The following is a 108,179-nucleotide window of genomic DNA, read 5'->3' on the forward strand; positions in this document are numbered from 1 at the left end:
CCATCTCACGAAGCGACATCTCACTAAGCATTACCTGACTGACTGAGTGTCTGACCTGAATTTGCTGTGTGACTAGGCTGCGCCGAAAAATGTATTGAATAATTAAACATAGGCATCAAAAAATAAAAACTTGGCATAAAAAATGAACTGAATGCACAACTCGTTCTCATTCCCAAGTCATACTATGTTTACTCTTTGTCAAATCCCTATAACGACGCAAAAGGTACCATTTCGAATTCGCACTACTCTGCTTTGACATACAACTGATTCTCCAGCAGTCGTTGAAGCACCTGGCAGACATGGTGGATGTTTTCTTGAGGAGATCTGGAGAAGATGAGAATGTTGTCGAGATATACAAAGACAAAATGGTTCAACATGTCTCTCAGCACATCATTCATCAGAGCCTGAAAGACAGCAGGAGCGTTAGTGAGACCAAAAGGCATTACCCGGTACTCATAGTGACCACTAGGAGTGTTGAAAGCGGTCTTCCACTCATCACCTTCTCGAATGAGCACCAGGTGGTAGGCGTTGCGCAAGTCGAGCTTAGAAAAGATGGTGGTCCCCTACAGAAGCTCGAAAGCTGATGACATCAGTGGTAGTGGGTAGCGGTTCTTCACTGTAATTTTGTTTAACCCCGGAAGTCGATGCAGGGCCTAAGCGTTGCATACTTCTTATCCACAAAGAAGAACACGGCTCCAGCTGGAGATGTTGAGGGACAGATGAAACCAGCGGCTAGAGACTCTGTGATGTATTTCTCCATGGCAGTTGTCTCTGGTCCAGTGAGTGAATACAGTCAGCCCCGAGGAGAAGACGTGCCCGGCAGGAGGTCAATGGCGCAGTCATAAGGCCGATGAGGAGGAAGACTAGTTGCTCGTCGTTTACTGAAAGCCTCCTTCAAATCTGCATAGGCAGCAGGAACATTGGATAAGTCAGGAAATTCCCTGGGGCTCTCAGGAATTGAACGGGGAAAACAGAGCAGATTTAAGGCAGTGAGAATGGCAAAATTGGCTCCAACCAACAATGGACCCGGTTGACCAATCCACATGAGGATTATGTTTTACCAGTCAGGGATGACCAAGGACTATAGGGGCCATAGGAGACTCAATAACATGGAGCTGGATCATCTCTAGGTGATTTCCGGATACTCGCAGACTCAGAGGAACAGAGATGTGACTGATCGTGCTGATGAGATGTCCATCCAGAGCATTGGCCTCCAGGGGAATTCCAAGGGGTACTACAGAGACTGAGACTGATTGTTCAAGGACAAGCAAACAGTTAACTGAGTGCGAAGAGAAGAGGAATTAAGGGAATTAATATGGGTCACCCATACCCCTTCGCTTACAGATGAGCCCTGTCTTTTGCTGCAAGTTCAGGACAGGTTGATCTGAAGTGTCCGGACTGGCCAGCGCCTCTTTTCATTCTCCTTTCTCGCTCAGCAGGGGTCAATCTGGTGTTACCAAGTTGCATAGGTTCCACAGGACTGGACTCAGGCTGGCTATTGGAAGGCCCCACTGGAGATGGTAAGGAGAGGAGACGATGACCCGGAGCCTGGGGAATGCGGGCTGCCACACTGGACCTCGGAAGGACCTTCTCCCTCCTCTGTTCACGGAGGCGATTGTACACCCGAATGGCCAAAGAGATGAGAGAGTCGAGGTCATCCATGAGTTCCCGGGTGGCCAACTCATCTTTAATGGCCTCTGTCAGCCCATGTTGGAAAGTGGAGATGAGAGCCTCATCATTCCAGCCACTCTCAGCGTCAAGCGTCCAGAACTCTAGGGCAAAGTCAGCCACACTGCGAGAGACCTGGCAACGGTTCAGAAGTCTCTTGGCTGCCTCCTTCCCAGAAACAGGATGATCAAAGACCTTCTTCATCTCTTGTGTGAACAGAGAGTAACTGGAGCATACCTCAGACTGTTGTTCCCAGACCGCTGTTGCCCAGTCTTTAGCCTTCCCTGAGAGAGGGTTATCAGGTATGCGATGCGGGAACGGTGAGCCGGGAAGGTTGATGGCTGGAGCTCGAAGACCAGGGAACACTGGGTGAGGAAGGCGCGACAGGAGCCTGGATCACCGTGATAACGTTCAGGTGGAGGTAAGTGGTGTTCTCTGGCAACGGACAAGTTGGAAGGAGGTGGGACTGCCGAGGCAGGAAACCGAGATCCAGATGAACTGGTGGTAGGACTAGACGCTGACTGGATTGCGGCAGTTAGGTTCTGGATACCTTCCATAACATCTCGTAGCATGTGCTCATGGCGTCCGATTGCCTCTCCTTGATGGGAGATGGCTGTACGTAGATGATCTGCTTCTGCTGGGTCCATGGCTGGCTTCAGTGTGCTGTGACGACGGGCAGGAAGATAGGACTCAAGCGCAGAAAACACACAGGAGGCAGGAGTGGCAGAACAACTCAAGTGAGGTTTACTGGAGATCTTCAGGCATAGTACAAATGCCTGGAAGCTAGTGTAGTAACAAACTGACATAGGTCAAAGCATATCCAACACTGAAGCACTGACACAACAGGCAAGGGAACTTAAATAGCCTAGCACTAATGACAATATAAGACACAGCTGGGTGATGAGGAGACAAGATGCAGCTGAGATGACCCTGGCTGGAGAACCCACCAGCGACCTGACGGGCAAACAGGGAAACCCAGGAGCTGAAAGCAGAGCGAGAGAGACTAGGGAGATGACACAGACAGACACAAAGACACAGAATGATTCGGACACACTTCCACGGCCGTGACACTAGACTACTTTTTGTTTTTCTTTGTTACGCCGGGTTCAGACCGCAAGCGTAAGCGCCGCGAAGCGTCGCGAAGCGTCAATTCTCGTGCGAGCAGGAGCCTGGCTGTTCACACCAGACGCGCATTTCTCCGTGCCGGTCACCAAGCGATTCTGCTCTGAAGGAGGAGAAAACCCAGTGGAAACAGGCTGTAGCTGCTGACACTGTGTTCCAACAGCCACCAAAGCTTCATCTGTTCACTGCTGTCGTTGTAGAAACACTGCTGACAGCTCACTGTACTTTTCCACATCAGGGATGAACTTTATATTTTCCATCTTCTTAATTTCCCCCTTTCTTCACAAACTCCCTCATATCAAAGCTGTCACGTTTATTTGTTTGTTTTCTCAGCAAGAGTCGTGACTTGTGATCAGGCAATAATTAGGAAAGCCTAGGGGACCTAGATATCTCTCTCTCCCCCTCTCTCTATCTCTTTAAATAATTACATATATAAATTAAGTAGCCTATAAATAAACAAACTTAAACATGTATCCTTGTTTACTTTTGTGGTAACTCAATAACAGACGCAATTTTCAAAAGACAAGTGATAATTCAAAACCAGATAGATCATCATCCTACAATGTGTTGCATTTAAAACTTGCATCAGTGCAGATGGATTCATCAACAACAACAGTGAAGACCCTGGTAAGTTGATCATTTAATATATTTGTGATTCTGTGGCGATATAATGGAGATATGACCATCTATAGTGTTTTCTATGGTGTTTTCCTGTGAAATGCGTGCCGCGGCTCGTGGAGAAAATAGACCAGACGCCGAAACTGGTGCTCCAGATCGCGAGCCGGCCGAGGCGCAGCGTGCCCGGTCTGAACGGTCAAATCGGTTAACATGGGCGCCAAAAGGAAACTGGCTCCGCTTCACGGCGCTTACACTTGCGGTCTGAACCCGGCGTTAGAGATCTTTGGTGCTAATATTGATTTTTTTTTAATTGGTTAGTATGGTTGTAGATCAATTTCAAGGTCAAATGGAAAATATAAATAAAAACATTGCTTGCATTTTAGCATTTGATGTCACCTGCTAGATAAATAAATAAATTTGGCTCATAACCTATACAACAAGTTATTTCAGTGGCATCTCAATAAACTCCATAAAAGATAGTGTCACCACAAATGGCTCTCTGGATCCCCCAATGACCACCAGCAGTTAGAAGTACAAAAATACAATCTTTATTATTAAAATATTCCTACACACACAAATCAACTAGTAAATGAACCAAATAAGCAAAAGTTATAAGTAACATAGAGGATTAACACAGCAGCATGAGTTCAGCCATTATCCCACAATTAGTTCGCCCACACTGACAACCCTTCGTCTGCAAAGTGAACTTCACACCAACTCACTCCAATTAAAGTTTCAGATCCTCACTGGAATTTATCATTTCACTGCACTCATAATTCCACTCCACTACAAACTGTGTTATGGCAGACACTGCAAAAATACAAACGAAGAGTTGCAGCTTAAGGCTTTGTAGAAGAGCAACCCCACTAGCTAGCCTAACCCGGAAACTTATAACAATTGTAACATAAGTATAGTTAACCTATCACATTTATACAAACAAGACATGACACCTAATACAAAAAAACAGAAACAAAATAAGACTTTTAAAATGTCCGGCCCAACTCACAACCGGAACGCCCTCTGTCCTTTCCTGGTGAGTTGGGAAATAAAATTGTACTTATCGGGCGCGATCCGCGTTCTCCTGGTTTCCTTCCTCGCTCGGCGAGTGAGCAGGCACGGAAAGGACAATGGATTCCAGCAGCAGGAGCAGACTGTGGTCAGCAGCGTATGGCGGATTAGAAGACTCACGATGATAGCACGAACGGTAGCTGTGGCAGTAACAGGAGCGGCAGCAGGAGCAGCAGCAGTAGCAGGAATAGTAGCAGGAGCGGTAGTCGCAGCGGTAGCCGAAGCGGCAGCAGTAGCTCATATTCACACCATCTGAGTAGGAATCGACCGTCCCTGTTACGCAGTATGGCGAGCGTTGAGAGTTGTCGCCCCGTTCGATCTCACGGCTGTCCGGTCACCCCCCGAGCTCCCCATAATCTGGTTGCATCCCCTTTTATAGTCCTGTCGCCAACCCTCTTCCGGGTCAGAGGGGGAGGTCACCTAAGAGTCAAGTTTTTAAAAGAAACAGCGCGCCCAATGGACACAATATACATCACATTCTAGCTCTGGCTGAATAGTCTGTTCCCAAAACCCAGGAGACAACCCATAGTCATAAATCACGTCGCCTCCATCCGCGACATTTCCCCGCTGGCTTTAGGGTGGTCGTCCCGACCACCGGCCTATTGATAACGCCTCAGAGGTACCCCAAAGTTACTGCGCTTGGATCGACGAGAATGGGGCTCTTGTGGTATACTATCTATCCTTTCCCTCTGATCCCACCCTGGAATTGGCAACTTGGTCAATCTACCTGGGCAACCCAACTCAGCGTGCATTTCGGAGGGGGGCTCTAAAAGGGTCGTACTAATGGGGGCACTACCAGAGAGGGCTGTAGGAGAAGGGGAACTAGTTTGTGCAAGGGCTGGGGGAATAGTGTCAATAGGTGCCTCAACAACAGCTGGTCCACAGGCAGTAAAGTCAAAAGGGGCAGGGGTGTTAAAGGCAGGGAGGGTAGGAACAGTGACAGGAGGATTGGGTGGCAGGTCGAGACCAACGGCTTCCGGCGTAACCCCCTGTGGGGGAAACTTAACAACTTGGAATCCCGGTATAGGAAAAGGCAGGGCAGGAGCGACTGGCTCAGGGTGCTCAGGACGCTCAGGACGCCCCTCTGGAACCACAGGCTCAATCAAGCCGCAGGGCCGAAGATTATTTCGGTGTAGTGTGCGAGTAGGCCCCTCCTTACCCTCTGGGCGGATAACATACACTGGTTGTTCAGGCCTTGGTTGAGACACTACCACAAAGGGAGAGGGCATCCATCTCGGGGCAAGTTTCCCTTGGGCCCGTCTCCGGAAGTTCCTCAGCAAGACTCTCTCTCCTGGCAGGAGGGGCAGGTCCCTAGCTGACTGGTTGTACCTCTGCTGGTCCCAAGCCTGTCGACGCGCTGCGTTGGCCTGTACTCGAATATAGGCATCCAACAGGGTACGGTGATGCTGGTGAGCCCATCCTTCCAAGGCCTCCCTTTGCTGCGGTGGGCCGACATCATGGAGCAGGTCCACTGGTAAACGAGCGTGTCGTCCAAAAACCACGAACTGAGGTGTCATTCCTGTACTCGAATGGACAGAGTTATTATAAGCCTGCACCAAGGCAGGGAGCTTGACATGCCATTGATTCTGACTGCCCACCTCCAGAGACCCCAGCAATCCCAGAAGGGTCTGATTAAAGCGTTCACATGACCCATTACCTTGGGGATGGTAGGGGGTAGTTCGGCTTTTCGTGCAGCCATACGTCTCACATAGTTGTCGCATGAGTGAAGACTCAAAGGCGGCCCCTTGATCTGTCAGGATCCTTTCAGGACACCCAAATGGCTGGATCAGGGCTGTCGTCAGTGCTTTCACAGTAGTCAAGGCGGTCTGGTCTCGGGTGGGCACTGCCAAAGCGTAGCGAGAAAACAAATCAGTTATTACCAAGATGTAAGGAAATGGATCTGCAGGCCGTCCCAAGGAGAGATAATCCAACCCCACTACTTCAAATGGGTAACTACACTTAATTGAATGTAGTGGGGCTCGGAACTTGGGCCCGGCTTTACTCACCAAGCAGGTGGGGCACGCTGATGTCCATATATTTACATCTTTAGTCATACCTGGCCAGAAGAATCTTCGCCGGAGAACCGACAAAACCTTCTCCGCTCCAACATGACCCAGGGCTTGGTGATAGGCTCTCCATACCACCTGCGAATGAGACTGTGGGAGAACAAGTTGCTCGCCCACTATTCCGGTATCCAGCTCCCTCAGCTGTCGGAACAAGACCCCGTCCACTAGTCGCAGGTGATCCCACTCATGTAACAGCTGCCGCAACTGAGGGGAGAGAGAATTTTTGATGTCCTGATTTGGCCGCTCACCTGTTTGGACCCAAGAGCTTAGCAGACTGAGATCTGGGTCCTGGCGTTGCCATGCTCTGCCCTCAAGGTCCAGTTGGCCAGATGAGTCCCCCTCTGGATTACTGGAGCCGTTGTTCAGCTCTGCAGTGGTCTGTTGAACCTCAGCAGAAACTACTTCCGGGTTCCTGGACAGCAAATCAGCATTGCGATTACTGGTACCGGGGCGATATTTGATGTCGAACGTGTAGTTGGCAAGCTGTGCTGCCCACCGTTGCTCAACAGCCCCCAATTTAGCAGTGTCCAAATGAACTAGGGGATTATTGTCAGTGTACACAGTGAAGGTAGTCCCCCAGAGATAGTCTTTAAACTTCTCTGTCACCGCCCATTTCAGCCCCAGCAATTCTAGCTTAAACGAGCTGTAGTTCTGATCATTCCGCTCTGTCGGAATGAGACTGCGGCTTGCGTAAGCGATGACACGCTCCTGGCCATCCTGTTCTTGGGACAACACGGCACCCAGACCCTCCAGGCTGGCATCCACATACACTCGGAAGGGCTGGGTAAAGTCGGCATAGGCCAGGATCGGTGCGTTGATGAGTGCCTGTTTCAACTGCTCAAAAGCAGCTTCGCATTCGGGAAGCCAGGTGACTGGGGTGGAACAACGACCAGTGGTACCCTGTAGGAGGCGATTTAATGGAGTGGCAATCTTTGAAAATGCTGGAATAAACCTCCGATAGTACCCAACAATGCCCAGAAAGGACTTTACCTCCCTTACTGTGCGGGGGATTGGCCAATTGCAGACGGCAGAGGTCTTACTGGGGTCAGTAGAGATGCCTTCCCTACTCACCACGTGTCCAAGGTATTTCACCTGCTGCTGGAAGAACTGGCACTTCTTGGGCTGCAGTTTGAGACCATGACTATGAAGTCGCTGGAACACTTGTTCCAAGTGGTGAAGGTGCGTCTCGAAGTCTGGGGAGTAAATAATCAGGTCATCCAAGTAGATGAGTAAATGATCGTGTACCTTATCACCCAAGCAGCGCTGCATCAACCTCTGGAAGGTGGCTGGGGCATTGCACAGTCCAAAGGGCATCCTGGTAAACTCATACAGGCCCACAGGTGTAGTAAATGCTGTTTTCTCCCGATCAGCAGGGGCCACTTCGACCTCCCAGTAGCCACTGGCCAGGTCCAAGGTAGAGTACCACTCTGCCTGTTGCAGCCCTGTCAAGGACTCCTCTATCCTAGGTAAAGGGAAAGAGTCCTTATGAGTTACGGCATTCAGTTTACGGTAATCCACACAAAATCTCCACGACCCATCTTTTTTTCTCACCAGAACCACTGGAGCCGCCCAGGGGCTCGAACTCTCCTGTACCACCCCGCTATCCAACATACCTTGTAGAAGGCTACGAAGCTCTGGGTATAAGGTGGGGGGCACCGGCCGGTACCTCTCTCGGGTGGGCGCTGCAGTTCCAGTGTGGATCCGGTGTTGGACGAGCCCTGTGCAGCCGAAATCTTCTTCGTCAGCGGCAAAGGCACCTCGCCACTTAGAGAGCACAGCTGAGAACCTAGCAGACTGCTCTACCGTAAGTTCTTCAAAACGGGGCTCCCAAGGTTGCAGGTCGGCGGGGGTCTCTACCTCTACCTGCACTGGCCGCACGTCCACCTCCACCACACCAGGGGCAGTGTGGTCCAGAGTCAACTCTGTTTTTTCGCTGATGTCCTCGGGATCAATTTGGGTTACGGTAGCAAGTGCCTGCCTGGAGGGAAGTTGAACAGGGAAGGCGTTAGGGTTGCAAATACGCAGGGGAACCTTACCCCCTTGTACCAGGCTCAGCGTCCAAGCTACCCGCCAGTCACGCCCCTCCCCACAGGAATCACCCAAGAGGTTCTCCACCAGTACAGGACCGGCCGCAGAACCCAAGGCGGGGGAGACGTTGGCCCAGACAATCATCTCCGTGGCAGCAGGTACCGTGATGGAAACTCGGCTGGGCAGCTTTGCCGTGCCGTGGACCCGGTCCTGGGGAACCTCCGCTTGAGCCCCCCTGCAGACTGCGAATGCCTTTAGCCATGCTTTCCGGGCCACTTTTGACCATGTTGAGGTGAACGCCGCTACACCTGGGTGGCCACTGTGGGAAACAGACTTCCAAATTTCTGAGACCACGTTCATTCCAAGTAAGCCATGCCTGGTGCTCATGCAATTGTCCTCAACAATCAATACTCCCTTGCTAGTTACCTCAATGCCTCCGGTCATAAAATCCAAGACTGCATATCCTATGTAGGGAATTCGGAGTCCATTTGCCGCTTTGAGGGTGAGCCAGGGGATCTCAGTGGGGTCCCTCATCCGGTTCTCTCCGAAGCAGCGCTGGAAGAGGGAATAACTTAACAATGTTACTTGGGAGCCAGTGTCTAAAACAAAGGGAATTTTGACCCCACTCACCATCATTTCCACTTCCGGACACTGTCCGACAAAAGAGGGCTTATCGGGGACACCTGGGGTCTCCTCATCACCGGTCACTCGCCCTGCAGTGGCCGGCGAACTGGAAAACCCGCAGCGTTAGTTCGTCGTCGGGGGCAGTAGCGCTGGATATGTCCAGCTTCACCACAGTCCCGACAAATAGGGCGGCCCTGCTCATCCCATTGGAAAGACCGTGCATCCCGAGTGGCTGGTTGCCTATGCCTAAAGGGCAGTTGACCAGCCTGAGGAGCAGAGACTGGGGCTGGTTGTATGGCTGGCAATTGGGCACAGATCTCCTGTACAATGGTTTTTCCCAACATTGTCACCTGATCCTTCACCTCTTGCTTTAGCTCGGCCCTTAGAGTCTCCTTGAACTGATGCCAATCTGGGGGCGCCGTCACATCCTGGGAGGCCTGGGTAGCCGGAGGCACCGTATATGAGCGACAGGCCCATGCTTCCTTGCGGTTTGCCTCACTCTCCAGGGCCTTAGCCTCCACACACACCGTGTCAAAGGAGGCATCTGAAGACCGGCGCAGGTAGCGTTCCAACTCTAGCTTCAATAATCCATCACGTAGGCCCTTGGTGAACTGTGCCTTCAAGACCTCATCCTTGGGCCCTGCATTGCCTGGGTCACTCCTTTGCCACCTGGAAAAGAACTCACACAAACGGAGAACAAAAGCTTCCACCCCCTCCCCAGTCTCTTGTTTGCAGTCAAAAAACTCTGACCGTAAGCCTGCTGGGGTTCTACGGTCCCCATATAGTCTCGTCAGTTCCTCCAGAATAGTCACTTCCGATTGTCTTCTAGTCGGGGACAACAACATCATTTGTCTATGGGCTCGACCTTCTAATGCATCCAAAACAAAATCCACCGACTGTTGGGAGCTTAGGCCTTGTGCCCTTAAATATGAATATACTTTGGCCCTCCATGAGCTGAAATCAACTCCTACCCCTTCTCCTGTAAATTTAGGCACCCATGACGCACTCATAAACCAAGGCATCATAACAGCATTCATTGTTTGACCTCCACTACCATTTACTTGACTACTACCTACATCTGCCCCACTGTGTTGGTTATGCCCGCCCTGGGATTGCTCTTCCATACTCATACTGTTGTGGCGATTGGGGGTCCTGGTCCTGCCGACAACGCCAGAAAAGATGTCACCACAAATGGCTCTCTGGATCCCCCAATGACCACCAGCAGTTAGAAGTACAAAAATACAATCTTTATTATTAAAATATTCCTACACACACAAATCAACTAGTAAATGAACCAAATAAGCAAAAGTTATAAGTAACATAGAGGATTAACACAGCAGCATGAGTTCTGCCATTATCCCACAATTAGTTCGCCCACACTGACAACCCTTCGTCTGCAAAGTGAACTTCACACCAACTCACTCCAATTAAAGTTTCAGATCCTCACTGGAATTTATCATTTCACTGCACTCATAATTCCACTCCACTACAAACTGTGTTATATGGCAGACACTGCAAAAATACAAACGAAGAGTTGCAGCTTAAGGCTTTGTAGAAGAGCAACCCCACTAGCTAGCCTAACCCGGAAACTTATAACAATTGTAACATAAGTATAGTTAACCTATCACATTTATACAAACAAGACATGACACCTAATACAAAAACACAGAAACAAAATAAGACTTTTAAAATGTCCGGCCCAACTCACAACCGGAACGCCCTCTGTCCTTTCCTGGTGAGTTGGGAAATAAAATTGCACTTATCGGGCGCGATCCGCGTTCTCCTGGTTTCCTTCCTCGCTCGGTGAGTGAGCAGGCGCGGAAAGGACAATGGATTCCAGCAGCAGGAGCAGACTGTGGTCAGCAGCGTATGGCGGATCAGAAGACTCACGATGATAGCAGGAACGGTAGCCATGGCAGTAACAGGAGCGGGCTGGTAGCAGGAGCGGTGGCAGGCTGGAAAGACACAGAGCAGCAGCAGTAAGGACACGCAGTCCACATAACACACGCCACCACACTCACACCATCTGAGTAGGAATCGACCGTCCCTGTTACGCAGTATGGCGAGCGTTGAGAGTTGTCGCCCCGTTCGATCTCACGGCTGTCCGGTCACCCCCCGACCTCCCCATAATCTGGTTGCATCCCCTTTTATAGTCCTGTCGCCAACCCTCTTCCGGGTCAGAGGGGGAGGTCACCTAAGAGTCAAGTTTTTAAAAGAAACAGCGCGCCCAATGGACACAATATACATCACATTCTAGCTCTGGCTGAATAGTCTGTTCCCAAAACCCAGGAGACAACCCATAGTCATAAATCACGTCGCCTCCATCCGCGACAATAGCACTTCACAACGACTGTATTGTTACCTCTACTTTACAATAAGCACAATTTAAATAGAAGAACGCAGCCGGGAGTTCTGTTTCTAAACGTTGCATAATCCGTTTTGTCATTGAACATATCTCTTGCTGCCCGTGAAACATAGCTGATGAAATCGCGGCAAAATAGCACCAACAAAAGCATATTTTTGTAATTTTTTATTACAGAATTATATCCTCTTATAACATCAACCTATTGGTTCAGATTGTATTGCATCTTTGTAATACTGAGCAGTTTGCCTTTTCACAACCGTAACCTTGCACCCGGAAAAACTAAAAAAGTTTGTACTGATTGGCACTTCCTATGGGCACTGCACAATAAAAGCCCTGCTGCGTGGGTTTTGTAGTTTTGTTGTTGTCATGGTTCAGCCATGACCTGCCTTTGTGTTTCTTTCTGTGTTCCCTGCCTCCCTTGTGTCTCCGCCTCCTGGTTTGTCTGTCAGTGTGTAGTGTGGGTGTGGCTCCCTCTCTCCCCCAGCTCCTGCTCCCACACACCTGTACCTCATTACTAATCACCCATCCCCACAGTATATCTACCCCGGTTGTTCATCCACTCCTTGTCAGTTCGTCTGTTCTGTTTGCTTCCGTTTGCTACCTGTCCTGTTACCTGTTCTGTTTGCTTCCGGTTTTGTTTCGCTCCTGTCCTGTCGTGTTACCTGCTCTGTTCCTGTTCCCATGTTCCCTGCCTCGTCACTAGTTTTGGACTTCTTGCTTTTTGCCAGACAGGTTGGGTTTTGTCTTCCTTTGTTTGCTTTTTGCCAGCCTGTTGTGTTTTTGGTTTTTGGTTTTTGTATTCTTGCTTTAGTTCTTCATTAAAGTCTCTATTTTCGTTAATCCCTCTGCCTGCCTGTCTGCATTTGGGTCCTCACCTCTGCCCCCATGTAACAGTTGTTTCTCCCATAGTTGACGTAAACATGGAATTGACATTGTTACTGGGGTATTTGAGGGTGGAATAAAACAAATCTTTTGTCAGATTTGAGACATCTTAATGGGAAGCAGGAGAATTTAAAAGAGTTGACCCTATGTCTCTAGCCCTGCATAATTAGCCTTCAAAAGTGGCCCAGGGTCAGGGTTCAAAGGGCAATATTGCAGTGCAGGATCCACCCATGTTCTTCATACTGAGATATGTTACTCTCCAGGTCAAGGCCTTTCCAAAAATGTCTTTAATTTTGTCCTAAGGCAAAGTTTAATTTTCACCTCTGTCCAGCTCCAGCCTCTTTCAGGTGTAATTTCTGAGACCCTTTGAGACAATAAAAAAAATCAATATTAGCACCAAAGATCTCTAACAAAGAAATGCAACAACCGGAATCCCTTATTTGGGCAGAAAATGTAGGCTAGACTGTGTTCTGTGGTCTAAGAGAGAAAGTTGTAGGCGTCCAATACTGCCGTGAGAGGTTTTACCATGGAGTCTATGGAACACCCGGTGCATCCTATACAGACGTGAAAGGGTACCTTTTGCGTCGTTATAGCGATGCCAAGTGATTTGAGTCAACATAGGACGAGTTGGGAATGAGAACAGATTGTAATCCTACACACTTGCTCATTTTTGAACTCACAATCTTTTTTTCGTTCAGTTTTTTTTTATGGTTCAAAGTTTTTTTTTCCAATGACAGTTTCCTTGTCACTCTTTTGGGGTTGAGGGGACGGGAGGGGCGTGATTTACATCTAATCTGCATATTTTGGCAAGAACTCTGGCTACCGGAAACTGACGAGAAAAAGAATGCTAGAGTTCGTGTTTGAGGAAGATGACAAAATGCCAAAAAGAGCAACTTTCTTTCCACAGTGACACCTCGCTTCCAACAGGTCCCTGAACACACAGCACAACACCAGTTTTCCACAAACAAAAACAGCCTTTATTTAACACAGAAATAAAATACGGAAAAGTTCCTGGGGGGCATATATGACAGACAGAGGCTGATACTACTAACAGTTTGCCTGGGTCCAGACCTTTGAATCCGCCCACTCCACCGAGTTGACTGCTTCTGGTCTGGCATCGTGACATGAAACAGCGGTTTCTCTCGGTTGAAAAATCGACCGGTCCAATGAGTGCCGGGGGGATTAACAATTAGCCAATCAGCGCCACGGGCGGGACTAACACCGTTGTCAAGCTGTTGTCAAGCTGTTGTCAAGCTGTTGTCAAGCTGTTGTCAAGCGTTGTCCAGCTGTGCGCTGGAACCAAGGAGGAGTAATAACAACAATGGCGACCGCTGTAGACAAGGTAGACGCTGCTATCGAGGCTGTTCTAAATCGATTAAAAGTACCAATTACTTTGAAATCCGAACAGCAGTCTGCTTTGAAGGCATTTATTCAAAGGGGAGATGTTTTTTTCACATCAGTGATACGTTGGTCTCTAGTGATTGGTTAGGAAAAATCGAATCCCCCTCCCCCACGGAAATCGGTTAGAGTGGAGGCAATGTCAGACTGAAGATGGAAATGGAGTGTAACGAGTTGACAATTCTGTCTGATATCAGGCAAACTAACAGTGGGTCAGACTTCTCATAATCCCCTCCTGGTCAGACAGATATAAAGCTCAACACACATTTCATATAGAATGGCAGTAACACCGCATCCCCACAAGGGCATATAACATGCAAAATAACCCCCCCCTATTCTACATACAATTCCCCAGCACACCCAAACAAGCCTGGTACAGGATAAGAGTCTCATGAGGGTCTAACCCTCTTTCGATCAGTAATAGTCCCAGTCTAACTTCCCGCACTGGCAACCCCACCCACGGATTCCTATTCCAACAAACAATAATACAAACAACAAGAAAGGGGAAAGGGGAAAGAAATGTCATCGGTCTCGGTCGGAGTCCAGCCGACCGAGACAAAAAAAAGAAGAGGAAAATACTTAAAAATGTCACTTGCTCATGCATGTTACTCCCGGCCACTCTGTCCTTAAGTCCCAGGAACTGCTGTAATGGAGACCAGTCCTGGCTGAAGGTCCGTGTAGATGCCGCCAGGGGCCCTCCTCACGACATACGCTGCAGCAGGCTAGATGGGAGAAACCAAATGAAGCGCAGTGTATGCAATCAATGGAACATGCTGGTATGGCTCTAAAAGGCAATGAGGGAGCGGATATCACCCGTCCCTTTGTTAGAAGTTTAGCGAGCGTTGAACTTTTATCTGCTCCAACCCTGGTCCCGGCAATCCGGCTGCGGTGGCGACCAATGTTTTCCGTATCCGCAGCTTGGCCTCCGCTCCAGCTGCAACTTGGGGGATTACTGCAGTCGTCCCTCTCGTTCTCCGTCTGGCTGCACCGGTTTCGCTGGTCTGCTCATCGCTTCGCTGTTTTTCTCTGCCCCCGGCACCCGGGCTCACTGGTCTTAAGTCCATCCCCTCCTCTAACAGCAGGTGTAGCTCATGAGGGCCATCAGGTGAGAGGGAGAGAGACAGAGAGAGAGAGAACGGGAGAGAGAGACACCAACTGCAACAAGTACCAAAATTGTCCTTTGAGTTGCTCTCATATTTCGTTCATATGGGAAGCAATTTGCAAACAGACCATAGGGTGACAACTATTCGACAAGCTCCGCTCTTTGCTAGCCGGTCAATAGATGCATTGTAGCTAAGTGACTGTTAACAACCTGGAGGCTATGAGAGACCGGGCTGCTCTCACTTGATCAGTGGAGAGGGGCTTCAAAGAGACAGCTAGCCAACTGCTAATGTTTGCTAGCTGTCTAGCACACAGCGGTAACTTGTCGGCGAGCTCCGCTCTCAGGCAGATACATCAGAATCAAAATCAGAAACAGTGCCAATTTTATTCGCCAAGTACAATGTATAGGCTAAGGACCTTGAGCCTGGCCTGGTGAGGGGCAGTAACAGATGTTGGTTGGTCACCAACTACCAGTGTTAGTATGCGTGTTCTTCAGGACTGTAAGCAATAATGTGTTAATGTTTTTATCTAAAGCCATAGTTATTAATCTTTCAGTTTATGTACAGACAGGCTATCCCTTGGAGGCATAGGCTACGTACACACTGTCAGAATAGTGACAACCGAATTTATGAATGAGAGTGAATTTGCATATGTATGGTTCACACTGGAGTAAAATGATCAGACTGTATATGTACGGGTAACAGGAGTCACTCCACTCCTTCGATCTTGCGATGGTTGTAACTAATGTCTGTAACCAAGCCCGACCCAACCCGAGCCCGTGCACGTTCTGTCTGAGCCCGGCACAGGCTCGTCCCATTGGCTGCATTTATGGGCCCGAGCCCGGTTTAAAACCGAAATTTTCTTAGTAAGTTGGCTGCTTATTAAAACTAATTCCGAGTTGTTTGAATGAAAAAAATCTGTTCAGAGTTACGTGGGGGATCTTACTGAACAGCCTACTTCGTGCCGTAGGCAGTGAAAACCTGACACTTACATTTCAAATCGTAACCTTTGATTGACTGGTGATAAAAACATAATTGACCCAATAATAATAATAATACATTACATTTATATAGCGCTTTTCTCAGTGCTCAAAGACGCTTTACAGACACAGAATAAAAACAATTTTAATAGAGATATATATAAAAGATAAAAATAGAAGCGAAAAAGAAAGGAAATATAAAAAAATGTGAGTTGTGAGACGAGAGGGGAGGGGTAGAAGGTTAGAGGTCAAAAGCTAGAGTGAAAAGGTGGGTTTTGAGGGCTTTTTTGAGTGTTGGCCTTTCGGATGTGGTTGGGGAGGGCGTTCCAGAGGGAGGGGGCGGCTGCAGAAAAGGCCCTGTCGCCCCAGGTCCGGTGCTTTATCCTGATGGTTTGGAGTAGGTAAGCATCTGCGGATCTGAGGCGACGGGTAGGGGTGTGGTGGTGGAGGAGGTCGGAGAGGTAGGGGGGGGCCAGGTTGTTGATAGCTTTGAAGGTGGTGAGTAATATTTTGAAGTGAATCCTGTATTTGATCGGGAGCCAGTGGAGGTCATGGAGGATAGGGGTGATGTGGTCAGTGCGGCAGGTGGAGGTGAGCATGCGGGCAGCAGAGTTTTGGACGTATTGGAGTTTATTGATGATATTGTTTGATGAACCATATAAGATGCTGTTGCAGTAATCGAGCCTGGATGTTATGAATGCATGTATCAGTGTTTCAGCAGCGGAGAAGGATAGGGAGGGTCGGAGACGGGCAATGTTCCTTAGGTGGAAAAAAGCTGTTTTTGCGATCTGGTTTACATGAGGGAGGAATGAGAGGGTGGGGTCGAAGATGATTCCAAGGTTGCGGACGTGAGTGGAGGGGGTGACAATGGAGCCGTCGATGTTGAGTGAGAAATCCTGGGTGGAGCGGGTGATGGAGTTTGGGCCGATGATGAGGATTTCAGACTTGTTGCAGTTGAGTTTAAGAAAGTTCTTTTGCATCCATGTTTTGACGTCTGTGAGGCAGGTGGTGAGGGTGGAATGGGTGGCTGCAGAAATGGTCTTGGTGGAGAGGTAGAGCTGAGTGTCGTCTGCGTAGCAATGAAACCGGAGGCCATGTTGGCGGAGGATCTGTCCAAGTGGTAGGATGTAGAGGATGAAAAGCAGGGGACCAAGTACTGAGCCCTGGGGGACACCATGAGTGACGGGGGCAGTGGTGGATTTGCAGTTGTTGATGGAGATGAATTGATGTCTGTCGGACAGATATGATTTTAGCCAGGAGAGGGCAGTGCCGGTTATGCCAAGGGAGTACTGGAGGCGAGTGATGAGGATGGAGTAGTTGATGGTGTCAAAGGTCAAAGGTCAAGGAAGATGAGGATGGGGAGGGGAACCAGAGTCGGCAGAGAGGAGAATGTCATTGGTGACATTTAATAGAGCAGTTTCAGTGCTGTGTCTTGAGCGGAAACCGGATTGAAAAGGTTCATAGAGGTTATTGGAGTCCAGGTGTGATTTTAATTGGAAGGCAACAGCGCGCTCTAAGATTTTTGAGAGAAAGGGGAGGTTGGAGATGGGCCGGTAGTTGCTGAGGGTGTCAGGGTTGAGTCCATGTTTTTTTTTAGTAAGGGGGTGACAGCAGCGAGTTTGAGGACGGGGGGGACGAGGCCAGTGGACAAAGAGGAGTTTATAACTTTAGTGATCAAAGGAAAGAGTGAGGGGAGACAGGCCTTGACTAGGGTGGAGGGGATGGGGTCCAGGACACAGGTTGAGGTCTTCATGCCAGTGACTATGGAGGATAGGTCCGATGCAGTGATTTCAGAAGGAAGGATGTGAATGGGTGATTGGGAAGTGGAGGGGAGACGGGTTCCGGATCAAAGACGGTGGAGGCGGAGGCGGTGGCCAGTTGGCTGTGTATTGTGTCAGTTTTAGTTTGGAAGAGTGATAGAAATGAATCACATTTACTGACGGTGAAGGAGTTGGACATGGTGTCCATAGGTTTCAGGAGTATGCTTATGGTAGAAAAAAGTGTCTTTGGGTTATTGCTGCCAGATTGTATGACAGAGGAGTAGTGAGAGGAGCGTGCGCTGTTGAGGGCGTCTTTGTATTGCTGTTGGTGCAGTTTGTAGGCATCTGAGTGGACAGTGAGACCGGTTCTATTGGCGAGCCGTTCAAGCTGGCGGCCCTTTGATTTTAGGTGATGGAGATGGTCAGTGTACCAGGGGGCGGAGTGAGTGAAAGAGACAGACTTTTTATGGGAGCGAGCTGATTGAGACAGGAGGAGAGAGCGTCGTTGTAGGTGTTGACCAGGTCAGTGGGGGAAACATTCTGGATGAGGGCAGAGTCAGGGATGGTGTCAGCCAATAGGGAGGAGAGAGAGGAGGGGTGGATGGACTTGAGATTCCGGAAGGTTATGGAGCGCTTCTGCTTGACAAGGGGGGTGGGGATGAGAATGTCCATGGTGATGGCCAGATGGTCGGAGATGGTGAGGTCGGAGCTGGTCAGGTTGCTGATGGTGATGCCGGAGGTGCAGACCAGGTCCAGTGTGTGTCCTTTTTTATGGGTGGGAAAATCAACATGTTGGGTGATGTTGAAAAAGTTTAGAATGTCCAGGAGTTCTGTAGTGGTTTTGGAGTCAGTTGAGTCAACGTGTATGTTGAAGTCACCAAGCAGCAGAACAGATGGTGAGATAGCGCCAAGTTGTGTGAGGAATTCAGATAGGTCGGAGGGGAATGAAGGGTTAGGTTTGGGCGGGCGTTAAATGACTGCAACAACCAGGGGTTTAGGACCGGACAGTTTAAAAGCAAGGTGCTCAAATGAGGGGGGGGGCGGAATGGTTATTGCACTTGTTTTGATGTGTTGTTGATGAAATGTGGCTATTCCATGTATGTGTATCTGGGAGGTGTAGTCTGGTTGAGTGAAAAGTATTCCTGGGGTTTTTGCCATGTTTCGGTAAGGCAGAGAAAGTCGAGATTATTGTCCGTTATGAATTCACTGAGTATGAGGCCCTTGCTATCTAGGGATCGGGTGTTCAACAGAGCAAATTTAAGACGTGGTTGAATTTGAACGGGCTGAAGTGCTGGAATTAACAATCAGACTTTGCGGATTACAGAGAAATTTGAATGACAGAAATCTGTTCAGAATTACGCACGGGATCTTAATGAATAGCGACACGGAAGTGAAACTTGTTTCAGTTGGTTCAACAAACCTGAGCAGCCTTTGCGCATGCCTATATAGATATATATATATATATAGTATATCCAGGGCCTACATATAACATTCTGAGGTAACGCTTTATATTAAGGTCCTTAATAAGGCACTTATAAGTCCTTATAAGGTGCTTATTAACACTATTATGTGTTAATAAGACTATATAAGTGTTAATAAGCCTTTATTAAGCTTTTTTTGTTGCTTTATTAAGATTAGTACATACTTTATTATGCATTTATTAGCAGTTAACTATGCACTTATTAACAGTTAACTATGCTTTTTGCAGCTACCGGATCTAAAGCAAGAACAAGGCCAGTCTGTCAGTCTAAGAATAAGTAGACCTATACAGAACAGGATGAGGTATAAACAAACAATATTTATTGAATAGAATATTTTCTATAGAATCGTAAGATAAGTGAATATTAACATTAACATAAATAAGAAATTGTAGAACATTCATACTGCCTAGTATGCCCAACTAATCAACATTTTAAATTCAATATTTAATCAATAGTCAATGTCAATCCATTGCTTTCCATCTTGCATTAGTCCAGAGTTGTAACTAAACCTTGACTGAGAGACAAGATAATCATTGTCTTGTTTTAAAATTATGTGCGCCTATGAGGAGTGCCCATATATTGTCTGGACTGGTCCCCAGAGGTTGCTGCTGGAAAGCGCGAGTTTCATTTTGTGCACTCGCATATGAACGCATGTTCACGCGCGACGCGGTTATCTTTTCCGAGCTGCAGTCTATAAACACCGTTGCCCGTTGGCGTTTATCAAACATAATAAATAGTTGACACAGACAGACCAAGAGATGCACTGCCCAGCTAGGTTAGCAAGACAGACAGACTAGAGAGAGATGCACTGCAAGCTAGCACATCAACTTAACGTTACTGATATTTGCCTCAAACTTGGAGAGGAGAGAACACAAGTTTACCTGATTGCTGTTCCCGCAATTCACTCTCATGGTGTTTTTTTTTCCTCTTTTCGTGACCAGAAGGATAGTTCCGCTTCATCCTCTCATCGAAGGTGTAAACATTGACACACGCTTTGACACGAGGGGGAGGCGGGGCCCTTGCATAATTTGCGGGGCCCTACGCAACTTGCGTAGTGAGCGTATAGGGCCACCCGGCTCTGACCCTGGGCCATAATGTGTATTTGTACTTGAGTGTGGTTTTTGTGCTGTTTTCCCTCCCTGCCTGAGGGTGGTGCTGTTCACCCTGTTCTGTGTGTTTTTCTCAGTGTGTTGCAGATGGTGGCTTGTGATTGGACTGAGACTGATGGTGCCTGCTTTAAAATGGCACCCGCTGATGCCGGCTTCACTCCCTCTCTTTTCCTGACTCCCAACCAGGCCGTGCTGTGCTGCCTAGTGATCGCCGATTTTAGGGTTGTTAATGTGCTGATCTCTGTTGTACATATTGTAAATATCTTCTAAAAGAGCAGTCCTGGTAGTTGTAGGGGTGAGAAGCCTTTTCTTTTGACATATTTTCTCCTGTTTATGTTAGGGAGGTAGGTAAGAGACCTGTATTTTCTTTTGCTTTCTTTTGGTGAAGTTAGGTAAGTTAGTTGTTAATATTATAGATTGTTTTGTTTATTGTTTTGGGCCATGCTCTTGACGCCTATTCTACCTTGTTTTGATGAATAAATCAATTATGTTTGGACTGCATCTGCTGTGGCACTGGTCATCCTTGGGAGTGGGAATAGGGGGGAGTCATATTTGTGTTGTGCTCAGGTTTCCCCTAGGCCGGGCATAACATTATTTCCTATTATTTTAAACTATATAACACTGTTAGGTAGGCTATTGGAAACATGAGATTAGTGTGTGTGTAAAAGCACATTCAAAAAAGAAATGTTTCAAGAGTGAAACATGAGACACCACAGCCCGGCAGCTACAGGTAGGGAAAGCTCTCCGGTAAATAAACAATGGCAACCGCTCAACCGCTTTGAAAAAAACACTTTGTTAGGCTATTATTTCTTACAAAAATGATAATGAGTGAACCTTTGTGACGCCACAAAGTTACGGAAGTCCAAATGACTGAAATTAGATATAGTGGAAGCAAATACAATGGTAATTTATCAAGCAATATATTATTAAACCATACAGTGTATTTTCTATCTGATATACTATGTCTTTTCTCATACTGTGAGATCTTTTTTTTTTTTTTACCTTAGAGGACCACGTATTCCTTCAATTTCAATTGTATTCTTTTCGAGTAAAACATCAAAATTACCAACCCGAAAAAATTATACTCGCTCTCTACTATATCCCCGAAACTCATTTCGGGGATATAATAATTATGGATTCACCCCACCCGCCGTCTCATCCGCCGCAGATCCTTCATGTGAACGCGATAAGTTTTTAAACAGTTTTTATAAAAATCTTTTCAAATTTGGTATGGACATTGATGACCCCTACAGGAAGAACTCTATTGATTTTGATGTGTTTATGATTATAATAACTATTATTAACTGATTAAATTAATCTCCATGATATTTGGACCCATATCTCACCAACGCTGCATTATATTGTATTGTAATTTGTCAAGAGAATTGTTCAGGCAATTATGGAGATTTGTATGAAGTTTGCACTTTCTGTGATTATTATTAATAATTTAATCAATTCATTTTTGTTACTTTTTTTATTATTATTGTTTTTCTCTTTGGGCTCAATTTCCTGTGAGATCGTACATGCTAGAGCCATTAAACTTTGCACCATGGTTTAGTATGGCTTCAATTAGACCCACAAGAAATATAACCCCCATCAGCCTGATGATGGCGCTATAATTAAAGGTCAAAATTAAAAAGTTTAAAGGGCTGTATCTCCCACATCATTTATCCGATTTACATGAAACTTTCTACACATGTCAACCTAACCGTACTCTACAAATTTGCCAAAAGGACCCTCAAGGTTCGCCTGGAAAATGTTTGAGATATTTTGAATTATTTGAAAGACACATTTTTAACATCTCCTCCTACACTGTTTGTATAGGCTACTCCTATTACCACCAAAATCGGTCGGTAGCATCTACGGTCCTACGCTTTTACCAGCAGGTCAGTTAGGTTCTCTGACCAGGGCTTACTGGTTGTCCCTCGCTCTAGGCTCAAAACAAAGGTGATCGAGCCTTTGAAATTGTGGCACCTAAACTGTGGAACGCTCTTCCACTGGACTTAAAATCTACGGTCTCTGTTGACACTTTTAAAAAGCAGCTAAAGGCTCATCTGTTCAGACTGGCCTTTGTCTAGCCGCTTGTGTCTGTATTTCTGTGTGTTTTTATGTCCTTTGTTTTTATGTTTTATTGTGTCTTACTATTTGATGGTCTTATTTTAACTATTTTACCCCTGTGAAGCACTTTGTGACTTTGCTCTGTAAAAGGGGTTATATAAATAAACTTTACTTACTTACTACACTCTTTAAGTGTTGTTCATAGATTGTTGATATCTACTGTAGTTTTGAAGATATTAACTCTTAAAGTTGTAAAGGAGGCGTGGCCTATAAGCTAAATTGTTATAACTTTGTGATAGACGGTCCAATCATCATGAAACTTGGACAACATGTTCACATATAATGAATGAATGAATGAACATGTGTACAAATCCATTCAGATTGACCAATAGGGGGCACCACAAAGGCCAGAAAACTGTATCTTCTAATCCAATAGGTGAAATTGCATGAAATTCGGTACACATGCTCTAGGGCCATGTCCTAGTCAAAATCTTAAATTTGGTCATCATTAGTGAAAGTGGGCGTGGCCTATGACATTTTGGCTTATAACTCAAACAGAATTTCACCAATTTCGCCAAGAAACTTGGTAATCATGTTCCAACCTTTATGTGGAACATGCACACCAATTTCCATACAGATCAACAGCAGCATTTTGAGTGTACAGCTAGACACAGTAAAGCCAATATGACGTAGGATATTGACACATTTTAACTTGCACTTAAGACTTTAACTATTACATTGTTCAGTATCAGAACTTGATAGCTTGGGGCCTGATGGCTCAACAGCCTAATATGACAAAACTGACAGTAATCTGATTGCAAACTTCCATGTTTCAGGTCGGGCTGCTGTACTGGCATGAACCCAGCCATCGCCGCTAGCGGCTATATTTAATTAGTAGTTCAATTTATTATTGAGTGTTAAAAAAATAGTTAAGGTACATACCCTTTATTATTGGGGAATGAATTGAATGGCTTTTTGTTACATTTGACTTAAAGGGGCCTTCGAGGATTGGGGAATTTCAGGGATATACCCTTGCTGTCGGCCCCCGACGGCATCCTAGTTTACATGTACTTTTACTGTTCCTTTCATATTCGACATTACAGCACCAATTTTACACCATTATATTCCAGCACCAATAATAAACACTAAAGCTACATCTGATCTGAATGACACAATGCTGTTCTCTGTTTATTCTTTCACTGTTAGACTGCAAAAGCTGTCACTACATGTATAACAGCAGCGATCCACATTACACAAGACAATCCTGTGTGTCCTATAGACGGATTTAATGATCAATGTGCCATTACAATTGAAGGTGTGACATGCAACTGTCACACGATGAGTGTTCTGCATGGGGCACACACACATCTCAATTTGAAAAAGTCTCAGGGCCTCATTCATAAAAAAGTGCTTGTATTTGATTTTAAGCCTGCTTATGAATATTTAAGCAAACTCATAAGTGAATGAAGCTCTGCCTGCTACTTCAATCTGCAAATCACATGTACCTGTAGAGTTTGAACACACGAGCAACTTCTCAAAATAGAATTTTGAAAATAATATTGCATTGATATACAGTCCTGTACAGTCCTGCACAGACAAGTCGCATTTCATATAGCTCATTGCTCTACATCAGCCTGGCTTCACAGGAGCCAGGCTGCAGTATCTGAAGGTTGATAATGAGTTTAATAGCTTTTCTAAACCAGGGGTAGAAAAGGGCATAGATCAGAGGATTCACACAGGAGTTGAAATAGAAAAGCCAGGTTGCAACAGATGATGCAGAGGTTGAGGTGTCCTGTGCTGTGATAGAGGGACCATAAAACGGAAGGAGACACAGTAAAAACACAAGCAGGACAATACCAAGAGTTCTAGCTGCCCTTATCTCCGATTTCTTAACAAATCCAGTCACAGTACTACGTTTGACAGCAGCAATTTGAGACCGCATGACGCGTGCCTGTGACACAGCCACCACAAATACTCTCATATAGAGAAATACGATTACAGTAACAGGGCCGATAAAGGTTAAAATGAGGTCAACAGCAGCTGAAACGTAGGTCATTAAAACCACACATTCTTTGTAGCAGGAGTGAAACACATCTGGCTGTGACAAGTTATCTTTCAGAATTATACAGTTGAAGAAAACAGAACACATCCAACACAAGCTCACACAGATTTTAACTCTGCTGTTCGTTATCATGGACGAATAACGCAGAGGGTAACAAATAGCCGTGTAGCGGTCGACTGATATGAGTACCATGTTCCCAACAGAGGCAGAGGTGAGGATGAAGCCCACAAACTGATGAAGAGCACATATGAGGTTACCCAGATACCAGCAGGAATGCAGGGTGGTGATGGCCACTGGCATCACCAGGAGGCCCACAAGCAAGTCCGACACAGCCAGAGAGAGGAGGAGGACATTGGTGGGGGTGTGGAGCTGCCTGGAGTGGGAGATAGACAGTGGGAGAGAGACAGTGATTATTGATAATTTGTTCTTGTGCTGCGTATTCAGCTCCTGATGAGAAATCCATGTCACACTGTAAATGAGTTTAGATCACAGCAAATATTGTGAGAATACAGAAAATGGACAGTGAAATTATAACTCTATAGAAATGGAAATATTAACAATAAACTGTATCACAAATATAGCTCCACACTATGTTTCAGCTCAACACTATTTTTTTTAACAAATTAAGATGTGCAATGACACAAGAAGGGAAAGGTTAGTGGGGATGTGAAGTGGAAGATTATGATGATTATTACAATATGTGACACTTTATACAGGAAAACCTCACTGAGAATGAGGTTTACAAGAGAAACCCATGAGAAGCTCTTACCAGTCTATTTAATAACACATTCAAAGAGCTAGAATGGAGGGCGGACTAAGAGCTAAAGTTGGTCTTTTAAAACAGAGGCCAAAGAAAGCAGAATAAAAAAAAAAACTGACACTCTTATTTAAAATATTTGAATAAATGAACTGGTACCTGAAGTGGGAGATGGAGATGATGACCAGCAAGTTGAGAGTCACAGTGAGCAGAGCGATGGTGGACACCAGCATGTTGATGAGCGCAGCCTTGGAGGTCAGAGGCATCGGCCTGCAGGAGGTGTTGAGAGGGAAGCAGAGCTCAGCTACTTCCAGTGTCTCCATCACCATCAGAGGATGTGAGCTAGAAAGCAAAAAGGAGAGCTGTTGAGGTTTGGCATCCCTCTGACTAACTTCTCCAGAGGACGGTGTATTTATCTCATTCTCGTCTTCATTTACATCTGTTGCCATCCCTTCTCCTTGTCCTCTTTCCTCGGCCCTCCTACTCATCAACTTTTCCTCTCCTTCCCATTTCGACTTCCACTCCCCCGTTCCAAGTTTTTGAGGGACAAGTATGACTCAAGTCAAAAATGTTTGAGGAACAAATCTCAGCCAAGTCTCACAGGTCTTAGTCAAGTTGCAGACAGTCTGCTTAAACCACAACATGGTTGTATTCTGTCAAATGTACAGCTAGCTGTAGTTCTTATGTAGCTGTTTGTATATCAGGCAAATAGGTTAAATAAAATGATAATGTAACCTAAATAAAGGTATAGATACGAACCACAAGTACATAATCACTTAATACATTATACAACATGAAAACAAGACTAAGAGTCTAAGAGCCCCGCGATGTTGAATTTTGTGGAAGTGTCTCTGCCGGGAATCGTATGGCGCCAGAATAGTGACTTTAGTATTTGGAAATGAAAAAAAAATGTCGTTGAAAAACAGGACATTTTCATTGAAAACAAAACGTGAACTGACAAAAAAAAACCATTTGCATTGAAAAATGTTGCATATAAAATTTATTGGAATTGAAAAAAACAACTATCTTGGCATTGAAAACAAGTACAGATCCTGTACATGCCCACGGCGCGACTGTTCTGGAATGTCAACATGGCAGAGAGGGAGAAATACAGTAGCCTAGCTTCGCTCTTAACGGTGCTACTTCATATAAAACAAGTTAAATTCACTTGAACACATTGTTTTATCACTCACATTGGGTTGAAAATAGGAAAAAATGTCTACTTTCTTCATTCTCGACATTTTCACAACACAACCTGTCAGCTCTGCGGCTCAGATTAAACTGTCTGTGCTTGTCATTTGATTGTGCATTGGTTTAATGTGGCGCGACATCCCGGTTGTGTGGAGTGTTCTGTTTTTAAGCACTGTGATTTGCCCGAAGGTCCAAACACCGCCCAGCTGGAAAACTTTGGTCATAAAATGAACCGAGCCAGTAGTTTAAGCTGCTAACACAGGTACAACCACCGATACGATTTTTTCAGAACCAGAACGTGCATTACGTGGTCAAATTTACTCCCGGAACAGCGTACAGGTGCTTTCCAGCACATATAGCCTAGATTTGTTTCCTCTGTCAGGAGACTTGGGGCTAGTCAAAAAACATTGCTGATGACGGGAGCAATGCTCAGCTAGCACAACACGTTTATCGGTTAAACTGTCTATTCCACCAACATCACATACCACAGGTAATAACATGACCTACCGTTAAGGTTTGTAGGACAGAAGAAGTTGTAGATGTCTGTAAATTGACGGCGAAGAATGTGGCCCTGTGTGAGATCCAATATGACATTATCAGTGTATGAGACTGAATGTGGCATTTAGCCCACAGGCGAGAGGCCATCTCTTAGTCAAAGACGCCCTCTAGAGGCCATCTCACGAAGCGACATCTCACTAAGCATTACCTGACTGACTGACTGCCCTAGGCTGCGCCGTGGGAAAATGTATTGAATAATAAAACATTGGCATCAAAAAATAAAAACTTGGCATAAAAAATGAACTGAATGCACAACCCGTTCTCATTCCCAAGTCGTCGTGTTGGCTCTTTGTCAAATCCCTTGGCATCGCTATAACGAAAAAGGTACCATTTCTTGTCTAAATAGGATGCACCAGGTGTTCAATAGACTCCATGGTAAAACCTCTTGTGGCAGTATTGGACGCCTACAACTTTCTCTCCTAGACCATGGAAGTAAAGTTAACGAGATCTTCAGTCATAGTACAAAGTACCAAAAACTCAAGAAAAGCGTTCAACTGAACAAATGCCTGGAAACTAGTGTAATAACAAACTGACATAGGTCAAAGCATATCCTACACTGAAGCACTGACAAAACAGGCAAGGGAACTTAAATAGCCTCGCACTAATGACAATATAAGACACAGCCGGGTGATGAGGAGACAAGATGCAGCTGAGGTGACCCTGGCTGGAGAACCCACCATTGACCTCTGGCGGGCAAACAGGGAAACCCCAGGAGCTGAAAGCAGAGAGAGGGAGAATAGGGAGATGAAGACACAGAATGAGACGGAGACACTTCCACGGCCGTGACAGGACCCCCTCCCCTAGGGACGGCTCCTGACGTCCCTCCAGGGTGTTTGAGACACCGTAGGTGGAAGTCAGCAATGAGGGCAGGAACCCAACAGCGCTTTTCAGGACCATATCCCTCCCAATCCACCCTGTACTGGAGGCCTCTCCCATGGCGACGGACATCCAACAGGTGACTCACACTATATGCCTCAGACCAATCAACAAGCTGAGGGGGTGGCGGAGGATTAACTGCAGGAGAAAGAGGGCTGGTGGAAACGGGCTTGACACGGGAGACATGGAATGTGGGATGGACCCGAAGGGAGCGTGGAAGCTGCAGGTGAACCGAAGAAGGGTTGATGATCCTGATGATCTTGAATGGACCAATGAACTTGGGAGCCAACTTGCGAGATTCCACTCGGAGCGGAAGTTCTCTCGTGGACAGCCAAACTCTCTGTCCAGGTTGGTAGCGTGGAGCAGTAACTCGGTGGTGATCTGCCTGGCGCTGGTTCCTGGAGACGGTGCAGAGCAGACTTGAACGTGCTTTCCTCCAGGTCCGACGACAACGGCAGACAAACTCCTGGGCAGATGGAACACTAACCTCCTCCTCCTGGTCTGGGCAGAGCAGAGGTTGATAACCCAGAGCACACTCAAATGGGGAAAGACCTGTGGCAGAACAAGGAAGAGAGTTATGTGAATACTCGACCCAGACCAACTGCCGACTCCAGGTAGAGGGTTTAGAGGAGGCAAGGCAACGCAGGGTGGTCTCCAAATCCTGGTTAACCCTGGTCTGACCGTTGGTCTGGGGGTGGAAACCAGAGGAGAGGCTGGCTAAGGAACCCAGGAGGGAGCAGAAGGCCTTCCAGAATCGTGAAGAGAACTGGGGCCCACGGTCAGAAACAATGTCCTGGGGAAGTCCATGGATACGGAAGACATCCTGGATGAGAAGTTCAGCAGTCTCCTTGGCAGAACGCAATTTAGACAGAGCAATGAAATGAGCAGATTTGGAAAACCAATCAACAATTGTTAAAATGGCGGTGTTACCACCAGAAGGAGGCGGGCCGGTTACAAAGTCCACTGAAAGATGAGACCAAGGACGATGTGGAACAGGCAGTGGATGAAGAAGACCCAATGGACTGTGCCTGGGGGTCTTACTCTGGGGACAGGTAGAGCAAGCGGTGACAAAGGAACATGTGTCCTTCTCCATGGTTGGCCACCAGAAGCGTCGCTGTTGCCCAGTCTTTAGCCTTCCCTGAGAGAGGGTTATCAGGTATGCGATGCGGGAACGATGAGCCGGGAAGGTTGATGGCTGGAGCTCGAAGACCAGGCAACACTGGGTGAGGAAGGCGCGACAGGAGCCTGGATCACCGTGATAACGTTCAGGTGGAGGTAAGTGGTGTTCTCTGGCAACGGACAAGTTGGAAGGAGGTGGGACTGCCGAGGCAGGAGACGGAGATCCAGATGAACTGGTGGTAGGACCAGACGCAGACTGGATTGCGGCAGTTAGGTTCTGGATACCCTCCATAACATCTCGTAGCATGTGCTCATGGCGTCCGATGGCCTCTCCTTGATGGGAGATGGCTGTACGTAGATGATCTGCTTCTGCTGGGTCCATGGCTGGCTTCAGTGTACTGTGACGACGGGCAGGAAGAGAGGACTCAAGCGCAGAAAACACACAGGAGGCAGGAGTGGCAGAACAACTCAAGTGAGGTTTACTTGAGATCTTCAGGCATAGTACAAATGCCTGGAAGCTAGTGTAGTAACAAACTGACATAGGTCAAAGCATATCCAACACTGAAGCACTGACACAACAGGCAAGGGAACTTAAATAGCCTAGCACTAATGACAATATAAGACACAGCTGGGTGATGAGGAGACAAGATGCAGCTGAGATGACCCTGGCTGGAGAACCCACCAGCGACCTGACGGGCAAACAGGGAAACCCAGGAGCTGAAAGCAGAGCGAGAGAGACTAGGGAGATGACACAGACAGACACAAAGACACAGAATGAGACGGACACACTTCCACGGCCGTGACACTAGCCTACATTTTTTTTTCTTTGTTAGAGATCTTTGGTGCTAATATTGATTTTTTTTTTAATTGGTTAGTATGGTTGTAGATCAATTTCAAGGTCAAATGGAAAATATAAATAAAAACATTGCTTGCATTTTAGCATTTGATGTCACCTGCTAGATAAATAAATAAATTTGGCTCATAACCTATATAACAAGTTATTTCAGTGGCATCTCAATAAACTCCATAAAAGATAGCACTTCACAACGACTGTATTGTTACCTCTACTTTACAATAAGCACAATTTAAACAGAAGAACGCAGCCGGGAGTTCTGTTTCTAAACGTTGCATAATCTGTTTCGTCATTGAACGTATCTCTTTCTGCCCGTGAAACATAGCTGATGAAATCGCGGCAAAATAGCACCAACAAAAGCATATTTTTGTAATTTTTTATTACGGAATTATATCCTCTTATAACATCAACCTATTGGTTCAGATTGTATTGCATCTTTGTAATACTGAGCAGTTTGCCTTTTCACAACCGTAACATTGCACCCGGAAAAACTACAGTTTGTACTGATTGGCACTTCCTATGAGCGCTACACAATAAAAGCCCTGCTGCGTGGGTTTTGTAGTTTTGTTGTTGTTTCTCCCATAGTTGACGTAAACATGGAATTGACATTGTTACTGGGGTATTTGAGGGTGGAATAAAACAAATCTTTTGTCAGATTTGAGACATCTTAATGGGAAGCGGTTTAATTTTCACCTCTGTCCGGCTCCAGCCTCTTTCAGGTGTAGTTTCTGAGACCCTTTGAGACAATAAAAAAAATCAATATTAGCACCAAAGATCTCTAACAAAGAAATGCAGCAACCGGAATCCCTTATTTGGGCAGAAAATGTAGGCTAGACTGTGTTCTGTGGTCTAAGAGAGAAAGTTGTAGGCGTCCAATACTGCCGTGAGAGGTTTTACCATGGAGTCTATGGAACACCCGGTGCATCCTATACAGACGTGAAAGGGTACCTTTTGCGTCGTTATAGTGATGCCAAGTGATTTGAGTCAACATAGGACGAGTTGGGAATGAGAACGGGTTGTAATGCTACACACTTGCTCATTTTTGAACTCACAATCTTTTTTTTTGGTTCAGTTTTTTTTTTTGGTTCAAAGTTTTTTTTCCCCAATGACAGTTTCCTTGTCACTCTTTTGGGGTTGAGGGGACGGGAGGGGCGTGATTTACATCTAATCTGCATATTTTGGCAAGAACTCTGGCTACTGGAAACTGACGAGAAAAAGAATACTAGAGTTCGTGTTTGAGGAAGATGACCAAGAAACAAGCCTGACCGGCGGTGACTATGTCACAAAAGCAAGAAATGCCAAAAAGAGCAACTTTCTTTCCACACAGTGACACCTCGCTTCAAACAGGTCCCTGAACACACAGCACAACACCAGTTTTCCACAAAAAAACAGCCTTTATTTAACACAGAAAAAAAATACTATCGGAAAAGTTCCTGGGGTGCATATATGACAGACAGAGGCTGATACTACTAACAGTTTGCCTGGGTCCACACCTTTGAATCCGCCCACTCCACCGAGTTGACTGCTTCTGGTCTGGCATCGTGACATGAAACAGCGGGTTCTCTCGGTTGAAAAATCGACCGGTCCAATGAGCGCCGGGGGGGATTAACAATTAGCCAATCAGCGCCAGGGGCGGGACTAACACCATTGTCAAGCTGTTGTCAAGCTGTTGTCAAGCTGTTGTCAAGCGTTGTCCAGCTGTGCGCCGGAACCAAGGAGGAGTAATAACAACAATGGCGACCGCTGTAGACAAGGTAGACGCTGCTATCGAGGCTGTTCTAAATCGATTAAAAGTACCAATTACTTTGTAATCCGAACAGCAGTCTGCTTTGAAGGCATTTATTCAAAGGGGAGATGTTTTTTTCACATCAGTGATACGTTGGTCTCTAGTGATTGGTTAGGGAAAATCGAATCCCCCTCCCCCACGGAAATCGGTTAGAGTGGAGGCAATGTCAGACTGAAGATGGAAATGGAGTGTAACGAGTTGACAATTCTGTCTGATATCAGGCAAACTAACAGTGGGTCAGACTTCTCATAATCCCCTCCTGGTCAGACAGATATAAAGCTCAACACACATTTCATATAGAATGGCAGTAACACCGCATCCCCACAAGGGCACATAACATGCAAAATAACCCCCCCCTATTCTACATACAATTCCCCAGCACACCCAAACAAGCCTGGTACAGGATAAGAGTCTCATGAGGGTCTAACTCTCTTTCGATCAGTAATAGTCCCAGTCTAACTTCCCGCACTTGCAACAACACCCACGGATTCCTATTCCAACAAACAATAACACAAACAACAAGAAAGGGGAAAGGGGAAAGAAATGTCATCGGCCTCGGCCGGAGTCCAGCCGACCGAGACAAAAAAAAGAAGAGGAAAATACTTAAAAATGTCACTTGCTCATGTATGTTACTCCCGGCCACTCTGTCCTTAAGTTCCAGGAACTGCTGTAATGGAGACCAGTCCTGGCCGAAGGTCCGTGTAGATGCAGGTAGGCTAGATGGGAGAAACCAAACAAAGCACAGTGTAAGCAATCAATGGAACGTTCTGGTATGGCACTAAAAGGCAATAAGGGAGCAGATATCACCCATCCCTTTGTTAGAAGTTTAGCGAGCATTGAACTTTTATCTGCTCCAACCCTGGTCCTGGCGATCCGGCTGCGATGGCGACCAACGTTTTCCATATCCGCAGCTTGGCCTCCACTCCAGCTGCAACTTGGGGGATTGCTGCAGTCGTCCCTCTCATTCTCCGTCTGGCTGCACCGGTTTCGCTCCTGGTCTGCTCATCGCTTCGCCGTTTTTCTCTGCCCGCAGCACCCGGTCTGACTGGTCTTAAGTCCATCCCCTCCTCTGACAGCACGTGTAGCTCATGAGGGCCATCAGTTGAGGGAGAGAGAGAGAGAGAGAGAGAGAGACACCAACCGCAACAAGTACCACAATTGTCCTTTGAGTTGCTCTCATATTTCGTTCATATGGGAAGCAATTTGCAAACATATCTTCAGTGACCATAGGGTGACACCTATCCGACAAGCTCCGCTCTTTGCTAGCCGGTCAATAGATGCATTGTAGCTAAGTGACTGTTAACAACCTGGAGGCTATGACAGACCGGGCTGCTCTCACTTGACCAGTGGAGAGGGGCTTCAAGGAGACAGCTAGCCAACTGCTAATGTTTGATAGCTGTCTAGCACACAGCGGTAACTTGTCGGCGAACTCCTCTCACGCAGATACATCAGAATCAGAATCAGAAACTTTTATTCGCCAAGTACAATGTATAAGGACCTTGAATCTGGCCCGGTGGGGGTCAGTAACAAATGTTAGTTGGTCACCAATTACTAGTGTTAGTATGGGTGTTCTTCAGGACTGTAAGCAATAATGTGAACTGTTAATGTTTTTATCTAAAGCCATAGTAATTAATCTTTCAGTTTATGTACAGACAGGCTATTCCTTGGAGGCATAGGCTACGTACATACTGCCAGAATTCCGTAGTGACAACCGAATTTATGAATGAGAGTGAATTTGCATATGTAGGCCTATGGTACACACTGGAGCAGAGCTGAGTAATAAAGAAATTACCAGACTGTATATGTACGGGTAACAGGAGTCATTCCACTCCTTCGATCTTGCGATGGTTGTAACGAATGTCTGTAACCATAGTAACGTTTACTTACGACCAATATGGTGGCTACCATTGCCTGTGTTTTCAGTTTACTTGACACCAGTAACACCAGTAAACAGAGGCGTGAATTTATCCATAAGATCTTAATAAACCGCCACTGACAGCGGCGCCATATTCTCTTTTTCCACCACATAGACTTGATACTTTTAACCGCAACATTTGGACCCAAGACTGCAGAACAGGTAGGAACGACCACAATGTTGAGGAAACAGAATGGATGGAAAATTTGAGACCTCCGTCTCTTTCAAAATAACGGTCATAATGTTACCTAACGTAACGAGTGTTGCGCCTTACGTCACGTTACAACCAGTTGTCCAGTCCGGTTCTGGTACACACTACGCGGACTAAATGAATCTGCATTCAAATTCGGTTGTCAATACCTGAATTTTTAAGTGGTGACACCTACTCATCAGAAACAGTTTTTTCAGACAAACCCTTTCAAGTAACCCTTCCTATGTTGACTGTGGGTCAGAGGAAAAAGAGGAGAGGAGAGAGACAAGACGTGTGAAAAGCACTTTCCCAAACAGATTTAATGGACAGAGCTTATTATATATGTATAAATATTTGACATTTAGAAAATGTTATGAATACTGGTTATTTCCTATTATTTTAAACTATATAACACTGTTAGGTAGGCTATTGGAAATATGAGATTAGTGTGTGCGTAAAAGCGCATTCCAAAAAGAAACGTTTCAAGAGTGAAACATGAGACACCACAGCCCGGCAGCTACAGGTAGGGAAAGCTCTCCGGTAAATAAACAATGGCAACCGCTCAACCGCTTTGAAAAAAACACTTTGTTAGGCTATTATTTCTTACATAAACAATACTGAGCGAACCTTTGTGACGCCACAAAGTTACAGAAGTCCAAATGACTGAAATTAGATATAGTGGAAGCAAATACAATGGTAATTTATCAAGCAATATTTTATTAAACCATATAGTGTATTCTATCTGATGTACTATGTCTTTTCTCATACTGTGAGATCTTTTTTTTTTATCAACCCCCGAAATTCAGGAATAAAAATCTGTGAAACATTAAAATACCCCCCTATAAACATCAGTGTTGAGAAATTTAACTTTTTGAAGACTAATAGCTCGACTGTGTGTGTGTGTGTGTGTGTGTGTGTGTTTGTGTGTATGTGTGTGTGCGTGCGTGTGTGTGTGTGTGATTTTGCTCAAACCTTAGAGGACCACGTATTCCTTCACTTTCAATTGTATTCTTTTCGAGTAAAACATCAAAATTACCAACCCGAAAAAATTATACTCGCTCTCTATCATTATTAAATTATGGATTCACCCCACCCACCGCCGCGTCCGCCGTGTCATCCGCCGCAGATCCTTCGTGTGAACGCGATAACTTGAACAGTTTTTATAAAAATCTTTTCACATTTGGTATGGACATTGATGACCCCTAGAGAAAGAACTCTATTGATTTTGATGTGTTTATGATTATAATAACTATTATTAATTAACTGATTAAATTAATCTCCATGCTATTTGGACCCATATATCACCAACGGTGCATTGTATTGTATTGTAATTTGTCAAGAGAATTGTTCAGGCAATTATGGAGATTTGTATGAAGTTTGCACTTTCTGTGATTATTATTAATAAATTAATCAATTCATTTTTGTACTGTTACTTTTTTAAATGACTATTGTTTTTCTCTTTGGGCTCAATTTCCCATCAGATCGTACATGCTAGAGCCATGAAACTTTGCACCATGGTTTAGTATGGCTTCAATTAGATCCACAAGAAATATGACCCCCATTAGCCTGATGGTGGCGCTATAATTAAAAATAAAAAGTTTAAAGGGCTGTATCTCCCACACCGTTTGTCCGATTTACATTAAACTTTGTACACGTCAACCTAACCGTACTCTACAAATCTGCCACAAGGACCCTCAAGGTTCACCTGGAAAATGTTTGAGATATTTTGAATTATTTGAAAAACACATTTTTAACATCTCCTCCTACACTGTTTGTGTAGGCTACTGCTATTACCACCAAAATCGGTCAGTAGCATCTATGGTCCTACGCTCTTGAAGTTTTGTTCATAGATTGTTGATATCTACTGTAGTTTTGAAGATATTAACTCTTAAAGGAGGCGTGGCCTATAAGCTAAATTGTTTTAAGTTTGTGATAGATGGTCCAGTCATCATCATGAAACTTGGACAACATGTTCACATATCATGTCCTAGTCAAAATCTTAAATTTGGTCATCATTAGTGAAAGGGCGTGGCCTATGACATTTTGGCTTATAACTCACACAGAATTCCACCAATTTCGCCAAGAAACTTGGTAATCATGTTCCAACCTTTATGTGGAACAAGCACACCAATTTCCATACAGATCCGACCAGATTTTGCCCAACAGCAGCATTTTGAGTGTACAGCTAAACACAGTAAAGCCAGTACGAAGTTGGATATTGACACTTTTTAACTTGGAAATGTCGCGGATGGAGGCGACGTGATTTATGACTATGGGTTGTCTCCTGGGTTTTGGGAACAGACTATTCAGCCAGAGCTAGAATGTGATGTATATTGTGTCCATTGGGCGCGCTGTTTCTTTTAAAAACTTGACTCTTAGGTGACCTCCCCCTCTGACCCGCAAGAGGGTTGGCGACAGGACTATAAAAGGGGATGCAACCAGATTATGGGAGGTCGGGGGGTGACCGGACAGCCGTGAGATCGAACGGGGCGACAACTCTCAACGCTCGCCATACTGCGTATCAGGGACGGTCGATTCCTACTCAGATGGTGTGAGTGTGGTGGCGTGTGTTATGTGGACTGCGTGTCCTTACTGCTGCTGCTCTGTGTCTTTCCAGCCTGCCACCGCTCCTGTTACTGCCACGGCTACCGTTCCTGCTATCATCGTGAGTCTTCTGATCCGCCATACGCTGCTGACCACAGTTTGCTCCTGCTGCTGGAATCCATTGTCCTTTCCACGCCTGCTCACTTGCCGAGCGAGGAAGGAAACCAGGAGAACGTGGATCGCGCCCGATAAGTACAATTTTATTTCCCAACTCACCAGGAAAGGACAGAGGACGTTCCGGTTGTGAGTTGGGCCGGACATTTTAAAAGTCTTATTTTGTTTCTGTCTTTTTTGTGTTAGGTGTCATGTCTTGTTTGTATAAATGTGATAGGTTAACTATACTTATGTTACAATTGTTATAAGTTTCCGGGTTAGGCTAGCTAGTGGGGTTGCTGCAACTCTTCGTTTGTATTATTGCAGTGTCTGCCATATAACACAGTTTGTAGTGGAGTGGAATTATGAGTGCAGTGAAATGGTAAATTCCAGTGAGGATCTGAAACTTTAATTGGAGTGAGTTGGTGTGAAGTTCACTTTGCAGACGAAGGGTTGTCAGTGTGGGCGAACTAATTGTCGGATAATGGCTGAACTCATGCTGCTGTGTTAATCCTCTATGTTACTTATAACTTTTGCTTATTTGGTTCATTTACTAGTTGATTTGTGTGTGTAGGAATATTTTAATAATAAAGATTGTATTTTTGTACTTCTAACTGCTGGTGGTCATTGGGGGATCCAGAGAGCCATTTGTGGTGACATTATTACATTGTTCAGTATCAGAACTTGATAGCTTGGGGCCTGATGGCTCAACAGCCTAATATGACAAAACTGACAGTAATCTTAATGCAAACTTCCATGTTTCAGCTCAGGCTGATGTACTGGCATGAACCCAGCCAGCGGCTATATTTAATTACTTAAATGTATTATTGAGTGTTAAAAAGTAGTTAAGGTAAATACCCTTTATTATTGGGGAGACAATCCCTAGAGGATTATATCCATTCATTTTGGACTGTTTAGGAGTAATAATAATATGATTAACTTTAGATTAGCCCAGAAGGAAAAATTGTATTATTTGGCAAAATAAAAAATAGTTGGGACCTACAACCAATATAATTGGGAAGATTAACCCTGGAGTCTTCTTATGTGATTATTGAATGGCTTTTTTTCTTACATTTGACGTAATGGGGCCTCGAGGATTGGGGAATTTTGGGGATACACCCTTGCTGTCGGCCCCCGACAGCATCCTAGTTTTGTAATGAATTCAGAAGCAATTCTGATGCTGTTACCTCGACATACACGTTTGCATAAAATGTTATCTGTCTTCATCACTTAGTGTTATTATATCCCCGAAATGAGTTTCAGGGATATTATGGATTCACCCCACCTGCCGCCGCGTCTGCCGCGTCCGTCTCGTCCGCCGCAGATCCTTCGTGTGAACACGATAACTTGAACAGGTTTTATAAGAATCTTTTCATTCATTTGGTATGGACATTGATGACCCCTAGAGGAAGAACTGTATTGATTTTGATGTATTTAGATTATAATCGGCCTGATGGTGGCGCTATAATTAAAGGTCAAAAATAAAAAGTTTAAAGGGCTGCATTGTCCAATTTACATGAAACTCGGTACACATGTCCACCTAACCGTACTCTACACATTTGCTATAAGGACCCTCAAGGTCCGCCTGGAACATTTTTGAGATATTTTGAATTATTTGAAAAACAAATTTTTAACATCTCCTCCTACACCGTTTGACCGATTACCACCAAAATCGGTCAGTAGCATCTATGGTCCTACGCTCTTTCAATTTTGTTCATAGATTGTTGATATCTACTGTAGTTTTGCAGACATTAACACTTAAAGTTTTGAAGGAGGCATGGCCTATAAGCTAAATTGTTATAACTTTGTGATACATGGTCTAATCATCATGAAACTTGGACATGTTATATGTGCAACATTTGCACATTGCAACATTTGCACATATAATAAACATGTGTGCAAAGCCATTCAAATATTGACCAATATGGGGCGCCACAAAGGCCAGAAAACTGTATTTCCTAATCCAATCGGTGAAATTGCATGAAATTCAGTACACATGCTGTGTACTGAATTTCCTAGCCAAAATCTGGCCAAAATCTGATTGGTCATCATTAGTGAAAGTGGGCGTGGCCTATGACATTTTGGCTTATAACTCAAACAGACTTTCACCAATTGCTATGAAACTTGGTAATCATGTTCCAACCTTTATGTGGAACATGCACACCAATTTCCATACAGATCAACAGCAGCATTTTGAGTGTACAGCTAGACACAGTAAAGCCAATACGAGGTTGGATATTGACACCGTTTAACTTTCTATTACATTGTTCAGTATCAGAACTGGACAGCTTGGGGCCTGATGGCTCAACAGCCTAATATGACAAAACTGACAGTAATCTTTTTTTAAATTTTTTTTTAGATTTATTTTCAGGCATTGTATGCTTTATTTGACAGGAACAGTGTGAGAGAGAGACAGGAAGGTATGGGAGAGAGAGAGGGGAGGAAGGGGAAGGACTGAGCCTTATATGGTGTGCGCGGTGAGCCACCGGGGTGCCCCCAACTGACAGTAACCTTAATGCAAACTTCCACGTTTCAGCTCTGGCTGCTGTACTGGCATGAACCCAGCCATCACCGCTAGCGGCTATATTTAATTAGTAGTTAAATGTATTATTGAGTGTTAAAAAAATAGTTAAGGTACATACCCTTTATTATCGGGTAATTAATTGAATGGCTTTTTATTACATTTGACTTAATGGGGCTTTCGAGGATTGGGGAATTTCAGGGCTATACCCTTGCTGTCGGGCCCCGACAGCATCCTAGTTTACATGTACTTTTACTGTTCCTTTCATATTCGACATTACAGCACCAATTTTACACCATTATATTCCAGCACCAATAATAAACACTAAAGCAACATCTTTACTAAATAAATCACAGATCTGAATGACACAATGCTGTTCTCTGTTTATTCTTTCACTGTTAGACTGCAAAAGCTGTCACTACATGTATAACAGCAGCGTTCCACATTGCACAAGACAATCCTGTGTGTCCTATAGACGGATTTAATGATCAATGTGCCATTACAATTGAAGGTGTGACATGCAACTGTCACACGATGAGTGTTCTGCATGGGGCACACAGCATCTCAATTTGAAAAAGTCTCAGGGCCTCACTCATAAAAAAGTGCTTGTATTTGATTTTAAGCCTGCTTATGAATATTTGAGCAAACTCATAAATGAAAGAAGCTCTGCCTGCTACGTCCATCTGTAAATCACATGTACCTGTAGAGTTTGAACACACAAGCAACTTCTCAAAATAGAATTTTGAAAATAATATTGCATTGATATACAGTCCTGTACAGTCCTGCACAGACAAGTCGCATTTCATATAGCTCATTGCTCTACATCAGCCTGGCTTCACAGGAGCCCGGCTGCAGTATCTGAAGGTTGATAATGAGTTTAATAGCTTTTCTAAACCAGGGGTAGAAAAGGGCATAGATCAGAGGATTCACACAGGAGTTGAAATAGAACAGCCAGGTTGCAACAGATGATGCAGAGGTTGAGGTGTCCTGTGCTGTGATAGAGGGAACGTAAAACGGAAGGAGACACAGTAAAAACACAAGCAGGACAATACCAAGAGTTCTAGCTGCCCTTATCTCCGATTTCTTAACAAATCCAGTCACAGTACTACGTTTGACAGCAGCAATTTGAGACCGCATGACGCGTGCCTGTGACACAGCCACCACAAATACTCTCATATAGAGAAATACGATTACAGTAACAGGGCCGATAAAGGTTAAAATGAGGTCAACAGCAGCTGAAACGTAGGTCATTAAAACCACACATTCTTTGTAGCAGGAGTGAAACACATCTGGCTGTGACAAGTTATCTTTCAGAATTATACAGTTGAAGAAAACAGAACACATCCAACACAAGCTCACACAGATTTTAACTCTGCTGTTCGTTATCATGGACGAATAACGCAGAGGGTAACAAATAGCAGCGTAGCGGTCGACTGATATGAGTACCATGTTCCCAACAGAGGCAGAGGTGAGGATGAAGCCCACAAACTGAAAAAGAGCACATATGAGGTTACCCAGATACCAGCAGGAATGCAGGGTGGTGATGGCCACTGGCATCACCAGGAGGCCCACAAGCAAGTCCGACACAGCCAGAGAGAGGAGGAGGACATTGGTGGGGGTGTGGAGCTGCCTGAAGTGGGAGATTATGATTACGGTGATTATTGATAATTTGTTCTTGTGCTGCGTATTCAGCTCCTGATGAGAAATCCATGTCACACTGTAAATGAGTTTAGATCACAGCAAATATTGTGAGAATACAGAAAATGGACAGTGAAATTATAACTCTATAGAATGGAAATATTAACAATAAACTGTATCACAAATATAGCTCCACACTGTTTCAGCTCAACACTATTTTTCAACAAATTAAGATGTGCAATGACACAAGAAGGGGAAGGTTAGTGGGGATGTGAAGTGGAAGATTATGATGATTATTACAATATGTGACACTTTATACAGGAAAACCTCACTGAGAATGAGGCTTACAAGAGAAACCCATGAGAAGCTCTTACCAGTCTATTTAAAAACACATTCAAAGAGCTAGAATGGAGGGCGGACTAAGAGCTAAAGTTGGTCTTTTAAAACAGAGGCCAAAGAAAGCAGAATAAAAAAAAACTGACACTATTATTTAATATATTTGAATAAATGAACTGGTACCTGAAGTGGGAGATGGAGATGATGACCAGCAAGTTGAGAGTCACAGTGAGCAGAGCGATGGTGGACAGCAGCGTGTTGATGAGCGCCACCTTGGAGGTCAGAGGCATCGACCTGCAGGAGGTGTTGAGAGGGACGCAGAGCTCAGCTACTTCCAGTGTCTCCATCACCATCAGAGGATGTGAGCTAGAAAGCAAAAAGGAGAGCTTTTGAGGTCTGGCAGCCCTCTGACTAACTTCTCCAGAGGACGGTGTATTTATCTCGTTCTCATCTTCTTCATTTTCATCACACTCTCTGTTGCCCTTGCTTCTACTTCCTCTACGTCCTCTTTCCTAGGCCCTCCTACTCATGAACTTTTCCTCTCCATCCCATTTCAGCTTACACTCCCACATTCCAAGTTTTTGAGGGACAAGTATGACTCAAGTCAAAAATGTTTGAGGAACAAATCTCAGCCAAGTCTCACAGGTCTTAGTCAAGTCGCAGACAGTCTGCTTAAACCACAACATGGTTGTATTCTGTCAAATGTACAGCTAGCTTTAGCTCTTATGTAGCTGTTTGTATATCAGGCAAATAGGTTAAATAAAATGATAATGTAACCTAAATAAAGGTATAGATAGGAACCACAAGTGTACATAATCACTTAATACATTATCCTACCCTGCAATATGAAAACAAGACGTCCTCTAGAGGCCATATCATGAAGCGACATCTCACTAAGTGTTACATGACTGACTGACTGACTGACTGCCTGACCTGAATTTGCCGTGTGAGGCCCTTGGCTGCGCTGTGGGTAAGATGTTTTGAAAAATAAAACATTGGCATAAAAAATGAACTGAATGCATGCACAATGTACAATCTTATCTTTTTTTTCGTTCAAAGTTTCTTTTTCATTCAAAGTTTCTTTTTTTCAATTACAGTTTCCTGGTCACTCTTTTGGCGTCGAGGGGAGGGGTTTTCAGTTGGGGGGGGGATTTGCATCTAATCTGCATATTTTGGCAAGAACTCCGGCTACCGGAAACTGATGAGAAGAAGAAGAATGCTAGAGTTTGTGTTTGGGGAAGATGACCGAGAAACAAGCCTGACTGGCGATGACTATTCGACAAGCTCCGCTCTCCGCTGGCTGGTCAATAGATGCATTGTAGCTTTGCCAAGTGACTGTTAACAACCTGGAGGCTATGAGACAGCAGGCTGCTCTCACTTGACCGGTGGAGAGGGGCTTCAGGGAGACAGCTAGCCAACTGCTAATGTTTGATAGCTGTCTAGCACACAGTGGCAACTTGTCAGCGAGCTCCACTCTCAGCTGGGCCGGTTGGCAGATACATCGGAGCTTGAGCCTAGCCTGGTGGGGGGCAGTAACAGATGTTGGTTGGTCACCAACTACTAGTGTTAATATGCGTGTTCTTCAGGACTGTAAGCAATAATGTGAACTGTTTATGTTTTTATCTAAAGCCATAGTAATGAATCTTTCAGCTTATGTACAGACAGGCTATCCCTTGGAGGCATAGGCTACGTACACACTGCCAGAATTCCGTAGTGACAACCGAATTTATGAACTTGCATATGTATGGTACACACTGGAGCAGAGCGGAGTAAAATTACCAGACTGTATATGTAACGGTAACAGGAGTCAATCCACTCCTCCGATCTCGCGATAGCAGTAAAGAATGTCTGTAACCATAGTAACGTTTACTTCAGACCAATATAGCGGCTATCACTGCCCGTGTTTTCAGTTTACTTGACACCAGTAACACCAGTAACCAGAGGTGTGAATTTATCCATAAGATCTTAATAAACCGCCACAGCGGCGTCATATTCTCTTTTTCCACTGGATGGACTTGATATGGACTTTTAACCGCAATATTTGGGCCGGGCCAAGACCACAGAACTGGTAAGAACAACTGCAATGTTGAGGAAACAGACTGGATAGAAAATTTGAGAATGTCTCACAACACTTACCTCCGTCTCTTTCAAATTAACGGTGACAATGTTACGTAACGTAACGAGTGTTGTGCCTTACGTCACATAACAACCAGTTGTCCAGTCTGATTTTGGTACACACTACTCCGCATTCAAATTCGGTTGTCAATAGCCTACCTGAATTTTCAGGTAGTGAGTTAACAGGATTTAGTAACTTAACAGGATTAAGCACTCCAATGAGGAGTGACAACTGTATTTAGCTGCAGTGTGTACGTAGCCATAGACTATTTCATGTCCAGGATCTCATCACGCTGTTGTTCTATGTGAGTAATGTGTGAAATTATTTTACATGGAGTTTTGATGGCGCTGACTTGGTCAATGGAAAAAAGGAGGAGAGGGAAAGACTTTCACACCTGTCTATCCTTGTTTTTTAGAATTCTGAAAACGCAGGTCCAAATATATGGATAGTCACGTATTTCCATCAAGTGATCGCCATCAAAACTCCAGTATTGCGCTTCTGTATTTACATGGAATATTCAAACATGTATATCGACAGCTACTCATCAGAAACACTTTTCTCAGACAAACCCTTCCAAGGACCCAATTCAGAGAAATCCTCTGAGTGTGTTGACTGTGGGTCGGAGGAATAAGTGGAGAAGAGAGAGACAAGACTAAAGCACACAAGGCAGTCAGGAAAACCATCAGGATGAACAAAAAACACACCTAGATAACATAGCTAAGGATGCAGAAGAGGCAGCAGCAACATAAACATGAAACAACTGTACAACATAACAAGGAAGCTGGCAGGGAAATACCAACAAATGGAGAAACCAGTCAAGGCAAAAGATGGAGCAATACTCACAAACCTAGCCCTTTCTAACCTGACTTGCCAGGTAGTTTGTTACACAGAACCATCTGGGAAGTCATACTTGGAAACTGTTTGGAAAAGGGCAGGCACTTTCAAAAAATACTTGGCAGCTGATTGGATGAATCATCTTCAACCAATCAGATCAACGAACCATATAAAACTCTTGCCGAAGCCAGTCGGGAGAAGAGCAAAAACATCTTTTCCATCCAGAAAAACCTTCAGTGCCGTTCTTTGCTCTTCTTTCAATTAAGAAATACTCTCGCTAGCCTCTTTAGGAGCCACCATTGTTGCGAACGAACAGTCGCTTCTCGCTGTCGCCACACCTAAACCATGCCCGTAGCTGCCCTCATAGGACACTGATTGGTCCGCACCACTGTGGTTCGGCCACAAATGCATAACTTGAAGCCTGGCAAGATGGATTCTCGCGTGATCGTGATCTCGCGAATCCAGCTGCCTTGCAAGGTAAAGCCCTTTCATGCATGAATTATTAAATCACAAATATTTTTTCTTATGTTTGTTTTTACTTTTAAACAAGTGAAAAATCATGCCAATAACTTTTCTTTCCAATATATTTTATTTTGAAGGAGTTAGGTATCTGTCCACTGCAGTGGACACCATGCATCAACTATAAAAAGTGATTCAATTGAACTCAATATAGGTCAGAGAAAACATATGTTTTTAAAACATTTACTAAGAATATTTTTTTTAAAAACATATGTTTTTTCGTACCTATATTGAGTTCCATTGAATCACTTTTTATACTGTTGATGCATGGTGAAAATACATCTGTCCACTGCAGTGGACAGATACGTCCACTGGAGTGGACAGATGTATTTTCAGTCACAGAAAAAAATGTACAAGAAAAATATTATTAAAATCTAGATAAAAGTATTTCTAACATCTTAATTAGTTGAAAAATATTTTTTTACCTGTCTGGTTTTCTGAGAATAAAAGGATTTATCAGATATTCCTGAGGTACTTGGTGCATCTCCTCTCCCCTCCGCCATTTTGAATTTATGATGCAATATCTCAAAATGATAAAGATAATAATCGAATGGAATTGTAGACAACGCTTTGGGGATCTGCCACCTGGTGGTTGGGACATGGTACTACAACTTAAATGGTTCAAAATGGCTTCCAAATATCTGTCCACTGTAGTGGACACCATGCATGAAAGGGCTAGAAAAACAACTGGAAAGATGGGTTGAACACTTCGAGGAGCTCCTCAACATGCCAATACCTCCAGACACTCCAGATATCCCACCAGCAGAGACTGATTTACCAATAAACTGCAATAAACCCAGCAAGGAAGAGATCAAAAGGCCATACGTCTCCTCAAGAATGGAAAAGCTGCCGGCCCAGATGGGGTCCCTGCCGAAGCCATAAAGGTAGATGTTAACATCTCTACAAACATGCTGTACAAGCTGTTTGGATCCATCTGGCAGGAGGAAGTGATACCAGAAGACTGGAAAACAGGTCACCTCATCAAGCTCCCCAAAAAAGGAGATCTTCGGGACTGTGGAAATTACAGGGGAATAACACTACTATCAGTGCCTGCAAAAGTTCTCAACAGAATCATCCTCGATTGACTCAAATCTGCAATAGACGCCAAGCTCAGAGACCACCAAGCAGGCTTCCGCAAATACAGATCATGTGCTGACCAAATTGTCACCCTCTGGATCATTGTGGACCAGTCAATCGAATGGAACTCGTCCCTGTATGTCAACTTTGTGGACTATGACAAGGCATTCGATAGTCTGGACAGGCAGACACTATGGAAGCTCCTGAGACACTATGGAGTCCCCATGAAGCTTGTCACACTAATCCGCAACATCTACAACGGCACAGCATGCACAGTTGTGCATGTTGGCAAGTTATTAAACCCCTTCATGGTGAAGTCAGGAGTGCGGCAGGGTTGTCTCCTGTCCCCATTATTGTTCCTACTTGCAATTGACTGGATCCTGAAAACAACGAAAAACAAGAGAAATGGAATCCAGTGGACAATGTGGACGTAGCTAGACAACCTTGACTTTGTGGATGACATGGCCCTCCTGTCACACAACCACAAGCAAATGCAGGAGAAAACAACTGACCTGGACTCCATTTCATTCAAAACCGGACTCAATATTAATATCAGGAAAACAAAGGTTCTAAGGCTCAATACAAACAACAACACCCTGATCACTCACATTCACTTACCTGGGAAGCATAATAAACAAACAGGGTGGCACGGGTGAAGACATCAGGCAAGAATCCAAAAGGCTACAACAGCATTCATCACACTAAGAAATGTCTGGGGCTCCAAAAACATCACAATCAAAACAAAGCTGCGGCTGTTCAACTCCATGGTGAAACCGGTGCTTCTATATGGCTCTGAGAAATGGAGAGTGACAAAGACGGACATGAAGAAGCCACAGACATTCATAAACAAATGCCTACGGAGAATCCTACACCTGAGCTGGAGGGACCGGGTTAGTCACATGGACCTGTAGAGAAGAACTGGACAGGTCCCAGTGGAGGAAGAGGTTCTAAGGTGGAGGTGGAATTGGATCGGTCACACCCTCCTAAAACCCCACACCAACATCACTTGCCAAGGCTTGTCCTGGAACCCACAAGGTACAAGGAAGAGAGGCCGCCCCAAAAACACCTGGAGGCGGGACCTGGAGGCAAATGTAAAGACTTCTGGCCATACCTGGGGGAGCTGGAGAAAATTGCCCAGAACAGAATCCAGTGGAGGGCCGTCGTCAATTGCCGATGGGCTTAACTAACTAACTATGAGAGACAAGACGTGCGAAAAGCACTTTCCCAAATGGATTTAATGGATAGAGCTCATTATATATAAATGTATGTCAAATATAAATATTTGACATTTTAGAAAATGTTATGAATACTGGTTATTTCCAGTTAGGAAGGTTTCCTGTTAGGTAGGTTATTGGAAATATGAGATGAGTGTGTGCGTAAAAGCGCATTCCAAAAAGAATTCCATGCAGTAAATTCACAATGTATATGCCCTCGTTTCCCCTGTATATATTGTATTTTAGAAATAAACACACAGACACTGATATGGTGGTGTTGTTTTTATTCCAAACATGAAGTTTTGAAGTATGGTGTTTGCAGGCTACATTAGGTTATTAGATTTGCTGTGGATGCAGACTTCAGCTGCTAATGATGATGATGATGATGATGATAACACTTATGTTAGGATGTCATTATTTAGGATCCTCTCAATAATAATTGTTCTGCGCATGCGGCCGAACCGGATAGAGCAGGCTAGAGCATGTGCTATCCATTTAGACAGCTCTGCGCAGTCCAATTGGGTAGCTCCAGGTTGTTCAGTGGTCCGCGCCATAGTTATTTTTTTGAGTAGATAGTGTCTCGGTTTGCCATGCTTATGAATTGCTTAGGGAAGAAAAGACAGAATTGCGCATGTCCAAGTTAAATGATTCACTCCCAACATTCCAAACTAGACACTCCCGCCTTTAAGTATGAAAAATGAGCAAGTGTGTTACATCCAGTTAATTTATTATGCCAAGTTTTTATTTTTTGATGCCAATGTTTTATTTTAAATGTTAATGCATCACAAGTCCAATCATTTTGTCAATGTATGTAACTACATGTATGCAACTTAAATGCAACTTAAGTGTGAGCTGCAAACTTGCGTGCCCCTTCCTGGCTCATGTTCACCATGGCCCTTAGTTCACTTACATTGCCTTGACTCAAGACTTTGGAATTGTAACCAAACTTTGGAATAATTTAAATGTAAAACAACCTGATGTTGTTTTGTTAAAATCGACTTCAAGCATGGCAATGTGATCAATAGAGAATATAGACAATTCGGTTAGCCACTGACAATTTGCGCTAAAATCAGAACCACAAGGTCCGGAAGCATGGAGGACACCCTGCACTAGTTGTTACAGGCCCAGGCCCAGAAAGCACAGTGCATTACAAGAAGCAAACACAGCTAAGTGTTAGAGCTGCTGCTGCTGCTGCCTCTGATGACCGCTTGGGGGCAGCATGAACTGTTTCCTGTAGAGGATCATTGTGTTGATTGCTTTCACCTGTTTATAATTTAGTCATTAGTTTCACCTGCTCAGTGGCCTATTTAAGTGCTGTGGTGTTTTCATTTGTTGCTCAGTCTTGAGTTTTTCATGCCTAGTGCTATGACTTCAATTCCAAGCTTTTTGTACTGTTGCCAAGTCAATCAGTAAAGTTTTTTTTTTCTTAAGTTTACTTGCAACTGTCTCCAGCCTGATCTCTGCATTTGGGTCCACTCAGCTTCCCTTGTTTCAGCTAAGCTACAGGCCAGAGGGCAAAAAGGGGCATGCTGCGGCCGACATCTATCCTTTAGTGAAGGCAGCAATTCTCACCCATTATGGCCATAGCCTCCAGAACAAAGCCCAATGGGCCTGTGTCCCCTCCATATCGGTTCCACCTGAATTAGGCCCCCTTTACACCTTGCATTAAAATGCGTCTCGTATCCAGATTGTATCTAGATATGATTTAACCTGATTACATTTACACCTGGTATTAATATGTGTCTCCAGTGTCCACATTGAGATCCGATTGAGATCAGATCACTCTGTCCAGCTCAAACAACCGAACGTCACATCCTCCTCTCGTTTGCACGGGTCCAAAAAAAAAAAAAAAGATGATACCCATCCGTGAAGCCGCGCTATTGTATGGACTTGCTTTTGGAAGCGGGGGAAGAAGCCGTCTTCAACAACTGGAATGCCGAAGACGAAAGTCGCGCGCGATTACGTATTTCCGCCCACGTAATTGTTGTATGTGGATTGAAAACGCAATTGCATTTACACTTGTGTTCAATGTGGTCACAATGCGTCCCTGACCACCTCCGGAGGTGGTTTGGCCGATCGGATCACAATCCGTCCTCAATGCGTCTTGGGTGCATTTACACCTGTACTTTCATGTGGTCAAGCACTATCCGATTGCAATCCAATCACCCAAAATGCATTTTAATGCAAGGTGTAAAGGGGGTAATAGATGAATTGATCCGCTTAACCCACAATTGGCTGACCAGTAGGGAGAGGCCCCTGGCCATCCATATAGATAGATGCCTGATAGAGGGCCTTACTTGACATCACCAAGTGTCTCACAAGCCAAAGCAGCTCAGTTTTGGTCAATGAGCTGATTTTCCTGTCAGAGAACCATCAGATCACAGTAATTGTGACTAATTTATTTTTTAGACAGGACGCGACTCGCACCACCTCACCACGGCACTCACCGCACCTCATGTGTGGAGCAATAACACCTGCAGCTACAAGATGCTAGCTAACATTTGCATATATGTTTACATAGCCATATATAACTATTGAATTGTAACGTAAGCTATGTACCTGATACACCCACTCTTGCACTGACACTTAGCAACACAAATGCTCTTTTATTAATGTCTCAGTAGCTGCTTAGAAAGCAGTAATGAAGTTTGGGGAAATCACAGACCTCAACAATGAATTTATTCTCTCTATTTTTCAAACTCAGTAACAAAATAAACTCTTATTTCACTAGTCAGGCAACATGGCATCCACTGATTAATCAGTTGTGTGGTGAAACTCTGCATTGTGGTGTCAAAAAGTTCAAGACAATTCAACTCTGGCACAGCAGGTGTGCATGTTCAGTAGATGAACACAAACACGATAGTATCACAGGACTGAGCCGCTACGCCTGGCAGATCGCCCGCTCCTCTTTGCCACTTGCCTCTCATGGAAAATTAATGATTACCAGGCAGCTGTCACGTCTTGTCTAAAAGCAGAAAGACTAGGCAACCCGCGACCTACCCAGCCCAATGTCAAGCTAGAGACACTGCAGCCCCGTCGTAACGATGTAGAAACCAGACCAGGCCCCGCAGCCTCCCACATGGCCAAACCCAATTCACTGCCCCACCAGCCGTCCTTCATCCCCCAAACCAATGGAAATGCTACTCTTGTGGTCAGGAGGGTCACTTCACCTGGGACTGCCCAAAGAAGGAAGAATTGATACTGTCTGCAAGCTCATCCGGTAATATGTTAACTCTCATTAGACCTAAATTCACCCAAAGCCCTTCAGGCTAGGTCTGCTGCACACATGGAGACGTCCAGAGCTATCCCACCTCCTGCATTTGTATCCACACTTCATGAGGATACTTCGTTGTCACAGCCAGAGTGATCGATAAATTACCAGTCCTGGTGTTGGTGGGCCGGGATTGTATTTTTTTTCTAACATGCACTTCGCAATGCCACAATCATTGCAGTTTTAATCAGATCAAAAGTGGTTCCTTTCTGGGGCGCCCCGGTAGATCACTGAGTAGAGCACGTACCATAAGGCTCAGTCCTTCCCGCAGCGACCTGGGTTCGAGTCTGGCCTGCGGTCATTTGCTGCATGTCCCCCCCCTCTCTCTCCCATACCTTCCTGACTGTCTCTATCAATAAAGCATAAAATGCCTAAAAATAATAAGAAAAAGTGGTTCCTTTCTGCCATAATTTAATGTAAAGAGGCCCTCAAAAGGCAGTTGTTATACCCATATTTAAATAAGGGGGCCACTGACTTGACATTCCGTTCAATTTCTGTTCTTCCATAGATTAAAATTTGGGGGGTATTTTGGATACAGTGCTTAAGCCAAATTCTTTTACATATGCAAATTTTTCACATGCCACTAATCTAGACACTGAGTCAAGTCTGAAGTCAATTTGTATGGGATTTAAATGTAACTTGAGTGTGTGAAACTCAAGTCCCCATCCCTGATCATGTTCACCATGGTCCATTGTCCACTTCCTGTGCCTTGATCTTTGGAATTGTAATCCAAATTTAGAATAAATAACTGAAAGGCAAAACAACCTCATACTGTTTTACTGAAATCCACTTCAAGCATGGCAGCCAAACAACCCCCCGGGGATACCTCTGCTCCCAAACCGTGGTTGCATCATATGTTGATGCAACATATGATGCAATGTTGACACATCGTTGATGAAAAGAGGCTGCATCATGTGTTTATGTTTGACGGCGTGTTTTTAACACCTCTGATTGGAGCAATACCTCTGTGGTTTGAGAACTCATTATTTGTCAAGGAGGTGTGAACAGCCTCCTTTGGAAAATAAATGTTTTTTTTTATTTGACATGTTTGTGTTGCTACGTTTTGGGAATCTTATATTCTCTTCGGCATAGGTCAGGCAGGCTGACCAATGTGTGTGTGTGTGTGTGATGTATGCCTACACTTGTATGAAGAACCATTACACCCTAAAGGCTAATTATACACAGGCAATATTATGTGCCATTGGTAATTTTGCCAGTAATTGTGACCAACAGTAATTTTACATGTTTGTAAAAGTACAGCATGGGGGCTTAACAGTGTAACCACACAGCCATCATTATATTATATTATCATAATATATGATATTATTGTCCATTATATTTAACATGTACTGAAACTACAGTTTTTGAGAAAGATAGATGTCAATATAAAATCAAATGGAAAATGTGATAATATTGAAATTAACAATAAATTGTACATATTATTACAAATGTACAGCAAGCTTTATAAGTACATGCTGACAGTGAAACATGTCTGATGCTTTGGAACCATAGTTAATAAGAATGTGAAAATATATAGGCCTACATACACAAATGCATACATATAAATACAATAACGTTTCTCCACCTTTTTAGGCTAACACTACCCTGCTGAAAAGAAATACCTTAACCATCATAAACCGGTCCAGCTGGTGACCATTTTAACATGGTCATGCTGAGACCAGCTTAAGCTGGTCTTCATGGGGACCAGCTTTGGGTATGTTTTCATTTTGATTTTGAAGGTTTCCCTGATTGACCAATTTATAATGGTAAGTCTTATAAAGAAATTCAAGTCGCACGGTCTTCTCCTTTGTTGCTTTATTTATTCCACCATAGCCGAAAACATTTTGGTGGGATGAATAAAGCACGAAACTAAAAGAAAAAAGAAGAGTGGGCGAATACTTTGTCTGCACCTCGACCTGGCTGGGTGTGCGTTCTGTTTCAGAGGTTTAGACAAATACTGTTTAGCAACCAACCTGCAACTTCCAGCAGATAAAAACGCAAGTGCTTCGGGTGAAGAAAGCTCCAAACACCTTGGCCTGCACTTGCTAAGGAAACTGAATGAGGCTAACATGGTTCCACTGTTCAGTCCGCCGCTACACAGACAGAGACATCAATTTGTCATCGACTTTATCAAGAGGAACAAGCCCAAAAAGGTAGCACGATTGGAAAAATAGCTGTTTGGTTAGTCGCCAACGTTTGTATATACAAAATATTCGGTTGACTGTGTTTTGAATTGCGATGAAGCCATATGGCTGTCTAGCTAGCATACCGATTAGCTAACGCTAGTTAGTGCAGCGCGATACGTTTCTTGAGGGTTCTATAACCGAGTTATCCGAGAGGGGCAATGTCAAGCCAAACTCAATTTTACATTCTGCCAATTTCATGTTGCGTTGCTTATTGGTAAAGATACACACATCGTAGAAAATGACTGACGACCTATTACTAATCATTATGACCTATTCTCCAATTCGGCATATATCTAATACACCAGGCAGCAATTGTATGACAAGCTTTTAGAAGTGGTTTGGCTGTTATTCGCACACGGTCCGTGGAGCAACCGAGACTTGATTGAAGTGCTATTTGACTTATTGTGGGTCACGTTTTATGAGGTGTGCACATTTGCCGATGAGCAAGGCGATAATAAACTGCCAGATTTCTGAAAGGAAGTTGGCCTGCCGTTCCCTCAAATCAAGAGAGAGCATCACGTATCGGGGAAGGACATAGCCAGTAAAATGATGATTCATTTCTGTTTTATTGCATTCATTGAAGTTAGCACAATGAGAAAATGTATAAGAATTTATGACAGTTTACTGTTAACTTCTCAGCTACAATATAGAAAGAACAAAAGTCTTCACAAGTGTGACAAAACCTGCATCAAAGAGGGTCTATGGTCTCTACTGTATCTATTCATAATATTCCCGTGATGTCACATGCATACCAATATATGGTGCCTTACAATATAGACAGTTCATTGGCTGTGGCTGTGTTTGATTATAATCACCTATTAATTTATTACAATCACCTATTATTTTCCTACCAAGATGGCCTGTGATGATGCAACAGAATACTAGGAATCTGCTTTGACATGACAGGGTTAGGGAACCCCTGAGCTAGATAACAGGACACACAGCCAAAACTGTTTTTTAGGCCATCATTCTACTGTTTTCACTTTCGTTTTCCTCACATCAGTCACATCGACTTGTCCTCCTTCACATTAGGTGGTGGACTTGGGGTGCAACGAGTGCACCCTCCTCAGGAGGCTTAAGTTCCACCGTGAAATTGAACTGCTGGTTGGCGTGGACATCAACAGCGCCGCGATAACGAAAAACATGTACGTTTGAAAATAAAGATATTATAGGTGTGACTTTAGTTCATTGACTTGAGATCTTAGGTTTTTCTAGAGTAGTGTATCACATGTGACACTTCTTAAAAAACACAAGCGTAACCTACAGAAAGGGGTTTCTTTTTTCCAGGTATGAATTAGCCCCTATCTCAACTGACTATCTGATGCCAAGTTATGATCAACTGAGCATTGAGCTGTACCAGGGCTCGGTCACACAGGAAGACGCCCGCCTTAGAGGATTCGATCTGGTGACCAGTATAGAGCTGTAAGTGGCCGCTTCCACTCTCTTCCAGTATGGATGTTTTGGGGTTCATCAGCGTCAGTCTAAATCTTTCACTACATCTCTCTATGTATCTCTTTCTGTCTCTTTCCGTCTGCGTCTGTGTCTTTGTTTCTCATCCCTTTTTCCCTCCCTGGCACTCTCCCAGCATAGAGCACCTCCATCTCGCTGATGTGGAGCGGTTCTCTCAGGTGCTGTTTGGTTACATGGCCCCGGTGTCGGTTATCGTCAGCACCCCAAACTCTGAGTTCAACCCCCTTCTTCCCGGACTGACGGGCTTCAGGCACAGGGACCACAAGTTTGAGTGGACCAGAGCTGAGTTCCAATCCTGGTACGTAATTTTTAAGGATCGGTTTAAGGCATTTGGGGTTTTAGGAGACAGCACATAGTGGAGGATTGTAAGATAGATGGGAGAAAGAGTTCTTAGTCCTGTGGATAACTGACCAAATGAAGACGACGACCACCTTTGATTGAATGCAACAAGATCACGTCCTTTCTCTGGGGGTTGTGGAAAGTCATTCTGGGAAATGTAGGAAATCAGTAGAAGTAGATGAGGCAGGTTGAGGGAAAGTGGGTACACAAAAAAAGTAAATCGCTAAATAATTCCTGGTATACATTGAACATCACAGGTTGATGATGTCTAACAGTGTGAGGGGATCCGAGGGTGGAATTTTCTGTTCAAATGAAACCCCTATTTTTACCTTGAAATCTATAGTAATAGGAGTCTGTGATTTGTGTTAACCAGGGGTATGCCGTCTTATCCTTATTTAAAGTACTCACTGCTCCCAAGCTCTCATTTCCTTTCACAATAAGAGCTTTATTTGTGTAGCACGTTTCTAAAACAAAGTTTACAAAGGGGGCTGGGATACAGACCCTAGTGTTTAGGGCAGTGATTCTCAACCTTTTTCATATCAAGGACCCTAATTTAGTCCACATTAGAGCCACGGACCCCCATTTGATGAGATTTTGTCTCTCAGACCCAAATCTGAGAATATTTTTATTGTTAGATATGATTTTGTCCAGAATTCCATGACTATCTGTATTGTAGGTAGAGAGATAACAGTGAAACTATGATCAAAAAAGTCATTCTTCTACATTCTCTAATTGTGTTCACTTCTCTAATTGTGTAAATGAAATAATGCTGAAGTTTAATAAGTCATCGATTTGCTGGGGACCCCCTGGAACCCCCTCAAGGACCCCTGGTGGTCCCCGGACCCCGCGTTGAGAACCACTGGTTTAGAGTAAGAGGTGGGTGAGGGGGACAAAGTCATACCAGCTAATATAACAATATAGTGGAACAATTGTGGAAAGAGAAATGTCATTACATAAATCATGTCTGTAGAAATCGGTCTTAAGAAGCGATTGACTGTACATCTTAGTTTTCGACATAATGTTAACGTTAATAAGAATCACAATAAACTACCCGAGTCTCTTGTCATTTTATCTGCAGTAATGTTTCAGGGCCTTTTCAAGCAGTAAAGATTTGAACAGAATTTTTGCCTGTGTCCTGTCTGTCCCCAGGGCTCTGCAGGTGTGTTTGGAGCACGGTTATGAGGTGCAGTTCACCGGTGTTGGACCGGCACCCCCGGGCCAGCGGGAGAGAGTCGGCTTCTGCTCCCAGATCGGTGTGTTTCACAGGCTCGGCGGAAGAGACGCCGCCCGCCTGCTGCCCGGCGACAATGCGCATGAGATCTTTTCATATACACTGGTGAGCGGATTGACCGGTGGCTCTCAACGTTTTTCGGGCTTGGAACGGCCGACGTTGACGTGCGAAAATGGTGAACTGTGACACTGAAGGCTCATGCTATCTCAGCCGGTCATTAGAGGAAGTGTAGAGGCTGCAAATGACGCTGTTGGGCAAATTGTGTAAACTTAAAAAGACTAACATTTTCTAAATCACATTGTGAATCTCCAGAATTAAGTTGTGACACCTTGGAAGGCTCTAACCACAGGCTGAGAAACCCCGGTATACACTATTAAGTCCTGAAGTAGACTCTCAAGATCTAGATCGAGATCAGTTTCATATTCTAGATCAAGCTCTAGAATATGAAACTGCCAAACCAGCCAAACCAGAACCATATTCCTGGAGAATCCACCTGGGCCTTATTGCATTTTTCTTGGTTGTTGTCAATTAGGGCGTCAACTAACGATTATTTTCATTGTCGATTAATTTCTCGATTATTTTCTCGATTAATCGATTAGTTGTTTGGTCTATAAAATGTCAGAAAATGGTGAAAAATGTGGATCAGTGTTTCCCAAAGCCCAAGATGACGTCTCAAATGTCTTATTTTGTCCACAACCCAAAGATATTCAGTTTACTGTCATAGAGGAGTATTTTTAAGAAGACATTTAAGAAGCTGGAATCAGAGAATTTTGACTTATTTTTCTTAAAAAATTACTCAAACCGATTTAATCGATTATCAAAATAGTTGGCGATTAATTTAATAGTTAACAACTAATCGATTAATCGTTGCAGCTCTATTGTCAGTGGAGCTGACATCAAAGATTTGAGGGAAAAAAACCTCTTTTCTCAATTCTGGTTATAAGGATAATACAAATTGAACAGTTCTAGAACATGAAAGCACAGTGGAGTGCTTTTAAAGGGGCATTCAGTAATCAGTATGAGGAATTCAGTATGATCTTTATCAGCCTCTGCTGGCGACTGGTAGGAATTGCAACACTGGTAGACTTTACCTCCTCCTATACAAGTCTCTGGGAATGGGGATTTAGATTGGGACTGTGGTGAAATGCCAGTGGGTGGGGAGTTTTTGTTCCAGAAGTACTGGCCAAAATGGAGTTTTGAAAGCCAGAAATCTCAGCACCTGGCCAAGTAATCATTGAGTCATTCAACAACCCTATCAAACCCCCACAGATGATGGTCATTTTGTGCTACGGGGCAGTAAGAATCTTACTTATTGTCCGTTTTAATTGGTAAACATGTCTCAAAGATCAGTAACAGGTTTCTGATATATTTTCAATCGGTTTCCACATTAGCTATACAGCATAGCCTACCCCAGTCTGCGCGACAACAACATCTTACAAAGGGTCCTGGTAAGCGAGGTGCTGTACTGGGCAGAACAGCTGAAGAGGGGATGGCTGGAGGAGAAGACCGGTGAGGGGGAGGAGGCCTCTGCACTATGTCAGACCCAGGGAGGAGGAGAAGAACGTCTCTCGTTCTTGGAGGAGAAGCAGACGGGTAAGCAACCACAACAGATCTATGCTGTCAGTATCCTGAGCAAACCTTGTGTCTGTTGTTTTTTTGTTTTTTTTTTACAAATCAAACCTAACTCCTACAACAGGTGGAGAAGCGCTGAAGGGTCCGATGGAGCAGCGGGGGAGAGGCACGTCAGAGTGTGAGGAGGGAGAGCGTGAAGAGGCGTTTGGGACAGACTGCGGGGGACAGCAGGAGTCCTACAGACAGGGCCGGTGTGTTTCAAGGAGGAAGACGAGGAGGGGACAGTATAGCCACGGCCAGTCAGAATGCAGGAAATGCAAGGAATACTGTTGACTCACTAATAACTGGAGGGATGATGCATCTTCACACTGTTCCAACGTTTAAAAAAAATGACACTAATTGACCTGATAGCGGTGCTTTGAAAGGCTCTTGTACACCAGAAGTCACATGCAGTGTCACATGACAGACAGCAAAACAGATGATGCAACGCCCCTCAAAACCAATCACTAATTTTGAAGTATTAAAGGGGTTTAACGGTGGTATTGAAGCATGGTACAGCCTTCTCCTCTAGGCAGTGCACATTTCTATAGTCGACCCATCACCTTCCCTTTTTGCTGGATTTCAGGGTTCCTACGCAGGTCTGGAAAGTCTGGAAAAGTATTAAAAACTAATTTGATCAATTCCAGGTCTTGAATAGTTTGGGAATTTGAAAAAAAATGTCTGGAAAAGTATGGAAAATGTTGCGGTTCAGGTCCGATACACATCATAATTCTAGCTTTTATATTGTTGTAGAGCCACTTTGAGTCCACAGTTTTTGTTGATGTGAAGAATAATGTTCAGATAGAGGGACGCTCTTATTACCCAGCCGCTGTCAGCATGCATTATATCAAATACCCACCAAAATCAAATCCGGTCAAGAACATAGGGTCTGGGAAAAATATGGAATTTTCAAATGGAAACCGTGTAGGAACCCTGCCAATCATCTCACATATTCTGATATTTGTCGCTGTAAGAACAATCTTCATCTATACAGTGATATGACCTAGTTAGCAGGGGCAAGATGTCTATCTGCGTAAATCATATTGAACACCAGACAAAATCTTCAAAACAAATCAAGGTCTGGAAAAAGTATGGAATTTTTTAATTGAAAATGTGTAGGAACCCTGGAATTTGAACCACCCTTGTCTGTGCTGGCAGGTGTGTGTGTGTTCCCCTGGCCAAGCTGTGGTCCTGCTGTCCCAGGGTCCAAGCCCTGAGCGGAAGCGTCAGTCACCTCAGTCGATTCCTACTGGACGACCCCTTAGTTAGGCTGACCCAGGACGGCTCCGCTGTGCTGGTAGATGACCAGGAACAAGGTAATTCAATGGAAGAAGGTATTGTTGCCGTTTAACATCACGTTTCAACTCCGTTTCATTGACTTCTACCCAAAGTGTAAAATATCAGCATTTGTAAAGGGAAGAATATATGACCTAAGATGTAAGAATGAGTTAACAAAATGGTTCACTGACACGTAGTGGTTTTTTTTTTTCTCATAAGCGCTAACTCCCAATGTTTATTTCCCACTGTTCTGCTGGTCCAGTGAATTCCAGTACATTTGATGGTATCTGCTCTTTACTTTATGCTCCTAGACCAGGAGGAGGAGGAAGAATACGATGATTTGGAAGATACTGGATGTACAGAGGCTAGCCAGTGCTCCCTCAGTGCTGTGCAGCAGGAGGACTGGGAGGCCGATCTTTGATCCCAGGGAGAAAGATGAAGGACTATGCTGTCATGGCCATTGGGTGATTTGTTCAAATTTAACAGGGGGACTAATGAGCAGGCAAGTTATTCTTCCCTCTCACATTTTCCTTCAAATTTGCAAGGGAATGCATATGTAATTTTGTGCTAAAAGGGGATATTCCTTCTTCCTCCGTCCCCACTCGTTGCACTTGGGTCACAGCTGGGAAAATCCCACATCCTAAGTTTGTTTTATTTAGATCAGCATTTAGATCAGTTAGATCAGCATTGTAGGAAATGACAGAGTAAGAAATGTCTTTATAAAACAGGTCAGTGAAAAGAAAATAACCTTTGGCCTCTAAAATGTAAGAGCATGTTGACTGATGAAAGCAGTGATGCTCCACTGGTGTTCAGTTGTAGACCCAATAAAATCCATAACATGGGTAAATGTTTACATTATGATTACTCTGGTTGACAGAGGGAAACAAAATACCTGCAGAATATTTTGAACTGTATATTTTATTCAACAGTGCAAGGTACACATTTAAAGCATACAGTACACTTGTTAAGGAAGCAAAATGTTGGTCAAAAGGACAGGTCTGCAACAGGAAACACTGGACACTGTCAAGACAGCGAAGAAGAACATCACTTTACAGGAGAATACATTTTACAGCTCCATATAAGCACAGCTTCACAGAAGAGAAGAAGCAACCATGTTTGTAACAACATGTTAGGTACCAAGATGAACATACCTGCCTCACACAGGTAAAACAAGTGATTTTTTTTTATCAACAAAAAAATACAATTAACTATTTTTCTATTTTTCAATAGAGAACTCCAAGAGTTGATATTTGGTAGCAAAGATTCTTATACTACACACTGACTGTCTTAATGAAGTAGTGAGAATAAAACTCCAACTCCTACACGCTAGGTAGGCGAGTTCCTTCAATATGGAAATATTCTGAATAAAAGATGGCACAATATCAATAAATGAACAATGGAGAATTCTTTTAACACAAAGTGATATCCTACAAACGTGATGGCAATATAGAGTCAAAGCTATTCAACTAACAAAGGACATCTAAATCATGCAGAACATACAAACACAAAAACAAACACAAACTGAGAACACTGATTTTACAGTTAAAATACCGTACATTGATGACACTTGTGCAGATATTGGCTTATAACATGTATAGTTTATCTTAAAAGAGGCGAGTATAGCTACCTCTACTATGGCTTATGACAGGAGACACAAGATTACACGTAATGTACAGTCTGTTGTCACTAGTTAATGTTTTTGAATATTCGTTCTCATTACTGTGTATGCATAGGCCTGACGAGGTTCCAGATAATAATAGTGGGTTGTGTACTCGTGCTAATTTGCTGTCAGTCTGATAAATTTGACACTTAATTTCCTATTAGCCTAGAAATGCAGATAATTCAACAAGCGTGACGCTATTAAGAGTGCAAAATTCACAGCAGTTTTCGACTGTTGTGTTGTTGCACTTTACAGGCAAACTAGGTGGAATCATTAGCCTTTGAATCACAGATGAGATTTCTGTCTGTAGCTCGGATTATTCCTGTATTTGACACTTTACCAAAAGACACTGTTCTCAATTCTAAAAGTTGATATGCTGCTAGGAGATATACACACGCATCTCACAGTATTACTTGTTTTTTTTTCTTTTCTTCATGGCAGTGGATTACTTAATTTGTCCTTCATTGTACAATGCTGACATGAAACAAAACTACAGTATGCATCAGTTGGACAAGAAACAGATTCTTGCAAGTCACAGGATCATCCATTTGTTCGCTGCTGTAGGTCTCAACAGCCCAGCTTCAGAACACTCATCCAGCTGAGTTGCAATGCGTGGGTATACAGTGCATACCCACTTCGAACCATGGACATATAGTGTATACCCTTCTACAGTGGTAGTCGTCATAGAAGTCGCCTCTACCCTATTCGGCATTAGTATTGCAGGATTTTCTAAAAAAAAAAAAAAAAAAATCCTCAGATGGTGAAGCGGTATACCAAACCAATAAGAAGTGGGACTTCTACAATTACAGGTAGGCAAATTGTCATACTCTCCCATTTTCTCTATACAGTTAAACAGAATGCCATCCCTTATAAGAGGTCATTTCATATCATTCATCCCATAATTAAAAAAAAAAAAGTGGTCTTACCACATAGCAAACACAATCGCACGCGCACACACACAATCACGCATACGCACACGTCACAAATAGCTCAAGTCTGATGCCTTTATCTTTGTAGCAAAATATCTTCATCGCCCTCAAAGCACCGGCGGGCGTCGGAGGGCTAACGACTACGGCTTTTTAGCAGCTTACTGGTGAACGTAAAATAGAACATATCGTAAAAGGCAGTCAACACAAAGACGTCGTCGCCGGAAGACAAAAACGGATCACTACGGAATGTATCGAAAAAGCATGGCATACTCCTCTTCAGCGCAGATTTCAGTTCATTCTGATGGCGCGCACGCACACGGAACCTGACCCACCTGTCCTCTGTGAGAGAGGAAAGGTTAATCGTTTTCTTCCGGTTTCGAAACGGTTTCAAATTGGTTGGGGAGTTGGAGGCTGGGTGATAAACCTGACCTCGAAATCTAATCTACACCCAGGAGGAAAACGAGGAGTGGACAGGGAGCCAGAAACGAAGGGGTTCCACTCATGCACGGTGAACTTTTTAAACAATCAATGCGTTTCATTTGCAGTGGGTAAAACATGCCACTGACTGCGTTTATACACCTAAGTCCTGACTGAGATGATGACTGTCCACCTCTCGCTCTTAAAATCTATTCAGGGAGCTACAGTGCATGTACCAGAAATGAACACAAGGGGGCACTGTCGTAACGTCTACCCTTCGCTGAGGTGGCACTGATCGGATGTGTGTGCTGCTGCTGGGACAGAGACTGAAACGGACACAGCCTCGTTCCTGGTGTTCCTGGGTCCGTCTCCGGGAGGCTGCGGGTCTAGCGCTTTATCACCACCTGCTCGTACGCTCCTGCACCAACCCTGGGACGACAAGAGAAGACACAATTAAGCTCTCTTTGGTGTGTCCTAATGGCTCAGGTATTATGGAGTCTGACAACTTAAGATGCGTGTCACCCCCTCTCTCTCTATTGTTTAAAAGACTAGTCCATACCTCGGACTTACCAAAAATGCACATAAACAGCATAAGTTTTGGAAAATGGAAAAATCAGCTTTGTCAGTCCCTGCCTATGCCAATGCTCAATGCCCATGTGCCGTTTCAGATTGATTGGCCAACCCATTGAGGAGCAAAATGGATGCAGACAGACACACAGACAGAGTTTTCCTCATTTTATAGTAGGATATAGTAGGATGGTACTTTAACTTTTTTACTTTGACACTTATCTCCTGCTGCCACTTGGGGCTGCCAAAGTGTGAATTTGCCTAGTGCAAGTTAAACAAATTAGATTGAGAAGAATGACATTTTTTTTAACTAAGGATGCTACATGTCATACTGCTGTAAAAATGAGTCAACACATTTTACTGATCGTAAAAAGGAGCATCTGACATAAACAGCAGCCGCAATGATCTGCTGCAGGTTTTCATTTGAGTTCCAGATTTCAGTTCTCGGGGTTGATTTAAGCAGTGAGATATGAAGAAAACCCCTTCTGGCAGAGGTATTAAATGCAGCTGGTAGAGAGAATAGTGAAATAATGCAGACACAAAGTGGCCTATTTTAGGACAGACTGCAGCGCTGATGATAACCTTTATCTTACAGTTGAAAAGAACACATTTTGAGAAGATCATGCACTGGTTGCAAGACTCACCTGGTGGGAAGGTGATGGCTTCCGAGGGCCGTGCTTCCCCCGGGGCCAACAAACAAACGCAGGCCTTCCTCTGAAACGGACAGACACGCTTTTAGTAACATCCATTTAGTAGAGAGGACGCCAGCATCCTGTATAATTCCTGTCATCAGGAGCAGCTAGTTGCTAGGCAATCTAAAAATAATCATGTATTGACAGCAGCTTTCTTTTCTCAGCTGTTAGCTGGGTGAGACCTTGGAGAGAATAACCGGTGCCCTGCTCCTTCAAGCACACAGATTGACTCGAGGGGTACGATGACATTTTCAATTTAATTATTGTGTTATGCAAAGCCACCAGGCACTTATCACATACAGCACTCCAGAGTATGATGATTTGGTTGCATTTTATGACTTTATCATTTTCCCAAGAGACAATACAAGATGGGAAAAATCTGTTTGGGAACATCTGCTCACAGAAAAAGGCCTTGGTCAGGGCTTCATCTAGACTACACAAAGAATCCAAACTACTGACTAATGTGGCAGTGTGTGTGTATGTGTGTCTCACCCTCAGCGCTGGAGTCCAGTAGGCTGGGTGTGAAGTCTTGACTCTGGAGGATCTTTTCCACGACGTCGTCAGCATCCACCCGCGTGTCGTCCATTCTCTTCAGCTGGGACTCCATGGAGTCCTGCTTCACTGGGTGTCTGAGGGAGGGAGGGAGGGGAGTCATTTTGTGTCCATTTCACCACTGCTACTGGCTTCCAGTGTAATCTGAAAATATTGTCTGATGCTCGTGCTGAATTTGCATTTCTACTAAAAAGGGGCATAGTCAGTGAATGATTCGAGGGACTCGATCGAGGCGGCTGAAAATGTCCTTGCAGATACATTTGGTGTCCATTTTGCGCTGACTCATCAGTGTCATAGTGTTCCATGGAATTTAGACTACTTTGAAAACCCACAAAAGTCATCAGATGTCATGAACTTTACCATGGCAACTACATGATTTTGTGGGGTTTTTGAGGTGTTTAAGAAAGAAACATTTTCGGATACGTTGAAAACCTATTGCATCTCAAGCAATTCAAATACTTCAAACCATATTCAAGTGTATTTTTGCCCGGGTTTTATCCCCAGCCATGAGTTTGAGGAACATGCTCCACCTGATCCACAGATGGACACAGGTCCCGTTTATTATTAGATCCCGAAAACAGAAGGAATGTGAATGTTTTTTTCTTTAAGAGCTTCCGCAGATACTGCATAACGAAGCCAGAGACTCTCTTCCTCTGCTCTGCCCCACAGCTTTTTACCATGACAGCTGCTTCCTGAAATGTGACACAGGACTCAGGTGTGTGATTTCCCCTGAACGCTCTAAAATTTGTTTTTACTTCCTAATTTAACTTTGCTAAAGTCGCACCTTGAATTACATCCTTTGCAAAGTATGCACAATAAAAAGAGGTCGACTGGTTGCTTGACTTGCTGACTTTTAGGATACTGTGACTTTATTCATAATCTTTGGTGCTACTTTTTCTTTATTAGGCTGCTATTAGGCTTCAAGCAAATTCCACTTGAAAAACTACAGTGGTAAAGCAGCAAGCATGTAAAAGCATTCGTAGGTACTTTTCAGTCATGATGTTTCCATCCTTCCTTACGGACTCGCTCACCTGTTGAGCCGCTCGCAGGACGAGGCGCTCCGGACCGGTGTGCCTGCCGGGTTGCTAGTGGCGGAGGTGCCGGGCGTGGGGAGGGGGTGTTCGGGCAGCGCAGGGCAGGGCCTGGCCTCCCGGTCCCGGTCCCGGTCCTCGCTGGGCTCCGGGATGCTGCCGATGCCCGTGGAGGCGCTGCCCACCGAATGGTTCCTACGGTGGCTGAACTCCGACAGGCTGGAGGAGCGGGAGTGACCGGTGCTGTAGCCTGGGAGGGATGGGCGAGGATGCCTTTAGAACCATACAGCGGCGCTTCTTACCATGTGCAAATGAATTCAAGCTGTGAGTCTACTTTACCTCTCTCAAAGACAGAACCGTTTGCTCTTTGACCAGCAGCTCTTAATACGTTGCTATCTGTGCTCCTGTGAGCACACTAGGTTAATGGGACACATCTATCAGTGATGGAAAGCTTTGCCCTGTGCGGCGCTGCATTAGTGTGAGATTGGATTTGGAGATATATCAATAATGTTACAATCTATGCGGTTATAGCACTAATAGTCTGCATTCAACCACTAATGCAAAAGATAGGCTCACTATGATGTCATATACACACAAACGTCTCCATGATTAGCTAATGGGAGACAAATGTTAATGAAGATGCAGTTATATTGCCTAACATCGGAATCAACAGAGTTCATTCAATCAAGATTCACTGATTCGTACGAAATGATGAAAATCATTTTGTTAGCTTTTTGCTGTTGAAACCTAATTTGCTGTGCTGTTGAGTAGATTTTAGACTTGCAGTGTGTTCAATGATTTAGCAGCTGAGTAGAGCTACAGCAGCGCCCACACACTCACGTGCTATTCATATCTGACTGCAGCTAGCTGTTAAAAGCAAGAGACATCTCCTCTCAGGGCGTCGTCATACTACAGCCACGGGAGACAGAAAAACCTCCCACACACTAACAACAGTTCGCTTCAAATACAACCCTAGATGAGGCAATGTGGCCGTTCTACAGGTGCGATGTCTCCGATTTTTATCGATACATCGTCGCCTTACGTCAGCGGCCTAGCACTGATGATCACTCTCATACATGATCCCTCCTTGGCAATGTCAGAAAATACATTTTCAGAATGAGTTTGCCATTAGGGGCTGTTCTTAGTGCATCTGTCCACTTCCTCTCAGATCTTTTATTACCGTTATCTGATCCGCCTGTAATGGAAGCTGGAGCCTAAGGTCTAAATGGTTCTGGTGGAGTGTCATTGAAAAATAGCTCCATCCCTCCCCTCCTCTCAGTTGAAAGCTTTCCTCGGTTCAAGCTTCCAGGCCCATTTTCTGAGGTGGAAAATGTAGCTTTTCATGCAGGTTTTGAGGAGAGCCGAGGACTATTTTTTTTTTAGTTTAAAGTGGTAGCATCTCGTTTTGACTCTGACACTCACTCACCAAGCCTGCTTGGACGTGGCAGACAAAGTCCGTTTCAAAGCCAGATTCTCAATAACAAACCAAAAAACCTTGCTTTGATGAGAACTCTTTTTGAATACATGCAAAAAGTCACATTTTTTCACTCGTGTAAATCAGTCCGAAGTGGAAAAGTGAGAGATTTATTTTTTTCACAGACAATATGATTAAGGTAACCACCCAAAGAGCCAGGATATGTGCCTGGTATGTAGAGGATGTAGAGGAAAAAGCCTTCCTGCGGGGCTTATGAGGGCAGTGGCTGAAGTGCTTACACATGGCATGCACAGAGATGTTCAAGGTAAGGTCAATCCCCTCAAATATGAAATCATAAAAGGACAGGAAAACAGAAAACGGGTGCACACTGTAAGTTTTTGACATGATTTAGCCCCAATTTTGCCACCCCACATAAACTAAAGGATAAACGGGGGTAAAAAAAAAAAAAAAAGATTTTTCCCAGGGTTTCTCACAATACCCCAATTTTCTCTGATTTCTCCCTGTAGCAACTTGGCCTCAACTGATTCAAGGCATTGTTAAGAGAGCTTACCGTTTGCATGTGCCCTAAAACATACTGGACAGACAAAAAGGAAAACATTAATACGGAAAAGTGGAAATTTAGCTGCTCCCTGTATGATGCAAACAGGTGGAAGTAATTGTGAAAAATGACCATAATGCTGCCTGTTAGCTCAACAGTTTGGTGAACATAACATGGTGCAGACTGGGAGTTGACGGAGCAGAAAAAACAGTGAATGCATCTCTAATGCATTCTCTAAAAGCTGTGGCATGTAAGCATGGTTTACATGCTCAACATATAGCGCGCTATGTTGATAGTTAAGTATGTCACGGCTGTTTTAGAGGGTTCGATTTTTTTTTTGGCCATTAAACTTGTTTCTTTGTGTTGGAGTTGCATTTTTGCAAACCTTTGAGAGCAGACGTGTCTACTTCTACAGAGATCCATTATTGGAAAAAGTTTAACACCAGAAAATCAGAATGAAACCTTCAAATGTATTTAGAGGGAGAGAGTCTACCTGAGAGTTTGGACTGCTGGCTGGCGTAGCTGGAGGTTCGAGAGTGGCCGCAGCCCCCCAGCTCATCAGGAACCACGGCGCACTTCCCTTCTCGACTCTCTGCCAGGTCGGAGAACAGAAGAAAGGAGAGGCAGGGGTTGACAAAGGCCTGGAAGCAATCTGAGAGTCTATTGCAAAAAAGTTATTTGCTATCATCTGACAGTGCTTTTGAGTATTAAGAAAAAATCCTACATGGGTTACCTTTCATGGAAACAAATTTACCCCTGAGAGTCCTGTAATATTCCAGCCCTAATATAGTCGGAAAGGAACAAGGGCCGACAAATAATCGAGGCAGAAGACATGTAGAGATGATGTGATAACTGTGTCCACCAAATAAACCGACTTCCAACATGGTCCTAAAAACTGCTTATTCACCAAACCACATGAACTAAAATATACAGCTCACACTATACGTGCACATACACAGCAAACACGCACAGCCAGGATAATCTCCTTGCAAAGGGTCCATAGTTCAAATGCTAGAAGACAACATAATCTAAAGAACACACACACACACGCACGCTCGCACAGTCCTATTTTTAACCATTTGAGAGCGTACCCACAGGGGTCGGAGCAGATTGTAGCGAATCTAAGAGAGAGCTAGTTTAAATTATACATGAAAGAGCAGCACTACTCTCTGAAGCTTCCAGGAGGAACAGGCATACAACACTCCAATGTGTACACACATGAAAACACACACACACACACACACACACAGAACAAGGAAGAGAAAGACAGAGAGGAGAGAGGGGGATGGAGTGAGGGGAGAGAGATGTAGCAGAAAGGGACAGCTGGAAGAGAAGTCTTTTCACAACATTGGCTGAGACATAGCCTACATAGCAGTTAAATGAAGCAAGAGTACATTGTACATACATACACAAACACCCATGCACACGCATAAGAAGAATCAATTAGACACAATTTAAAAGATCAATATTTGCAGCTTAACTAGCTAGCCTGCCAATAAAAATGTATTGTATGGGTAGGACAGGTGATAATCTAGTTACACTGAAGCTTGTGCATCATTAACCCTCCTCTGCATTGAAAAGTGAAGACAAGTAACTGATGATTGATGATTTATGCCAATAAATAGTCCCGTCTAGCTATCCACCTGTGCCGTACTCACAGAATGTCTACGATTGACAACACTGATTAATGATCACTGGTCAGGTAACATGACCATTTTTACCTCACTGTGACTTATAGGGCCCGTATTCTCCACTTTCCAGTGTTTCATTTTATGTCTTGAGGACCATTCAAAGCTGTTTGTGTGGTGTCATGTGCCAGAAACACACTCAATCCATTTTTACACCTTCATTTCGCCAAGAACAGGCTGTTTCTGTCGCTGTGTCTTTAAGGCTCATTAATATTAACGACCCTCTGTTCTGATTGGCTAACCGTTTCAAGAGTGAAACATGAGACACCGCAGCCCGGCAGCTACAGGTAGGGAAAACTCTCCGGTAATAAACAATGACAACAGCTCAACCGCTTTGAAAAAAAACACTTTGTTAGGCTATTATTTCTTACAAAAATGATAATGAGCGAACCTTTGTGACGCCACAAAGTTACGGAAGTCCAAACGGCTCGTTTAGAGGCTTTTCTAATATGGATTGTGTGGATTTAGTTGGCGACCATGTGTTTTGATACTTTCACCATGTTTAGATAGACCATCCAACTCCTTTATCATCACAGAGGCAAGGGAAATCCCATTTTCCACAATATGGGACCTTTAAGGGGCAAACTTTGCCCAGATCAGTAGTATCTGTTATGAAAAATCTTATGAATACAAGCCCTGAAGGTCTTTGTACATGTTTCAGCTAACATGAAACTGGTAGGATTTTGTGATCCCACTTCATCATGATCAAAATGAAGAAACACAAATCTGACAAATACTCTTTTGATGCTGTGTAAACCTTTCAATGTTCCTGCCATCCCAATTTCATATTTTCATATGGACATGTAAAATGTGTAGCTATATGGACACAGATAGAATTTTTACTTGCTCATTACCAAGTGCAAAATTGTCACTGGCAGCCAAAACTTTAATGGCCAATGACAACTATCAAGTAGATGGTTGTCAACTAGACTAGCCAAGAAAGGTGCCCAACATCCAGTTGTTATATATATAAAAATGTATAGAAATGTAATGGGCTCAAGAAAGGTGCCTAACATCCAATTGTTATACAGTATACATAAAAATGTATATAAATGTAATGGGCTCAGTAGGCAGAGCAGAGCGGAGCAGAGCAGTGAGGAGTGGTCGCTCTCACCTGGACAGGCTTTCTGCGAGTCCCCTCCTCTCCTCTCCTCCAGCAGGCTCTCTCCATCGCCCTGGATCCCGAAAACAGTGGCTGTGGAGGGAGGCCTGGTGACAGAGCAAATACACTGAAGCTGCATTGCCTCTCTTTTATTTCAATGTGTCAATTATGTAAATAATTTTAAAAGAAAAAATACAGAGGGGAGTGAGAAAGCGAAAAACTGGAGCATGAGGATAAATGAGGAGAATGAGGATAAATAAAAGAAAGAATAAAGTCATATCATAAAATATTACCACTGAACTAAGTCTAAAAGCGAAAATATATATGGTTGGAAAAAAACAGAAGATGGCTTTTGGCACAAACATACAGGCTACTGTATAATTTTTAGGTCATATTTTACCCTTGGGTAAAGTAGCATTTTGCTCCCCGTTCTGACACATATTTTCACCGAAAAGCACATTTGTACCCTACATTCCTTTTTTCAGTGCTCTACCAGACTGAGGAAGAACTACTTTGGCAAGCTAAGGCCTATCACTTGTTAACTGAAATGAGTGTCTAACAGTATCCAGGCCAAACTCGCAGGGAGGTGAAATACGTTTTATAACCCTTATTTTAACCAGGGTTTTAACCAAGTTGTCTAAGTCCATATCTTTACATGGTACATACAAGTCATCACGTTCCAATTTTCATGCCATCTCCCACATTTCAATTATTGAGTAATATGTACATCAAAGAAATGATTGACATGAATCACTATTGTTGTTCCCATGCAACTTTCCCACGTCAGACAGAGCATAACATTAGTTTAACCTAAGCTGACTGCCAATGCCGACAACTGTCAGTACCACACCCAAGCCCACAGCTGGCATTCTTGGAACAATTCCCACACAAATGGAACCAGTAGCAGATTACGAAAGCAGCTTTGCCGTCTTAACTTTGGTACTTAATATATCTCAGAGTCCAGCATGGAGCTACAAAGCATTAGATACCTTGCTGCCTGCACCAACCCATTTTCCTACTAATAGACTACATCATTTTGTTATTGGCCTCAAAACTATCCTAAGTATATTTCTTTTACTTTACACAAAACCGCAACTGATGCAAATACTGAAAGATCCTCACAACTACATTGAAACATCAGCATCCCTCTGGATTACAGTACAGTGAAGGTCAATGGGTTGGCTTTGGTTTCTAGGGGAAATATCAAGCAACTCTGTGCAGTGTTTCACTGTAGAGCACATGAACCTGAGAATGTTTGAGTGTCAGGGTGAATTCATGATTGTTTTTTCTTTTGTCTAAACACAGGTAAATTTTCCTCAATTAGATAAATAATGAATACACTATCATTAGTAAATGAAATGCAGTTGCAGATTTAGCAGAATTTAAAAGTGGGAAAATATTGCATAAAGGTAAAACTTACGTTTTAAAACAGGGGTCCCCTGACATGAGCTGTGTACTGATGATAACCTATTGCAGAGGAAAGATTTGTTAATTGATTCAGTTTTGACTGAAACCCAAGCTTTTCAGGTGCTTTGAATTAGCATGGATTACAAGATATCAAAGACAAAGACAAGAAAGGTTGGAATGGAATGGAATGGAATAAAAAGACTTCAAAACTCATTAGAGAAACCTGAATGCGGATTAACCGATGATTTTTTTTCACCAGGGGTTTGTCATACTGTTTATTAGCATTGGAAGAATTCCTCATTAAAAGCAACAGACACTGCCAGTGGTGAGGTAAGACAATATGAAGAGACATTTTTTTTTTTTTACATTTTCACTTCAAATGACAGCCACTGCTCTTCTTACTCAATGGATGTTTCTAGCTGCAATTTAATGGGCAAGCTTCCACCTAGTCATACCCATTGGTTTTAATGAGGAATGTTATAGTTATACAGACTTGAACTCAAAATGCCGAGGTGTCCCCTCGAAGAAGAGAAATTGGAGTGGTACCTTGAGAATGGAGTTATCCTGACGAGTATTTTTGGTATCGTAGCCTTCCAGCAGACATCTGCGGGTTGTATTCCCTGAGCCAGCAAACTCTGCCAAATTCAGGTCTGTAAAACCAAGCTATAGGAGAGAGAATGACACTGGGTGACCTTCTATCTCTGTGTCAAGTGATGGATCTGCTGCTCGTCTATTTTCACATCATTATTTTGACGTCTTGATGGAAAGGGCAATGCTCCGGACGCAAGACAACCTTAATTTAACTTAACAGGAAAATATTAACATCTCTTTCCATCACATCTCTAATGCAATCATTAGAAGACAGCTTTTGACTATGAGAGAAACTCAATTCAATGTTCATCAGTAACTATCTGGTCATTCTAAATCTGCACTTTTGATATTCTGAAAAAAATGTAGAAAGCCATCTCTTTATTAAAGTGCACAAGAACAGGTTTAGCATGCTCAGTAAACAATTACTTTTAAACATGGAAAGTGAGCCCACATGACATAACGAGCCGACCTGCAGGCGGTGGAAGCCATGTGTTTGCTATGGGCTCACAAGGTCATCTACATAAACACCACTGATTACTGTAAATCTAGGCTACCTGGAAGTGTGTGTCTGTGTGTGTGTAACAAACGTCTGAGAAATTACCTTTGCATATGCCTTCCCACCCTTCAGCTCCTGCAAAAGAGTAGCATAAGCCAATTCAATGTCGAATTCAAAAATGTTCCCAGCATCCCCATCATGTGTTTTTTTGAGATTTACATTAAGCTCGAAAAAAAAAATGTAAATGTACTGTACAGTACTCCGTACTGCTTCAATGAGGAGATCAGACTCGAATACGAGCTGGTTTTATGTGTGGCCTTATAGAAGTTAAATTGAATTTAAGATTATGTTTGACAATATTAAAAATGAAATGATTTCATATTACAAATGCAAGCTAAATGATATCAATTGAACTTTCAGTCTGTGCTTTAAAGCTTCACTAGGCAACTTTGCGTGAAGGCGGCTCCAATTGGCAGGAGGTAAGTAAAATATGACCTTCATTATACCCGGAAATCATGTAATGTAAACTGCACACAGCACAGTCATGTTTACCAATCCGGCCGGTCTGTGATGCTTTATACCAAAGGATAACAAAGGGACAAGAGGGGAAAAAGATCTAACGTTGGCGAGTCCAGTTTTCTCTGGACGCAGCGCTGCTCACTGCTGTTTAGGAGACAGTTTGGATTTCGCTCTCAAGTTTCAATTCCTCCTCATATCCGACACCACAATTATATTTGAGCTAACCTGGCGAATCTACAGGGTCTCAATAAGTGGGGATGGGACGCTCTTCTCTATTGCAGCCCCTTGATGAGACTGACAATACCAGTAAACCTTGCCTGGTGTAGCTTTATCCTCCCAGTGATTTTGTTTAATATAACGGGTAGCTAAACAGAGCCGTACTGTACCTTTCTGACAGACACTCGACACACGCAGGGGTCCAGCACGCCTGTTCCCGCGCTGGCGCTCATCTTACAGGGGAAGGAGAACCTCTTCCTCCAGCGGACACAGTTGGCCTGCACTGGCTCCCTGTATGGGGAAATCACAAAGAGTTAGGGGCGTCCTTGTGGCTTAAGCAAGCAGTCAGGCATAGGCAAATACCATGCACTCGCAATGTGTAGTCGGCTCAGAGCCAGCTGTGCAACTGCTCTTGCATGTCAAAAGCCTCAAAATAATATTAACTGTAGCCACAAGCCGACAGACTGGATTCACACACTGGGATTGGATTAGTATTTTTCCCATTGATTTCTAAATGGACACTCTACCATTTTCCTGCCTTGCTTTTTGCTTTCTTGATCACATCCCTGCTTTAAATCATACAGGGGAACAATTTCATTTCAGTGAATTACATAACAATGGAAAATGCTTAGGTTGAAGTTGCTACTGAATTAATGCTCCTCACATCTCTTCTCTACTTAAGGCTACTGAATCAAGAGAGACTAATACAACAGAGTGCTTAGCCTCAGGTCTTCCTGAGCACTTAATTAAGTAGCTCATCGATTACACTCCTGTTTCAACTCAATGATTCATTTGTCCGATGAATCCATAGGTTAGGACGGCGTGTGTGGCCCGTCTTTGTGCGTGTTGGCATGACGGCGACAGAGAAACACAATATTTTACTCTCGCACATGCACACACTGTCTACTCGCAGAGAAAGGCAGAGATGGAGTGAAAGGGAAAACGTGTGAATGCGTGGGTAGCATTATGACACCCCAGATGGCTTCTCATTCACTGGCATCCTCTCTCGAAGACAACCCACACTCCATTCATTCTGACTGACCTCGCCATGTCAGTTTTCCTCTCTAATAACTGAACAACTGATGATGATGAAACGAGTCATAAAAAATGACGTTTGCATCCGAAATAATAAGAAAAAGAAAGACAGAGAGAGATGGATAGACCGAGAAAGAATGAGACAGACAGAAATACATGTTGTCAAACTCCAAGTCATGTCTTGTGTAATAACCTAACCCTGTAATGTTGATGACATAAGACTGGACGGGTTAATAGGCCTTGGGGATTGCTCTTGTTAGGACTAGGTTACAAATAGGAACTGAATATACGGGCCTATGTTGTGCAGTGCATGGCCTGCTTCATTATAAATGAAAAAGCAGCAGATGCGTGACCAATTCACAAACCCTGACATCATCCTGGAGTTCATATTTTCAAAGAGTGAACTCCCAAAGTCAGAGAGGGAACTCCCAGCCAGCTGGACACCGTGTGCCGGGGGGGGGGATTCTGACTTGATTACATATAGCCCACGGTACTTCTCAGCGCGGCAAAATCCTATTAGTGGGTGTGAGCGAGCCTGGTTTTAAGCGAAAACAGACGTAAGAAGAAGAAGGCTCGTTTGCCTCTCTCTCAACTCTCTGGATGGGTCAGATACCTTGTTAAAAGTACAGCTGCTCTCTGTTCAGAGGCAGCTGCGGTCGGACTTCCAAAGGATGCATTAATACATGCACTGACAAATACTCTTTCAGTAACGCACATTGGCTGTGCTTACGAGCAGGCTTGAAAAGGATTATCTGTCTAAACCGACTAAAAAGTAATCAGGGGCCAACTGTTTACATGCGTGAGAGAGCGTGCGATCAGCTGTTTACATGTTCATATCTGCTGATTGGAATGATCTCGTTTTTGACTTGTGCAGTGAGGCCTCCCTAGACCTTCTTCACCTACCATTGTCCAAACACTATTAGCCTACTTTGTACGTGACATGCCACCTGCACACTGGGGACTAATGATTACTGTGCATGGTGGTTGTCATGCACACGAATGTCATTGCCGAAACTATAAAGGTCGCTGTTTGGGTCTGCCATTGGGAATAAGTATGACATTTTCTGCTTTGTCACATACGCAAAACAATTTCCGACTCTATTTGACCTGGATCTGACTCATGGTTTTCCCTTGTCTTAGCAGCAATAAAAAGCTGAATTCAGCCAATAAATGTTGCTTTGTTTTGAAAAAAAAAAAAACGACAAAAAAAAATAATATAACCCTTGGTAACAAAGACAATTTGTCACGGGCAGAAACAATGACCCAATCTCCAAAGGAAAAGAAAGGAACATAAAAGAACAGCCCACACTTCCCCTAAACTCAGAATCGGGATGACTCAGATGGGATGTGTCAGAGGAAATTATCTGGTTTGGGGGCCTAACCAATCAAATTGCTGTAGAAAAATGACATTTTCATGACGAGCATTAGGCCAAGACTCGTGACCATTGTTTCCTCCTCTAGGCTACCTAAAATGTATAGGCTGGAACCTAACCCAAAACACAAAGGTGCCTGTATTCGTCAAGCATTTCACTGGTCAACAAACCCTTCCCTTGATCATCTCATTCAAAAATTTGAAACCGATTCAACCTAGTACCTGACAGTGTGTATTGTGCGTCCCCATTTCTGATGGATCCCTACAGACAAGTAGCCTATACTAGGATGTTTTAATTAGACTCAGAACCAGGCTAAGTTTATCATTTGGGTCTCGGGATGAAAAAACCTGCCAGGGATTCCTTTACAGTCATTTAGCTGTGGTGGCTGCCCACAGCTGGAAATTTGCCTCGGCAGCTAGAAAAATGTAGGCTAAATACAATGAAATAACCCTATTTCCATAACCGTAGAAGTGTCCTGATTCAGAAGATCCAGCAAACACAGGGGCTTTCTATTCAGCTGAGTTAAACGAACTGCTCTTTCTAGAACAAAAAGAGCTTGTTAAATAATCAGGGAGAAACCATCCATCTGCAGCCTTGTTCCAAGACAATGCTTTTCCCTTTGTAATCTATGAGGATGCCAATGACAGAGGCCAGTCAGAACCCAAAATGGGTTACAGAGGACCGTCTCTGCTAGGTCCCAACGTGACAAGAGTAACAGCATTGCCATTACACTGCTGTGGATCCCAGGGTGAGACCGGGCTAATATTGACTCAATTTTTGGTTTCTCGGACAGAAAAAGGTTGAGTCTGTAGACATTGGAGGGTTGCAACTTGGATCTACAGCAATTTATGTCCAACTCATGTCAACAACATAGGCCATAAATACTGGACAGTATTCGCAGTCTTGCTCAAAGACAATGCATTTCCCATTGTGTGACCCATCAAAGGATGTCCGACATAAGGCCACAGACTATAAATGCTGGGTAATTTGAACCTAGTTGTGCAAAGCCCTGACTCCTGTATTCCTGGCACAGAAAGATGCAGAATCATCCCGATGACTCAGACAGACAAGTCCTTGTTGGAATGGATGTTTGTTTCTCCTGAAGCTCTGTGCAAAATAAATAATCAGTGAAATGCAGCTTGAGATCATTTTTTCCTCCTTTGCATATTATTATATCCCTTATAACTAAGTACATTCCTGTATCTGTTTTTCACAAGAATGTGTTTATAACTCATCTGGTTAAATAAAAGTCAAATAAAGTGGATACGGTTTAAATCCAAGTAATTCCTCACCACTCCTCCACTACTAATACGCATTAGGAGAAGCATTGAGGGGCAGGAAATTAAGCTAGTACATTCCACAAATTAACCAGCCGCTTTTACTATATTTCCAGCCAAGTTGATTGTAAGATTAGTAAAGCAATTCCCAACAACATAAAATACCAGCCACAGCCAAATTAATCAGCTTTACTCTTTGCATTTTAACCTTTTTGGCAGCTCACCTTGCAGTTTCCTTTAACTCCCCTAAAGCACTGATTCTCAACCTTTTTCATATCAAGGACCCCTAATTTAGTCCACATTAGGGCCACGGACCACCATTTGATGAGATTTTGTCCCTCAAACCCAAATCTGTATTGTAGGTAGAGAGATAACAGAGAAACTATGATCAAAACAGTCATTCTTCTACATTCTCTAATTGTGTTAACTTCTTGTATTTGAAATAATGCTGAAGTTTAACAATTCATCAATTTGCTGCAGACCCCCTGGAACCCCCCGAAGGACCCCTGGTGGTCCCCGGGCCTCATGGTGAGAACTGCCCTAAAGAACATTTACAGTTACATGAGCCATCAGTGGACATTTTTATCCAAAGCACCTAACAGTACTATGAGTGCATACATTTAACACTGACCCTGTTAGTGTCATGCTCTGCCCATATACTGAACATTTCAACTACATTCACATGTCATGATAACATGTGAATGGTTATTGTCGTGTCCTTGCATTAGGACTTCAGCATGGGTTTAAATGAATGATTTTAGTCAATAAAAAATGTTGAATCCTCAAATGAGTCTCCAGACACCTTCCACCTACTTCATTAGTAACTTTACCACCTACCAGGCGCCAGTGACAACCCTGGAGATGACTAACACCATTGACGAAGCATCAGATAGAGATAGTAACCAGTTATGTTTAATATCAGCTGGATGCCTAGGCACAAAGGATCGATTCCACAACCTTTTTGAATATTAGTCTGGCCCCAAGGAACCTAACTATGAAGTTAGCTAGCGAATGCAGCCATTTCGCCTTGAACAGGAATACATGCAAACTAAACTGTACATTTTCCCACGGATATTCAATTGCAGTCCATCGTTGCTATAAAGCTGTTACATATAGGCTAATGTTTTTTTTCTCCAGTTATTGTTAGCACTGCAAATATTACCTCGCTTACCTTGCTACCTATACACAGGTCTCATTAATTAATAATTAATATCAGCTGGTTACCGTCTCGCTGGTACGGCGTGAAGCTTGGACATGAGCACAATTCACATTACGACTGACTAACGTTAGTATATAGACAAGTAGATAGCTAGAAACGTAGCTAGGAGGCTAAAGCTACTGAGCTAGCTAGCCGACGTTAGCCTGCTAGCAGAGAAAATTGGTCCAGTGTGTTCTTATTGAATGAAAACCAAACATCCTCACCGAGAGGACTCCTCGGAGAAACCCCCGTCCAGGAGTCTGACTTTACAGAAGAGTACACCGTTGACAAAAGGGACCGACGAGAGCTCGTCCAGCTCAAAATCCACCTTGAACTTAAATTTCTTCTTTTTCATCATCATGAAATCCATACAGTTTTAGTACTCCCGAGAGGATGCTCCAATCTCGACCGTCGTTGACATTACAGCCCCATTGTGTTAGTGTAGTCTAGTGTTGTGTTGAGGATGATGAAGCTGGTGACAACAGTCACTCTCAAACCTGCCTGAAGGTCTACAGCGGAGCTACTTCCGGTACCTTCTTTTCAAAATAAAGGCTTCTGTTCGTGGTGAATGGGGCTTTCTGGGGTGGCATATTCAAAACAAGCATATGTTACAGATTTCTGATTCCAGAAGTTCATGTAGGTCTACCCTGATGATGAAGGCTATGCACCAAACTATTATCAGCCTTTAATTGTGATTTTACACCATACTTATGCCATGTATAAATTCATATGAGATCAAATGACCTACATCCATATTTGCCTAACATTTGGACAGATTTTTATTAGCTGATAGGACCAAGCATTGTCTTGCAAAATATTTAATTTCAACAAACTGCATCAAACACTTCAAGATCTGTCTTGGTGCAGTTGTGTCAAATGATTTGGACAAGTGTGACAAACTAAGGAAACGGGCTGGGCAGCTCATGAGGCTGTTAGACTACTAGACTATGCTTTCTCTCATCTCTGATTGATTCAAGATTCAAGATTCAAATGAAGATGGTCTGATTGAACTACTATGAAACATACTGGGTGTCATGATGTTTGATGCTTCATTCATTGTATTCTTGTGCCTGGATTGGTGTGTGGTTTAAGAGCAGATGAGTTCATGCGTCAAGCACAAAATTCTAATGTAGCATCCTGAAATACTGCTTACTTTAATTGATAATGATAGTTACATTTTTACTGTACTTTTACTTTGAAGAAAACGGTGCTAAAACGGAAGTACAGTGGTGGTCAACATCTATTAACTTGACGGCTGTTCAAGGAACCCCCGCCCCCTTTCTTCGTCGCCCCCTGGCGGCCAGTCAAGACAACAGCAGGACAAGACAGGATGAAACCAAAACACAAGAGAATGTAGTTGACTGTTGCTGCGTGCATTTGTCGCCACCTCGTGGTATAATTTAGGCACTGCTGTAGCTTTCTTACTTTTTTTGTATTATACTATACTGTATTACTTTTTATTACAATTATGTTAAAGACGGTTAATCACATTTCCAGGTTTCAATTAAATTGTTGTGGCTTTCTATGCAGCGGTAAGCACGTCCCCTCTCTCAAATTAAAATCTGCTTTATTGGCATGACAAGTAGTATTGTCATACTGCCAAAGCTTCAAATTGTGTAATCTCTCTCTCTCTCTCTCTCTCAGCCTAGCCTACAAAACAATGGATGCCCAATTAAAAAATTTTGGGGCTCTTTTTTTGCCCGGGCCAGCTGTCAGATTCCTATGGGTTTGACTCATTGAGTGAGAAATAGATTGCCCATATCCATTTACTACCTACGGGACCCCAGCAGTGTATGTAGGTCTGTGTGTTTGTATGCGTGTGTGTGTGTGTGTGTGTGTGTGTGTGTGTGTGTGTGCGTGTGTCGGAGGGGACTACCACAGATAAGAATACATATTACAAAGTATCATAATGAAGCTGCAGGATTCAACACAGTGCAGACAGTATAGCTCCAGCATGTAGGTGTGTCTGTCCTCCACCTGTGTAGGCGGTGTAAAAATGAAAATACAGCCCATAAAATGCAGCTAGCAGCGACTGTTTGTTTCTAGTGAAGGGTGTGTCTGTAAAAGAGGAGGTCTTCTAAGGCCAACCGAGTCTCCCCACCCTCCTAGTCTGCTCCCAAGCTACCCCATCCGTTTATAGAGTCTACTTCAATGAACATTTGTATCGTTTATGTATCAAATTTTTACCGTGTAACGACTTGTCAGGAATCTTCTCGAACTTTTCTACGCTGCACTGCACTGCGGAAACCATACAGGACGACCGGTATTTTAAACCAGAAGTACCAACCGCAGGAATCTTTTTTTTTTTTTTCTTTCTTTCTTTTTTCTGCTCCTCGGCTGCTTCCATAGCCGTTGAACTGCCCCCCGTTCGTGTGTCGAAGAAGCTCCGCGGGCTCGAGTTACATTTCGCAGCGATGTATCAAGCGGTGAGGAAGTTCGTGTTGACGGACTGTCAGTGTGCGGCGGCGGCGGCGGACGCGTCGAGCACATACGAGGAGCTGTTCGCCAAGTTGGACACCAACAAGGATGGGAAGGTGGATGTGGCCGAGCTCAAGGCGGGCCTCGCTGCCATGGGCATCGCGACCGGGAAGGGAGCAGCTCAGGTAGAGACAGGCAAAACATACAGGCGAATAAGAGCCGCATAAACTCAGCGAAATGCATTATATATAGTGAGAGAGAGAGAGAGAGAGAGAGAGAGAGAGAGAGAGAGAGAGAGAGAGACTAATGCTGATACTGTTTGTAGTGCAGGAAGGAGCTGAACAGGCAGCAGTCCAGATCCTCCAGGCACTGAAACACACACACACACACACACACACACACACTCATGCCTTTGTATTACTATACATGTTAGGACCTTCCCTGAACCTAAACTAAATTCAAATCCAAATGTTAACTCTTAACCCAAGTCCCAACCCTAAACTATCTTCAATCGTAACCCTTGTGTTAATCTAAACCCAGTCCTAATTCTAATCTTAACCCTAAACCCTGCAGTCCCAATCCTAAACTAGCTTCAATCGTAACCCTTGTGTTAATCGAAACCCAGTCCTAATTCTAATCTTAACCCTAAACCCTGCAGTCCCAATCCTAAACTAGCTTCAATCGTAACCCTTATGTTAATCGAAACCCAGTCCTAATTCTAATCTTAACCCTAAACCCTGCAGTCCCAATACCTAAACTAACTTCAATCGTAACCCCTTATGTTAATCTAAACCTAATCCTAATTCTAATTTTAACCCTGCAGTCCTAATCCCAAACTAGCCTGAAAATGTCCTCAATCCAGTCCAAAAAAATCAAAAGTCAAAAAACTGGTTCTTGCAAGAATAGCAACAAGCACACACACACACACACACACACACACACACACTGCTGATACAACTTTCTCCTCTTTTGGCATGCTGTTCTTTACTCTCATGCCAGTAAAGCCCATTGAACTGAAGCTGAGTTTGCACTGACATCTGGAGAAAGAGAGTGAGCCTGTTTGAGGGGGGTGGGGGGGGGCAAATGGCTTTCAACCCCTGGATTCTCTGATTCACTGTTTGTGTGCCAATTTCAGCAACTTCCCACTGCCATTGCAACACCCACTTTGCCTACATGGTTTGCGCGTCTACAACCGCCTCACAACTCCACTTTCAACATTGAGGCCCTCAGGCGTTTGTGCTCGACAGCAAGCAATCACCTGGGAGCTGATACGTCTCTCTGAATAATGGGGTTAGGGTTAGCAAGCTCAGGCTGGTAAACAAGATAGGAGTCAGAGTTGATCAATCAGAATTGTTTCAAAGTTCAAACGTGGAAGGCGAGGCTTTATTGTGGGCTGCGGACTCAAAGGGAGGGTCACACCTTTTTGTAAATGACATAATCTTGCGTTCCTCGCCCCCCATCGGTTAGTCTGATAAGTTTCAGGTATGAATTGGGGAAGAAGGTGAGGTGATTCTTCAGCACCTTTAGCCCAGTTCCTCAGGCCGCAGTGCTGATCAGGGTACAGCGGAACAGAAGCTCTCCCTATCCAGGCAGCTGTCTGATAATGACGCGGTAAAGAGGCAATAAAAGCGGGCATTGGCTGCTTTCGCAACAGTTTCGTTTGGCCAATAGTGTCCTCATTAATCACAGTGAACATGACAAGGCATGAGCTGGGAATTATAAGGTTCTATCTGACTTTTGTTTTAATCAAAATAGAGTTATCCACATATTCAGGGACTTTGAATGTTACTTTATGCTTGTGTGTTTTTTTGTAATGGGCATTTGGGGTTAAAATGTTTAAAAAGATACAAAGTGCATCAAATGTTTGATGCTCAGTAACACAAAGCCCCACTCCACTCAGATCATTCCTTATAACTCCAAGCTCAAGACTCATTAACAAGCAATGATCCCTTGGAATTGGCATGGTATTCAGTATAAGCAGCTTTTCTTTCTTTCATTGATCGCACGGTCCATGTGTTGCATCCATCCACATTACTCATATCCAATCACCACTTGACTTTTGTTACTCATCAGCAGCAACGTTGAGGCTCAGATTTCAGTTTATCTTGATAAGCACTGATCCGGAATCAGCACATTTTTATCTACCTATCACTAGTGGTGGAAGAAGTACTCAGATCTTTTACTTAAGTAAAAGTAGAAATACCACAGTATAAAAATACTCTCTTACAAGTAAAAGTCCTGCATTCAAAATGTTATTTAAGTAAAAGTATAAAAGTATTAGCATCAAAATGTACTTAAAGCAACAAAAGTACTCATTATGCAGAATGGCCCATTTCAGAATAATACAGTATATATTATATTATTGAATTATAATTATTGATGCATTAATGTGTAAGCATCACTTTAATGTTGCAGCTGGAAAAGGTGGGGCTGATTTCCACTACTTTATATACTGCTGGGTAGCTTACAGTAATCTATAATAATACATCACAATTTATTAGTTGATTATATTTTGTATTAATAATCTGAATCTGCAAAGTAACTAGTAACTTAAGTTATCAAATAAAGGTAGTGGAGTAAAAAGTACAATATTTCCCTCTGAAATGTAGTGGAGTAGAAGTATAAAGTAGCATCAAATGGTAATACTCAAGTAAAGTACAAGTACCTCAAAATTGTACTTAAGTACAGTATTCGAGTAAATGTACTTAGTTACTTTCCACCTCTGCCTATCACCCAGTGAGTCCACTGAATGCAGTTCTCTGATTAAGCAATTTCCATCCAACACATTAGGCTTAGCTAAGAATATATAATAAACTTTACAAAGAAGTAAAAAAAGCAAGGCAAGAATTTAGAAGCAAACCAAAGATAATGCATACAAGAACCTTACACAAAACAAAAATCTGTAAAAGTGAGTTTTAACAATGCACTCCACTGCAGCCTAGTGACTCTCTCTCTATATAGTATCTGATACTCTATGACATGAGGAAACCAATGTCTAGATTATGGACTGTTAATACTCTGTGGGACATTCTGTGTTTGTAGAAAATCGTGGCCTCCGGAGACAAAGACAAAGATGATGGACTCGACTTCAGTGAGTTCTCCAAGTACCTGAAGGAACACGAGAAGAAACTACGACTCACCTTCAAGAGCCTGGACAAGAATAACGATGGTACGGTGTCATCATGTTGACTAGCAACCATTGTGTTTACGGCTCTAATACTAGTACTAATCCTCAGGTTGATGTTTGGATTTAGACAAGAACTTAAATGCATGGTATTTTACTTTAATTCCCTCGATGAATAAGAAGCGTCCAAACCCCTGCATGTTTGTTTTCAACAGGCAGGATAGACTTCATGGAGGTTAAGCAATCGCTTGCCGATCTAGGAATGGACATCAGCAGGGAAGAGGCAGAGAAGATCCTTCAAAGGTATTTCTGCTGATTTTTTTTTTTGCAGCTGCTCTCACTTCACGGAAGCCTTTCCGGTCTGGTTTCTTAACCCTGTTCAGCCCTGAGACCGAAAAGTCCATGATCCTGAGCGACAAGTGAGAGAAAGCAGCTTGATGCATCAGATGTGGAAGGTGGGGACTGGTGTGTCGATGCACTACTGGCCCACAGAGCTTCCCTGCAGAGGGGCTGATAACCAATATGGTGTCTGGCTGGGGCCGGGAGCAGGGAGTGAAGGCACATGATAAAGAGCTGGCGAGTAAAATAGCAAGCGGACTGTCTGACTGGAGCTGCCAGTATATCTGACAAGAGACAGGTTTCTAGTCATGCTGAAGTTGAAGCCAAATTTGACCATGAAACAGAATTCATAGATTCTTATGAGCCTGTTTACATGGTCAAGTGTCTCTCAAAGGGTGAAACAAGAGAGCAAAGGCTTTAATATGTGATGTCATCTAGGGAAAATATCATTGTGTCGGACATATGGCTGCTACCAACCCGAATAACGTTGTTTATTACCGACTAAAGAAAAATGTTCGACATCAAAGTTCGGCAGCCTACTTTCATGGTGGGTTCTCATCCAATCAAATCACCTGTACCTGTTCTAAAACCCAACGTGGCTGCTGATTGGCTCGCTAGGTAACGACTCGCCACAGGCAGGAAAAACAAAAGTTTTCTCCAGGCGTCACCCCCGCCTTCATCTCTCGGCTTGCTCACCATAAGTACGCTACACAGCCGAAACTATATTTGAAAAAACATTACGGTAACAATGCGTAACGGTAACGGTGCAATATTTGTGACAATACCTTCTATGACTGACAACACTTTGAACGTGACGAAGCACGTAATACACACAATGAGGCAAAAGAACTGCACCATGTTTGACAAAAAAACAACCGCGACAAAAATGGCTTTTTTAAAACCATGTTAAACTGCGGGTTTACATAAATTCATAGAAAACGTGCCCTTGACGTTCTTGGAATGTATCTAAATGTAATTGGGATGAATTATGAAAATTATTAGGTAGCCAGCCAGTGCCAGAAGAAAAAGCGATACAACACATCCGAATTGATATTATCCAGTGAGAAAACGATACGAAATAAGATACAAAGATGCAAATGTAGTTACAATGACACAATGAAAAAAATACGACAGATTAAAAATTACCAATATAGCTAGTTAATTTTAGTGAAATAAACTATTAAATCGTGTTGCATGAGACTGATTATTTTTGAATTGCTTCGTGTAACAGTCGAGTTGCATGGAAATTATGTTTCATGCAATTTGCAACCTGCAACTAGTTCCATGAAAATTTCACCGTGTAAAGCCAGCCTAAGTACCTGCTGTATTTTGACGTAATTCTGATGTCCTGTCCATTTGAACTGCTGTTTAACACGCCAGTTTATGATCCCAGTGGGGAAAATCGGTTGCTATAGCAGGATTCAGTGAATAAAGAATTGAATATAAGCACACAATTATAATTGAGTTTGAATGTTTGAGTTTAAATGTTAATTCTTTTAGTCTGGATAACTAATGGCAATTAATTATATAGTCAAAAAAATTAGGCTATTGCATTTCATAACACGCTTTTATTCAACATAGGCAGGTACCAGTGTCAAATTCAAGGTTTTCAAATAATCCCCTTATCTCCCCTTAAGGGAAGATTTATGTTGTTATTGATTTAGTATTGAGAGGTAGAACTGTCTATACTGGAATTGGGGAGATACTAGTAGTGAGAGTGAAGATACAATTACAGTAGTCATCCTTATCCTTATTAAAGAACGTATAATTGGTCTAGTAAATTAAATTATAGCAGAATAAAACTATTTCTGAGTTTGCTGGGGACCCCTCGGGAACCCGCTCAAGGACCCCTGGTGGTCCCCGGACCCCACTGTGAGAACCACTGGTCTAGGAGACTGACGGTGTGATTTTATTTTTTTGGGATACAGATGCATTTTCTGGTTTGAAACTGATACAACTACAACACCAAACTCAATTGGATGGTGGCATTTCTCTTTGAAAAACCACCGGGGAAACCCAGTTCTAAGCAGCTTGATGGTTACAGAGCTGGCATATAAAACAGGAAGTGGCCATTCGTAAGTTTTGCATGTCGACAGAATATGGTGAATATGAATTGTAGCAAATATCGAATTAAGTTCTGAGCTCTGCATGTGTGTAACAACAACTTCCATTTGTCTTACTGGCTGGAGTGGGAAACATATATTTAGCACAAAAGAAGAAATGCATTCCTCCATTTCACTGTGGGATTTATTTGACTTTACCTCACCACCATCCCCTTTGTTAAACATGAACAACTGAGCGTCTGGTTATGATGACCTGGATCCTGTCACAACATACTAGTCTGCCCAGTACGGCAGGCCGGTTTAAGGCAGAACGATCTTCATTTGCATAAACAAAGTTTGCTGGAGCTAATCTAGTGCAGACAAACCAGGGCGAGCGAGAACTATAGAAAGAGAAGTAAAGCATGTTGGCAGTATGACTATGAGTCACACAGGAAGATTTGGGCGAAAAAACCGCAGAGAGCAATTAAAAACTGGCAAGGCAGCCGAGCTGACAGGGAGGAATGAAGTGAAAGATAGAGAGATGCACATGGAGGGCAGGAGGGGAAGGCGTAAGAGAAAAAGGAGGAGACTGAAAGAGGGAGAGAGAAAAATAAATTCCACATGTACTTCAGAATATTTTTAGAGATAGGTTTCGGTTCATTCAAGTATTTAAAATGAATGCCATCTCTGTGTAAAAATATTTTTTTGGCAGATTCTTGTATATTTTGTTTTGTTAATATTTTTTTTTGCAGCTGCTTATCAGGATTTCAGTTTTTATGATAGGAACTCTTTAAGATTCTCTGTCATGAATGGGGAAAGCATGGGTCATTAACCTGAGGGCTTCTCTCTCTCTCTCTCTCTCTCTCTCTCTCTCTCTCTCTCCCTCTCTGACTGAGTGGAAGTATGGTAGAACTTACAGGATGTGGAGGAGTGAGTGTGGGATTTGGAATGTCCTTCCTAATCCAATTGTCCGTTTCTGTACTCCAAACAGCCCCGGGTGTGTGTTTGTGCGCCACCAATAGATGTCCCCAGTTGTCTTCTTTCACACACGACTAAAACATAAAGCATCAGCAATCATTTCTTGCATTTCCTTATTTGACTCTCACCTTAATATCTCTCACCTTTTTTTTTTTTTTTTTTTGGTTTTCTGGCTTTATGTTTGCCCAAGAAAATAGAATGCCATTAGAAATCATTTTAAAACACAATGTGTGAATTTCTGCTTCCTCTCATTGCTGTGCAGTATCGACGTGGACGGCACCATGACTGTGGACTGGAATGAATGGAGGGAGCATTTCCTCTTCAACCCAGCCACCAACCTCCAGGAGATTATCCGCTACTGGAAGCACTCCACGGTAAGGGGAGGGCGTAAGTGAGTAATTATATATGTGTGTGTGTGTGTGTGTGTGTGTGTGTGAGAGAGGGAGAGAACAGAGCCATATTTGTGGCTTTTGTTATTCTGGATCACACGGATGTGAAGCTCACAGTGTCATCGGAGGCCAACGTTAATGTCTATGCAAGCTGGAACAGTCTTGGTTTCCTATATATACTGTATAACAGTGGTTCTCAACGTGGGGTCCGGGGACCACCAGGGGTCCTTGAGGGGGTTCCAGGGGGTCTCCAGCAAATTAAGTGTTAAACTTCACCATTCATTACTTCATTTACAAGAAGTTAACACAATTAGAGAATGCAGAAGAATGACTGTTTTGATCATAGTTTCACTGTTATCTCTTTGCCTACAATACAGATAGTCATGGAATTCTGGACAAAATCATATCTAACAATAAAAATATTCTCAGATTTGGGTCTGAGAGACAAAATCTCATCAAATGGTGGTCCATGGCCCTAATGTGGACTAAATCAGGGGTCCTTGATATGAAAAAGGTTGAGAATCACTGCTGTATAACACAATAGTAATTCAACCTATATCCAGTTCATGAAAGCTTTTACATTTGCTGTTCTAAAAACACCTACCCTGGGAAAAATCCTCTGGCGCACAGGAAGTGATGCGTTTTACGTTTCCGGGTTGTTTGGAATAAATAGAAGAAGAAGAACTCGGTAGTTAGCATGAGCAGTGATAGCCACCGTGACTGAACAGACAAAGAAGAGAGAAACTCAAACTGCATCAACAGAAAATCCAAGGAGAAAGACAAAGACACACTGTTTGATTGACATAAATAAAAGGCAAATTTCAAATTAATGATACAGAGAGAGAAGAATGTAAAAGAAAAGTCACAGAATAAAATAAAACGGATTGAATTAATATGTCTTTTGGCAGTGTTGTCTTGTAAAGATCTGTTATCCTGGTCCAGGCCAAGTACAGCTCTAACTACTCATTGAAGCAGAGCATCTTTATCTGAGATCTTGGAAGCCTAAATATCTCTCTTGGCTCAGGGAAAATGACCCTGGAATGGATAATCTTGGTGGACGAGTATTTGTTTGGCTTCCCGTATAAGAGATCTGTCACACATTATTAGCTTGCTGCCAGGCGCTTGGATACAAACATGCATTCTCAAATTCCTTCATGCCAAGGGGACTCATCAGGCTGGGGGGGAAATTGTCCCAGCAATTCTTTTTAAAGATATGATTTAGTTACATTTATTCTCTGTGATCAGCGGTGGGGGGATAGCGGTGAAGAAAATGAAAGCTATGATGAAAATAGCAATTTGTACGCATTCCGTTGTTATGGTAACTTCATATAAATGTTAGTCAGATCCAAATAAAATTATTCCATCATGTAGCTCTCTAGCAATGGTCCATTTTATCAGGCTGAATGATCACTCCCCATTTTAAAATAAAGGAGGGAAAAGAAGCTAAAACAACAACTTGTCATCCAAGCGGTGCCTTCAAGTTCCTTGAGTGTCCCCGCACCCACGTGTAAGAACCGCTGTACTGAAGGGGAAAGTTGTGAACGAGTGTCCTCGGCTGATAACTGGATTTGGCCCAGGACTTTGGCAACACCTCAGGAACCGCGTCAAAGGATCAGACTCATTCAGTACCCGGCCAAGGAGGGAGAGGAGAGGAGTATAGATACAGTGTGAAGACAAGTTAGCCTCCAAGTGCAGGACTGGTCCACGAAACGATGAGACAGCAGAAGTAATGCTCCATGCTGCAACCTTTACTTCAAAGGGAAGTGGCCTAGAAGTCACAATGAAGCAGACCGTAATGAAGCAACATTTAAAGACATAGATGATGACGATGGTGAGGGGTTTAGAGCTTTTTGACGCACATCAATAAATAAGACCAGGATCCTCCACAATGTTTCAGTCCTAAAACCTTTGCTGTAAGTTAAACCAACCAAGAACACTGAGGTGTGTTGAAGCCCTACTGTTTGAACTCAGAACTCAGTCCTCCAATGGGGATGGCTGACAATATTGAAATATACTGTGACGTGTTTTGTGACTGTTGTTGCATGCCAGATCCACAGCCAGCTCCAGTCAATGGGTAATCTCTGACGTTTGCCGTCTCTGATCACTGGCCCAACTATAGAGGTTAAGTAAACCCGCAGCTGCTAAACTAGGCAGAGATAAGCTAATTTCAGACTGTCCTAGGTGGGGGATTAGCTCGTCAGTGGCTTGGGACAGGAGGAAGTGAGTCTAGAGCGGGACGGGGCGGGACAGGAGAGAGGTCGCTGACTGGCTGGGATGAAGCATCATTGAGAGTGGAACAGTGGCCGGTGGCATCTTGTAATCTCCACCAGTATCTGCAGCACATCTAGCCGATGGGCATCGGCCCTCTGGCAGGCTTGGACCTACAGACCATCACCGGTGTAAAATTTAAACTTGGCACTTCATTATCCCATCCTCCACTGGAAAAGGATCCTGCTCAGCTGGCGAGTCGGGGCGTGTCAGTTTAGGAGCGAGTTCATACTGAGGGGCTACATCGCCCCGGATCGACCGCTCTGTCCGAGGCTTCAGATGGCCATGGCTCTGCTGCAGCCTCAGCAGCCGCAGCACGCGCACTGGTTTGTCCTTGACTTTGAAGATGATGGGGGCATCTATGAGGTGGAGGTGGAAATGGTAGGTCCGCTCCTCTGTTATTCAGCCTCTCAGTTCCGTTTGTCTGTTGTCCATGTTTGTCTGTGGTTTTAAAGCCCTGATTCAATGACTCCAAGTTTTGGAAGCAGTCTGGATGAAGGGAAGTTTTTGAATGAGCAGCAGTAGTTTTTTCCTTATAGTATTAGTCTTAATTCGTATTAATCTTAGTATATAGTATCAGTAGTCATAGTCCTATCTTCTAGTTGTATGACAGGAGGGACTGAAGTGTGTCAGAGTGCACAGGGCAATACATTTTGATAAACTGATCACTGATATTGCCGTATCAATACAGCTCTTAATATTAACTTTAACTGCTCTGTCTGGTGAAATGAGATTGCTGCTACGCTGCAAAGTGACAAAGAAAACACTTAATGCCCAATAATACCCCGCCATTATGTTAACGATGTTTTCATGATGTGCTTTGCAACGATGATGTAATTGTTTTCACAGCATGGACAGGTCTCATAGTTACGCAATATTTTGGATTAGGCCATGTCGAGTGTCAGGTCCTGCCAGGGATTAAGTTCAAGATGGAAGTGAGGCAAGTAGTTTTGAAGCTTAGCGTTTTCAAGGCAGGAGGAATTGTTTGGAAAATCCGTCAGTACCGTTCATGCAGGAAAAAGGCAGGGTGGAGGGCTGTCTGAAATAGTTCTACTCACATGTGTGCTTGTGTCCTGATTGAAGTTTGGGAGGTATTTAAAAAATCTCTACAGCTGCCATTCTATTCTATTCTATCGTGCCTAGGTGCTTGACATTGGTGACAGCCTCACGATCCCAGACGAGTTCACAGAGGAGGAGAAGACGACCGGTTTGTGGTGGAGGCAGCTGTCGGCGGGCGCCATGGCGGGCGCCGTGTCCCGCACGGGCACCGCCCCTCTGGACAGAATGAAGGTCTTCATGCAGGTGCGTCAAGACTGGTGTTTTGTCTCGGATGTCTGTCGGTCATAACCCTGGTTGTAATTGTAATTTAGATATTTATCATACTCCTTTATAATATGACAAAAAAAAGTGCAAAGGGTCTGTTTTGAACCCCATGAATTGAAATGACAAGGCATTTTTATTTGCAGGTGCATGCCTCTAAGAGCAACAAAATCAGCCTGGTTGGCGGTTTCAAGCAAATGTTAAAAGAAGGCGGCATGTCTTCTCTGTGGAGAGGAAACGGCATCAACGTCCTGAAGATCGCCCCTGAGACGGCCATTAAGTTCATGGCCTACGAACAGGTAAATCCATTTCCAATTCCCTAAACTGATTACAGTATACACCAAGGATTTCCTCTGGCCGGGGTGAAAAGGCCTCTGTGCCAGCATTTGCATGCGGAACACTAGTCTTTTATGCTGTCCAGTGCAAGGTTGATACACTACCATTCCACCTGAGGAGCATGCATTGATGAAATTTCCATTATCGCGAAAGACCATAAAATATTCAGCGTGTGATAATACTGAATGGAGTACCTACTGTACCAGTGTTTTCATAGCAATTAGATGGGTGGACCAGCTGCTAAGCTATAAATAGCCGTCACCTGAGGTAATGAATGCCTAGCTTTTCATCACCTCACTCAGTTGGTTGAGGGTTGGATGTACAGTTGGAAGTATTGGAGAGTAAACAAAGGTTTTTCTGTTGTCACAGTTTCATCGAGTCAAACGTTTCTCCACACAATACACAAACATCAATACTTTTTGTAGGTGTTTTAGGTCCGGACGACATTTCGGCTAATCTCTATAAACAGATATCTGCATATGAGACGTCGTCTCTCAACTCCGACTCCATTCTCACATCTCAAGTTGCTAATCGGACTGTAAACGATGACCGGCGCACGGAAGAGGAAGTCTTGGCCCGGATGTCCGCTGGCTACACCGGAAACCCTGAAATATTGGCTGTCGCCCCCAGAGTCTAATCGTCCTCAGACTGATAGACGATGGGTTCCGAGATTGTATTTATACTGTCAGTCAATAACACAAAATATGTAATAAGCTGAAGGGGAAGTGATTTTAGTTGAATGTTGGGTAATACTGTTGGGTAATCCTGAATCGACCGTCATTCACAGTATTCATGCCATGTTCCCGTTTCACTCTGTCTTGACAGTACAAGAAGCTGTTGTCCAGTGAGGGAGGGAAGGTCAAGACCCACGAGAGGTTCATGGCTGGATCGCTGGCCGGAGCCACGGCACAAACCGCCATCTACCCCATGGAGGTGAGGGGAGGGGGACATTTATATAGGTGTTATCTGTATTTGTGTGCATGTGTGTTCTGTTGTTATCTCTGAATGACAACAAAAATCAGTCCGCAACGGAGCCAACTTCCTTCTTGCTAACCCTGAGTTAGGCCACATCAAAGGTTCCTCCCGGACTCTTTTTTTAGTAAAAGTGCCAGGTGAGGAACAGCCTCCCTCATGATGTCCGTCAATGCAGGTGATGAAAACCAGGCTGACCCTGAGGAAGACCGGACAGTACTCTAGTATGTTCGACTGTGCCAAGAAAATCGTCAAGAAGGAAGGAGTGAAGGCTTTCTACAAGGGCTACGTCCCCAATATTCTGGGCATCATTCCCTACGCCGGGATAGATCTGGCAGTGTACGAGGTACGTTCAATGATTCTCATCTGGAAAATGTATATCTGAAGCATTGAGTGGCCACCTTACCTTGAAGAATTTCATTAGGATTGAGTTAGTGTCGGGTTCAATGGAGAGTTCTAGTTTCCCTGCCCCACCTCAATCCACCTCCTCTCCATCCCCACCAGAGCTTGAAGAATGCCTGGCTGTCCCGCTACGCCAAAGACACAGCCAACCCCGGGATTTTGGTGCTGCTGGGCTGCGGCACCATCTCCAGCACCTGCGGCCAGCTGGCCAGCTACCCTCTGGCTCTGGTCCGCACCCGGATGCAGGCTCAAGGTAAGAGACCGCAACCAAGTCCTAGTCACTGAGGACGATTTTCTTCAAATTTCAAGAAAGTTTTCCACGGCAAATAAGTCATGGGCCTGTTTCTGGTGTGTCCCCTTACAACAAAAGGTCTTGGTCTTGTTTATTAAAACTGTTTTTTAACTCCCCGTTTCCTCAGCTTCTGTCGAGGGCTCGGAGCAGCTGTCAATGAACCAGATGGTGAAGAAGATCGTGGAAAAGGAAGGCTTCTTTGGACTTTACCGCGGCATCCTGCCCAACTTCATGAAAGTCATACCGGCCGTCAGCATTAGCTACGTGGTGTATGAATACATGCGGTCCGGCCTAGGTATTCAAAAGTAGGGGAGCGGAGTCATCTGCGACAGTCATCTGCGTGTATCTGTGAGCGTGCGAGAGGAATGTGCACCAACTTTATTTTCAGAAACTTTTCCTTTCTAATGTACCGGGGGAATTGGCATGTAAAGAACTTGTTTACTCCAAAGCCTGGAGTTTGGCTGCTGCAGATGGAGCCATTGTAGAAGTCTCACCTTTTTAATGTGATTGCAGGATTTAGCTTGCACTGTTTCCTGATTCCCAAGAGGAATTGGTCTGTAAATCCTGCAGTACGAATACAGGACTGATCCAGGATAGGGGGACTTCTACAATGTTTACCACTGTATGGTGTTTTGTCCAAACTTTGCACTGACAACTGCACTCATTTCTTTTACTGCACTGTCAGTCTTAGGGCAGGGTTTGGGTTTAACTGATTTTAAATTTAATTGAGGAAGTGGATATTCTTCATTATTTGAAAAGCAAAAACAATTGCAAACAAATAGCGGAAAAAAAACCAAATGGTGGTTTAATTTTGATTGAATAGAAATGCCAGTGTTTCTGTCAGTCCTCAAATACCATTACATGTTCAATATGGGTCCTGTTGTCTCACTTTCACCAGGGACAGGTCACATGGGCAAAAAGATTGCACTTTTCCCAATATATAATGAGCAAATAACAAGGGTAAAATGTCAGTTTTATTTAACTGTTTCTGATTTATCCTTATCATCAAAAGGAATAGAGACATTTAAAGGTTTAGTCGGTTATTTCAATATTTCATTTGGCACGATGGGAAAAACATGTTTATGTTGGCACTTCAGTTAACCAAGAAACCACTCAGACCCATAACAGACCCCCAAAAAATGTCCCAATATTCATTTATTTCCAGATATTCCTCTAGCTTGATACAGTCTACCAAACTATTCATTGTGTATAAGAGGTCCCTAGTGAGTGGGGAGTTGTTTCATATTAGAAATCTGAGGAAACTAAGTGCAATATGTCCTGTAAGGGTTGGGTTTCACCTGAGTGCCGCCGGTTCCGAGGAAGATTCTCAGTTTAACAGGACATTTTATTATTTTTTTGCACATTTTCAGTGGACAGGGGAATACGTGCCTTATGTGATTTTTCTCAGATATCTGTGGAGCGCTCCACCATCCTATACCTCTTGCCTTTCTTTCCAAAGTTTTGTTAATCGGTTACTGGCGTTTACGGTAATAAAAGCATTTTAATACACACGTGAGTGGAATTGAGTTCTTTTACTTTAAGTGCTATAACATGATCTCATAGAGTCTTGAATAATTACATATCTGCTTGGCCTTTTTTTTTAGCTTTCAGGCAAGTCATGTGTGTATGCGGTCGACACTTGAGGCCCTAAGCACAGATTACTCCAATTTAGATCTTATGTAATTCCTGTTCCCCAATGATGTCAACCCTTGTGCCTTGAGCCGTCTGATCCTGGCCATTTAAAAGGACACAGTGGTAGCGTGTAACTACGGCTGCGCTAATTTTCAGCATCACATAGTCAGGCATGTGATGAGGACGACACAAATGTGAAGGAAATCGAAGAAGAGAAAAGAAAAAAAAAAACTTTCCAGCTGTCCCGTTCTGCAAAACTCAAAATTTACTAAGGGTCAAAAGAAAGCAAGTCATTGAAAGGTATGACTGCATTTATTTGATGTAATTCAGAATGAACTTGTGCCACCATATGATGAGGACAACGGACAAAATAAGGGCAGATGAAGAAGAAACGAACGGAAGTTGAGTGTCAAATAAACCCGGAAACCTATGAAATCACATCTGCCCACCGTTTTCCTAGTGTTTGTCCGTCTAAAACTTGGAACAGGGAATTCATTTCATTGCATCCTGCTTATGTGAGCACATTACCACATGAAACAATGCAAATTTATTCCATTCTCGCTTTACAGAAGCCATATAGATTAATGACTAGACGGGGCTGTGATCAGGACAGGGCCAGGAATCTCCAACCTCAAGAAATGACTGGGGTTTTGACGGACTACCCCCCCTTTGTCCACCTTGACCGTTTTAAATATTTCGGATTCTATGTATCTGAGAAAAGCATCTTCTCCGGGTACAGTCCGTTCATTATGAGCGTGCCAACCAGCGAGAAAAAAGCCACGGCGGTCAGGACGGAGCGCAGGGCTTTGAACCAGCTGGGGTAGGTGGGCAGCAGAGCGAGATCGTAGTGCAGCGAGATCCCCAGTCCCATGATCACCATGGTGGCCGCCGGAGCGATGCTGTCCCCGAGCAGCATGGCCACCCAGGCCAGCAGGGAGGGAACCACGCCGTTGGCCAGGTTGATCCAGTCCGGTTTGGCCGGGCTGCTCTCGGGAAGCGCGAATCCCCAGCGCGCCCCGCCCAGGAAGGAGACGATGGCGGCGCCGTAGGCCACCTGGGCGTAGGCCAACTCCGGGAAGTAGGTCTCGGTCACGGCCATGAGCAGAGGAGGGGCGGCGAAGGGCACGAGCCCCGCGAGGCCCAGGTACAGCGCCGGTTTGGGGGTCTTGCCCAAGTCCTTCATGTCGTAGCGCAGCAGGTCCAGCTCTCTGGGAGGAGGCTCCGGCTGATTCCGCTTCTTCGGCCTCACGGCGGAAGTGTGGAGACGCCGGGTCCGGCTCCTCCGGAAGAGCTCGGGTCTCGCCGAACCCAAGAAAGCAAGAGTCTGGCTCTTTGCTGATCCAGCGTCTCTGTCTGTAGAGGGCAGCCTGGCTGAGGAGGCCCAGCAAGGGTGCAGGCAGCTGGATCCACCATCAGATGCCCGGGCCAAGGCGGATAACCAGGAGCTTTGTGGAGGACTGGCCCAGTGGCATACCTTAAAAAGAAAAATTCAATTAAAATGCCCTTTTATTGGGATTATGAAAAGCATAATGGGGGGAGCAGGAAAGCAACAGATTACCCATTAGAAAAGGATCGGAGCTGTGATATTATATATAGATATTATGCAAATACACATTTATTACACTTATCAAAAAAAAAACCCTAGGCCTAAATCAAGCAATTTCATAAAGATGAACAGCACTTACCTTCCGGGCAGTAACAGTGTTTCTCCTAAATATAACAGAGAGCATCTGATGAAAGAGGTAAACAGAGGTCAGGTTAGCCAGAGGATAACTATCACATTTACACCTGACTTCCCAATCCAATGCATATACAGTGCTGTGAAAAAGGTTTCAGTTTTTGACTATGACCTGTACAATGTTGTCTATTGCACCAAAGTAATAAGACAATTCTAGAGCTGCAACGATTAATCGATTAATCGAATAGTTGTCAACTATTAAATTAATCGCCAACTATTTTGATAATCGATTAATCGGTTTGAGTAATTTTTTAAGAAAAATAAGTCAAAATTCTCTGATTCCAGCTTCTTAAATGTGAATATTTTCTGGTTTCTTTACTCCTCTATGACAGTAAACTGAATATCTTTGGGTTGTGGACAAAACAAGACATTTGAGGACGTCATCTTGGGCTTTGGGAAACACTGATCCACATTTTTCACCATTTTCTGACATTTTATAGACCAAACAACTAATCGATTAATCGAGAAAATAATCGACAGATTAATCGACAATGAAAATAATCGTTAGTTGCAGCCCTAGACAATTCTATATATTTTTATGAAGTTTCCAAAATTAAGATAAATGAAAAATAGGGTGTGCCAAAGTAAGTACACCCCTTGTTTCATTAGAGCTACATAGTGTCACTGACAAATATTTGATCAAGATTTCATATCTTATGCTGCTCATATGTCATCTTCAGGCTGTAGCTATAGGTATTAAACATTATTTGCCATTCAAATTTGTAAATTATTTGACAGCTTTAGTTACTTTTCAGATGGAGATTTGACACAATGGATAATATAACAAGCTTTTTAAATACAACACATTGTTAAAGATGAAACCAGTGGTTTCCAACCTTTTTGGCTTTTGACGTCTTACAAAAAGCAGTGTGGTTTCATTTCAATAAATGTTCAAATGATCCAATATTTCAGCAAAAATCAAAGATTAGAGAAAATGTCCAAAAACTGAAAACAGATTTGTGTATCAGAACTTTGTTTTTTCTTCTTTCCTCTCCCATTAATCATCTCATGACCCCTCAGATTTATCTGGTGACCCTTTGGAGGGGCCCGACCCCTAGGTTGGGAACCACTGGACTAAAGTAGCTAACTGTATATAAAGTAGTTCAAACTAGCTCCACCTCCAGCAGCTGCTTACACACTGATGCTTCAGTATTAATAATCTAATGATGTCATATATAATAAAATATCAGAGGGACCAAACCACTACTTTTACTTTAATACTTTAACTACATTTTGCTGCTAATACTTATGTACTTTTACTTAAGTAGGATTTTTCATGCAGGACTTTTACTTGTAATGGAGTATTTTTACATTGCTGTATTGGTACTTTTACTTGAGTAAAGGATCAGAGTACTTCTTCCACCACTGGTTCAGCGTCTTGCTCATAGACACTTCAGCCGGGTGGAGGCTTGCTGACATGGGGTCTTGAACCAAACCAGCCTCCCTTCACTCATCAACACCTGTGTTCAAATCTATAAATAATGTAGATTCATCTTTCAGCTGCGTTGAAATGTGAATATCAGGTGTCAAAGGGTTCAGCTGGATATTACAGGACAACAACGTCCAGCTCAGGCCTGAACTACAGAAAATAAATTAACGTAAATGAATTTAATGTAACTGACATAAGGTGTCTCACTTGTTCTTAGTGTTGCACTGCACACATTGGCTAGGTGAGGCAACACAGACACAACAATACCGCCGACAGACAGCTAAGAGAAAGATACACACACATACTATTACAAAATATAATTGTATTCTTACCTTGGTTTCAAGTTGGACGCCTCATAATTTGTTAAACACTGTTAATAATCCCTGGGGTCAACCGCTATCACCCTGTGCTAGAAACAAGTGTGTACATGTACGCGGTTTATTCCTTCCGTGTTCGCGAAGAAGCATCTGCACCTGGAACTTTAGTTCCACTTGTATACTCTAATAATTTGTATGGAAATTACGACGTCTTCTACAAAAATCTGCATGCGTGAATGTATGTGTTAACAATAAGCAGTGATGTTATTTTGCTCTTAACGCAATGATTTAAATGTATTTATTTTTTTTAGCATCACGGATGACACTCGGCCATTGATTTGCAGGACTGATGAGTGCATCGTTCAGTCAAACCTCACTATAATGGCTGTAAAATGATAATATAATAATATAATAATATAATACAATACTGCCAAAAGTGGATACTAACGAAATACATGATATTTTTTTTTTTACATTCAAAAGATACAGAACAGAACATAGCCTAAATCAAATTGCAACCTTGAATACACAGAAGCACACGATTTAGGATTTTATTCATTGTACATCATTGTGTACAGGTAATACCTCATACAGGGTGAGTTGAGGCACAGTTCCCTGCCCCTCTCCCCCCATCAGATTCACCCTGACAGAACACAGTACAGCCAAATGCCCAAGAGGGGGCAGTCATGCAACACTAAATACTTTTGCTTGGTCTGGAAAGAGAAACCACTGCATCTTATATAGATGCAGAAATATATTATAGATATAGAAAATTATATTTTTCTGTGATAGTTGATAAAAACATGTGAAGCGATGGCATGATCCTATCCTGTCTCATGGTCCCATCTGGGTCCCAAATGGGTAACTTTCTCAATTAGAGCTCAGTCATTTCCCAAATTACAGTGTTGTTAGACTGTATACACATAGTAAATAATGAGTTATGCAAAAACTTATAACAATAGCAGAGATAAAGAAAGAGCTACAAATGTCATCCTCTGAAAGCAGAATCAATACAGGAAGAACCGCAGCTCCAAGGATCTGACAGCGGTAGGAAGCGCTCAGACTGCTCCTTCACTCTGAAAGACAAATTATATCAATTTTTTACTTGCAAAATATAATTCACTGCAGTTTACTTATACCAAGCTTCAAGATATAAACAGGGATAGAATTCATTGGATTCCTTATTTTGCCACCGAAAATCTATCGATCAGATCTGAAATTAAATGGGCAATTTATTTAAATTCACAATCTGGCAGGGGCCTCCCGGATTTTGTAGTCACTAGTGCACATTTAGTTGTTGTTTTTTCATTATTACTGCCTGCAGCCTCAATTCAACATTATTTCAAAAGACATAACTAAATTTCATGTCTATTATCTCACGGTGAAAAAACCTTTGTGTAATCACCTATTGTTTCTGGCATCTCAATTTGATTACTTTATTTTTTAGCAACTGTAATGGATTAGAGCTACTAATTTTACAGATTACCGTAAACCCATTACATAAAATCCATTACTTCCATGCCTAAGATATCAGTGATATTAAGTGACGTATGCTGAAGTCACAGTTCACCCCCAGCCAATTCAACTCAAAAACAGACTGAACTAAACTACTAACTAAACTAAACTAAACTTATTAAATAAACTAAACTTATTAAATAAACTTAACTACTTAACTAAACTGAACTAAACAAAATCTAACTTAATTTTAACTAGGCTACTAAACTAAACTTAACTACTTAACTAAATTAAACTACTTAACTAAACTAAACTAAACTTAACTACTTAACTAAGCTAAACTAAACTTAACTACTTAACTAAGCTAAACGTAACTTAACTACTTAACTAAACTAAACTAAACTAAACTAAACTACTTAACTAAGCTAAACTAACTTAGCTTAACAACTAAACTAAACTAAACTACTTACCTAAACTAAACTAAACTAAACTAAACTATCTACCTAAACTAAAACTTAACTTAACTTAACTACTAAACTAAACTAAACTAAACTAAACTAAACTAAACTAAACTAAACTACTTAACTAAACTAAACTATAAACAAAACTTAACTTAACTAAACTAAACTAAACTAAACTAAACTAAACTAAACTAAACTAAACTAAACTACTTAACTAAGCTAAACTAACTTATCTTAACCACTAAACTAAACTAAACTATTTACCTAAACTAAACTAAACTTAACTTAACTACTAAACTAAACTAAACTAAACTACTAAACTAAACTAAACTAAACTATAAACTAAACGAAACTTAACTTAACTTAACTTAACTAAACTAAACTAAACTAAACTAAACTAAACTAAACTAAACTACTTAACTAAGCTAAACTAACTTATCTTAACAACTAAACTAAACTACTTACCTAAACTAAACTAAACTAAACTAAACTAAACTAAACTAAACTAAACTAAACTACATACTGACCTCTCCACAGCAGCCACAGCAGTCCCCACAGATAGCTCCCAGCAGGCCGTTCACCACCTGGACCGCACACAGGGCCATCTGGATTATACCCATGACCAGCAGCACAGAGAACAGAGAGAGATGCCACGACACGACGCCAGCCGGCTCTAAACACACCGACCAGGAGGAGTGGTCCCTTAGGTAATCACTGTGGAGAGAGGCAGAGAGTGAGAGAGAGAGAGACAGAGAGAGAGAGAGAGACAGAGACAGAGAGAGAGAGAGAAGGCTAATTAGTGAGTAGAGGCTATCAGTGTTGGGGAACCCATTTTGTAGTTTTACCAGGTACCACCAGACTGGAGCAAAACTTCCCTCAAGAGAAATATAGTTTTGTTACCTGAAGTTACCTTAAAAAAAAAAGTAGTTTATAAAAAGTGGTTATATCTACACATACAATGTCATATAATACAACACCAAATGTCCAGGCTGCCCGCAAGAAACCAGTCAGCAAATGGATGAAAACAAATGCAATTCCCCTCATTTCTTTATACCCAAAAATATAATTGTGAGCTGCAATAGTTAACACAGGCAAAGGCAAAATTTGAATTTAGCTGAATTACCACCAAGCTAAACGTAGTTAAACCGTTAGCTTAATTACATGTAGTGAAACACGCCCTAAAGGCGCGGTCACATAACACAAACCTACGCACAAATTTGCTTCGCTTCCCATTGACGTCAATTGAAAACCACACAAAAGGACAAATAAATTCTTCCGGTTGTGAATCCATTTCACGCCTCGCACCAGAGTTGAAATTTGCATATTGCGAACCTGCAAAATTCTGCACCGACTAAATAGAAACACTGGTTGGAAAAAAAATCCAGAGAGTATATATCAGAGAGTTTTAATCCGGATTACATAACATAGATGGTACATTCATGGTTTTCCTGTTGTAAAGTAGGCTACAGTTAACGTTAGCTTGCTAACCACATAGCATAGCATCAGAGTCAGCTGATTGCTACTTAGCTATGTACCAAATAGCATAGAATCGGAGTCAACGGATAGCTAGTTAGCCGGTAAAACAAGCTACTAAGCAACGAATAAAGATTGATGCAAGGTTGTTCGCAAAGTAATTTATTGCAGAAACCATTGCAGCTACCTTAATGAGTGCAATATACTCTATATATCTTATTTTATTTTTATTTTTTATTTACTAGTTGGTCATAATGCTGTGTGTGTGTGTGGGGGGGGGTGTAGGGGGGATGGAAGGGGGACTGTATATTGTATAGTTGTATTTATATTTGTTTGTAAGACTGCTTTGTGTACTCTTGCACCTTGACCACCTGAATTTCCCTCTCTGGGATAATAAAGTTGACCTTGACCTTGACCTTGACCTCGAAGTCTAATACTTGAAAAGAAACGGCGTGCGTCTGTCTGTCGGCCTGTGTGTGTGTGTGTGTGTGTGTGTGTGTGTGTGTGTGTGTGTCTCACCCTTCAGAGAAAGGGTAGGTCCACTTCATGACTGTACCGTTCTTGGTCAGACACTGCGGTCCGTGGTTGATGGCCACGGCAGACACTACGACTGAGTAACCGGCCCCCATGACACCCACACCTGCAAACAGTATGGAGCTCAGCATCTACAGAGAGATTGGGGGGGGGGGTATTAGCTTTTAAACACTTTAACAGCATAAAAAACAATGAAAGGTATTCTGCTCTGTCTGCCGAGACTCAAAGCTCAGAGAGTCTCTGTGGCTGGAGGTCAGGCAGAGAGTGCAGCCAACACCCAGCTACTGAGATGGTGTGTGTGTGTGTGTGTAGTAGTAGTGTTCTGACAGAATTTTTGGACTACACACACACACACACACCTACACCTACACATTCCTGGAGTATCGATCAGTATGTGTGCGCGTGTGCCAGTACAATGCCCGCTCTGTGCGAGAGTCATGTGAAACTCCCATCAGAGGAATGCCTCGCCACAGTGATCGAAATCTCATCAGTTTTTGCGTGTGTGTGTGTGTGTGTTTGTGTATGATTGTGCGAGATTGTGTGTGTGTGTGTGTGTTTCTCTTGTCTCTCTCTTTTCTCCTTTTGAGTGATTGTTTACTGTACATTGTGTGTGTGTGTGTGTGTGTGTGTGTAGAGGTGGGCAAAGAGTGAAAAACACAACCCCACACTTGTAGATTCCCATCCAAACCACATATTCTGAGGTGATTAGAGGGCCAAATCTAAACATTATTTTTTGTATGTTTGTCTGCTATCAACAGATTATAATATCATAGGCATTAATTACTTTGATCACTTTACATAATACCATTTCCATCTGTAATGCTGTAAAGCAGTGGTTATTAAGCAAAGATGACTAAATTGACACTGTTATTGGCTACTAACTTATTTGCCTACAGTGTTGGAATATGGAAATACTCAGTTTGTCCGCTTAACATTCAAATTTGAATTTTCCAGCCGAAAGCCAACAATCAATCGTTCGATGACCCATTTGAATCTTTCTGTGAGCCAAATTTGGGCCTAGAACCCAACGTTTGGAAACCGGCCGCTGTAATTAATCCAACCGATTTTTAGTGTTGGAACGCCTCCTCACCGCGAATCTCCGCCCACAGCTTTCGTTGCCGCAGCAACCGCAGCAGTCGTTGTTCTTCAGACCCAGGAAGACCAGAGCTGGGAAGATCATCTGATGCACGCACGCACACACACACACACACACACACACACACACACACACACACACACACACAGATAGATATAGACATAAAACAGGTGAGCAGATGATGAATTTCTTTTTCCTCTCTACGAAACACGACACATAAAACAGATTTACCCCAACTCCTTGCTTACATATCACATTACATTACATATCATATTACATATCACACATATATGATATCCTTTGTGTTTGTGTGTGTGTAATATGACCTTTATTTTTTTCTTTTTCTCGTGTGTGTGTATGTATGTATATGTGTATCAATGTATCTGTACGAATGTATGTACTTGTATGTACTATGTGTGTGTATATTTGTGTGTATGTATGTATATAAATATGTATATAATTTTTTTTTATGTGTATTGTTTTTAGCCTGTGTCTTTCTTTTTTTTTGGCTTATTGTGTTTGTTTGACTTGTTTGTTGAGGAGTGACACATTAATAAAATTATATCTATCTATCTATCTATCTATCTATCTATCTATCTATCTATCTATCTATCCATCTACTAGGGCTGAACAATTAATCGAAATTTTATCGAAATCGCAATATGGCCTACTGCAATTTTCAAATCGCAGGAGGCGCAATATTTGTTAAAGGTGAAATGTGTCAAAATAGCATTTTAAATGAAATATTGTGGTGCTGCAGAGATGTCCTGGCCTACACATCATATTCTACAGACTTAAGAAAACATCTTTGTTTGGTACAGATCCCCGCAAAAATCACACCATAATCACTTTAATACGTTTTTTCAATGAAAATGAGAATAATGATGTAAAAATGATCATTCCCTCTAATATCGCAAATCATATCGCAATTGCAATATCAGTCAAAAATAATCGCAATTAGATATTTTTTTCAAAATCGTTCAGCCCTAATATCAAACACCTAAAAGACTATAGCAAAATTGGAAAATTACAGGAAAAACTACATCAAAAGAAACTCTAGGGAATTTCTTCACTGTTGATACAAGCAATGGATACGACCCAATCTCTCCAAATCTTATTTTTCTTTCATTATGACGTGACCCCCAAAATGTCTCATTAAAAAAGCAGCAATTTGTGTAAAAGCCCCCAATTTCCCGGACAAACCTTCCACTGACGGTGTAATCACTCACCAGCACTCCGGATCCCAGGATGCCTCCGAAGTACCAGACCTGCTGCGTGATGTGTTCGCTGTCCACGGTCGTCCCGCCGGGGAAGAACAGCAGGATGTTACACAGCACACACACCACCGCCAGCGGCATCAGACTGACGCCCAGACACTTGGCAAACCCGCCTGAACACATCCTGACACTGATACCACGAATATACCCTAATAGGAACTCTAACACCTCGGATAGGTACCTCAGAAAAACTCCAAAACTCCACTTCACTGGGGTTTTTCAGCAGAATCAAGTTCTGAAATGCAATTAAAGTAGTTCCTACTTCTCCAACAGCTAACAAAAGTGGGGTTTCTGGGTATAAAATCTAAAATTGAAGGTTGGAATTCAGTCGGTTTCTGTCAAACACCTAGAGACCCGGAGAGGAACGCTACACCTTCTGGTCTTCCCTGAGTCTGGGGGATTTCTCTCTACGCCTCTTTGTCTCGGTCTTAACCCCTCAAAAAGATATGACATATAATATTCAAGCTCTATTCCCTGTATTTCCCGGTCGAGTGACCCTGCGCAGGTGTGCCTGTCCCGTTTTATAGCCCCCCCCCCGCCCTCCCGTGTGCCTCGCCGCATGATGTCACCGCTTCACTTTTACAGCCAGCCAGCTGGGACATGGCAAGATCACATACGTGCGCACACACACACACACACACACACACATGAAGACCCAGTGGTTAATGTTCTACCGTGTTTTTTGAATACATGGAGGACAGAAGAGGAACTGACAGTTGGTCGATACAGTGGAGTGGCCTCATGGCTGCTCTTTATTAGCTGATGTGTCTTATCTGCAGTGGGACTTTGGGTGGATCTCACTTGTCATGAGGAGTTCTAGAGATGTGTCCAATCCAAAAGTGGAACTTAGTGATTAGGTGCGCCATCACTGGAAGACCACACTGGAACTACAGAGATATATATATATAGACCCAGTGGTGTAGTGCAGGGTATACGCAGGTATACGGCGTATACCTACTTATTTTTCAGTCGGCATTGCGTATACATCCACTTCTAAATCCCCTCTGATGCGCATCATTCAGAAGTGTGCTGCAAAGAGCGAGAGAGAGAGAGAGAGAGAGGGAGAGGCAGAGAGACAGAGGGAGAGAGAGAGAGACAGAGAGACAGAGGGAGAGCGCGAGACAGACCGCACAAAGAGACTACTTCTGTCCGGACCTCTTCCCAACTCGTCTCTCCCGAACATTTTCGTCTCGTTTTTATTCGTTGACGAAATTGTCAGTACATTTCCTGATAGTTTTTGTCATCATAAATAATTTTTTATTTAGTTATTATCTCGTTTTCGTCAATGAAAAAATGTTGTTGACGAAAACTATGACAAAAATTATTTGTCATCCATGAATTAACCTTTGCAAACTGCCCCTTGACAAATAATGTTAATTTTATAATGGTGGCACACTCTGGCCGACACTATCTGTTGCAAATCAGCGGTTCCAAGAGACAGTTCACAAAAGAATCTACTGGCCCATAGACTACTTGCAAGGTGAGAGAATAGTTGTCCAATTTTCATGTGTGGATGGACTAAGGAATAAGGAATAGTTCACTCAAAATGCATAATTATGTAGTTGTCTCACCCTATAGTCTGTGGGCCAGTATAGATTGCAAAATCTGCACCTCTTCTGTGGCTAATGTTAATTTCATAATGATCCTTACTCCCTGAAGTCAAGCAGCAGAAGTTAAGTGACAATGTGAATAGACTACTGGCCCATTTTTGGGTGAACTAAATATGCAGAGTAGTCTTACATGTCACTGTTTATAACAGTACACCGACTTCTCCAGCCACCACTACACCACCATAGACCAAATATATAAATCTGTCATCTGAAAACCTTGCAACTTCCATTCTTTTACGCGTTTTACGTATGTTCAAGGTCTGCAACTTCCTTTTTGACTCGAGCTAAGTTGAAGCTGGCTTCAATGATGTGAGCATTTCCTTTGGTATTAGTGTATAAAAGGGACAAGCAAATAGTGAACACAGCAGGCTATTTACTGTGTGGGACCTCTTTGAACAGAAGAAACCTAAAAGTTGAAATTTTTAAATCTAGGCTTAAAACCCATCTTTTCGCTTTACACTACGGCTCTCCCTAGTTTCACTGACTGGATAAACATGCTACTACTACTAACGTTAACCCTAACTATTATTATTATTACTACCTCTACTATTTCCCCTCGGTTATCCCCGTCATAAGTGTTTTTATCAATACACAGGATATGATGTTATTATCCCTTGTGCCATAATCCACGGTCAGCATTCATATAGAGGCCCAGTTCAGAGATTAACAGAATGATATACTACCATACCAATGAGTACCATAGAAAACATCAGGCTACACCGTCATAAATCTACAGCAGTGATTCTCAACCTTTTTCATATCAAGAACCCCTAATGTAGTCCACATTAGGGCCACAGACCCCCACTTGATTAGATTTGTTCTCTCGGACCCAAATCTGATCTATTTTTATTGTTAGACATGATTTTGTCCAGAATCCCATGACTATCTGTATTGAAGGTAGAGAGATAACAGAGAAACTATGATCAAAACAGTCATTCTTCTACATTCTCTAATTGTGTTCACTTCTTGTAAAGTTGTAAAGTTGAACAATTCATCAGTTTGCTGTGGACCCCCTGGAACCCCCTCAAGGACCCCTGGTGGTCCCCGGACCCCCACGTTGAGAACCGCTGATCTACAGCACAAAACAGGCAGCAACATTCACCAGCTACCTACTCTAGTTACAGGGTGAGTGAGTGTAGGCACATCATTGGGGTTATCAAGTGGGCACCCTCCTTCACCCAGTCACACATACTATGATAATATGTTTGCATCCTACACTTGCCCAAGCAGAGAGCAGATATACAACCAACTCAGCATTTTCAACTGTTTCTTGGTTCTTAAGATTTTTTTTTTTTTTTTTGGAGAATATGAGAATTAATTATCGATGTCATCTTGCATCCGCGTCTCCTGGCTGCCAGCCTGGTCCAGCCATCTCAATCGATATCCGACCAATCGATCAGACGCGTGTGGTGTAACCGACACGACTTCTTTTTCTCCCCTACTTGCCTAGCGACATTAATAAATCATTTATTAAAAGGGTGAAGTTTGCTCCTTGGTGCTTTACTGCAACCTGAAGACTCTTTGTGGGGTTTACCGAGTGTTAATGTGACGAATAAATCGGCTAGCAGCGAGGCTAACGTTTTTTAGCAGTTGCTGGTAGTTTAGCCGGATGGATGCCGACTTTACCTTCTCCTCTCGCCGGTCACCTGTTGTGTGTTTACACGGCTGTGCGGCGTCCAGCCAGCCGCTGGCCACAGGCGTCGGACTGGGTGAGAGAAAGAGAGAGAGAGAGAAAGAGAGGGAGAGAAAGAAAGAGAGACAGACAGAGAGAGAGAGAGAGAGAGAGCGCTTTTGCAGTATTCACATGTATGTCATGTCAATAAAGCTCGTTGAATTGAACCAAAATTGAGAGAGACAGACAGAGAGAGTGGTTTTGCCCATAGACGCATGATGAAGGCAAGCAACAGAGCAGGCTTAATGACAAAATGGTTGTACCGTAATTATTCTAAATCAGGACGAAGTCTAATAGAGAGTCAGTGTCGGTGTATGGGTGAGGGTGAATTTAGTTTGTTCATGACTGCTCTTACCCAGTGGTGGAAGAAGTACTCTGATCCTTTACTTAAGTAAAAGTACCAATACAGCAATGTAAAAATACTCCACTACAAGTAAAAGTCCTGCATGAAAAATCCTACTTAAGTAAAAGTACATAAGTATTAGCAGCAAAATGTAGTTAAAGTATTAAAGTAAAAGTAGTGGTTTGGTCCCTCTGACTGATATTTTATTATATATGACATCATTAGATTATTAATACTGAAGCATCAGTGTGTAAGCAGCATGTTACTGTTGTAGCTGCTGGAGGTGGAGCTAGTTTGAACTACTTTATATACAGTTAGCTAGTTTAGTCCAGTGGTTCCCAACCTAGGGGTCGGGCCCCTCCAAAGGGTCACCGGATAAATCTGAGGGGTCGTGAGATGATTAATGGGAGAGGAAAGAAGAAAAAACAAAGTTCTGATACACAAATACATGACAAAATGTTTTCAGTTTTTGGACTTTTTCTCTAATCTTTGATTTTTGCTGAAATATTGGATCATTTGAACATTTATTGAAATGAAACCATGTGAGGTTTAGAGGGAAAAATCACTATTTGGTGGAGCTGTTAACAACTCATAGACATCTGAAATGTGACCCGACTACACACTGCTTTTTGTAAGACGTCAAAAGCCAAAAAGGTTGGAAACCACTGGTTTCATCTTTAACAATGTGTTGTATTTTAAAAGCTTGTTATATTATCCATTGTGTCAAATCTTCATCTGAAAAGTAACTAAAGCTGTCAAATAAATGTAGTGGAGTAGAAAGTACAATATTTCCCTCTGAAATGTAGTGGAGTGGAAGTATAAAGTAGCATCAAATGGAAATACTCAATACAATGAAAGTACAAGTATCTCAAAATTGTACTTAAGTACAGTACTTGAGTAAATGTACTTAGTTACTTTCCACCACTGCCCTTAACCTAACTGTAATTTGAACCCTAATATCAGTCACTAACACTGTGTGTGTGTGTGTGTGTGTGTGTGTGTGCACATGTGCACTTTAGGTAAGCTATGTGTCTGAGTCAGAGGGGAGACATTTATTTTCATGACCCTCAATAAGCTAATGAGGGGAATACATATTACACATTATTGTTTATGTGAACTCCTTGAAACATCTGCAATGACAGTCTCTGTTGTTATTAATAGTTCTGATGTGGCCAATTATGATTCATTCAAATCAACCCAATACGAGCTAAATATGTGTATTAATGTTTGCGTCCAGACATCCTGAAGCGTGGCGGGAACGCGGCGGATGCTGCGGTTGCCATGGCGGCGGCGCTGGCGGTGACGGAGCCGGGCAGCACCGGGCCCGGTGGAGACGCCTTCTGCCTCTTCTACAACGGAAACACCGGGGAGATCAGCGGCATTAACGGCAGGTAGAGAGACTCCTCCTGTCTTTACTCTGTCTCACTCAGGCTCATCTCTCTCTCTCTCTCTCTCTCTCTCTCTCTCTCTCCCTCTCTCTCTCCATCCCTCTCTCTTTCCTTCTCTCTCTCTCCCTCCCTTTCTCCCTCTCCCTCTCTCTCTCTCTCTCTCTCCCTCCCTCTCCCCT

At 43.2% G+C, this 108,179-nt stretch overlaps 6 protein-coding genes across 10 annotated transcripts; 2 read left to right on the forward strand and 4 right to left on the reverse strand.

Annotated features, from left to right (window-relative positions):
- Positions 1–39,671: 39,671 nt before the first annotated feature.
- Positions 39,672–41,173, reverse strand: LOC139662758 (trace amine-associated receptor 13c-like). The gene is made up of 2 exons (XM_071541467.1): positions 41,010–41,173; positions 39,672–40,482 (listed from the first exon to the last, which is right to left on the reverse strand). The coding sequence occupies exons 1-2, from the start codon at positions 41,171–41,173 to the stop codon at positions 39,672–39,674; spliced, it is 975 nt and encodes a 324-aa protein (XP_071397568.1).
- A 10,753-nt stretch (positions 41,174–51,926) lies between these two features.
- On the forward strand, positions 51,927–58,393 carry henmt1 (HEN methyltransferase 1). The gene is made up of 9 exons (XM_071541468.1): positions 51,927–52,010; positions 53,076–53,188; positions 53,331–53,465; positions 53,629–53,811; positions 55,002–55,188; positions 56,475–56,676; positions 56,780–56,906; positions 57,853–58,010; positions 58,284–58,393. The coding sequence occupies exons 1-9, from the start codon at positions 51,927–51,929 to the stop codon at positions 58,391–58,393; spliced, it is 1,299 nt and encodes a 432-aa protein (XP_071397569.1).
- A 488-nt stretch (positions 58,394–58,881) lies between these two features.
- Positions 58,882–77,117, reverse strand: fam102bb (family with sequence similarity 102 member Bb). 4 transcript variants are annotated; one of them, XM_071541464.1, is made up of 12 exons: positions 76,920–77,117; positions 71,983–72,103; positions 71,183–71,212; positions 70,537–70,653; positions 70,004–70,050; positions 68,602–68,690; positions 66,715–66,726; positions 66,287–66,385; positions 63,863–64,070; positions 62,730–62,869; positions 62,190–62,259; positions 58,882–61,407 (listed from the first exon to the last, which is right to left on the reverse strand). In XM_071541464.1, the coding sequence occupies exons 1-12, from the start codon at positions 77,063–77,065 to the stop codon at positions 61,365–61,367; spliced, it is 1,122 nt and encodes a 373-aa protein (XP_071397565.1). In that variant the 5' UTR covers positions 77,066–77,117; the 3' UTR covers positions 58,882–61,364. The 4 variants fall into 4 exon arrangements, with proteins under 4 accessions (XP_071397565.1, XP_071397562.1, XP_071397563.1 ...); XM_071541461.1 differs by lacking the exon at positions 66,715–66,726 and adding an exon at positions 65,806–65,829 and having other exon boundaries at positions 62,730–62,866; positions 63,821–64,070; positions 68,596–68,690; XM_071541462.1 differs by lacking the exon at positions 66,715–66,726 and having other exon boundaries at positions 62,730–62,866; positions 63,821–64,070; positions 68,596–68,690.
- Positions 77,118–78,810: 1,693 nt separating this feature from the next.
- LOC139662754 (mitochondrial adenyl nucleotide antiporter SLC25A24) lies at positions 78,811–93,084 on the forward strand. 2 transcript variants are annotated; one of them, XM_071541459.1, is made up of 10 exons: positions 78,811–79,292; positions 82,156–82,282; positions 82,453–82,540; positions 85,859–85,970; positions 89,397–89,555; positions 89,720–89,872; positions 90,735–90,842; positions 91,060–91,227; positions 91,386–91,536; positions 91,703–93,084. In XM_071541459.1, exons 1-10 carry the CDS (start codon positions 79,110–79,112, stop codon positions 91,882–91,884), a joined length of 1,431 nt encoding a protein of 476 aa, XP_071397560.1. In that variant the 5' UTR covers positions 78,811–79,109; the 3' UTR covers positions 91,885–93,084. The 2 variants fall into 2 exon arrangements, with proteins under 2 accessions (XP_071397560.1, XP_071397561.1); XM_071541460.1 differs by having other exon boundaries at positions 79,108–79,298.
- On the reverse strand, positions 92,919–96,818 carry LOC139662757 (transmembrane protein 69-like). The gene is made up of 3 exons (XM_071541465.1): positions 96,707–96,818; positions 94,893–94,937; positions 92,919–94,681 (listed from the first exon to the last, which is right to left on the reverse strand). Exons 2-3 carry the CDS (start codon positions 94,935–94,937, stop codon positions 93,911–93,913), a joined length of 816 nt encoding a protein of 271 aa, XP_071397566.1. The 5' UTR covers positions 96,707–96,818; the 3' UTR covers positions 92,919–93,910.
- A 2,304-nt stretch (positions 96,819–99,122) lies between these two features.
- tm4sf4 (transmembrane 4 L six family member 4) lies at positions 99,123–103,110 on the reverse strand. Its single transcript, XM_071541469.1, has 4 exons — positions 102,940–103,110; positions 101,705–101,794; positions 100,600–100,745; positions 99,123–99,321 (listed from the first exon to the last, which is right to left on the reverse strand). Exons 1-4 carry the CDS (start codon positions 103,108–103,110, stop codon positions 99,123–99,125), a joined length of 606 nt encoding a protein of 201 aa, XP_071397570.1.
- Positions 103,111–108,179: the final 5,069 nt, after the last annotated feature.

Source organism: Centroberyx affinis, unplaced genomic scaffold (assembly GCF_046629955.1).
Source record: "Centroberyx affinis isolate AG114_WGS23_722 - 3 ecotype Tasmania unplaced genomic scaffold, CSIRO-AGI_Caff_v1 ptg003886l_1, whole genome shotgun sequence".
NCBI classification, from domain to species: Eukaryota; Metazoa; Chordata; class Actinopteri; order Beryciformes; family Berycidae; genus Centroberyx; species Centroberyx affinis.

Excerpts from the sequence above, each read along its gene's own strand:
- LOC139662758 (XM_071541467.1), bottom strand. The coding sequence starts at position 41,173 with ATGGAGACACTGGAAGTAGCTGAGCTCTGCGTCCCTCTCAACACCTCC. Across the intron at positions 40,483-41,009 it reads ATCTCCATCTCCCACTTCAG|GCAGCTCCACACCCCCACCA; the intron begins GTACCAGTTCAT and ends CTCCCACTTCAG.
- henmt1 (XM_071541468.1), top strand. The coding sequence starts at position 51,927 with ATGGTTCCACTGTTCAGTCCGCCGCTACACAGACAGAGACATCAATTT. Across the intron at positions 53,466-53,628 it reads CTGGTGACCAGTATAGAGCT|CATAGAGCACCTCCATCTCG; the intron begins GTAAGTGGCCGC and ends GCACTCTCCCAG. Across the intron at positions 55,189-56,474 it reads AGATCTTTTCATATACACTG|CTATACAGCATAGCCTACCC; the intron begins GTGAGCGGATTG and ends TTTCCACATTAG.
- fam102bb (XM_071541461.1), bottom strand. The coding sequence starts at position 77,065 with ATGGATTTCATGATGATGAAAAAGAAGAAATTTAAGTTCAAGGTGGAT. Across the intron at positions 66,386-68,595 it reads CTCGCAGAAAGCCTGTCCAG|AGAGTCGAGAAGGGAAGTGC; the intron begins GTGAGAGCGACC and ends CCGACCTGGCAG. Across the intron at positions 62,260-62,729 it reads ACTGGACTCCAGCGCTGAGG|AGGAAGGCCTGCGTTTGTTT; the intron begins GTGAGACACACA and ends TGTCCGTTTCAG.
- LOC139662754 (XM_071541460.1), top strand. The coding sequence starts at position 79,110 with ATGTATCAAGCGGTGAGGAAGTTCGTGTTGACGGACTGTCAGTGTGCG. Across the intron at positions 82,283-82,452 it reads CCTGGACAAGAATAACGATG|GCAGGATAGACTTCATGGAG; the intron begins GTACGGTGTCAT and ends TGTTTTCAACAG. Across the intron at positions 91,228-91,385 it reads TAGATCTGGCAGTGTACGAG|AGCTTGAAGAATGCCTGGCT; the intron begins GTACGTTCAATG and ends CATCCCCACCAG.
- LOC139662757 (XM_071541465.1), bottom strand. The coding sequence starts at position 94,937 with ATGCTCTCTGTTATATTTAGGAGAAACACTGTTACTGCCCGGAAG. Across the intron at positions 94,682-94,892 it reads ACACTGTTACTGCCCGGAAG|GTATGCCACTGGGCCAGTCC; the intron begins GTAAGTGCTGTT and ends TTTCTTTTTAAG.
- tm4sf4 (XM_071541469.1), bottom strand. The coding sequence starts at position 103,110 with ATGTGTTCAGGCGGGTTTGCCAAGTGTCTGGGCGTCAGTCTGATGCCG. Across the intron at positions 100,746-101,704 it reads GCTGTGGGCGGAGATTCGCG|ATGCTGAGCTCCATACTGTT; the intron begins GTGAGGAGGCGT and ends ATCTCTCTGTAG. Across the intron at positions 99,322-100,599 it reads ACCTACCCTTTCTCTGAAGG|TGATTACCTAAGGGACCACT; the intron begins GTGAGACACACA and ends CTCTCTCCACAG.